Here is a 132,866-nt window from a genome sequence, read left to right as displayed (position 1 = left end):
GATAAGGGTGGTGGTGAGGCCTGGCAGAACACCCTCTGTCCAACACGGCTGAGCTCCCTTCTCCAGGCCCCTGCCTGCTTCCACCAGCCCCAGCTGTAATAGTCTCACCAGACCCTTCAAACCAACACATCTGGGGGAGGGGGGTGAACAGTGCATCTTGCTTTGGAAAGTTTAAGGCACATAAGCTCTGGGGATCTAGGAGGCCCCATGTGTGCATTGGGAGGTGTGGGGGGTGGGGGTGGGGTGGGTAGTGCAGAGGCCAGGCCCAAGGAGAGGCAGGGGCAGGGGGCAAGAGCCTGGTTTCTGACCCTCAGTCCCATTGTCTGGTTAACTGTCAGCTTGTTTCCAAGTTAAAAATGCTTCTTCCTGGTCTGGTGCGGTGGCTCACGCCTGTAATCCCAGCACTTTGGGGGGCCGAGGCGGGCAGATCTCCTGAAGTCAGGAGTTCAAGACCAGCCTGGCCAACATGGTGAAACCCCATCCCTAAAAATACAAAAATAAGCCAGGCGTGATGGCACGCACCTGTAGCCCCAGCTACTCAAGAGGCTGAGGCAGGAGAATTGCTTGAACTTGGGAGGTGGAGGTTGCAGTGAGCTGAGATCAGGCCATTGCACTTCAGCCTGGGCAACAGAAGGAGATTCCATCTTAAAAAAAAAAAAAAGAAAAAAATGCTTATTCCTTAAGGGGCCAGGTCCCAGACCAGGCCCGCTACACAGACTGAACACCAAGCCTACTACACAGATACGAAAACCAAGGCCTATGGATGCTAGGGGGTGCTGAGGGCAGGTCTATCTTCCCTTCCTCCCAGGGTAGTCTGCCCTTCCCAGGAAAGCGGAGACCAGTCTATCCGTCCTTCCACTCACCCATCTTCGGGCCACTCTCAACCCCCAACCCCTCTAAATGCCCCCTGGAGCCTGTCCCCAGCGACCACCTTCTAGGGAATGTGATGAAAGGTCTATTTATTATACTTCAGCTCGGACAGTTGTTTCAGATGTTTCCAATTCGTCGGACTGCTCAGACATCTGTTCCTGGTTGAAGGCAGAGAAGAGAAAGAAAAAAGGAAAAAACTCGATGCGTTTCCCACACCCTCACTCAGATGCACACAGACTCACACATCCCCTCGCTCTCTCTCCGTCCCCCAGACCCTCGCAGCACGCTCTCTTGTCCTCACCCACACTCACAGCCTCACTCACTTTCACTGCAACCACATGCTGTGCTCCACACAGCTCCCAGGTGTGTGCCGAGACTCTGATATGCCCACTCTCCACCCTCGCTTCCCCCACACAGCCTGGTGTGCACACTCACGCCTACACCTGTCCCCTCTCAGGGCCTCACACCCCCATTACTAGGTCATGGTGAGGGTTCCTACAGTGGGGGACCTGGACCATGTCTTGCATTCCAGTTGAGACACTATAAAGTGGGCTGTCACCTTCCCTACCTCCGGGGGCTATTGTGCTGGTTAAAATCTTGTGTGTTAGGCGCCTGGCCTGGCAGCGAGCTGGCACTCTGAGAATGTCTGTCATAGCTCCTGGTGGCATTTCCCCCTTCCCCTATGTACAGACACACACCCACATATGTATTTGCACCTACAGCGGGGATTGAAAGATTCCAGGGTCCCAGGGAACCTTGAGGTTCTGTGATTCTTGACCCTCACACACAGATGTACAAGCTGCACATGCATGGGTGCTCAGCAACCTGGTCTAACACATGCATGCGGGCAATCAAATGCACATGTACACTCCTTAATGCACACACTCACCTGCACACTTGCAGACATGTACACTCACTTGCATGCTCATCTCAGCTCATTCACAGATGCACACTCAGCTCCACACATGGAATGCCCAGCCGAGGGACTGGGGATTGGAGGGGTGGAGGGAGGCCTGAGTTCATGGGGACCAGGCTGGACTTGCTGAGGTGGGGCTGGGGGAGGAAGTCAACCATTCCCTGGCTCCTAGGCAGACCAAGTGCATTATTGCAGTGCGGACCAGCCCCACCCGACTCTGTGGGCCTGGGCTGGAGAGCTGCCGATGGTAAACCCCTTTCCTAATGCACTGCCATGTGCACTCTAGTCACCCCACTTCTGGAGGAATTGTGGAGCAGCAGGTGGAAGGGGAGGCTCTGCGGGGGTGGCAATCAGTGGGGTGAATGGTCAGGGTGATGACTCCTCCATCTAGAGTTCATTGATTGACACCTCCTGTCTATGACCCCAATCCCCAGATCTGGGCCATGAGCCTCGAAACAAGAGCACCTCTCTCACTGCTCTCCCACCTCCTCCAGTTCCACCAGCCACGGGTGGCTTTGGTCAGACCAGCCCAGGACCTCTCCAGCCTGGGGCCTTCCAGGCAGGCTCAGCTGACCTCTCCACCAGGCCCCCTGGCCCTCCAGTATGGGCATCGTAGCGGACTGCTGTGAGGGACTGCTGTGAGGCTGAGGCACTGCTGTGAGGCTGAGGCACACTCAGAAACAGAAGGCAGGAGAAGGGGTCTATGGGATCCACCATGCGTCCTCCCACTTCCCCCAAGCTGCCCCTCTAGCTGTCTGGGAGTCACAGTCCCTGCTCCCTCAACCCAGACCCCCAAAGCAGGTGGAGGAAGTATTGTCCTTGTGTTAGATTCCAATAGGCCCAGAGCAACTGGGAAACCCCCTTCCCCACCAGAGCCAGCTCAGCTTTTGTGTGTTGGGGGCCTGAATCCGAGACCCACTTGTGGAGGCTCCCCTCTTCCCCAGCCCCCTCCCTCCCACTGCTGGTGCCTTGGGGCCTTGGGCCAACTGGGGCCTCCTCCTCCTTCTCTCCTCTGTCTTAGAGTCATTGCTGGCCTTAGAGTTGGCCAGAACAGACTTGGGCTCAGCTCCTCTCAGCTGCTGACCTGTTCTGTGATTTGCTGCAAAGCATGTAGCCCCTCCCAGCTTGGATGTGCTCCCTGCAAAGCGGGCAGGGTATAGGCTTTATGGAGAAGACCCGTTTACATCATGGTCTCCAAAGGGCCTGGCGGTAGGTGCTCAGTGCAGGCTGGTTGACTCGATCCTGGAGCCAGGTAACCTGTCTCCAATCCAGGACAGACTGCACCTCAGGAATTCCCTTCTCTGGCAAACACTCCTCTTTAGGCCTTCACCTCAGTGGGAGGAAGCCTTGCCTGCACAAGGAGGGGCAGAATCCCAGACACCACCCTCTTGCTTTACCAGCCTCCTTCAGTTTTCCTATCAAATCCCCAAGGCCAAGGGCAGCACTGCTACTACTGCGTTTTACCTGTTGCTCATCTACAGTGTTTGCAGCTTTTTGCCCACCCTCTTCCTACTCTTGAAGGAGGAGCCAGAGGCTTCTGTGAGGTACTGGGGCTGGAGTCGAGAACTGCAGATGGAAGCGGGAGAGAAGAAAGAGGCTCCCACCTGGCTTCTCACCCACGACCTACTGCTGGGTGGGAGGAGAAGGTGAGAAATAACCATTTATTGAGCATCTACTGTGTGCCAGACACTGCATCAGGGCCACAAGTTAGCATGCATGTACCAGAAGGTAAACTCCATGAGGGCGGAGATTATTCTGTTTTGTTCACTGCTGTAACCTTAGTGCCTAGCACATGGTAAGAGCTCAATAAATATATGCGGAATAAATGAATTTCTACCTGTTATTCTCATCATAACTCTATGAGGCAGGTATAATTATTATCACCATGTTACATGATTTTCAGCTGAGACTCAGAGAGGTTAAGTGACTTGCTCAATGTCACACAGCCAGGTAAGTGGCAGAGCTGGGCCTGTCTGGCTGTAAAGCCCTTGCTCTGACCACTGCACTCTTGAGCAGGCCCAGATGACCACAGCTACTCCGTGTGTGTGTGTGTGTGTGTGTGTGTGTGTGTGTGTGTGCAGCTGTCCTGGCATGGGAGTATCACATCTTAGAGGCTCAGTGACTACACAAGTCCCATGGTTACAAGTAGAAACTGTCATGTGTTCTTGTGCCTCAGTGTGCTCAATAAATATTAACTGAATAGCCACAGCTTCTCAGAGATGATAAAAAAGGAAGAAATATTAATTGAATAAATGAAATAAGCGGATGAGCGAATAAGTGCTTCCATGCTAGCTCACAGATACCCTGGTTGTGTTTAGAGGGGCTGGGTGATTAGAAGATAGGGTCTTCAGCTGGGCATTGGACACCTGGGTTCTAATCCCTAAGTTGTAGTGTGACTTTGGCTGAGTCACCACCCCTCACTGGGCCTGGGTCCCTCCTCATTGAGGTAGATGAGAGCTGATGGTCAGGTGTTTCTCAAGGCCCTTCCAGCTCGGCCACCTCAAGTGCTCAGGGTGTGAGGCTTCCCAGTTATGGGCTCCACAGTCAGGGTGAAGTTGGTTCTTGTTTTCTGGGAAGGGGAGGGGATGTGGTGGGGAATCTGAGTATGCTTATTCTACATATTCTATAGAATGAAGTCTGACTCTGGCTCAGCATCCAAGGCCTTCCACAATGCAGTCTCAGTCCAACTGCTTCCCCTCATCCTATGCAACACATAGACACACTTATTCTCTCTCTCTCTCTCTCTTAGACACTGGGCAGAACAACAGCTTAGCAAGGAAAAGGGGCTTGAGACTTGTACCAGCTGCCTGTCACTGACCTGGGCTTTACCCCCAGCAACTCCACATGATGGAGGAAGCACAGGATATAAATCCAGGCTTGACCACTACAATCAGTGTGCTCACGGGCAAGTCGCTTAGCCTCTATGTGCCTCTGTTTTCTCATCAGCAAAATGGAAATGGTGATACTTTCTATCTTGGTGAGACTTTGCTCAAAAGAAGTGACAGTGTCCATCAAGTGCACTTTTGTTATGTGAGCCTGGAGAAAACTTTATTAGAAATCTACTTTGTGGCTGGGTGAGGTGGCTCATGTCCATAGTCCCAGAACTTTGAGAGGCCGAGGCAGGAGGATTGCTTGAGTCCAGGAGTTCGAGACCAGCCTGGGCAACATGGCAAAACCCTGTCTCTACAAAAAATATAAAATTAGCCGGATATGGTGGACTATGAGCCTGTAGTCCCAGCTACTTGAGAGGCTGAGGTGGGAGGATGGCTTGAGCCTGGAAGGTTGAGGCTGCAGTGAGCTGTGATCACACCACTGCATTCCAGCCTGGCGACAGAGCGAGACCCTGTCTCAAAAATCAAAACAAAACAGCTGGGCATGGTGGCTCACACCTGTAATCCCAGCACTTTGGGAGGCCAAGGCGGGTGGATCACCTGAGGTCGGGAGTTCGAGATCAGCCTAACCAACATGGTGAAACCCCGTCTCTACTAAAAATACAAAATTAGCTGGGCATGGTGGCACATGCCTGTAATCCCAGCTACTCGGGAGGCTGAGGCAGGAGAATTGCTTGAACCCGTGAGGCAGAGGTTGCAATGAGCCAAGATTGTGCCATTGCACTCCAGCCTGGGCAACAAGAGCAAAACTCCATCTCAAAAAAATAAAAGACATGACTTTGTGGTCAGACCTCTGACAAAGATCTGAAAGAGAAGAAGCCCAAGATACAGTTGCTACCTACTTTTTTTTTCTTTCTTGAGACAGGGTCTTGCTTTGTCACCCAGGCTATGGATCTTCCACCTCCTAGGTTCAAGTGATCCTTCCACCTCAGCCTCCCAAGTAACTGGAACAACAGGTACACACCACCACACCTGGATAATTTATTTTATTTCTTATACAGACAGAGTCTCGCCATGTTGGTTTTGCACTCCTGGCCTCAAGCAACTTCCTGCCTTGGCCTCCCAAAGCGCTGGGATTCCATGCGTGTGCCACCGGGTCCAGCCTGCTGCCTACTTTTTGAGACTCGTGGTTTACCCGGGAGAATGGATGCATACTTAGGAATCCTGTGGGATGGAATAATGTAATCTCAGATAAAAAGCAAACAACAGGTTGGAGGAAATAGTTACAATTAACACGACAAGCAAATAGTTAATATTCTTGCCATATAACAATCTTACACAACTTAAGGGGTAAAAACCCCACAGAGACCCCAGTACATTAATGGGGTCTCGTGATATAGACAATGAGGGCAAATAATATGGATAGCAAAATCTACAAGCCAGAAATTATACATATGTAGTGGTGGGTATTTGTAAAACATATTTCATCTCATCGATAATCAAAGAAGTGCAAATTATTATTTTATTATTATTATTATTATTATTATTATTATTATTATTATTATTGAGACAGAGTCTCACTCTGTTGCCCAGGCTGGAGTGCAGTGGCACAATCTCGGCTCACTGCAACCTCCGCCTCTCAGGTTCAAGTGATTCTCCTGCCTCAGCCTCCTGAGTAGCTGGGATTTCAGGCACCCACCACCATGCCCGGCTAACTTTTGTATTTTTAGTAGAGACAGAGTTTTGCCATGTTGGCCAGGGTGGTCTTGAACTTCGAGCCTCAAGAGATCCCCCTACCTTGGCCTCCCAAAGTGCTGGGATTACAGGCGTGAGCCACCACACCCGGCAGAAGTGCAAATTAAAGTAACAATAACATTTCTGTCTTTTTTCTTTATCGAGAATCCCCAGTGTAGGTACTATCATAGTGAAAAAGGCAAGCTCGTATACTGCCACTGTTTTCAGTCATTAGTTTGATATTTATCAGGCACATACTACAGGCTGGACACTGTTTCGGAGGCTGCAGAGCATGTTTGCAGTGTGGACAAAAAGCCTTGAAAAGTACTCAGAGCAGCACTGCAAAAAGAAGTCGAGTTTACGGCACTAACCATGGACAAGGCTGAGCCGGGTGGTATTAACAGTTCACACAGGCCGGGTGCAGTGGCTCACGCCTGTAATGCCAGCACTTTGGGAGGCCGAGGTGGGCAGATCACGATGACAGGAGATCGAGACCATCCTGGCTAACACGGTGAAACGCTGTCTCTACTAAAAATACAAAAAATTAGCCGGGCGTGGTGGCAGGTGCCTGTAATCCCAGCTACTCGGGAGGCTGAGGCAGGACAATGGCGTGAACTCGGGAGGCGGAGCTTGCAGTGAGCCGAGATCGCGCCACTGCACTCCAGCCTGGGAGATGGAGCGAGACTCTATTTCAAAAAAAAACAAAAAACAAAAAACAGTTCACACAGATGTGGATCCAAACCCAGAGGCTGCCACTGGAGTCTGGGCCACCTTAGGGGAGCTGCTTAATTGGCCAAGCCCTCTATCTCCTTGTCTGTACAATGGGGATAATAATGTACCCCAATGCTCACAGCGTTGTCGTGAGCACAAAGTAAAACAACAAGTATAAAAGGCTAGGACTAAAGTGAATTCTTGGCCAGGTGTGGTGACTCATGCCTGTAATGCCAGCACTCTGGGAGGCTGAGGCGGGTGGATCACCTGAAGTCAGGAGTTTGAGACCAGCTGGGCCAACATGGTAAAACCCCGTCTCTATTAAAAATACAAAAATTAGCCAGGTATGGTGGTGGGTGCCTGAAATTCCAGCTATTTGGGAGGCTGAGGCAGGAGAATGGCTTGAACCCGGGAGGTGGAGGTTGCAGTGAGCGACATCGTGCCACTGCACTCCAGCCTGGGTGACAGAGCAAGACTCTGTCTAAAATAACAATAATAATAAATAAATAAAAAGTGAACCCCTGAATAATAATGTTTATTTTGCATTATTTATCACTGAGAGAAAAACCCACCCACATCTCTAATAATGGGGGAGAGGATAAATGTGTGTCGCTACTCACCATTTGCTGTGTCACCTAGAGAAGCCATTCAAAAGGGTTCTTGAAAGGATCTTTAATGCCATAGCTGAATACTTGCAAAGTAACACTTGATCCAGACGTATGTGATGTGTGATATAATCGTTGCCAAGCAGCATATCTGGAAGGAATGAATTCTACCACAATGGAGGAATTAGGGTGATTCTAACCCTCCCCTGTGTTTTCTAAAAAATCACAAATTGCTCTTATAACTAGAGACTAGTTATATATAATTATATATTATATATAATATACACTTACATATTACATATAATATATACTTACATATAATTAATGTTATATAATACAATTAACCATTAATTTTAATAATGTATTGCCAGAAGGGCCTCGTCAGGCAGGGAGTAAGAAAGGTATTACCATGTTTGACACAGACTTGTCAAGAAACTTCAGGTTTATTAAAACCAGGGAGCATATCTTACTTATCTTTGTTTTCTTGGCACATTGCTGGAAACTAATCAATCACTGAGAAAATGTGGATCTGCAGGCTTTACATGCATTTTATCAGTTCTTATGACAACCCTGTAAGGCAGAAACTATAATTATCACCACTGGACATACAGGGACACTTAACCTATCAAGTTCGAGAGATTTGGCCAGGTGTAGTGGCTCACGCCTATAATCTCAGCACTTTGGGAGCCCGAGGCAGGTGGATCACCTGAGATCAGGAGTTTGAGAACAGCCTGGCCAATGTGGGGAAACCCTATGTCTACTAAAAATACACACAAAAAAATTAGCCAGGCGTGGTGGTGCATGCCTGTCCCAGCTACTTGGGAAGCTGAGGCAGGAGAATCGCTTGAACCTGGGAGGTGGAGGTTGCAGTGAGCCAAGATCACGACACTATACTCCAGCCTGGGTGACAGAGCAAGACTCCGTCTCAAAAAAAAAAAAAAAAAAAGAGAGAGAGAGAGAAACAGATTTGCCAAGATCACAAAATTAAAAGGAGCAGGGCACGGTGCCTCAGACCTGTAATCACAGCACTTTGGGAGGCTGAGGAGGGAGGACTGCTTGAGCCCAGGAGTTCAAGACCAGCCTAGGCAATATGAGATCCTGTCTTCACACACACACACACAAAATACAAAAATTAGCCAGATGTGGTGGCATGTGTCGGTAGACCCAGCTCCTTGGGAGGCCAAGGCGGGAGGATCATTTGAGCCCGGAAAATCAAGGCTGCAGTGAGCCATGGTGGTGACACTAACCTCCAGCCTGTGTGACGGAGTGAGACCCAGTCTCAAAACAAACAAAAACAAACCAAAAACCAAAACAAGATTAAGAGGCAGAGCGGGGATCAAACCCAGGTTTGTCTGACTCCAAAGTACCTCAGCTGTCTTGCTCTGCTGTGCCATGTGTTAACATGGAGACCAACAGTGGAGGCAGATGACAGGGAGGCAAAGACCTCTTCCCAAGGCCCTGAGATGGCCGATCACAGATCCAAGGGCTCAGCATGAGGCTGCCTGGAAGAGTCAGGTTGTGTCAGAGGCAGGAACTTGACAGAAAGGAGCCAGTTTCTGAAGGAAGAGTAATCCAGCTTTTCCTAGGTTGAATTTGAAGAAATAGTAGGATAAACGTGTTGGAAATATGCCGCAGGCAACTTAAAGTATTGACTGGTGTGAAGATAAGAACCAAGCTGGAGATGTATTTATTATGGAGCCAGAGGACTCTGAGCTAGTAGATGAAAAGGTGGTTGGAAAAGATGGAACTCACGTCAGTTGAGAGCTGGAGTGTGTGTTCAGTGCTTTGCACTACCACGGACATGTTTTGGGGTGCCTGCCCAGTCATAGTTCTTTCTTTGGGATTGTGTCCCATCCACAGTCCCTTCTGAGGGCATGTGGCTGGGCAGCCACACACGGCTCATGACCTCGTCATCTTGTCCACAGGTGATGGCACCAGGGGTTGACAAGGTGTTCAATCCAGGGCAACTGGACTCTCTCTCCCTGGAATGGGGTTTAGGACTCTGAGAAACAGTAGCTACGAAGCAGCTACGCCATAAGCTCACAGAGAGTTGAGGCCATTTGGAGCCATGAGTGACCATGTGGAAGCAGAAGCAGCTAGTCTTCAGAGAGAAAGCCCAGCTGCACAGAGAGAAGTGGTGATAAGGAACTGTGCTGCCCCTGGAAGGAGTGATGCAGGTGAGAGGCAGCCTGTCTCTCCCACATTTTACCCTCTCCTTGGATGTTTACCAGATTGTCTGTTATAACCTTCCAATAAACCTCCTTTTCCTTGAGCTGGCTTGAGAGGGTTTCTGTTCCTTGCAACCACATGGCCTTGAACTAAGACATGAACAACACATCTTAAGCATAAAGTTCCTGGTGCAGTGCTTAACTCATCATTGGCAACTAAAAACTGTAGCTATTATTATTTCATTTGCTCCTCAAAGAAACCTGATGAGAAAAAAAGGTATTATTATACCCATTGGGAAAATGAGAAAACTGGGGCTTGTTGACATAGCAGCAAATACTGGCTAAATTCCAGTGCTGGGGATTCAGGAGAGACAAGGTCCCAGCTTTGAAGATGCCTGCATTCCTATGCAGCAGGCAGACAACAAACAAATTTAGGTTGAGCATCACAAATTCAAAAATCTGCAATCCAAAATGCTGCAAAATCCAAAACTTTTTGAGCACAGACATGGTGTTCAAAGGAAATGCTCAATGGAGCATTTTGGATTTTCAATTTCTGGATTTGGAATTCTGAACCAGCAAAATGCAAATATTCCAAAATCCATACAAATCTGAAATCAGGAACACTTCTAGTCCCAAGCATTCTGGATAAGAGATGCTCAATCTACAGTGAACAAGAAAACGTCAAGCAGAGATAAGGCACTATGAAGGAAACAATATGAAATGATCTACTAGAGCTACTTTAGACAACAGAAAGCCTCTCTGAGGAGTGACCCTTGAGCTGAGACCTAAAGGACAAAAAGGAGCAGGCAGGCCACATGCAGATCTGGGAGGGGGGCACTCAGAGCAGAAGGAAAAGCAAAAGAAAGAGTTTTGGGCAGGATTAGGTTTGATGCACTCAAGGAACAGCAAGGAGGCCAAGGTGAGCAGAATGGGGTAGCAGGAATAGGTTCCTGAGGGTTTTATAAGTCAGGTGAGATGTCTGGCTTTAATTCTAAGAGCAATGCGGAACCACTGGAAGGATTTAAGAGTGCTGTGGTAGACAGCCCTCCAAAGATGTCTCCTTTCTAATCCCCCAAACCTGTGAATATGTTACCTCACATGGCAAAGAGATTTGCAGATGTTATTAAGGCTTGAGATGGGGAGAATATCTTGGCTTATCTGGGTGGGCACTGTGGAAGCACAAGGGTCCTTATAAAAGGGGCACAAGAGGGTCAGAGTCAGAGGAGATGTGATGACAGAAGTGGAGGTCAAAGGAATGCAAGTAAGGGGCTGTGAACCAGGGAATGCAAGTGGCTTCTAGAAGGTGGAAAAGGCAAGGAAACATCTTACCAAGGTATCTGGAAGGAATGCAGCCCTAACAACCTATTTTAGACTTCTGGCCTCTAGAACTGTAAAATAATAAGCCTGTGTTATTTGGAGCAACTATGTTATAATTTGTTATAGCAGCAATAGGAAACCAGTACAAGTGCTATGATCTGATCTATATTTCTAAAAATTCACCCTGGCTGCTGTGGATTGTGGGGGCAAAACGGAAGCTGGAAGATAAGCAACGAGTCTGAGGCATCACCCAGGCAGGCGACAGTGGTGCTTGGACCAGGTGATGGAGTCTGACACATGGATCCATTCTGGAGGTGGAAGCGAAACAATTTGCTGATGATCAGGCATGGCGAATAAAGGAAAGATAGCAATCTAGAAGAATTACTTCTTGGGGTTTTAATCTGATTATCTGGATGGCTGGAGATGCTGTTTATGGAGATGGGAAAGACTGAGGGAGGAGCAGGTTTACAGATGTCGGGGGAGTTGGATAAGATCATCAAGCCAGCAAGTGGCAGACCTGGAACTAGAACTTGGGTGTCCTGACTCTCAGACCCAACATATATGGATCTGTGAGAAAGATTTCACTAAGGAAAGAGTTTGGGATTTTTTAAGTTAAGATTTATTTAGCACCTCCTCTATTAGTCAGGGTTCTCCAGAGAAACAGAGCCAATGAGAAAGAGAGATTAAATTTTAAGGAATTGGCTCGCATGAGTGTAAAGGCTGGCAAGTCCAAAATCTGCAGGGATAGGTTGGCAGGTTGGAGACCCAGGGAAGAGCTGGTGTTGCAGTTCAAGTCCAAAGGCAGAATTTCTTCTTGCTCAGGGGAGTTCAGTCTTTTCCTCTTATGGCCTTCATCTGATTGGTTAAGGCCCACCCACATTATGCAAGGTAATCTGCTTTACTCAAAGTCTACTGATTTCAGTATTAATCCCATTGAAAAAATACTTGCAGAGAAACAAAAAGCATAATGTTTTTTTCCCATGGCCTAGCCAACTTGACACTTACTTTTCTTACTATTGGGCATTGTGCTTTTTAGCTATATTAGTTCATGGTTGACAAGAAAGGCAGATGGCGGGGAATCACCCTGGGTTTGTCCACAGTTAAGGGCTAGGAGGGGAGGTGGACAGATATACAAGGAAACAGGAACCAGGACAGTGGAGAGAAGCATTCCAAGAAGGTGGAGGTGTCAAGAATTGCAGAGGGATAGAGAAGGAGGAAGACAAAGGAACCACAGAATGCGGTGATAAGGAGGTTTTTGGTGACCTTAGCCATGGATCATGCAGGGAGAGTGAGAACTGTGGCAAGGAAGGGGGCTCTTTCACATGGAAGGATTGGGAACTGGAGTCTAGTACAGAAGCATGCAAATAAATGGCTACAAAACGCAAAATAGGGCCAGGCATGGTGGCTCATGCCTGTAATCCCAGTGCCAAGGTGGGATTGGTCTTGAGGCCAGGAGTTCAAGACCAGCCTGAGCAACACAGTAAGACACCATCTTTACAAAAAAAAAAAAATGTAAAATTTTTTTTTTTACATTTTGGGCATTGTGACACGTACCTGTAGTCTCAGCTACTTGGGAGGCTGAGGTGGAAGAATGAGCTATGATTGTGCCGCTGCACTCCAGCCTCAGTAACAGAGTGAGACCCTGTCTCTAAAACCAAAATAAAACCAACAAACAAATACAACATACACTACAACAGAAAGGAAGCTGTGATATGAAATAATGGGGGAGCTACTCAGATGGAGAGGTCAGGGAAGGCCCTTCTAACAGAATAATTTTTAAGTGGAGATTCGAAGGAAGAAAAGAGGCTAGGCACAGTGGCTCACACCTATAATCCCAGCACTTTGGGAGGCCAAGATGAGAGGATTGCTTGAGCCCAGGAGTTCGAGATCAGCCTGGGCAATATAGTGAGACCCCCGCCTCTATTAAAAAAAATTTTTAATCCAAAAAAAAAAAAGGAAGAAAAGAAATGCCCCATATGAAGAGCTATGGGAAGGGCAAGATGGCAGAGAACCTGTGCAAAGGCCCTGAGATGAGAAAGAGTCTGGAATTACCAAAGAACTGAAAGAAGCCTGGTAGGGCTGAAGCCAAGAGAGAGGCGATGTATGAAGCTGGAGGGATGTAGCCTTATAAGGGATGGTGTTTGAATTTGGTTCTAAGTGTGATGGAAAATCACTGGAAGGTTTAAGCAGGGGAGTAAATGATGGGACCTGCTTTATAATTGTTAATTTACTCTGGCTACTGTGTGAAGCCTGTGTTGGTGGGGGACAGAGTGGGAGTGGGGCAACCTGGAAGGGACACTAACAATTGTCCAGGTAAGCGGCAAAATTGGCTTAAAGCAGGAAAGTTTCTGGGGGCAGATCCAACAGAATTTGCCAGTAGAGTGGATGTGGGAGGTGAGAGAGAAGAATGCAAAACAACTCCCAGTTTCTTGCTTTATCAGTTTCATCGCTGTTTCCAAGGAGAAAAACTGGGGAGAAAGAGGTTCTGTGCAGGGCCCAAGAGTTTAGTTTTAGGAGCAGGGAGTTGAAGGGGCCACTCTTGGCCATCTTAGCTGCTTGATGATGGGGGCTGGGACGGAGTGAGAGGCTGGGAGAGGCTGGAAGGGGAAGTCTGCACGGTCATCCGTGGGCTTGCTGAAGCCCCAGTGGAGGCTGGCTGTGGATTTGCAGTGGCACTGTCTCAGGTAGCTGGGGGACTGTCCAGAGGAGCTCAGCAGGAACTGGCAGGGGGTTTGTGGGGCAGTTGAGATGTTGAGGCAAGGCCAGTGCAGAAATCGTTATCGGGCAGGTGAAACGCCAAGAATCTGAATTAGAAGGAAGGGCATGAGAGATTGGGAGCAGAAGGTTAGAGTGGGGGGGTCTGAGGATCTTGAAGCCTATGATTTCAGGGATGGAGTAATTTGGGTGAGGTCAAGAGGGGGTGGCCATGTGAATGGGAGGCCAAAGTGGAGTGGACAAGAGTATCGACCTGGTCCAGGAGGTCCCAGAGGTGTTGGGCGTAGCACTGACATAGAGAACGAGGTCCCCAACGTGATGCTTGAGTCTGCCACAGAGAAGAGGACCTCGAGACAGATGCCAGGGTCCTGTGTGAGCAAAGAAAGCACAGCAGGGCATGGGGGAAATAACTCAGGTGAAGAGAGCAGGGAGGTAGAACAGGAGGAACAGTTACAAAAGGGAGGGCAGGGGGGCGGTGTGGAATGAGGCAGATGCCACACCCTCGTGCAGGAGAATGAGTGGTATTGCCAGACTTTGTTGGGCAAAGGGGATGGCGTCCCTGGTGTGTGTTAAAGGAGCCTGAACTCACTCACAACAAGGTAGAGAATCTGAGAAGTGTGTTTCTGCTGGTATGGGGCTTCCAGAGGACACAGCAGACCCCCTGGGAGGAAAGTGGAGAGAAAGGAACAAGGAAGAGCTGGGCAGTGTTCTTGGGAATGATCTACTTTATTATTGCTCACTGGGGCTCCTCACTCCCTTCAGTCTCGCCTCTTCAAATTCAGCCTTCACCAGAGCTGCAAGACACTCCTAAAGCACAACTCTGGTCCTGCCTTTCTGCCTCATCAACACTCAGGGGCTGCCCTTGCCCTCAAGGTAAAGTTCCTGCTCTTTGGCCTGGTACCATAAGGTCCTTTTGGAAGCACCCCATCTGCTGCCCTCTTCCCCGCCTCACCTCTCTCATCCGAAATCCCCACGAAGCAGAACTACTTATAGCACTAAGGGCACCACGATGCAGCAGGCCTCCGGGCCTTTGCACCTGCCATTCCCTCTGCCTGGAATGCCTTTTGATCACATGTGCCTAGAAAATGCCAATAAATCTTTCAAGCATTTCTTCCCTGGAGAAGCCTTCTCAGATTCCCTCAAGGAGTCACAGTCACCCCTTATTTTGTCCCACCACTCTACCTCATTTACCCTTTCACCAGGCTCTTGAGTCGGCCTTCCTCACTAAACCAGGAGTTCCTTAGGAAGACAGTGTGATACTCATTTCTCTATCCTCCATTTCCAGCCCTGTGCCTGGGATACAATAGTGCTTGGTTGATATCTAATAAAGGCACTGACCAAATTATAGCTAATAAGAAGAGCCAGCATGTACTAAGTACTTACTATAATTCCTAACATTGTGCCAAGCTCTTTAAATGCATTATCTTATGTCATCCCTGTAAGAACTGTGGTGGGTTAATACTGTTACTATATGTATTTAACAGATGAGGAAACTGAGGCTTAGGGAGGTGAAGTGACTTGCCCAAGGACATTAAGCTAGTCAGTGGTAGAGATGGGCTTCAAACTCGGCCGATACTAGTGTCCATGCACTTAGCTGTTATGCTATATTGCCTCAATGAAAGAAAGGATGACAAGATCTAGCCAGGGCAGTGGCTTACGCCTGTAATCCTAACATTCTGGGAGGCTGAGGCAGGCAGATCATTTGAGGTCAGGAGTTCGAGACTAGCCTGACCAACATGGTGAAACCCAGTCTCTACTAAAAATACAAAAAAAATTAGCTGGGCGTGGTGGCGTGCCTGTAATCTCAGCTACTTGGGAGGCTGAGGCAGGAGAATCGCTTGAACCTGGGAGGCTGAGGTTGCAGTGAGCCGAGATCGCATCACTGTACTCCAGCCTGGGCAACCGAGCAAGACTTCTTCTAAAAAATAAAAAAATAAAAAAATAGAAAGAATGAATGAATGAATGAAAGATTTCAGAGAACAGCAGGGTTATGAAGACTAGAGTTTTCAGGGGAGCCTATAAATTGACAGTAACAAAGTCAGCTTTTTCTAGAGTAACAGTAATGATCACAGATGCCAGTAGTTTCCAATCCAAAAGCCCTTCTTCCGTGCGGACAGAGTTCTGCTTTTGTCTGTGAACATCCTCCCAGTTCCTTAGGAACTCACTGCAGTGGAAGAGACCATCATTGGCCAATGATGGGTGGTGTACAGGTCTACACAAGGTTTGGAGGCTGACTTTCGAGGTGGTCAGGCTAAACTTCATACAGGCCTTTTGAAGGATGACACAAAAAGGATTAGAGAAAAAGACATTTCTTTTTTTGAGACGGAGTCTTGCTCTGTTGCCCAGGCTAGAGTGCAGTGGCGTGATCTCGGCTCGCTGCAAGCTCTGCCTCCCGGGTTCATGCCATTCTCCTGCCTCAGCCTCCCCGATAGCTGGGACTACAGGCACCCGCCACCACACCCAGCTAATTTTTTGCAATTTTAGTAGAGACGGGGTTTCACCGTGTTAGCCAGGATGGTCTCGATCTCCTGACCTCGTGATCCGACTGCCTCAGCCTCCCAAAGTGCTGGGATTACAGGCGTGAGCCACTGCGCCTGGCCGAGAAAAAGACATTTCTAAGCAGAATGAACAGCATATGCAAATTTAGAGCAACACAGCTTTCCCAGGGAAACAACTCATTTGGCATAACCTGAACTGGGCTGGCCACTTGCAGGCTGTGTGTCTCTGAGCAATTGACTTGGCGTCTCTGAGGATCAGAATTTACATTTATGGGAAAAAAGGAAAAAAGAAAGGAACTACAATAGTTGCGAAATTAGGTAACAGAATATATGTGCAAAACACAGTGCTTGGCATACATTAGGTGCACAAGAAACATTCTTTCTTATTCACCCATTATTGTCACATGGTTCTAATTCGTTATCTTCTGTCACCCAGGTGGCTTTCTTCCCTTTCTCACTCATTCCTGAGCCTAGTAACGAGGCCCCCCAACTTCCACAGACTTTTCCTCAGGCAGGAAACCCGAGCCCACTGCCTGGCCTAGGACAGCTTCTAGGGCTGTGTGGTTTGTGTTATTTCTTCTCTTTTCTCTCTCTCTCCCTCTTTTTTTTCCTAAATGCAACAAAATAAAACCAAACAAAAAGCCCAATGCCTGGCGTGGCTTGTCAGAGAGTTATGCAAGTGTGTAAAAAAATAAAATAAAATAAACATTGAGTTTTCGGCATTTGGGGCTGTTTGATTAGACACAGAGCATAGCCAAGGGCCGGTTAGACGCAGGGAAGGCTCAGGGCAGAGGTGAGAGAGGAGGGACTTGAGTGGGGGTTGGAGGTTGGAGGGGGCCCCTGGACCAACTCGGAAATGACTGTTTGCCTCCTGCAAACTTGGCAATGCTCTGGCTGAATGAACCCAGACACTGGGCATTTCGGACCCAACTGCTCCACTTTCTCTGGCTATCCACCATCCCTGTTCCCTGGCCATTGGGACACTCTAGGGGTCATTACATCCATCCTCCTGTCATTGTAAACGACCCTGTGCCCTTAACTCAATAGTCAGGGCTCCCCCCTTCTCTCCTAAGAGGGAGATTCCACAGCCTGTCTTGATTACTCACCCCCCCTATACACACACACAATCAGTACATCTTTTCTGCTCTAGCTTAACTCCCACTAACTACAGTTTTAGCCCATTTTCCTTTCCCAATCTGAAGTGAAGCTGGAGAACAGCTGTTTGTCACTCTAAGAAGTGAGTCTCCTTCCCTCCCTTCTTCGGGCTTGACTTCAACATCATCTGGGTCACTGCAGGTGTCTGTAGCCGTTCAAGACTCATTCCACAAACATGTATGGGGTTCCCACCATTAACCAGAAGTTTGTAGCCTTCATTTCATTGAACCCTCAGAACAGATGAAGCCTTGCGATTCAGAGAGGTTCAGTAACCTAGGCATGACCACACAGCTGGTAAGTGATAGAGCCAGACATGAATCTAAGTGTTATTGTATGATCTCCCTCACTCTCACCTACCAGCTGCCTCTGGAGGTGTCCTCACCTCGGTGCCCAGGATCTGATAGCCTTGGTATTTCTTCTGAACTGGGAAGATGCACAGAAGATTTGACCCTGAAGGGGGAGAGGGTGTGGTCAAGACCACCAGGCTCTGTGGAGCCTGTTCCTTGTCACTTTCCAGGTTCCTGATGGGGAAACTGGGGTTTTCATGAGGGTCTCCGGCCGCGTTCTGACGCCAAGATGAGCGGAGTTGTTGCGGGTTCTCTGGCTGCGTGGAATCCCCGGGGCGCGGGGAGGGGCAGGGGACAAAAGCAGAAGGTCTGCCCCAGGGTCCTGGGGACTTGTCCCTCCGCCAGCCCCGCGCTCGGAGCGCAGAGCGCCAGCTTCGGGCAAGGACGTGTGGACTCCCGGGCCGGCGCTCCAGTCCATTTTTTCTTGCGGATCCCTGGAAGGGGGGCCGGCTCGCGGGGGGGACTGCGAAGGGGGGGATTCCCTCCCTGGTGCTCGCAGAGGACTGGCCCCTCTCCGGGCTGGGAGCTCCGGCCGAGCGGAGGCGCGACGGAGAGCACCAGCGCAGGGCAGAGAGCCCGGAGCGACCGGCCAGAGTAGGGCATCCGCTCGGGTGCTGCGGAGAACGAGGGCAGCTCCGAGCCGCCCCGGAGGACCGATGCGCCGGGTGGGGCGCTGGCCCCGAGGGCGTGAGCCGTCCGCAGATTGAGCAACTTGGGAACGGGCGGGCGGAGCGCAGGCGAGCCGGGCGCCCAGGACAGTCCCGCAGCGGGCGGGTGAGCGGGCCGCGCCCTCGCCCCTCCCGGGCCTGCCCCCGTCGCGACTGGCAGCACGAAGGTGAGTCCCCTCGTAGCTGCCCCATCCTTCTCCCCAGCGCCCCCTTCCCCGGGAGCTGGGGCGCGGCGGGCCCTCCCGTCGGGGCTGGTTCTAGCTGGGTGCGTGGGGGGAGACAGAAAGGAAGGGGAGTCTGATCGCTCTCCGGTCGGCGATCAGGACAGGGCACCTCCTGCACCCTTCCTGCAAGTCTGCCGCCCCCGTCGGCCCTCAATCCAGCAGGCAGCCTCTTCCCCTCGAACTCCCCTCCATCCCGCAGCCCCGGGTGATCATCCTCACTCGCAGTCCTGAATTCCCCAAGTCCACCAGCCCTGTTTATACCCCGCCTCCAATCCAGAAGTTCTTGATCCTGGGGCTCATTGGCTCGGATTCCCCCAAGTCCCACGGTCTCTGGTGACCCCCACCCCAGTCCGCAGCCTGGGCCTGGGTTCGACGTGGCAGGCGGCATGCGCTGCGGCCCCCGGTGCGCAGCGAAGTGGCGCGGCTCCCTGGCCCTCGGGGTCTGGCGCTCAGGAACCGATGGTATCGCTTAGTTGGGGAGAGGTGGGGGCTATGTTCGCCCGGGACTCCCTGGAGGGCCGGGACAGACTTGGAGTGAGTGTGCTTGGGGGCAGGAGTTTTCTTGTGAAACTGGCCTCTCAGACGTGGACAGCTCTCTTGGCTCTTGAGGGCCAGCCAGGGGAACCTCAGGTCCGCGTCTCCCTCGGCACCTGTTGGGGCCTCTGCGGGATGGTGGGGGAGGGAAGAAGAATGTGCGCGCTTGCGGGGGTGATGGAGGGGTGAAGAAGCCATCCTCCGCTGCCCTTGCTTTTGGAGGGGGGGCACGGCCCCAGCACCTGGCTTGGCTCCGACAGACAGGCTAATCCCGACAGGTCGGACAGGCACATACTTTGTCCCGCCCCCCGCCCGCAATTCTTCTGCCCCCGCCTGCCAGCCTGCTGGGCGGCCAAAACTCTCCAGCCTGTAGCCCGGCCCGGGGAGGGCTAATGCGAAATTATCTAGATAGTTTACATTTTTGGGTCTGTATCGGGCCCCTGATGGAGTACCACTTTATTCTGACGGTATTGCAGGCAAGAAGGTGAAAGTGATTCCAGCCCCCTCCCGGGGCTGAGTTTCTGCCCTCAGCTCCACCTCCAGCTGTGTCCCCCTCCCCGACCTGTATACTCCCCTCCGAGGCCCTTGTGGCCTCTCGCTTTGGTCTCCCTTCTCAGCTCTGCCTCTGCCACCAGCCCCGTCCCCACTTTGCAGGTCCACTCCCCAAGCTGGGTTGTGCCCCACACTCAGCAGCTCCCAGCGGGTTGCCCCGCCCTCCCCACACCCAGTCCTGGGTAGCAAACCTGAGGGCAGGTCCCTAACTGGGTCTGTAACCCCTGGGACACTTAACCATTCAGGGCCAGGTCTCTTCCCCTGTAAAATGGAAATAATTCTACCTTCCTCCTTCCATTGTGAGGAGTAAACGAAGACCTGGCACATGGCAGGTGGAGGGAGGCATCTAACAAGTGTGAATCCCTCACCCCCACAGTGGCAGAGAGAAATGCCCTTTCTTACCCCCACCAATAACCTGAGGCACTGCCAGCAGTCCCCATTCTATCTGTGTAGAGTGAGCCTCAAAAACATAAACTGCCAGTGCCATATAGCCCATGGCTCAAAGGAAATCAGACAGAGGACTCTAAAAGAAATGAAGCAGCCTGCTTAAAAGGGAGTCATCAGCTCATATCTCCTCTCTCAGCCCTAGCCCATGCTGTCCATGTCTGCAAGAGTGCATGCCTGTGTGTGCGCATATGGGGTCAGGGACTAGATGCAGGAATGTGGAGCCACTGAGGCAGGGACCTGTGGCCCTCTGAGGCTTGGTGCTGCAGGGTTCCTAGTCCGAGACCTGTCCAGCATTTCAAATCAGATTTCATGTAAGATCCTGGATTTTCCACTCCTCTTTTAGAAAATCAGAAGATCTTTCAACAATCAGTCAGAGCTGAACGGCATATGCTCCCTTTAGATGGGGCATTTACCCTCCAGTTTACCCCCTCCACATCCAGCTTCAATCATATATGTCATTTGTACCCCCTGGTATAGAGGAACTCTTAGCCCCTTTACAGGGTTGATTCTATATGTACATTTTCAAAAAGTGCTTGCAACTCTTCCCATCCCAGAGGTGGGGGAGGCCAGTGTCACTTGCTTCAGTGAAATTTACATCTGGATCCTCCTTACGATTTTCCAGCTGAGATTGTGGTTTCCTGGTGATTCAGGTGGGAGTGGGCCAGAAGATCACCGCTGGCAAGGACTGGGTGAGTGTGGCAGGGGTCAGCTGAAAACTAGGACCTGGGAGGATTGAGAAGGAATTTAGAGGGAGAGGAGAGGGAGGAAAAAGAAGGGAGCTAACATTTGCCGAGCACTCACCCTCAATTGCCAGGCACCATGACAGGTTGGCACAAGGAATGCAGAGATGCATAGGGGACATTTTGTGCCCCAAAAAACCCCAGGGATATTGATCACGCAGTGAGTCCAAAGTCTTTCAGATCCAGGGTTAACACCAAGTTTGTCTAATGCAGTGTTTGTCAACTGTAAGGACTCATGGAACAGATCTACCAGGGATTCTCAGACCTTAGTTTGAGAAATGCTGCAATTAAAGGCAAATCCTATCACTCTGAGTGATCGCTTTGGTGTCGAGGCAATCAACCATAAAGATAAATGCAAATATGGAAATTGCATAACAGTACTCAGTATTAAGGTTAGTATCCAGATGATACAGAACATGTTCATATTGCCTTTTGAATGATTATTAGAATGTAGACACAAAGTGAAGCTTTGGTCATAACAAATACAGCAAATATTATTGAGTCATCACTGTGTGCCAGCACCATTCTAAGCAGTTTTGTGTATTAACTCATTTAAGTTATAAACAACAATAACCTTCATGCAGATAAGAAAACAGGCTCAGACCAGCTAAGCAAGGTAACATAGCTAATAAGTAGCAGAACCAATATTCAAATCCAGGCAGTCTGACTCTGAAGTTTATGCCCGTGACTATCATGCTGTACAGCCAGCCTCTGAGACTACAGACTTGGGCCAGAAGACCCCAGTTTGATAAACTCAACTGGACATCTATAATCTGTGGGTGAGAGAATTGTGTAGTGGGGGCTGGGGAGGATAGAAAGGCTTTGGTAAATCAGGCAGGGAGTACTGGAGGGGCGTGCAGGGGTTGGCAGCTGACGGGCATTTGGGGGTAGCTGGGGGCATCTCCTCTGGCTCAGGCCACAGCACCAGGTGGGATCCATCAGCCTCATGTAAACACTTCTCACAGGCAGCTTAACCACTTGAGTGTGTCTGGCCTTCAAAGCCAGCGGGAGAGGCCAAGGAGGGAGGTACTGAACTCCCTTAGGGGATAATGATTTATCTCCCGTGCAGGTGGGCTCTGCTGGGGCCTCCCTGACAGGCGAGGGGGTGGACTGGCACTGAAGAGCCTAGAGGGGAAAGGATTAGGACAGGGGGTGGGAGGGGCACCTCCACTCCAGCACCTCAGATTTCTCATTCCTGAGCCTGAACTCTCTGACTCTCAGCTAGCCTGTGACATAGTCATGCTTGTCCCCATTTTATAGATGTGAAACAGGTTCAGTGAGGCTACATGACTTGTTCGAAGGCATCTAGCCACTGGAGGGGAAGGTGATGGCTCCCTGGCATCTACAGAGACTCTGTGCTATTGGCCTGCATGCTCTGTTGTGGTGTGGGTGTGTGTGGGGGAGTGTGGGGTGTGCGTGGGCAGGCCGCTGCTGTGGAAGAACCTTGAGAGCATCAGAGCATGTGTGTGATCCCGTGACGGGGAAGCAGGGTTTTCATTCTCACTCCCAGGTTGGGCTCAGATGTCCAACTTCCCAGACACATCTGATCAGGGGAGGGACCGGCTCCCCTGCCCCCATCACCCCAGCCGGCCAGCGGGTCCAGAGACCTGGCTCTCGCTGGGCTGGGGGATTATCCCCATTCTCTGTGTCTCTGGCCAGGGCGGGCATTGCTGCCTCTTTTATCCTCTCACAAAGGCCAGGCCCGCCGGGCCTGCTGTGTCAGAGTTTCTGTGGCCGGGGGAAGCCTTACTTCCTTTTCTCCCGCCAAGCCCAGAGGGCCAGGCAGGGTCTGCCAGCTTGCCGGGGGCCACTGCTCTAACTCCAGGACAGGTGAAAGGCACATGGGTGACTCAGCCCCGGGAAGAAAAGGCTGAGGGGTCACTCATGCAAGGACAGAGAGAGAGAGAGAGCTCCTCTTCAAGAGACAGGATACTACTGCAGCATGAGGTCTGTAGGGTAGACTTAAGGAAGGACTTCCAGTTAGAGCTGGACAACATGAAGCAGGGGTGGGACCAGCTGGCTCCCGTTATTGAGAAATCATCAGTGATCCACAAGTTTGGTTTGAATGTCTGCCATATTCTGGCTACACAGGTTGCCGGCTCCGGTCCCAGGTTAGGGAATTCTGTAAGACAGGAAAAGGAGCAGATTTCTTCTAGAAAGGTGCTAGGTAGGTAACTTGTAATGTCCAAACATTTTGAGCTCCCAGTCTTCTGGGTAGGGCAGGAGGCATAAGTGGGAGTGTTCATGGTACTACAGAATTAACCCTTCTTTCTCCTTCCCTGACAGGTTGGTTTTTGGAGTAGTCCCTGCTGACGTGACAAAAAGATCTCTCATATGATATTCCGAGGTATCTTTGAGGAAGTCTCTCTTTGAGGACCTCCCTTTGAGCTGATGGAGAACTGGGCTCCCCACACCCTCTCTGTCCCCAGCTGAGATTATGGTGGATTTGGGCTACGGCCCAGGCCTGGGCCTCCTGCTGCTGACCCAGCCCCAGAGGTGTTAGCAAGAGCCGTGTGCTATCCACCCTCCCCGAGACCACCCCTCCGACCAGGGGCCTGGAGCTGGCGCGTGACTATGCGGCTTGGGCTGTGTGTGGTGGCCCTGGTTCTGAGCTGGACGCACCTCACCATCAGCAGCCGGGGGATCAAGGGGAAAAGGCAGAGGCGGAGTGAGTAATGGAGCATGGTGGGCCACAGCTGGCCTTGGGAATGGGAGGGGGCCACCCAGGAACTAGGGGTCTTCAGGAGTTTTATTCCATGATGACCCTTGCAGAGTTCCACTCTATCTATTATAGCTTTGTAGATCACTCAGTAGATGATCCTGTTTGTGGATTATTCAATTGGTGGATTAATTTGCTGAGATTACCCACTCTGTAGATGACTCACTTTGTCTGTTTTCCCCTTTGTAGACTCTGCTTTCTAGATTAACCCCTCTCTTGTGAGGATCCAGTTTGTGGATTATGCCTTTGTGGATTATGTGCTTTGACATAACACCAGCTTTGTGTGGTATCCATGGAGATGCTTCCCCAATCCCCCTGCCCTGGGGCTCCTTTTTTGGCTAAAGTGCAGCCATCAACCCTTTTGGGTTAGGAGCTCTGCACAACTTAGCACTGGGTAACAGGGCTTCCCCTGCCCAGATCATAGGGCAGGAACAGTGGAGTAGGGAGGGTCAGGAGACTGTCCACTGCTGTGGCTTTTAAACCATGCCTAGTGGGATTCAGGGAGCTACAGTGGCATCGAAGGGGAGACAAGCAGGCAGGGGTCTGGCCCGACCACGCTTCAAACCAGAGCAGTCTCACTTTTCCCTGCTTTTGGTAATGAGCATCCACATAAGAAGTCGTTGGAAGAGAGGGTTCTCATAGCTTAAAAAGAAAACCAAAATCCTATCATTGTACAGATGCTAAGAAAGGGGAAGAAACAGGTCTAAGGAGATACAGTTGATGTTGGAACCCAGGTCTCCCAATGCCTGTGGGCCCAGTCTTCTTGAAAGCCGAATTTGATGGAGGTCAAGGGTAATCTGTCCCTAGCCCCTTGATAGGCACTCCTCAGCCTCTGCTTAAGGTCTCCAGTGATGGGGCCCCAGTGCTGTAGGGGTGGCCACTGTGTGTGAGGGGCCCACACGAGGGAGATGGTGGGGGACTCCAGAGTCCCAAGTCCTCATCTGTCTTTTGACATCCCGCATGAGAAGATGCCACACCCACAGGCAGGAGATCTTCCTGAAGTCTAGCCCAGCTCCCTCTTGCTTCATGTTTCCCTGCAGACGGAGGCCCCCCAGTGAAGGCTGAAAAGCAGTGGGGTTTTGCTGGGGCTCCACGGGAGCAGCCAAGGCCAGGACTCAGCCCAGGGAGAGAAGCTCAGAGAATTGGTGAAGCTGAAAATCCCTGGCTTAACAAACAATTAGAGACGGTTAGGTTTAATCAGCAGCAAGGCCTTGATTTTCCTCCCTTCTCATCTGTTGTGGCCAGTATTTTGGACTCCATGGGCCAGATGCGGTTTAGCGGTTTATAATCGGTCTCCTCTATTTCCGAAATGAGAGAGAGAGAGAGACAGAGAGAGAGAGAGAATGGGAGGAACCATTCACATTCATGCAATGTGTACATGTGCTTAACGCTGACCCTCACCCATGCAGAGCCTCATGCCTGGCTAAACCAGAGGTCACAGGACCTGAGTTCAAGTCTGTTGTATTAAAAAGGAAAGAAGTACTAGACTTGGCATCAGAAAGGGCCTGGTCCTAGCGATGGCGAATCTCCTGCACCAATTTTGACGTGCTTGCTCGCTTTTCATATGGCCACATCTAACAGCCGTGGCAGCACATGAGCCAGTTTTCATTACCAAGTGATGTGAGTAACAGACATCCTTGATGGTAAGAGGCAAGGGTGGGGAGAGGTGTGGAGACAGGCTCAGGGGTGCAGGGAGGGATGAAGGTTGTGCTGTTTGTCAATACTTGTTATGTAATAGCCATAGTCATCGCAATCAGGAAGCTGAAATGCAATGTATAGGAGGATAGTAAGGCTTACATGAGATAATAGGTATATATATATAGTTTTGTTTTGTTTTGTTTTGTTTTGTTTTGTTTTGTTTTGTTTTGTGATGGAGTCTTGCTCTGTCACCCAGGCTGGAGTGCTGTGTCACGATCTTGGCTTACTGCAACCTCCGCCTCCCGGGTTCAAGTGATTCTCCTGCCTCAGCCTCCCAAGTAGCTGGGATTACAGGCATGTGTCACCATGCCTGGCTAATTTTTGTATTTTTAGTAGAGACAAAGTTTTGTCATGTTGGCCAGGCTGGTCTTGAACTCTTGACCTCAGGTGATCCACCCACCTCAATAGATATATATTTTTAACACCTTTGTAAAACATCAAGTTCTGTGTAGACTCTGGGTGCAAATCATTGTTATATAAACAATGTGTAGACCATTTTGCCTTACTGATTCTGGGGGAGTAGGGAAGGGAAGAAGGAAGACCAAGACAGCTGTGTGTGCCTGGCCTCTCGATAAGACAAGCGTGGAAGGGCACTGGGTGGACCTCGGGGCAGGGGTAGGTGTGCTGTGTATGAGCCTCAGGGTTGTTGACTCTGGCTGACAGTCCTCGGCTGCAGGGTAGGAGGGCCACCAGAAGCCACTCAATCTAAATCTCATTCTGAGCTATTATACACTAGTTTTGAAGCCATGTCTGATTTCGGAGTCTGAGTGATGGTCTGCCTGCATGGAGCGAGAAAAGTTGAGCAAAGAACTTCTCTTTAGCTGTGAGTGGTGAAGTCCCCTTGAAGTTCCCCTCCTCCACTCATTGAGGACCCTGCCCCTCCCTGAACTCCTGTTCACTAAGCCCCTTGTCTTCTTGCTAGCCCTCACCCCTGATCTGGGGTCCCTGCACCTTCCTGAGCCCTCATTCCCACTCATCCCTCGCACTGAGTAATTCTCCTTCCTGAGCCCCTTCTCCTCTCTGATTCTTGGGCCCCCTCTCTCAGTCCTGCCTCCCAGGAAGCCATCATTCCTTCATTGAGCCCTGACTTCTCCAGAAGCCAGGAGCCCCCTTTGTGCCTCTTCTCACTGCCCCATCCTCCATCTGGAGCCTCTACCCCTGCTGCACTGACAGCCTTACAGTCCCTCATCCCTCACTGAATCCCCAGTCCTTCCTTGGGTCATTCTGCAAATGTTCATTGAGATCCTGCAAGCTGGCCCTGATCACAGAGATGAATCTCGAGGAGCCCGCAAGCGAGTGGGGGAAGACAAAATGTCAATCCAGTTCGGGAATGCCGCACAGGAGAAAACCCGAGGGCATGGACAGCCCCGGGGAGTTGGGAGGAGGCATAGAGTGTTCCTTTAGGAAGTGGGGTGCAGCTAGGAGTAGCTGGGGAAATGAATTATCAAGGGGGTTCTGGAGAGCCCTAGGATTTCCACTGGAGAAGCTGTGCTCATATTTTTTCTGTTGGAAAGAAGTGTTTTGCCACTAAACAAGCCATCCAGAACCTACTGGGATCGAGCAAGGAAGCTGTCTGGGGCTGAGGGGAGGGTCCGGGGAGAAGATGCTGCAGGGTAGAGGTCGGGTTATTAAGCTCTTCTCACCTGCCAGGCTGAGGAGTTTGGACTTGGCCTGACTCCAGCTACAGTGGGTGAGGAGCTACTGAGGCTTTCATCAAGGAGCCCAGAGCCCAGCTGCATAGAGGGTGGGGGAGGTGGCTTGAGGCGGGAAGCAAACAGCCCAGGTAAGAAAAAGTGAGGATCTAAAGTAAGCTCACAGTTGAGCTAAAGAATCCTGGGTCTGGCTTGGCATGGTGGCTCACGCCTGTAATCCCAGCACTTTGGGAGGCTGAGGCGGGCGATCACCTGAGGTCAGGAGTTCAAGACCAGCCTGCCCAACATGGCGAAAGCTTGTCTCCACTAAAAATACAAAAATTAGCCAGGAGTGGTGATGTGCACCTGTAGTCCTGGCTACTTGGGAGGCTGAGGCAGGAGAATCGCTTGTACCTGGGAGGCGGAGGTTGCAGTGAACTGAGATTGTGCCATTACACTCCAGCTTGGGTGACAGAGCAAGACTTTGTTTCCAAAAAAAAAAAAAAAGAATCCTGGGCCTACCAGCGGGACGTGCCCAGGGCTTGCTGAATGTGCAGGTCCCAGGAAGCCACAGGGATAGATCCACCTCCTGGGACAGCATGTGGCCTGAGAGGGGCCCTGGCCTACTCACTTCCTCAGTCTCCTGGCTGAGGCCCCACTACCTATCCTCCTACCCTCGCCAACTGAACTCAGGTCTCTCTTACCAAACCCATTTCCTCCAAGACTAGATTCCACCCCAAAACCAAGATTATCACTCTCTGGGTCACGGTGAGTTCTCTCCACCCACCACTGTCCCTAACCCATCCCACCTGAGTCCCTCATCCATGTTCCATCCTGGTCCCTCCACTGTAGTGAATTTTCATTAAGATCCATCCATACACCACCCCTCATCTCAAGCCTCTGTCTCATTCACCATATCCTCAACCTTATACCCTTGTGGAGCCTTATCCTTTACTGAGCTCCCATTCAGAAGTGATGGGCTCTGCCTGCCAAAGCTCTTTCTAGTGAGAGAAAAAGACATGTTAGCAGATAATAACAATATAAGGTGACGTTCACCATGACAGATTCAAGTACTAGGGGTGTGGTAACACAGAGAAATACTCCATTGAGACTTTGCAGGGAGGTGAGATCAGGAAGACTTCCTGGAGGAGGTGACTTTAGTTCTGAGGCTTGAGGGAGTTGGTCAGGCTCAAGAGGAGGTGGAGAGTGTTCTGGGCAGAAGGACCAACTTGAACAAAAGCACACAGGTGTGAGATAGTGCGACATGTCCAGAGAAACAAAAATGGTTTGATATTGCTTAGGAGTGGTGCTGAGGGGTAAGGTGGATGGGATGGGCCCACAAAAGCTTTTAAGGTCAGGCAAGGAGCTGGGTCTTAATTCTGTAGGTGATAGGGAGCTATTGATAGATAATAGGATGGGGTGTAAAACCATCAGATTTTTAGTTTAAGAAAGATTCCTGGGGATGAAGAAATTGGGAACTGGAAGAAGTGAAGCCCCTAGCGGGGAGGGGCAGCGATCCAGAACCATTCTTCAAGGGGTGTGGGGCTGAGCTGCCCTGGAGCAGTGCCTCATCATAGCCACAGCAACTTAAAAGGGCTTTGCGTAGGATGAAGGAGACTAGAAGAGGGGGAATTGAGGGCACAGCCTTGCTCTGCTAGCTCAGCGAAGTGGGCTGGAGAGCAGGGTGCTTGGGAGCTGAGGGAGGTGGGGTTGGGGGGGATGGTGGTTTGTGGGGAGGGCAGAGCTGGGGGTGCTGAAGAAGTCAGGAAGGAGGCTCCCTCCCCCACAAGCACCCCTTGCCCTCGCTGAGTCCACCCGGCCTCCTCAGCCAGGCTTACAGCCCTGCAAGGCCGCTTGCCCTGCACACCCCCCATAACAGGCAGCAGCAGGAGGGAAATTTCTTGCTTTTGTTCCTTCTTTTCTTTTAGAGAGAGGGTCTTGATCTCACTATGTTGCCAAGGCTGGTCTCAAACTCCTGGGCTCAAGATATCCTCCTGCCTCAGCCTCCTGAGTAGCTGGGACTACAGCATGTGCCACTGTGCCCAGCTAGAGGAGAGCTTTCTAAACTACCAACCCAACGATGCCCTTCCATTGGTCGCTTTCTTCACCAAGAGAATATATAAAGCTCGGCCGGACTTGGTGGCTCACGCCTGTAATCCCAGAACTTTGGGAGGCCGATGTGGGCAGATCACGAGGTCAGGAGTTTAAGACCAGCCTGGCCAACATGGTGAAACCCCAACTCTACTAAAGATACAAAAAAATCAGCTGGGTGTGGTGGTGCATGCCTGTAATCCCAGCTACTCAGGAGGCTGAGGCAGGAGAATCGCTTGAACCCAGGAGGCGGAGGTTGCAGTGAGCCAAGATTGCGCCATTGCACTCCAGCCTGGCCAACAGGGTGAGACACCATTTCAAAAAAAAAAAAAAAGAGAGGGAGAGAGAATATATAAAGCTCTATGTTCTTTTTTTTTTTCCTTTTGAGGTGGGGTCTTGCTATGTTGCCCAAGCTGGTCTGCAACTCCTAGGCTCAAGGGATCCTGCCTCAGCCTCCCAAGTAGCTGGAATTACAGGCACGTGCTATATAAAGCCCTATTTTCCATGCCATGGTCGATCCAGGATATTCAGTGCCTCGGAGGCTTTGCACTGGCTGTTCCTCCTGTGTGGAACACCCTCCTCCCCTAGGCTTCTGGGTCAGGGAGTGCCCTCTGCCTCTCTACATCCAGATATGTAACCAGCCCTGCCTCCCTCGTCCCGGGTGGGCTTTTGTGGCTATACCTCCACGTTCCAGCTCCTAGTAGCCCTAAGCACCTGTGAGGTGTGCAGTAAATATCTGTGAAATAAATGAGACTTAGTTTTCCTGCTCTGAATCATTATGCATTTCCCCCAAATATGAACCGTCTTCCTTGGACCCTTCCTTCAAGGGCACATTCTTACTGTCGAGCCCCCTCTCCTCTCCCCCCATCCCCTCACTGCCTCTCTGAGCTGAGAACATCCTGTGCTTCCTGTCCCCCTTGATAAACACCCCTTTCCTTATTGAACTGACCCTGCCTGTCACTGAGCCCCCATTCCTCTTCTGAGCCCCCAAACCCTCATGGAGCTCAGCTACCTGACCCCCTGGTCCCTCCTCCTAACCAAGGCCAGCTTTAGCATCTGAGCCCTGTGTCTTGATGCTCCCATTTCCTCGTGTCCTCGGGTCTCTACTCCATCAATGTCCCCTGCCTCTGAGTCTTGTAATCACATTCCCCATCCCCAGCCATGCTTTCCCCTTCTCTGTCTGTGATCTCTGATTTTCTCTCTCACCCTCCTGGCTTTATCTCCACTCCTTCCCTTCCACTCACTCCGAAGCCCACTGTGGTTTGGCTCTCATCTCCACCTCTCCACCAAAACTGCCCTTCTCAAGGTCACCTAATCAATGATCACTGAGAGTCAAGTCTTGCAGATTTGTTTCAGAGCTCACTGGCCTTGTCTCCTCCCAGCCCTGGTCCCTGAAGATCTCTCCCTTTTCAACCTTATTCCTGGCACCTCTGTCTCTCAGTCTCCTCCCAGCTATCCAAGGATCCTTCTCCACTTCTTTCCCAAGCTCCCCTTCCTCTTGCCTAGCTGTTGAATGCAGGTGTTGCCTGAGGCACCATCCAGGCTCTTCTGTTCCCACAGATCTAACTATCAGGTTCTTTTTTTTTGAGTCAGGGTCTTGCCCTGTCATCCAGGCTGGAGTGCAGTGGCTCAATCTTAGCTCACTGCAGCCTCGAAATCCTGGACTCAGTCAATCCTCCAGCCTCAGCTGGATTACAGGCACAAGCCGCCATGCCAGCCAACAGTCAACTTCTTGAAAGAGGGGGCGCTATTTCCTCTCTCTACTTCCTGACCTTCCTTTCACTGCCGAACAACTGCCTCCTGCTGTCCACCCCACCACCCCACCAAAACTACACTTACCAGGTCGCCACCACCAGGTTGGGCTCACATGACATCTCAGAAGCAATTGTCGTGTTGATGCCTCTCTCTTCTGAGTGTACTCTTCTCTGGGCTCCCATGATGCTATATACTTCTCAGTGTCTCCTGCCTGTCTGTTGGCTCCTCCTCTGCCTCTGAGTGGACTAAAGACTTTTCCGTCCTTCTCTTCAATGTCCAGTTCCTCTTCTCACTCTCCAGACCCACTCTTCTTGCCACCTCATGGACTGGCATGCCTTTGATGACTGTTCGATGTTAAGAACTCCACCTCTTCTTAGCCAAGCACGGTGGCATGTGACCGTAGTTGTAGCTACTCAGGAGGCTGAAGCAGGAGGATCACCTGAGCCCAGGAGTTTGAGGCTTCAGTGAGCTACGTTTGTGACACTGCAGTCTAGCCTGGGCAACACAGTGAGATCTCATCTCTTAAAAAAAAAAAAAAACTCTTAAAAGAAAAAAAAGAAAAAAGAAAAAAGAAAAAAGAACTCAGCGTCTCAATCTCCAGCCAAAATAGTTCTCTTGAGTTCCAGACCCATGTGTTCAATTGCCTAATAGACATCATTCCCTGGATGTTCCACAGGAACCGCAAACTCAACATGTCTAATACTTAGCTACTCGTCATTTTCCCACCCGAACCCCCTCCTCCTCCTGTGGTCCCTCTCCCAGGGAAGGGCTGTTACACAAGCCCAGCATCTCGAGGTCACCTTGCCCCTGCCCCTCACCCCCTCTTGTTGAATGCATCACCCTGTCTTGTTGACCCTGCCGCCTGACCATCTCACGTGTGTCTACTCCCTCCCCTCTCTTTGGCTCAGCCCAGCTCTCCTGGACTGGAGTTCTAGCCTGGGAGTCTTCCTGTCTCCACTCTTGCCCTCGGAAAATCCATTCACCACTCTACGGAGTGATCTTTCTAAAATAGAATCCTGACTGTGTCTCCTGTTGTAAACCTCCCACTGATTCCTTCTGACCTTCAGGATAGGGTGTGAACTCCTTCATCCAGGCTTAAGACCCTTCCTCATCCAGCCCCTGCTTCCCTCTCCAACTTCCCGCCTCATCACTCGCTCCAGGCTCCCACCATGCTGACCTGATTCCAGATTCCCTTCCCTGGGTGTGCCATACTTTCTCTGCGGTGCCATTGATGGTGCTGAAGAAAAATGCACACAGGGACTTGCTGCTAGTGGAATGGAAGGTGGGCAGCAGATCTGAAAGGGCGCCTTTTGCAAACCTGTTCTTAACACAGGTGATAATGAAGGAATAAATGAGTATGGCAGCATCGCTTGAGAGGGCTGCAAATGGGATGCCGGGATCACTGCCATTACTGAAACTAAGGCAGAAACCTAGAGGGCGCATTCATGTCAACAATGAATTAAATCAAAACAGTGAGTCATAGACAATTTAATATCTTTGAAGTGGAAGTGGTGCCTAAAATCTATAATGACTCGTGAATTTGTAACACAGCTGAATAAAGACCCAGAATAGAAAAATAATCCAAAGGACTCCCTCATAACTTCAATGCCGCATTTGGAGTATTTTTGCTCATACAATGATTATACCAATAAGAATGATCGTGATTTTTATTTTTATCATATATTATTATTATTATTATTATTATTATTATTTTGAGACAGAGTCTCGCTCATCACCTAGACTGGAGTGCAGAGGTGATCTTGGCTCACTGCAGCCTCTGCCTCCTGGGTTCAAGTGATTCTTATGCCTCAGCCTCCTGAGGAGCTGGTATTACAGGTGCATGCCACCACGGCCAGCTAATTTTTGTATTTTTAGTAGAGGTGGGGTTTCACCATATTGGCCAGGCTGGCCTCGAACTCCTCACCTCAGCTTCCCAAAGTTCTGGGATTACAAGTGTGAGCCACCTTGGCCAGTCTATTATTATTTTTTGTAATAGAGACAGGGTCTCCCTATGTTGCCCAGGCTGGTCTTGAACTCCTGGGCTGCAGCGATCTGCCCGCCTCAGCCTCCCGAAGTGCTGGGATTACAGGCATGAGCCACCACACCCAGCCCATAAATTTCATTTTCCAAAAATATATAGTCTAACCACACTTTTAGTTTCCATGCCACCTCATATTGTCCTACCCTGGGCTCCCTATACTTTGTCTGCTCTGCCTGAAACACATACTGGCTGAGAAATTTTATTCAAGTAATTTACCTTTCCATTCCCTCATCTATAAAAATGTGCATAATAGGCCAAGAGGGGTGGCTCACGCCTGTAATCTCAGCACTTTGGGAGGCCCAGGCGGGTGGATCACCTGAGGTCGAGAGTTCGAGACCAGCCTGACCAACATGGTGAAACCCCGTCTCTACTAAAAATACAAAAACTTAGACAGGCATGGTGGCAGGTGCCTGTAATCCCAGCTACTCGGGAGGCTGAGGCAGGAGAATCGCTTGTACATGGGAGGCGGAGATTGCAGTGAGCCGAGATTGTGCCACTGCACTCCAGCCTGGGTGACTGAGTGAGACTGTCTCAAAAGAAAAAAAAAAAAAGGATAATATATTTTAAAAAAATAACAATAGTACCTACCTCATGGGTTGTTGTAAGGATTAAATGAGTTAATACTTGTCAAGCACTGAGAACATTGCCTGCCACAGAGTAAGTGCTCAACATTTAGTAACACACTGCCGCCATTGTGGTTATTACTGTGTTATTGTGATGGTTTGGTGTTTGTTATCATCTTCCTTCCTTCGGTTGCTCTCCTTCCTAACTCCTCCATGTTCTCCTGTTCTGAAACCAGGAATGATTCCTGCAGCATAGACTCACTCCAGCAGTTGTCCGGAGTGGACATCCTTATCTCCCCTTTTCAGGGAAGCACACGACATCCAGGATTTTGCCCAGCTTCCCAGACTGGGAATCTGGCTCTGGGTCCTGATGACTCTGAAGCCTGAGCTCTGGGTCCACTACCCTGCACCACCTCCCACCATCTCTATTCTGATTTTCCCAGCTCTCTGCCTTCTGCCTGTATCTGCAGCTCCTCTCTCCCTGGCTCTTTTGTTTGTTTGTTTTGTTTTGTCTTTTGAGACAGTCTTGCTCTGTCACTCAGGCTGGAGTGCAGTGGCACGATCTCAGCTCACTGCAGCCCCTGCCTCCCAGGTTCAAGTGATTCTCCTGCCTCAGCCACCTGAGTAGCTGGGATTACAGGTGCCCACCACCACATCCAGCTAATTTTGTGTATCTTTAGTACAGATGGGGTTTTGCCATGTCAGCCAGGCTGGTCTTGAACTCCTGACCTCAGGTGATCCACCCATCTCAGCCTCCCAAAGTGCTGGGATTCTAGGCGTGAGCTACTGCACCCGGCCGCTGCCTGGCTCTTGTTGCCCTTCTTGATCAAGTTCAAGTTCCTTAGCATGATACAAAGACAGGATACCTTAACTTTCACCACTCCACTCCCATTCCCATCTCCACTCAATGTAACTACTTTCCTTCCTCTCCTTCCCTCTCAACTCGCTTCTCTTGCCATGGGCTTCTTTTCACGTCTGGCCCCACAGCTCACCCACACCCCAGGCCAAACATCTGGGAATCACCCCAGGCTCCTCCCCATGCCTCTTTCCTCTCTGCCTGTCAGCCACGATGGCCTACTGGTTGCATTTCCTAAGCATCTCTCAAATCTGTCTTTTTTCCCTCTATCCCTGTGGAACATAATTTTGAGACTTTCTCACTTTTCTCACCTGGATGATCTAGTCAGCTTCCTCCCAAACAGTTCTTCCATCTCTGGTCTCCACCCTGGCTACCAGAGAAAATTTCCCAACATGTAAATTGGGCCAGGTCTCATCCCTGCTTAATATGTTCTAATGGTTCCCTGATGTCTAAACAGTCTGAGAAGGTCCTGAAACAAGTGTTCTGTGGCCAAAATGCTTGGGAAATGCAGTTCACTCTGTCCCCCCTCAGAGAGTCACTGTGCACAGGAGAGTAATAAAGCTTCCATTAGGCCTGCAGTAAAGAAATCTGTTTAGATTTGTTTGACCCACTGGTTCCTGGACTTACATGACACAGTAGCCTTTCTCCACATTCTCCTATTCATAGTTGGGGGAATCAAGTTGTAAGGAATACTTTTTGGGAAATGCCATCTGGCAGGCTCAAGTTCAAGTTCCTTAGCATGATATAAAGATAGAAAACCTTATCTTTCACCAGTCCCCTCCCATTCCCATCTCCACCCCAAGTTATCTGCAATTCTGCCTTTCCCTAGTTTTACACCTCTGTGGTCCTGCTCCCTGAGTGCCCTTAATTCTACTTCCTAAAGGACAAATCTGTACAAATTATCTAAGACTTGTCCCCAGTGACACCTCCTTTGTGGCTTGTTTCCCTCCTTCTTTTGGGTCCACTATTGCTTGGCCTTGTGGCTGTCAGCATTCACCTATTTGTGGTCTGTCTGCTCCACTGAAAGATCAGTTCCTCTACAGAGTGGCTTATACACCTCTGTCCCCAGGGCTCACACTGCGCAAGGTCCATGGAAGGGCCTCTATGAGGATTAAACAAGTAAGTGAGATCAAAGATCTTGAGACTCAATGCTGGGATGGAAAACCATGAAGCCTCAAAAGATGGTTCTCTCTTTTTTTTTTTTTTTTTTTTTTTTTTTTGAGATGGAGTCTTGCTCTGTCATCCGGGCTGGAGTGCAATGGCACAATCTCAGCTCACTGCAAACTCCGCCTCCCAGGTTCAAACGATTATTCTCCTGTCTCAGCCTCTCAAGTAGCTGGGATTACAGGCATGCACCACCATGCCTGGCTAATTTTTGTAATTTTATTAGAGACGGGGTTTCACCATGTTGGCCAGGCTGGTCTCAAACTCCTGACCTCAGGTGTTCTGCCCGCCTTGGCCTCCCAAAGTGCTGGGATTACAGGCGTGAGTCACCGCGCCCGACTTCAAAGGATGGTTCTGAGCCAGGGTTTCTCAACCTCAGTGTCATTAACATTTTGGACCAAATGATTCTTTGCTGTGCCCGATGCATTGTAGGATGATTAGCAGCATCCCTGGGCTCTACCCACTTGATGCCACTAACAACCCCTTTCCCCAGGTGTGATCACCAAAAAGCTTTCTAGGCATTGTCAAATGTCCCCTGGGGAGCAAAATCATCCCTGGTTGAGACCCCTGTTCTAGGCATAGATTATTCCAATTGTCTTTGTGTTTCTGGGTAGGTGGTCCTTTTCTATTTCACTATTTATCCCTCTTGCCCTTAAAACTTTCTCAGAAATTTAAGAAACCCTCCTTCTACAACTAAGGCTGACTGTTTTGTGCTCTGGGGAGAGTGGATAAATTCCAGGAAGGCTGCAGCTTGGGTTGCTTCTCTGGGGATGGTGGAGCCAGCCTAGAGAGTGAACTCGTGTCGTGTCTGGAGCTAGGGAAGCACATGGGTCAGCATCTGTGCTAGCTCTCTGGAGAAAAGCTACTGGGAAGGTGTATAAAGCAGCCTTGCAGAGAGCTGCCAGCCTGGCCGGTGCTTTCTGAGAAGCATATTCCTTCTGTGGAAGGAAACATCGATCTATTCACTTCCCATCCTTGTCAGAATCTGGATAGGTGAGGTTCTCTCCACAGCCGCCTTCTCATGCCTGCTCCACCTTTGCAGTCAGTGCCGAGGGGAGCCAGGCCTGTGCCAAAGGCTGTGAGCTCTGCTCTGAAGTCAACGGCTGCCTCAAGTGCTCACCCAAGCTGTTCATCCTGCTGGAGAGGAACGACATCCGCCAGGTGGGCGTCTGCTTGCCGTCCTGCCCACCTGGATACTTCGACGCCCGCAACCCCGACATGAACAAGTGCATCAGTGAGTGTGGGCAGGGCTGTCGGGGGCAGGGGGCATTAGAAGCTCTGGACTGGGGGAGAGTGCTTTGAACCATTGGTGGCTGGCAAGAGGAGCAGAGGGGGCTCTGAGGAGAGGAGATGAGGCTCCGATTCAAGTATCCAGCCGCACACTTCCACCTTGGTGTGTAAATATCAGAACCCTGTCTCCTCCCTTCGCACCTGCCCCTACCTGTATTCCCAGAGGTCACCCTCCATGTCCCAACCTGTCACCCAAGCCACAGCCCTGAGTGCCAACCTCTCCCACCCCATCCATCCAATCACCAAAGCCTGCCTGTCATCTCCTGTATGTCCACACTGCCACTGTCCTCCCCAGGCTCCCAGCACCTTGCTCCGGGATCATTGCAATAGCCTGTTCATCTGTCCTCCAGCCTTCATCTGGTTCCCTGAAACCCATCTTCTGCACTTCAGCCAGAAAGACGCTTCTGAGACACACACCCTACCCCATCACACTTCTGAGACACACAACCTATCTCATCACACTTCTGAGACACAGAACCTATCCCTATCCCATCACATTTCTGAGACATACAACCTATCCCATCACACTTCTGCTTAAAAACCACTGCTAGCTCCACATGGGCTGCAGGGGAATCCAAGCCCAGGCAGCCTGCTCTTCCACTCTCTTCTCTCCCTGGTCTTCTGACTCCTCATTTCCACAACAGCTACAGCTCCACATGCTCCAAGGCACACGCTACCATATCTCCATCCCTTCTCTGTAGATGCAGCTGTGATGTGCTGGGGGACACGTGTGAACACACTCGGGGGACAATGCCAGTGCCCCCACCACTTGTTCAGTGCCTTGCCATTTAGAATGCATTTGCAGGTCTCATATCAGTTGAGCCTCACAACAACACTGGGAGGGAGACAGGACACAATTGATGGTGCCCTTTTCAGGGCTGACAACATTCAGGCCCGGAGGGTAAATGACTGGTCCAAGACTAGACTGGACCAGTCCAGCTCAGAGTTGGTTCTGAGCTCAACTCTGCTACTTCTTCATTGTGTGACCTTGAGCACATCTCAACCCCTCAATGCCTCATCTTTGTTTTTACCCCCTAGGGTTGTTGTGAGACATGCATGTAAAGCCCTTAGTGTCTGGCACTCAATGAATGGTAGCTGCTATTGTTCTTATTTTTGTTCTTATTTGACTGGCAACCAAACCCAGGAATCAGAGCACCAGGGAGGGAAGGAAGGAGGGAAGGAGAGAGGTGAGGCTGAGATAAGCCTGGAGGATGGTGGGAGTTTGTGAGGACAGAGGTGGGACCCTGGGAGCTACCCTCTTGGTCCTCATGGTCCTTAAAGTCGGGAGCTCCTGGCTACACCAGCTCCTAGGAAACTGGCAGCATGGGCTTCAGGTGGCAGAGCCTGGGAGGAAGTCAGCCCCGCCTGCACTCTGGGAAGGAGAGATTGTGAAAGACCCTGCCTGCTTCCAGCCAAGCCCTGGAAGACCCACCCTGCCCCCATTCCCCCAGAGGAGAGAACTGGCAGCAGGGAATCAGGGAGGGACCCAGGAGTCCTACCAAGGTTGTTGCTGGAACTCAGCCTTGCAGAGGCAGAGGCATTTGCCCTGGGATGGCTTACCCCTCCTCCATGCTGATTCTTTCTGCCAGGCAGGAGGAGAACCACAGTTTGGGACATTGCAGATGCCCAGCAATGAGGGAAGAAGAGATCATGCAGCCACTCTCTGGGGGGCCATTCTGTCCCTCAGTTCAACTCTGTTTAGGGTGGCCCTCTGGATGCTGTGAGATGCTGAAACTCTCCTGTCCCACCCCCACCAGGCCCAGACGGCCCCACCCTCCGCCTCTGAAACTGCTCTCTTGAGCCTCACCTTGGGCTGCAGGGACTGAGACTGGGTTCATGATCGAGTTGGCTGATGGTGGCAAGAGTCCCAGCCAGCCTTCAGGAGCAACCGCTTCAGCTTCTTCTTCCCTGGCCTGCCACTGCCCTTCCTTTCCCTTTCCTCCCAAGATTCCTCTGCAGTACCTGCAGCTCTAGGCCAGGGTCCTGCCCTCCATGTAGGTGGGTGTGGACAGAAGGGAGGGTATTGGGGCTGGGGATGAGGGGAAACATTCTCACCAGGCTGGGCCAGAAGCCCCCAATCTGTCCTCTCCTCAGAATGCAAGATCGAGCACTGTGAGGCCTGCTTCAGCCATAACTTCTGCACCAAGTGTAAGGAGGGCTTGTACCTGCACAAGGGCCGCTGCTATCCAGCTTGTCCCGAGGGCTCCTCAGCTGCCAATGGCACCATGGAGTGCAGTAGTCCTGGTAAGCCATGGCAGGCACTGTGGGCAGAGGGTCCAGGACCCCAGAAGGAGGGGCCGGGTAAGGGTCTGGCAAGAGAGCGGGTGGGCTGGGGCACTGTGCAGGGAGAGCTTACCCTACCACTCCTTTCTGAGTCTCCAAGGACTTTTCTGCCCTCTGGACTAAAGATACCTGCAGCCTCAGGTCCAGGCAGAAGGAAAGTGGGAGATGCTCCCCTGGGCTATTCTGGGCCAGAGGAGGAGACATGATCCCCTCCTCCTTGTCCTTCTCTCCCTTCCCTTCTCTTCCTGCCAGCGCAATGTGAAATGAGCGAGTGGTCTCCGTGGGGGCCCTGCTCCAAGAAGCAGCAGCTCTGTGGTTTCCGGAGGGGCTCCGAGGAGCGGACACGCAGGGTGCTACATGCCCCTGTGGGGGACCATGCTGCCTGCTCTGACACCAAGGAGACCCGGAGGTGCACAGTGAGGAGAGTGCCGTGTCCTGAGGGTGAGCTGCAGCCTCTGCCTCCCTGGGGTCAGGGCTCAGGCACCAGCCATGACAGGTCCTGCCACCTCTGCTTCCTGCCCACGGCTCAGGAAGAAGCTTCAGGGCAAGGCCAGATGGGGCACCCGCAACTCAAGACCTCATGCTGTCCAATCCAGATGCCATGTCCTGGCAGAGAACAGGGCCTCAGAACTCTGCATAGTGGAAGCTGGAAGCTTCTGTGGTCAACATCCTTCCGGTTCCCCCATTTCTTCTGAGCTAGTGGATGTTCATACTAGAAGGCCCCTCGGAGGCAGGATGGGTGGGTGAAAAGGGGCACTAAGACCCAGAGGGGTGTAGTGATTCCACCAAAGTCACACAGCCTGCAGTTGGCAAGGGGTTGGCTGCTGCTCTTGCCTGGCCCCAGAGGTGGCTGGTGGCGGATAGGGGATGGGGGCAGTCCTGCCTGTTCTGAGAGTTGCACTGAATACCTGGGAAGTGCTCTTGGTCCATTGGGATCCAAGGTCTGAGGAATCCATGAGGAAGAGGATGATGTCTTGTGTGCCTTGAGGGTTGGGGAGTGAAAGGGCTCTTGGGCTGCCTCCCAGTACTCAAGCCTCGGGGTCCTCTGAAGTGGCTGCTGTCAGAGGAGGTCACGATGACCCAACTACCTAGAGGCAGCATCTCCAGCCTCCTCCCTGCCTCCCCTTCCGGCTTCCTCACACTCCCCTCCTAGGGCCTGTGGCCATGCCCAGGGCCTCCCTGCACATCCTTTGTTGATTCTTCCTGCTGTTTGGTTGTTTCAGGGCAGAAGAGGAGGAAGGGAGGCCAGGGCCGGCGGGAGAATGCCAACAGGAACCTGGCCAGGAAGGAGAGCAAGGAGGCGGGTGCTGGCTCTCGAAGACGCAAGGGGCAGCAACAGCAGCAGCAGCAAGGGACAGTGGGGCCACTCACATCTGCAGGGCCTGCCTAGGGACACTGTCCAGCCTCCAGGCCCATGCAGAAAGAGTTCAGTGCTACTCTGCGTGATTCAAGCTTTCCTGAACTGGAACGTCGGGGGCAAAGCATACACACACACTCCAATCCATCCATGCATACATAGACACAAGACACACACGCTCAAACCCCTGTCCACATATACAACCATACATACTTGCACATGTGTGTTCATGTACACACGCAGACACAGACACCACACACACACATACACACACACACACACACACACCTGAGGCCACCAGAAGACACTTCCATCCCTCGGGCCCAGCAGTACACACTTGGTTTCCAGAGCTCCCAGTGGACATGTCAGAGACAACACTTCCCAGCATCTGAGACCAAACTGCAGAGGGGAGCCTTCTGGAGAAGCTGCTGGGATCGGACCAGCCACTGTGGCAGATGGGAGCCAAGCTTGAGGACTGCTGGTGACCTGGGAAGAAACCTTCTTCCCATCCTGTTCAGCACTCCCAGCTGTGTGACTTTATCGTTGGAGAGTATTGTTACCCTTCCAGGATACATATCAGGGTTAACCTGACTTTGAAAACTGCTTAAAGGTTTATTTCAAATTAAAACAAAAAAATCAACGACAGCAGTAGACACAGGCACCACATTCCTTTGCAGGGTGTGAGGGTTTGGCGAGGTATGCGTAGGAGCAAGAAGGGACAGGGAATTTCAAGAGACCCCAAATAGCCTGCTCAGTAGAGGGTCATGCAGACAAGGAAGAAAACTTAGGGGCTGCTCTGACGGTGGTAAACAGGCTGTCTATATCCTTGTTACTCAGAGCATGGCCCGGCAGCAGTGTTGTCACAGGGCAGCTTGTTAGGAATGAGAATCTCAGGTCTCATTCCAGACCTGGTGAGCCAGAGTCTAAATTTTAAGATTCCTGATGATTGGCATGTTACCCAAATTTGAGAAGTGCTGCTGTAATTCCCCTTAAAGGACGGGAGAAAGGGCCCCGGCCATCTTGCAGCAGGAGGGATTCTGGTCAGCTATAAAGGAGGACTTTCCATCTGGGAGAGGCAGAATCTATATACTGAAGGGCTAGTGGCACTGCCAGGGGAAGGGAGTGCGTAGGCTTCCAGTGATGGTTGGGGACAATCCTGCCCAAAGGCAGGGCAGTGGATGGAATAACTCCTTGTGGCATTCTGAAGTGTGTGCCAGGCTCTGGACTAGGTGCTAGGTTTCCAGGGAGGAGCCAAACACGGGCCTTGCTCTTGTGGAGCTTAGAGGTTGGTGGGGAAGAAAATAGGCATGCACCAAGGAATTGTACAAACACATATATAACTACAAAAGGATGGTGCCAAGGGCAGGTGACCACTGGCATCTATGCTTAGCTATGAAAGTGAATAAAGCAGAATAAAAATAAAATACTTTCTCTCAGGGAGGTGTCTCAGAGGATGTGATATTTGAGCCTAACTCTGAAGGATGGGTAGAAGGATTTAAGACAGACTGCTGCTGTCCAGTAGAAATATGTGAGCCACATATTTAATTTAACATTTTTGGGCCGGGCGCGGTGGCTCATGCCTGTAACCCTAGCACTTTGGGAGGCTGAGGTGGGCAGATCACGAGGTCAGGAGTTCAAGACCAGCCTGACCAACGTGGTGAAACCCCGTCTCTACTAAAAATACAAAAATTAGCCGGGTGTGGTGGTGTGCACCTGTAATCCCAGCTACTCGGAGGCTGAGGCAGGAGAATCACTTGAACCCGGGAGGTGGAGGCTGCAGTGAGCCGAGATCACACCACTGCACTCCAGCCTGGGCAAAAGAGTGAGACTGTCTCAAAAAAAAAAAAAAAAAAAAAAATGCCAGGCAGGGTGGCTCACGCCTGTAATCCCAACACTTTGGGAGGCAAAGACAGGAGGATCACTTGAGCCCAGGAGTTTGAGACCAGCCTGGTGTGCAAAACAAAATTAAGTAATAAAAAAAGAAAATGTTTTTCTAGTAGCCACAGTATAAAAAGGAATGAGGTGAAATTAATTTTAATTACATCTGTTATTTAACCATATATATGCAAAGTATTATCTTTTTTTTTTCCTCATAGAGATGAGGTCTCACTATGCTGCCCAGTCTGGTCTTGAACCCCTAGGCTGAAGCGATCCTCTTGCCTCGGCTTCCCAAAGTGCTGGGATTATAGGCATGAGCCACTGCATCTGGCCCCAAAGTATTATCTTTTTAACATGCAATCAAGGTAAAAAATTATTAGTGAGATCTTTTACTTTTTTAAAACTAAGTGTTCAATGTTCCATGTGTATTTTTACACTCACAGCATATCTTAATTTGGATGCTAAATTTTCAGCAGAAATACCTGATCTGTAATTACATGGCATAAAAACTAAAGTTGAAAAAGAAGATACACATACCCAAGTTGTTTTGAGAATACTTACCAGTTTTTCTGTAACTGAATGATGTATGTTTTTAAATTTTAAATTTAGCCAATTAAAATTAAATAACATTAGCAATTCAGTTCTTCAGTTGCACTAGCCATATTTCAAGTGCTCAATAACCACATGTGGTGAGCGGCTACCATGTTGGACAGCACAGTTCTACAGACATGCATATGCAATTGTCCTGTGACAGAAAATAGTTTGGCCAAGGAACTGAAAGAAAGCCAGTATAGCTGGAAGGTCTCGAGGGCAAATGAGTTCAGATGATTCTAGAAAGATTGCCTGGAGTTGGCCCTTTATTCTCAGAGCCAAAGGAGGCTACTGAAGGGTTTTAAGCAGTAGGCCAAAACAAGCAGATTTGCATTTTGCAAAGATCATTTTGTCTGTAGCTTGAAAGACAGATTAGGGAGGGGTTGCTTAGGAGGCTGTTGCTGTCATCTAGGTGAGAGATGTTGGAGATTTGAACTAGGGTGGTGGCAGTGGAAATGGAGAGAAGTGAGCAAAATCAAAAGGTATTTGGGGCATAAAGTTGACAGAATTTGGTGATGCATTGGATGTGGAAGAGGGGAGAGACGGGGAGGAGTTATCAAGGATGAAATCTCTTTTTCTGACTCAAACACCCAGACAGATGACAGTGCTGTGTTCTGAGGTGGGAAACCTGCGAGGAAGACCAGTTTGGGAGAAGAAGGAAGAACATAAATCTGCTTTCGACCACGTTGAGTTTGTAGTACCTCTGAGACATCCTGGTAAAGATGGTGAGCAGACATTGCTTAGACATAAACACAAGTTTAGTTGTACAGGCGGAGTTTGGGATGGAATGTAAACTGGTGTACAGAAGGCAATTGAGGCTGTGGGTTTGGAAGAGCTCAACTGAAAAGACAGCACTGGTTGAAGAGAGGAGTCTGGGCCCAGCTCTAATATAAAGTCCCTCTAAATATAAAGATCAGATCACAAACGGTGAGTTAAAGAAGGAGCAGGCAAGAGGAAACCCAGGGGAATATCAGGTCCCAGAAGCTAGCAAGAAGGAGGGAGAGATCAAGCAAAAGAGGACTGGAAAGTGACCATTGGACTCAGCAACGTGTGCCAACAGAAGCTTAGCAGCAGTGTTTGGGGAGGGTGATGGAAACAGACAATTCCTTAGCTGTGAAAAAGAGGAAGAGAAATAGGACAGGAGCTAGAAAGAAATATGAGTCAAGAGAGACCTTTTTTCTTTAGATGGGAAAGACTTGATGGTATTTAAAACCTTCTGGGAGGGGTGCACTTAAGAGAAAGCAGTTGAGTACACAGGCAAGAGAAGGGGAAATCAGTAGTGGAAGGTTCCATGGGGAGGGATGGCTCTGCAAGAGCAAGGAGAGAGTGATGCAGGTGCGGGAAGCCTGGGAGGTGAGGAAGGTGGGGGATTTCATGTCTGTGCACCTGCAGGTCTTGTCCCGTCTACACCTGTGATCTTCACTGCCAGTCACAGACCGCCCACAGCCAGCTCCAGCCCCTCTTCACTCACTCTTTACCTTGTCTCCTCTCCTTGACCCTGGCTGTGTTTTTGCAAGTCTCTCTGTGCCATCCATCTTCCATCTCTGTGTTCCCTCTGCCTTTGCCCCTCTCTGCGTCTCTAACTCTGTCTTCTCGGTCCCTCTTTTTGTCACCCTGACCTTCTCTGTTCCCACTTCAGCCTCTGACTCTATTTTTGTGCACCATTGATTCTCTTTGTCCTTCTGTTTCTCACTTTGGGGCATCAATCCTCAGTCCCAGTATGTCTTGGCTGTCTTTGTCTCTGATTTGTCCCTGACCCTTAGGCTCTTGCTCCTCAAAGTGTGGCCATGGACCAGCGATCTTGGCCTCATCTGGAAGCTGCTAAAAATACAGAATCTCTGGCCTTACCCAGACCTAAAGAATCTGATTCTGCCTTGTAAGAAGATCCCTTAGTAAATTTGTGCAGATATTTAACAATTTGAGAAGCACTGTCATAAGCTTTCCTCTACACCAACATCAAAGCAGAAATCCAGAATCTTAGCAACATCAAAGAATGAGCTGGATCCTCCTGTATCTCCTGCCATCAACTCTGTGATGCTCTGAGCCATCCCGCTTCTCTGCATCGCATCTTTGAGCCACCTAAAGCTGCTCTTGAGGCCCTAGGCAGCTAAGATAAGGAACACAGTATGGGTTTCAGGAAGTCCTGAATCCACTGATGTACACCCCACACTTGAGCTTCTACATCTGCAGAATTACTGGCAAGATCATCTGATACTGATACACTGGGTGCTTTCAGATGCGATCCCAGTACATTCCTAAAAAACAATTAGCCCCACCTGGACCTACTCCTGTCTCACTCTGTCCTGTCTTTAGCTGGAGAGGGGTGTGTGTTTCAAAACCTGCTCACAACCCTAGAAGCAGCCCACCTGAGGCAGAGACCATAAGGGCTGAGAGCAGCCCAGAGTTGGTCCAGACATCACACCTTGTGCTTTTTAGGATGACTGAGTGCTGGAGAGAGGGAATCTATGTCAAGATATGGAGCTGCCTAACCCTATTCCCAGGTTTAGGCAACAACAGCACATGATTGTATGTAGTTGTTACGTGCCCACATTGTTATTTGGAAAATGTTAGCTTTTTCCTCTACGGGGCCACAGATTTGCCCAGACTAACACATTTCTGGCCACCGTACACAGTTCCAGCTCTGGTATGTTTCAGATCAAATCTCCAGAGTGTAGATTTGTTTTCCATTTCAATATTTTGGGTGATGGGGTTGTGTTTTCCGGATTTGTTTACTTAAGTGGGGATTTTTTTCTTTCTGGTTTGTTTGGTTTGGTGTAGGAGGACTGAGAGGGAATTTAGGAAAAGGGTCAGCTTCTTGGGCTCTATTACAAGTCCCTGATGCAGGGCCAGCAACCCAGGTGCTGGCTTTTCGCGTCTCACTTCTCCAGCTGTGGTCCAGACCAGATTTAAATGGGCAACAGGTGGAAACCCAAGTGAACAGTGATAAGGTGGGAGGAAAACAATCAGAGGGAACAGGTTTCATTTTTAAGGACTAAATGGATTCATTGCAAAAGGTCTGGAATACTGTCTAGTACTGCCAGTAAAAGTGAGCCAGAACAAAAGCCTAGTTATAGGGGAGTAGAGAAGATCTGAAGATTAGGTCCTCAGGGGTTGCTGAGACGTGAGCATACCAGGGTTGGGTGCACCTGCTTTGGTGTGGCGCACCTTCTGGCTCTCCCAAGAGAAAGCCAACACACGGGGAACAATAAACAGGTTTTGGCTGGAGGCTTGGTTGAAGCTCCTTTAGCATCAAGAATGTGAGGCCGGGCGTGGCGGCTCATGCCTCTAATCCCAGCACTTTGGGAGGCTGAGGCAGGAGGACAGCTTGAGGCCAGGAGTTCAAGACCAGTCTGGGCAACATACTGAGACCCTGTCTCTACAAAAAGACAGAGAGAGAGTGACCTGCACTAAATAGACCCTTGGGTGAGCTGGCATGGATGGGGACAGTGGGAGAGTTCGTAAATCTGGGCCCCTTCCTTTCTCCGTCACCGCTAGCCTACCAGGTTCTTGGTGACGAGAGACCCAGGCCAGTGGCTAGAGAAGGTGTCTTGGGTTCTGCCCTAGAGCCTTCCAGAACTTAAGTAGGAAATTGCGAAACAGGGCTACATTTTGAAAGAGAAAGTATGTGAAAAATGGTTCCTCCCTCGCTTGTTCGCTCTCCCGGAGCTTGGTGCAGGGAGGTGGGTGAGATGGATTCCTGGCTGGACTCAGTCTGGTGTGGGAAAGAGGCAGAACTGAGTCCTTAGGGGCCTCTCAGGCCAGGTCTCTGCAGCTGTCAGCCTTCGGTTATTGATCCTTGTTATTGGGATGCACTTTTTCCATCTGTTGAGCATCAGCCTGGTCCATGTAGAAGGCCAGCTCCTTCCTCTGGCTGAGTTTTGTCTCCTAAAAGTCCAGCTTCTGAGGGCTCCCTCTGCAACCCAATATGTACCATGGACTGCTGATTAAATACTTGGAATGTCTTCAGGGTGAGCCAGGCCTGTCCATAAAATGGGAGGCATTTTGGCAGTTCCAAGGCCCCTGGCACCCAGTCTTGGCCCTCGCCTGGCTGTCTTCTTCAAGGAGCTGCGGTGGGCCTCCCGCCAGAATGCTTCCCTGGGAAACATCGAAGTGAGTTAAAGTCAACAATGAGTTCATCTCCAAAAGGAATAAACTGGCAGCCTTCAGGGCAGGGGAACAGAAGCGGGGAGTAGGGGAGGGACAGGGACTTGGGGGCAGAAGAGGGGGATAGGTGATGCTGCAACAGCCAGGTCAGATCCAAGCCTGTCAAATGAGCTGGCAGCGCAAGGAACAAAGGAACTGGCTTTCCTGGGCCAGTCCTGGAAGGCTCGCTTGGCAAATGTGTGACGATGAGGGTGTCACAATCCCAGGGACCATGGAAAGTATTCTCCTAAGGATTTGGAACTGGAGCAGGACACTGAGATGGGAAGAGGCTGTGGCGGTTGGGTGGGTGAGGCAGTGAGCTGTGGCCCTGCTGACCCAAGCCTGCCCCATGGGGATGTCAGGATGGCCATTCAGGCAGTTGAACTCCACTGTCTCATCTTGGAGGACTTGAAGAGGGAGGACTCGGTGCTGAGGCCAAGTGACTAGCAGGCTCATGATGACAGAACTCAACATTTTAATCTGATCATCGTTCCCATCAGATTTATCTCTGAGGGCTTTACATATGGATAATGGTTCCCGATTTGAGCCAGTGTCTCGTTGCTACACTCCTTGCTGCCTGGGGCATGAGGAAACCACACCCTAAAGGGTATTGGACTGCCCTTGGCGCACCTTGGGCCTCAGGAGCCAATGGCGCGGCAAGCCCAATGTGAGCACTGCCCTGGGTTGGGCCTGAAGCTGGAGCCACCTCTTTGTGGGCCCCAGAGTAGAAACTCAGCCTGCCCAGCTACCTCCAGGGCTGGGCTCAGCGTGGAGGAGTGCAGCAGCGCCTCCCTACTTTGGACAGAAAAGTCTGATAAAAAGCTGCCTGTTCCAGGTTGAGATACACATAACCCGTCTGGCTCAGACTTCGGATATGCCCCAGGGGCTTGCAGACTCTGGCAACAATTGCCTTGAATATATACTTGGCCTTTCTCCCAAGGGCAGGACCATTGCTGATAGACTGTGCTTGATTTCTCTCATGCCCGCACATTCATTCTCACAAGGTATTTTACTGTACGAGGTATTTGCCTACCACACATAGTTACAATTCTTTTCCCACCACCAAACCAACAAAACGTCCACAGACATTGCACCTCAATTTTTCACAAACACATTTTCATCGCATTCCCATGGTTTACCCTTCTGTTTCCCTCTTTTTTTCTCCCACTTTTTTCAAACCTGTTTCACCCTTCTGATCCTCCTGATCTCTCTCCATGCTGGCTGACTGGCTTCTCTGCTCTCCCAGACGGCCTGTAGCACCCCATCGGTCACTCTCCTTTCTCTTCCTTTTTTTTGCTTTCCTTTGGCTGTGTAGCCACAGGTTCTTCACAGCCATGGCTTGCCCAGTCCATATTTTTCCTGTATATTTGACCAATTGCATTTGTCTTTTGGTATCACAAGCTAGATGTTTGTTGATTGAATGAATGAAGTGGTCCCTCTTGGATGGGTATGTTCTTATATTAGCCCTGGAGATGATAATTATTGATGGTGCTTACTCATTTTTCCTTCTAGGAGGCAAAATGAGGCCAGCATCAAAGTTCAGTGGAGCACCAGGCCAAAAGCAATGCAATCTCGATCTTTCTGTCATTTGGCCACAACTGTTGATGACGACCCAGATTTCCAGGCCCATCTCCTGCCACCCCCATCCCCTGCCCCATCTACTCTTCTACTCAGAATTACTCACTGTGCCCAATACAAATACACATTCAAGTTCCCATGCCTTCGTCTATGCTGTTCCCTCCACCTAAAATGTGTTTCTCCCTGCTTTCATCTGTAGACCTTCTACTCATATTTCATACCTAGATGGAATTACCCTTCCTCTGTGAAGGAGGCCCCTCCCCAGTAGCTGCTCCTCCTGTATGTTTCTATGGACTATTTCACCTTTATGACATCCATGTCTGTGTCCCATAGCCTAAGGTTAGCTCCTGAGAGCAGAGACTGTGGGATGTATTATTGCATTCCTGTTCTTTCCCAAGTCTCTTGAGGCTGTGGGTACAGTTGGAAATACTCTCATAGTGCTTACACTATGCGCATACACATAATGCTTACAGTACTACACATCGACACAGTGCTTACACTATTCTAAGCCTTTTACTTGCATTGCTTCATTTAACCCTCAACACAGCCCTGTGAGGTGGATACCATTATTAGGCCGATTTTACAGATGAGGAAACTGAGACACAAAGAGGTAAAAGGATGTGACCAAGGACACACAGCTAATAAATAAATGAGGTCAGAATTGGACCGCAGGTAGTCTGGCTCAGCTACCACTTAGCTATTTGAAAACCTGCATTTTCCATGTGCTTTTCCATACCTTAGTACCATGATATGCAGCCTGGTGAGTGTCTCATTTATTGGCAGGAGGGGATTCTGAGGGTTGGATCATATGTGCTTACAAATAACGCTATAGGGCCTGCAAGGACATCCATCCACCCCTGCCTTGCCTCTTGAGCCCCTCATCAGCATGCATTGCTCACAAAGCTACTCAAGACCACCTGCCAGTGTGTGCCCCCATGCCCCACTGCAGGGGCTGCCTCCAACACAGTTGAAGCTGCCCACCCTGGGTGTAGCCCCTAGAGACCACGGTGCACCAGAACCATGCCGGGCAAGTGGACCATCTCCTCTACTTTCTGTTGTGCTTTGCTTCAAGGTCACCAAAGTTGCTTTCACAAAGACTGCGGACAAAGGAGCCCTTTGGATTTCTGCCTGAAGCTCCCTTCTCCTTTGGCCTCAGGAAAAAAAAAAAAAAAGTCCTGGAGCTCAGTTAGGGGACTGACAGGTCAGTGCTGCTCCCCTGAGACTTGCTTTTGCCCTCTAGCACCGGCTCTCTCTCCGTGAATTTTAAACCTCTGCAGAGAGCCCCCTGCTGGTCTATGAAAGCATCAGCTACATCAGGTGAGGAGTGGACCCTCGTTTGAATCCCCAGGGCAGAAAAAATGAAATATACCTCTATAGTGGGATGGGCAATGTTCACTCTCAGAGAGCAATGGCAAATAAATAGTCATTGAATGGTCAATTCCCTGTCTCTTCAATGATCAGAACACATACCAGTGCCCTAGCACAGGGGGTTGTAGGCAAGTGTTTTCTGTAAAGGGCCAGGTAGTAAATATTTTAGGCTTCACAGGCCATATGTGGTCTGTCGTGGCTACTCATCTCTGCCTTTGTAGTGCAAAATCAGCCATAGACCATATGTAAACAAATAGTGTGGCTGTGAACCAATAAAACTTTATTTATGAACCCAGAAGTTTGAATTTCATATAATTTTCACATGTTACAAAATACTATTCTTATTTTGAATTTGGTCGGTCATTTAATAACATAAAGACCATTCTTAGCTTTTGGGCCACATAAAAACAGCAACTGGTGGGATTTGGCCTGTGGGCTGTAATTTGCCTACCCCTGCACTCAGAGATAAGCTACTTGGTTTGGTTCATGCCTTTTCTTGACGTAGGAGAGTGGGGAGGACACAGCAAAACCTGAGTCCCCAGGTCCTGGGCACAGTGACTGGGCATCTTGGGGATTTCCCTAGCTCTAGCTAGAAGCAAAACTGACAACTTTAAAGTCTCTCAGATAGACTTTTAAAGCATCTAGAAGGGGCTAGGTGCAGTGGTTCATGCCTGTAATCCCAGCACTTTGGGAAGCTGAGGTAGGTGGATCATTTGAGGTCAGGAGTTTGAGACCAGCTTGGCCAACATGGTGAAACCCTGTCACTACGGAAAATACAAAAATCAGCTGGGCATGGTGACAGGCACCTGTAATCCCAGCTACTCAGGAGGCTGAGGCAGGAGAATTGCTTGAACCTGGGAGGCAGAGGTTGCAGTGAGCCAAGATCGCATTACTGTGCTCCAGCCTGGATGACAGAGTGAGACTCCGTCTCAAAACAAACAAACAAACAAATGACAACAACAAAAAACCATCTGGCAGGGCGTGGTGGCTCATGCCTGTAATCCCAGCACTTTGGGAGGCCGAGGTGGGCAGATCACGAGGTCAGGAGATCGAGACCATCCTGGCTAACATGGTGAAACCCCGTCTCTACTAAAAATACAAAAAATTAGCCAGGCGTAGTGGCGGGCGCCTGTAGTCCCAGCTACTCGGGAGGCTGAGGCAGGAGAATGGCGTGAACCCGGGAGGCCGAGGTTGCAGTGAGCCGAGATTGTGCCACTGCACTGCAGCCTGGGTGACAGAGCCAGACTCTGTCTCAAAACAAAACAAAACAAAACAAAACAAAAACATCTAGAAGATTCCTCCAAACTGGGTTAAAAAGTGAGTAGGAAGGATTGCTTTTCCCAAAGATGAGGGAGTGATAGACTTATCTTTTTCTAACTGGGGCTCTAAAAAAGGAAACATAGCTAAAGGTTTTGACTAGTTCTTCCTCTGCTGCTTGAGAAGATATTCACCCTGACTTTCTTCCATACCTTTGCCTGAATCTCTATTTTAGAAATAAGATTTTGTTCCTAGTCTAGACAGAAGAGCAAGAGGGATGGAGGAGGTCAAGGAAAATCTCAGTGTCTTGCTGGGCAGAGGATGCCCTTAGGGCAAGACTGAACTTCTGACAGACAGAGCTCCACTGATCTGTTGGTTTTAGATGGGAAGTTAACTTTTCAGATTCTTTAACATGACATTATTCTACTGGAAACAAACCAAGGGACCTGGATAAAGTTTTTAAAAAGTGTTTTCTTAAAGAAAAAGGAGGGAGGTAGGCAGGAGAGAAGGGAGTAAAGAATTACACAAAGATTTGGTCTAACGGCTTCAAAATCAAAAGGATCCCTGGACAGATAGATATTGAGTGTAATAGGAAACACACTGATCCTGGGGAGATGACTTAATATAGGCCCTCCAGCCTCCTCAGAGCTTAAACAATTACCTACAATTTGGAATTATACTTTAAATTCCCACATCAATGTGTGTTCTGGATCCACTTCTCAGGACACGGCCAGCAGTCTTGAGTTATCTAAACCATGCTGAAAATTAGAGGCCATTAATAGCATCTCATAAAAGTGCTTCTCAGATTTTCTTGAGCAGAATATGCCGAAGACCACAAGGGATTTGGTGATAGGAAGGAGCGAAATGCTTCTAGTTATTTTTCCAAAGCTTAATCTGGGGATCTTTTTGAAGAGCTCCTACCCAGCAGTGAGATGCATGCCAAGACTAATACGACTGTTTTTCCCACTTAGAAGTGGTGACCATGAAGAAAAGTTTCTTGGGGTTCCCAGAGGTGAGTCTCCTAGCCATTTTTACAGGTAGCAAGCCCACTAGTTTGCTATATCCTTGTCCAAGAATTTCCCAGACACCCTAGACTGAAAACTGAGGGTAACTTGGCCTATGAAGCTCTAAGTTAATACACTTTTCTTTTCTTTTCCTTTTTTTTTTTTTTTTTTTTTTTTTGTGGCAGGGTCTCACTGTGTCGCCCAGGCTGGAGTGCACTGGTGTAAATCTTGACTCACTGCAACCTCTGCCTCTCAAGCTCAAGCAATTCTTGTGCCTCAGCCTCCCTAGTAGCTGGGTTTACAGGCGTGTGCCACCACGCCCGGTTAATTTTTGTATTTTTAGTAGAGATGGGGTTTCACCATGTTGGCCAGGCCGATCTTGAACTCCTGACCTCAGATGATCTGCCTGCCTTGGCCTCCCAAAGTGCTGAGATTACAGGCATGAGCCACCACGCCCGGCCGAACTTTACTTTTCTGATACTTGAATTTGCTTGTAAAACTGTTGAGGTTGTATAACCAAGGACTCACTTTTTTGTTTTCTATCAGTGAAACAAAACAACAAAATCCTGAAGATGTATATTCTGAGCCTTTCTCTGTTCTTCCAGAGTCCCAGAACCTAGCATTTGGGGACTAGGACTGTTTCACATTGGGCAGCGGCCATTCCAGGGGCCCAACTCTTGGCCTCAGCAGGCACGGGTCAATGCTTCATGGGCTTGCCAGAGGAGAGACACAAGAGGCCCCAAAAGAGCAGCTTCTGCTAGCAGTTCAACTGGGAAGTACAACTCAACAAGCCGGCACTAATTAAGAGCTAATGGCCTTACAAATGAGCATTGCCAAAGGATAACGACCCTCCGGCTGCAGCATAAATATCAAGGCATTTGGGGCAGAGCCAAGATATATATTTTCAGAGTGCATTAGACACTGCAGCAGCCTTCCTCACCCTGGCTCTGCTAAGAAGAACAAGATGATTTAAGATAGGTAGGAAAGAAGCTTGATCTTCCAGGGCTGCCTTCTGGTCAGCAGGTCAGAAAGCCTCCGAGTGACTCTTGGAAAAGACTTCACTTTTGTATATACAAGAATCACTTGAGGAGCTTGCTAAAATGTAGATTCTCTTGGCCCCACCCCCAAGATGGTCTGATTTTGGAAGCTCTGGGATAAAACCCAGAAATCTGCATTTTTGTTTTATTTTATTTTATTTTTGAGACAGGATCTCACTCTGTCACCCAGGCTGGAGTGCAGTGGCACGATCTCACTGCAGGCTCCACTTCCCAGGCTCAAGAGATTCTCCAGCTTCAGCCTCCCAAGTACCTGGGACTACAGGTTTGAGCCACCACGCCTGGCTAATTTTTGTATGTTTTGTAGAAACAAAGTTTTACCATGTCACCCAGGCTGATCTCGAACTCCTGCGCTCAAGCGATCCACCTGCCTCTGCTTCCCAAAGTGCTGGGATTCCAGGCATGAGCCACCATGCCCAGCATTTTAAAACAGATCCCCCAAGTGATTCTGATGCTTGTGGTTCTCAGACCACACTTTAAAAAATGTTGCTTTAGAAGCTGCTGCTATTTGCCCATTAGACCCCAGTGATAAACTTTTTACAGAATGAAGATAAAAGTGAGGTCAGGGCCCGGCACACTGGCTCATGCCTATAATCCCAGCACTTTGGGAGACTGAGGCAAGTGGATCACCTGAGGTCATGAGTTCAAGACCAGCCTGGCCAACATGGCGAAACCCCATCTCTACTGAAAATACAACAATTAGCTGGGTGTCCTGGTGGGTGCCTGCAATCCCAGCTACTCGGGAGGCTGAGGCAGGAGAATTGCTTGAACTGATGAGGCAGAGGTTGCAGTGAGCTGAGATCGTGCCATTGCACTCCAGCCTGGGTGACAGAGCAAGACTCTATCTGAAAAAAAAAAAAAAAAAAAAAAAAGTAAGGTCAGGATTGTCTGCTTCCTGTGAAGACACCAGTCCAGAACATGGCATTTCCAGCCAGTCTCCATCCATTAAGGTCTTCTCATTCACACAAACCTGTGGTTACCAGGAGCAACATTTGAGGGGATGAGTAGCTCACCTTGGATTTTGAGAAAAATAGAAAGCATCCCTGGCCGGTGCAGTGGCTCATGCCTGTAATCCCAGCACTTTGGGAGACCGAGGCGGGAAGATCTCGAGGTCAGGAAATTGAGACCAGCCTGGCCAACATGGCGAAACCCCGTCTCTACTAAAAACACAAAAATTAGCTGGGCATGGTGGTGCGTGCCTGTAATCCCAGCTACTTGGGAGGCTGAGGCATGAGAATAGCTTGAATCTAGGAGGCAGAGTTTGCAGTGAGCTGAGATCATGCCACTGCACTCCAGCCTGGTGAAAGGGCAAGACTCCATCTCAAAAAAAAAAAAAAAAAAAAGAAGAAAAATAGAAAGCATCCCATCTGCATGATGTGTACCATGTCTGCGATGCTTTCATATACTGTAACTCATATGATCTTATTGCAGTCTTTCAGAGTAGTTAAGCTATTGCATCTGTTTTAAAGCTGAGGAACTGTAGACCTGGAGGTGTATCTTGCCTCTGCTAGTTGGCATGACATCAGAAAAGAGAGTGAAAAATAGTCACTGCATTACAATGCGGCAAGCAGGGCAGGCAAATCAAACCAGTAACTTAAGCTTGACTTACCTTGATCAGGCTTTTTATCTGCTGGTAGAATTGAAGTTGGTTGTCGAGATCGGCAAATATTGTTGTAAAAGGATTGATGGGTCAGATTATAAAAATAGATGGAAAGTTTGTAAGATAAATGCAAGCAGAGTATGAGAACAGGAGAGAAACAACCCACCATATCATCTGGGAAAATGAAACTCCTTGGCAAGACTTCACAACAGCCTGATTCAAAATTTCATAATGAAATTATGTCTCTGATCAAAGCCTGAATGAGCTCATAGGCTGATTTTTGCCATCCGTGTTTATTCTGGTTTGCACCAACTTGAGGCATCAGAAACACATTAACTGAATCTTCTCTCTGGGAGGAGGCTATGGTATCCTTGTTTTGGGGATCAGAGGGACAGTGTGGGGTGGAAGGGGGCATCTTCACTGATCATGAAGTTTTTTCCAAATAGCTCTCAGAGCTTCCCTAACACAGGTCACAGTCAGGGCCTTCCCAGCAGAGCTGCATTTAATCTCATGATACTTGCCCTTGGGGCAATAAAAGCGAAGCTTGAGGGACAGAAGGTATTTCCAGCTCTAGCCTATGACATGGCCTGCTTTTGCTCTAAAGAGAATGTTTTGGGGTTTGTTTCAAACTCAGAGAAATAAAGACTCAATCATCCCCTGCTCAATTAGAATACCTCACTTTATAACAAATTGTTTGTTTTTATGAAATGAGCTACACTGCATGAATCCACCCTTCCTCTTGCCTAACCATCTCTTCTTTGGCCTATCCAGAGGGTACAAAGATGGCCATTTTCTGACAATTTGAGGTACCAAAAAAGAGAGAGGGACCAGGCGAGGTGGCTCACACTTGTAATCCCAGCACTTTGGGAGGCTGAGGCAGGTGGATCACCTGAGGTCAGGAGTTTGAGACCAGCCTGGCCAATGTGGTGAAAGCCCGTCTCTACTAAAAATACAAAAATTAGCTGGGCATGATACCATGCGCCTGTAATCTCAGCTACTTGGGAGGCTGAGGCAGGAGAATTGCTTGAACCCGGGAGGTGGAGGTTGCAGTGAACCGAGACCGGGCCACTGCACTCCAGCCTGGGCAACAAGAGCGAGACTCCGTCTCAAAAAACAAAAACAAAAACAAACAAACAAAAAATAAATTGTAAAAAGAGAGAGGGCTTCTTGGTTCAAACACTGGCATCTAGACACTTTATTCTGGCTAGTAGAAACAGAAATCACTGGGTCTTAATGCCTTCCTTCATCCTCAAGGCAAGAGACATTCCCATCTACTCATTCTTTCACTTAATGAATATTTTTTGAGTCCTTTGTTTCAGATGCTATTCAAGTCTTAAAGACACAGCAGTGAACAAATTAACAAGGTCCCTGCTTTTAAGAATCTTACATTCTAGTTTGGGGGAAGCAGCCAATAAACTTGTAAAAAAAATTCAACTAGTGATAAATGCCATGAAATAAATAAAACAGAATACTGTAACAGAATAACTGTGAAAGGGTGAAAGGTGGCTGATTTAGACAAATTAGACAGGAATGAGTTCTCACAGCAGGAAGGGTCACCAGATAAAATACAGAACGTACAGTTACATTTGAATTTCAGGCAAACGATGAATACTTTTTTAGTCTAAGTATTTTCCAGGCACTGTTGGAGGTGTACTAAAGAAAAGTATTCATTTTTTTTCTCTGAAATTCTAATTTAATTTGGTGTCCTGTATTTCTATTTGCTAATTCTTGCAGGCCTACCAATAGGTGATATTTGAGCTTAGGATTGAATGACAGCTATGCAAAGATTCTGGGAAAGAGTGATTCAGGCAGAGAGAATATCCAGTGTAAATGTCAGAATAACCAGAGGGAGGGACGTACACATGAGATTAGATAAATAGGCAGGCAGGGGCCAGATCACAGAATCCTGTAGGGATGGCAAAAAGTTTGAATCAATCTCTGTCTCTGTCTGTTTCTCCCTTCTCCCTTCCCCTACCTCTCATTCTAAGAGTGATGATAAGCCACTGGAGTTGTAAGGAAGAGAATGACACCTCCTAACGGATATTTGGCTGCTGTGTGGTCGGCAACTTTTGGAAGGACTTAGAAGACAAATTCAGAAGACAAACTTAAGCTTGTGCCACTGGCCTGGGAAGAAGCTTCTTTATTCGGAGGTGGACCCAACTGGGAGCTCTGGCCGCGCGTTCAGGTTAACTAGGCGGTTGCTATGAACGGGCAGCTTGGCGGTTGCTAGGGCTGGAGCGGGCTGGGGCTCCACGCAGGGCGACGCCTAGGCGGCTGGAGCGGGGGCGGAGCCAGGAGGGTGACGGCGCGCGCCGCGCGTTCACAGGAAGTCGCTCTGAGGCCGAGAGGGACGCGAGCGGAAGTGACGTACGTCGTGCACACGTGGTCCGGCGTGGTTCAGGCGGGTGTCTTCGGCCGGGCTTGGGAACATAAAAGTTTGTTTCACCACGTAAGCCGGACCTCGCACTCCGGTCCCGGTCTCGTCGCCAAGATGGTGAAGCCCAAGTACAAAGGACGGAGCACCATCAACCCGTCCAAGGCCAGCACAAACCCAGGTACAGGCGGCAGGGCTGATCGAGGGTGGAGCTTGGAGGAAGTATAGGGAAGGGCTCCGAGGAGCACTGGAGGGGAAGGAGGGTTACTCGAGTGGCATTGCTTAGAATGACTACGAGCGGGGTGGCTGTTGGGGATGAAAAGGGAAAAAGGAAAGCAATATTTGTGGTGGTTTCTTCTCAGGGGGGAACTGAGGAGGGCTCAGTGCACGCCTGGCAGGCCAAAGTGTAGTCAACTGGTCTGAAGTCAAGGAAAGTGAACACTCAGGCTGACAGCCTTGGGTCCTCTCCAGTTGAGAGATGCAGAGAAAGTCAGATTAAAAATGGTGTAGGTTGACCCTTCGGGCCTTTTACACGTGATCATACTTGCCTGCCACCTTAGCTTTGACCTTTAAAATGAGAAAGGGCTTATAGTTTTGGCCCTTGGAATTATTCTATCTGGTAAAGTGCTTAGAGAACCCTACAAAGAAGTCAGTATGATCATTGCAGTAAGGCTGTTTAGGAGATGTGTGTAAGTTTTGGCGAGGTTCCACCTGTACGATTAACAAGACATCCTATGGGAGAGTTCCTTCCATTCAGGTTTAATTAATAAAACTTTGTTTTAAAATATGGTTTAGAATTTTTGACAATTTTAATGCAAGTTGAATGTTTATTCCGGATTGATAATAAATTATTCACTTTGCACAAACTGGAATCTCAGAATGTTAGACCCCAAAAGGCCCTTAGAGATTATGATTTTACAGGTGAAGAGACTGAATCAAAATACAGGAAGTGGCCTGTCATAATTGCAACAGTTAGTGAGTAGTAGTAGAGCCGCCAGTTTCTACTGTTAGAGACTGTTAGGAGAGCCAATGGGCTGTGGTTTCAGCCTGTCTTCTACTGTATCACTTCAGGACCAGACAGGTGATTTAAGGGGCTCCTGGCCAGGTGTGGTGGCTCACGCCTGTAATCCCAGCACTTTGGGAGGCCGAGGCGGTCGGATCACCCGAGGTCAGGAGTTCAAGACCAGCCTGACCAACATGATGAAACCCCCTCTCTACAAAAATACAAAGATTAGCCGGGCATGATGGCGGATGCCCGTAATCCCAGCTACTCGGGAGGCTGAGGTGGAAGAATTGCATGAACCGGGGAGGTGGAGGTTGTAGTGAGCTGAGATCGCGACACTGCACTCCAGCCTGGGTGACAGAGCACGACTCTGTCTCAAAAAAAAGATAATAATAATGAATAAATGAATAAATAGGTAAATAAAGGGCTCCCAAAATGAGAAGCTAGGCTAGTATTACCCTATTCGTTTGTCCTTCTCTTTCTCTTTGAGATGTAAGGCAAGAATTGCTGTGTTGATTAAACAAAAATCAAACATTAAGAAAGTAAGAACACATATATCAAAATTATAGTCTCCATGGTGCCTTGCATGGAGCAGGCACTCAATATTTGTTAAACTGAGACACAGAGGTAGGTATCTTCGTGGTTAAGACCATAGATGGTGATCAAATGCTCATGTACAAATTCTGGCTCTGCCATTTAGTAACGGTTTGACCTTGGGCAAGGTGTCTGACCACTGTGCCTCAGTTTCTCACTCCGCAGCATGGGGATAATATATCTATAGGATTATTGTATAGATTAAATCAGATGATGCCTATAATTTGGATAACACAGTGCCATCATAAGTGCTCAAAAATATTAGCTATTCTTCTCAAATACAATCCTATCGAAGATCAAAGATTGGGTCAGCTTTGTCATACCATGTAGCTTCAAGTACTAATTATTGGAGCAACATATGGAGAAAGTAGAGATTTTTGTGGTTGGTGGCTTCTTACCTAATTTGGGTGAACTACTTGTTGCATTTTAAGCAATGACTTGTTGGTTATACTGGTTGGTTATCAAATAGTGCACTGTGTACTTCTGCCTTTTGTAGATCGAGTGCAGGGAGCAGGAGGCCAAAACATGAGGGACCGGGCCACCATCCGGCGCCTGAATATGTATAGGCAAAAGGAGCGCAGGTGAGCACTGGGTGCTGTCATCCTTTCTCTTTTCCTTCATGCCCTTGACTGCTAGCTGAGACTGATGAAGCCTTTGCTGTTCTCACCCCCACTTCCTCCAAATAGGAGTTATATATTCTCAAATATAATTGTACGTGAGTGTCGTTAGGATAAAGTGTTAACTTTTGGTTAAGGACATGGGTAGCTGGCGGTGAAATAGTGATGGTTTCACAATACTCAAAAGTAGAGGTCTTGTTTCTCACAGCCCTGACCTCCACAAATGGCGCATTAAATCTCAGAGTTAAATATGGCCAGATATAACAAAACCTACAGGACTGTAGTTAGGAAAGCCACCAGAAAATGTGTTTTTTAATGCCAAAATGTAGATCATGACATTGTGGCACTTGGACAGTCATCAAAACTCCGAGTTCTGCTGAGGTAGCCTCTACCACAGGGATTTGCTGAGTGTGGCATTCCGCTAACTGGTCTTAATTTGTTTGGTAATTAGATTCTCCATCTCCGTCTGTCCTAAAAGATGTGACTAAAATACAAATGTCAAAGAACTTAATATGTGTAGTCATCTACTTTGCAGTTTGTTTTAGAATTTGGAATTCCGGCGTAAATCACCCTCTACGTGAAAAATTCATTTAAACCAGCCTTTGAATAATTACCCAAAAAACTCAAGTATGTATGTGTTTTTTTTTTAAAGTAAACAGTAACCAGATTTTTTAGAACGTCACCATTAGTTGTTATTCATCTAGCAGAAATCATTACGTGCTCTGTTGCAAGAGGTTAAATGGCTTTTGGGCAATCTGTTTCAAATGTAGAAGTACTTTGTGTTTACTGGAATTGGTATTTCATGATCATTTAAAACCAAAGTAAGAAGTCCTTTTGATGGAAAATATATTCTGTAAATCAAACTTCGCTGTTGCCATTTTTCTGTTGTCAACCAATATCTGTTCTTTCCTCAATTTAGGAACAGTCGTGGTAAAATAATTAAACCCCTGCAATATCAATCAACGGTGGCTTCTGGCACAGTGGCAAGAGTAGAGCCAAATATTAAATGGTTTGGTGAGTATTATCCCCTGTTACTTTGCTCTACAAAATATATGCTGAGTGGAAACGGCTAGGATGTTTAAATGTCTAAACAGCAGGAGTTTTTGGTGAGTGAAACCGGCAAGGATTATCTGAGAAAGGGATAAGAAGAATTACTGGGAAAAGTAGTGGTGGTCAATTTAATAAATAACTTCTTTTTGAAGAGCGCTCACCATTAGTAATTGTAATTGAACCCTCTTAAGCAGATAAGACCATCCTTAATGACTAGCATTCACAGACCTTAGAATGCTCATCTTAATCTTTTCTGCTTTCCTAAAGAGATACTGTTGGAGAGGTGGCCTTGTAGGTTTTGTGCATATATCCTTCAGGGTAAGTGCATTAGCCCGAAGTTCCTCTGAAATACTTCTTAATGGGGTTTTTATTTGAACTTGGGTGACAATTAAAGGGTCTCACTGTTGAACTGTCCAACAGTGAATAGAGTATCTTCAGTCTCAGGGTGATCACAGCTTCTTCCTTGGAAAACTCCCTGTCTCATTTCAGTCTGGGCTCTTAACTTTGCCCTTAGCCACTGGTAAATGTATGGGCACTTTAGATGATCAGACCCCAGTGTTTGCTTGGTGTTTGACCTCTGTCCTTGGGGGCAGGTGGCAGCTATCTTTGAGTCTCTTATACTTTCAGTGGGATACTTCCTAAGAACTGCAACACAGAAAGGTGTCAAAACTCTGCAGAGAAGCATTTAGCATGGCTGCTGGGTACTGTGACTCGATTAGACTGCCTGGGTTTGAATTCTAGTTCTGTCATTTATGTGCCAGTGGGCAAGTTATTAAGTCTGTCTGTTCATCAGTTTTCTCATCCCTAACATGAGAATAAGATGAAACCTATCTCATAAGACTGTCATGGTAATCAAATGAGTAAATACAGGCAGGGCGCAGTGGCTCACGCCTGTAATCCCAGCACTTTGGGAGGCCAAGGCTGGTGAATCACTTGAGGTCAGGCATTCGAGACCAGCCTGGCCAACACAGTGAAACCCCCATCTCTACTAAATATACAAAAATTAGCCAGGTGTTGTGGTGGGCACCTGTAATCCCAGCTACTTGGGAGGCTGGGGCAGGAGAATCCCTTGAGCCCAGGAGGCAGAGGTTGCAGTGAGCTGAGATTGTGCCACTGCACTCCAGCCTGGGTGACAGAGTGAGACTCCATCTCAAAAAAAAAAAAAAAAAAAGAGTAAATATATATAAAGTGCTTAGAATAGCGCCTAGCAAATAGTGAGTATAATATAAGCATTACTTGCTACCGTCATTACCACCTTGCTGTTTTGCATTTATGCCGCAGCATGCTGTTTAATTGAATGCTTTTCAGGGTCTCCCTCACAAGATGTTTTCCAGGTGGTGGTGCAGGGCTCTATCTTGTTCCCTTGCATGGACTCATTGGTTAATAGTCCCTTTGAATCCTCATAACCCTAAAAGTGGCTAACTATGACTCAAATTTCAGTGTTTCAAGATTCTCTGTCTATACTGACTGATCAGCTGTGATTGGCTCCAGGTTTCTCTGCTAGATCTAGCAGGTAGTAGGACATTTGACAGATCTCAGTTCCATTCCACGCTATTTATTTCTCAGTTTCATTTAGTTAGGAAACTGGACTTGGAAAACTATTGAAACCCTTTGTGGGTCTGGATTTGTGGAATAGTTCATAGTGTGCAAGTGCGGGAGAGGCAGTTTTTTGGTTTTTTCCTCTTTTAAGTTTGAAAACAGCTCCAAGGGATGGATGGATCAGGTGCTTGGGTAAGTGAGGGTAATTTAAAATCTTGCCTTTCACCGTGTCAGTGGAAGATGGATGCGCAAATATTAACTAAGTGGCAACATTCTTTATTTGTAAAACAGGAAACACACGTGTGATTAAGCAGTCATCATTACAAAAATTTCAAGAGGAAATGGATACAGTTATGAAGGATCCATACAAAGTTGTCATGAAGCAAAGCAAGTTACCAATGTCTCTTCTCCATGATCGAATCCGGCCTCATGTAAGATGTAGGATATCCCTGGTGATGGAATTTCCTGGGCAAACTCCATGCAGATCCCTCTCTAACATATTTGTCTTTTGTTTTTCCTTAGAAAATAGTGACTTTAATGTAGCAATGATGAACTTTCTAAGACCTCTCTTTTCACCTTTTCATGTTTAGTATGAGGTGCAGTAGTGTAGTGGATCAAAGCACAGGTTTTGGAGTTGAGACCTGAATTTTAATCCTTGCTCTATCCCTTCCTGTGCCCTTAGTTGGGTTTCTCCATGAACTTTAACTTCTTTGCCTTGAAAGTATAGATAGGTCGGACACAGTGGCTCACGCCTGTAATCCCAGCACTTGGGAGGCTCAGGCAGGCGGATCACCTGAGGTCAGGAGTTTGAGACCAACCTGACCAACAAGAAGAAACCCTGTCTCTACTAAAAATACAAAATTAGCCAGGCGTGGTGGTGCATACCTGTAATCTCAGCTACTCAGGAGAGGCTGAGGCAGGAGAATCGCTTGAACCTGGGAGGCAGAGATTGCAGTGAGCCAAGATCGTGCCATTGCACTCCAGCCTGGGCAACAGGAGCGAAACTCCGTCTAAAAAAAACAGAAAGTATAGATAACCGACCTCCTTGGGTTATTGGCTACAGATGAAGCATCTGTAAAGCACTTGGCCCATAGTGAGCACATAGCACACCACCTAATAAGAGCTAAATTGATAACAGCTATTAGTAATATTATTTATTTTGGTAGGCAAACTTGTTTTAAGTGGTAATTCCATCAAACTTTGGGACAGCGTAGAATTAGGATTGAGTTGGTAGAACTTTGGTGTTGCGTACGTTCAGCTTTTGTGAGATCCTTGAGATTTTTTCTCAGCTGAAGGAAGGGGTGCTGGTCACATTGGTTGTCAATTGCTAAAATTTGAAGTGCAGTAAGGATTCAATCTGGGTTGAGTGGAATGAGTTTCACACAGAACAAAGAAAGAATCTGTTGTTTGTCTGCTTATTTTTACTTGCATTGAATAATAAATTCCCAGAAATGTAGCCAGTACGTAAGCTTCAGTTCCAGTATGAGGAGGGGAGAAAAACATTGACATGCATACGTGGGTTAAATAGTTCAGGCTGGGCGCGGTGGCTCACGCCTGAATCCCAGCACTTTGGGAAGCCAAGGCGGGTGGATCACAAGGTCAGGAGATTGAGACCATCCTGGCTAACACGTGAAATCCCGTCTCTACTAAAAATACAAAAAAAAATTAGCCGGGCGTGGTGGCGGGCACCTGTAGTCCCAGCTACTCAGGAGGCTGAGGCAGGAGAATGATATGAACCCGGGAGGCAGAGCTTGCAGTGAGCCGAGATTGCGCCACTGCGTGCCAGCCCAGGCGACAGAGCAAGACTCCGTCTCAAATAAATAAATAAAAATAAAATAGTTCAAAGAAAACTGTTTACTTGCAGAACAAAATAAAAACCAAGGCCTGGTTATTGCCTCAGGTTTTGTCAGTTATGTTTTGTTTTATGATGCACTAGAAGAATGGCACCTATTAGTAGAATGACTGTTTTCTTTCAGGGGAACACATGAGTGTAATTCATGAACCACAGACAAGTTGCTCATTTCCCTTGTTCTCTTTGTCTGTTCTCCCTAAAGCCATCTTTTAAGCAACTATTGAATCCTGTTTATGAGAAGAACAGAGAGGTTCTGTGATGGATTTATTGCTTCGTTGCCTGTACTTGTTGTCAGTGCTTCTAAAATTCAGTGTTTAAATATCTGGTATGTAGAATGAAGGGTCTGCAGTTGCACCAGTCAGCTTCTTTGTTGATGCAGAAAGCTGCTCAGAGTAATTGATGAGTTTTCTGCTTTGGCCTTGAAAAACCTTAACTATTTTATTTTAGTGTAATATCTATTACTTATAAAATCTAATTCTGAGATTATTTTGCACAGTGGAGTTAGATCAGATACGCATATTCATCTATATGTGTTTTAGAACTACTGTATTTCTGTAGCAATACAGTAAGAGTACTGTAACTTTGCATATGTGCTTTATATACTGTATATTACTGTGTTATACTTACTAATGTGTGTTATACTTACTAATGTGTAGGTTTATAGACATAAAGCCTTGGGTACTGTAACTTACAGGTTAAGAGATTTTGAAGGATAATTTTGGTCACACTTGATTTTACCCAGTGACATTAGACCCTATTTCCCATGTAAAATGAGCTGCTTCTGTTTGGAGATGCTCCCGAGTGGAACGTAGTGACTAAAACTAAACTGAGTTGTGGGTTAGGGCATCTGAGAAAATGATAATAGTTTAAGGATCTTTAGAAGTTGGAAGAGGGGATCTGTTAAAGTTCAGAAACCACAGGGGCTGCTGCATCATCCTCACAGCTTTTGGTAGTGGTGCTTACGGAGGAGCTTGTACTAGGGGGAAAAGGGTGATTTTTTTTTTTTTAATTGTCTGCAGGCTGTTAACATTCCGTTATGTGATAGATCCCAACTCTTTTATCTTGCTTCAGAAATTCCTATGCCTGTAACTCCTTTACAGGCACATCAAGTTCTAGTTAGTATCAGGTTCCTTTTATCACATCTAAACTATTATTTTGGACTTTTGCTAGATGTTTTTCATCCGAAGACTTGCCATGTGCATTTAATAAAAACGTTACCTAAATTAGGGAAAATGTTATCTGAAACTAAAATGCATCTTACAAAACAAGCAATTCCTTTTAGCCATGAAAGAAATTAACTTCCAAGAAAAAGTTGGCATTTACAGTTGGTTTAAAAAAAACTCACAAATTTGAGTATGATTGTCCTTGACAAAATCTATGAATTTGGCGAATTTTATGCTCTTGTTTGAAAGCTATAAAAAATGGTGGAAAAGATTAATTTTCACCACTGTAGCCTTAATTACATTTGACTGAAATTTATGATAAATGAAATAAAGCAGAGTTTTTGGCAAGTTTTTGTACAACTATTCATATTTACTTTGATTATTTGTATTACTTTTGTATTTCTCCAAGGAAGCTTACAGAACTTCAGAATAAGGGAACCAGTGTTTGTGCCATTTCAACAAGTAATTCTGATTTGAAACCAGACTGAAACCATGTCTTACAGATTTGGGTATGGGTTGAACCTTGGAAAAATAAAATCAGAAAGTCTTTCCTAGGTGGGTGTTGAGCTTTTTGCTTTTTCTCAGTGCTTTTCTTAGTTTTACCTGTTATTCTCCTTTCTCTTCAGAACTTGAAGGTGCACATTCTTGATACTGAAAGTTTTGAAACTACATTTGGCCCTAAGTCACAGAGGAAACGACCAAACTTATTTGCAAGTGATATGCAGTCTCTTATCGAAAATGCTGAAATGTCCACTGAGAGCTATGACCAGGGCAAGGATCGTGATTTGGTAACTGAAGACACTGGTGTGAGGTACATTTTTTTTTTTGCTTCTTTGTTTTTGTTTTTTTTTTTTTGAGATGGAGTCTTGCTTTGTCGCCCAGGCTGGAATGCAGTGGTGCGATCTTGGCCCACTGCAACCTCCGCTTCCCAGGTTCAAGCAATTCTCCTGCCTCAGCCTTTTGAGTAGCTGGGACTACAGGTGGATGCCTCCATGCCTGGCTAATTTTTTGTATTTTAGTAGAGACAAGGTTTCACCGTGTTGCCCAGGCTAGTCTTGAACTCGTGAGCTCAGGCAATCCACACTCCTTGGCCTCCCAAAATGCTAGGATTACAGGTGTGAGCCACTGCACCCGGTCGAGGTACAGTTTTGAAGTTCATGCAAATCTCATCATTTGCTCTTCTGCAACAAAACATTTTCTTTCAACTTATTTTGCCTGTGTGAAGCTCAGTGCTTTAACTCATATATGGAGTTATCTTCTTCCCTCAGACTGGAGACGTTGGTGAAATTGGGGCTAGACTGAAGATGTCTAAGGTGGCTTGATTGACAAAGGTCTCTCCTCATCCCCAAAATAAATAACATTTTTTCATTTATAATAGTAATACACCAGTCATAGACAAATTAGGAAATATAGTTAAGTTGGAAAATACAACAAAAAGAACATAACTCATGATCCCATTGCTGATATTAAGCATTGTTAATGCCTCTGTGAATATCGGGGCTTCCTTAACTGGAGGTCTCTGAGTTAATGGATGGCCTGTAAGGTTTCTTTGACTCTTTGAAGAAAATGTGGAAAATTTGTGAGCTTACATAAAGGCAGTAGGGTTTTGTGTTTTTTGTTTTTGTTTTGGGGAGGAGGAGGAGGAGAGGAAGTATCTATAATTTTAATCATATTCTCGTAGGGATCCATACTCAAAAGGAGAATCAGTCACCGGCTGGCTGCAGTGGCTTACCTGTAATACTAGTTTTTTGGGAGGCTGAGGCAGGAAGATCGCTTGAGCACAGGAGTTTGAGACCAGCCTGGGCAACATAGTGAGACCTTGTCTCTACAAAAAATAAAAAATTGGCTGGGCATAGAGTCCCAGCTACTCAGAAGGCTGAGGTGGGAGGATCACTGGAGCCCAGGAATTTGAGGCTGCAGTAAGCTGTGATTATTAGGAATATATTTCTATGTCAGTACATAATCAACAATAATATAATATTTATTGTCAGAGTAGTATTTTGTTTGTTATGGCCAGTCTCATTGTTGGACATTTATACTGTGTATAGTTTTTCCTTATGGTGAACAACACAAGGATGAAGCATCAATGTGACCGCATCTTTTTCATCCTTAATTATTCCCCAAAGATAAGTTCTTACGGAGCAAAGCATGATATCAAAAGGTATGCATGCTTTTTGATAGGCAGCTGCCACATTGCTCTTGAGAAAGGGTTTAATTTCATTTCCCTTGGGCAGTGCTAGAAAGCTCTCATTCTCGTCCATCTCATGTCTCTTAAATGAAGTGGAGGTTTTGCTGTCTTAGTGAAGAGGCATTGTCCTTTGACTGCATCAGTGTTATTACCTCATTGCTATTGTCAGCCCATCTTCAAGCATTGGGCCACCTAGAGATAAAATGTCAAGCCATTTGAGGCCAAGCAAAAAGAGGCAGTGAGTTCATTTATTTGTTCTTAGAATTATTTGAACTTTCGTTGGCTTTGTATTCTGCCGATTTGAATTTTTCCTTCCGCAACAGGTATAGTAGGTAATGCAGTAAAGACAAAACTATTTTTGTTTACCTTGGGTAAATGTCCTAGAGACTAGTAAATAAACAGATTCTAAACCTTATCAGAAAAATACTGCTGTATATGGGAGCTATGGAGTATAGGTTGTGATTCAGGTCCTGCCAATTCCATTTTGTAATTCTCTGTGACATACTGCCTAATTCAGTCATGCTTTTTTTTAGTTTAATGTTTTATTGTGGTAAAATATATGTAACAAAAAATGTGGCCAGACGCAGTGGCTCACACCTGTAATGCTAGCACTTTGGGAGGCTGAGGCGGGCGGATCACCTGAGGTCAGTAGTTTGAGACCAGCCTGACCAACATGGTGAAACCCAGTCCCTACTAAAAATACACAAATTAGCTGGACGCAGGGGCGCACACCTGTAGTACCAGCTACTTGGGAGGCTGAGGCTGGGGAATCGCTTAAACCCGGGAGGCGGAGGTTGCAGTGAGCCAAGATCGCACCACTCATTCCAGCCTGGGCGACAGAGCGAGACTCCGTCTCAAAAAAAAAAAAAAAAAAGTACTCTTCTAACCATTTGATGTGATCTCGGCTCACTGCAATCTCTGCCTCCCGGGTTCAAGCGATTCTCCAGCCTCAGCCTCCCGAGTGGCTGGGATTACAGGTGCCCGCCACCACGTCTGGCTAATTTTTTTGTATTTTTAGTAGAGACAGGGTTTCACCATGTTGGTCAGGCTGGTCTCGAACTCCTGGCCTTATGATCCACTGCCTCAGCCTCCCAAAGTGCTGGGATTACAAGTGTGAGCCACTGTGCCCAGCTCTTCTAACCATTTTCAAGTGTACAGTTTAGTGATACTAAGTTCATTTACATTGTTGTGCAATCATTGCAGCTATCCATCTCCAGAACTTTTTCATCATCCCAAACTGAAACCCTGTACCCATTTAACACTAACGGTCCGTTTCCCCTCTCCCCCAGCCCCTGGTAACAACATTCTACTTTCTCTCTCATGAATTTGACTGGTTTAGGTGCCTAATATAAGTGGAATCATACAGTATTTGTCCTTTTGTGTCTGGCTTATTTCACTTAGCATAATGTCTTCAAGGTTCATTCGTGTTGTAGCAGGTGTCAGAATTTTCTTCTTCTTTTTTTTTTTTTTTTAATTAATTATTTTTTGAGACAGGGTCTTGCTCTGTCACCCAGGCTGGAGCAGTAGCCTGCTCATGGCTCACTGCAGCCTCAACCTCCTGGGCTCAAGGAGTTCTCCCACCCCAGTCTCCCCAGTAGCTGGGATTACAGGCATGCACCACTATGCCCAGCTAATTTTTGTATTTTTTGTGGAGATGGGGTTTTGCCATGTTGCCCAGGCTGGTCTCGAACTCCTGGGCTCAAGCAGTCTGCCCTCCTTGGCCTCCCAAAGTGCTGGAATTACAGGTGTGAGCCACTGAGCCAGCTGGAATTTCCTTCTTTTTTAAAGTTGAATGCTATCTTGTGTATATATGTGCCACATTGTGTTTATCCATTTATTTGTTGACAGACATTTGGGCACACTTTTTAAATTCAGTTTGTTTCTGGTCCATCTCCAACTGGGTTTGATACTGTTTTTTTTGGTACATTGACTTTACCCTAAAGCATCCTTTTAGTCTTGATGGTGCTTCAGTTGCTCATTTGGGGTGCTTTCTTATTTAGAAATGAAGCTCAAGAAGAGATCTATAAAAAGGGACAGTCCAAAAGAATATGGGGTGAGCTCTACAAGGTAAGACTCCTAAATTCTCTCCCATTGAGTGGTTCCTTGGGCTTTCATGATTTTGTAGAAGAAAACTAATTTTGATATATTGAAGCTCTGTTGCGCAGAGTACAGGCACCACTGCCTGTTCCATCCTCTTCCTCCTACAAAGAAACTCGGAAGGCGTACTACCATTGATCTAGGTAACTGCATTTTTTAAAGTACTTGTATAAGAGTAACAGCTATCTTTTATTATACAATCACATATTTATTACCTGTCAGTATTTTTTAAGATTTCCTGCCAAATTTATCATGCCTAGTTAAAGTCACATGCAACATTTTAAGTTATTTAGTCCACCCCTCTCCTTTTATCGATGAGGACTCCTGTCTAGAAAGGTTTAATGCTGTACCTAGCTCGACTAGCTTGTTAGTGAAGGAGGCTTTGTATATCTTGATTTCTGATCCAGTGATCTTTAACCGGCAGAGGTTTATGTCCATGCACTAATAATAACCTTCAGAAGAAAAATTTTCAAGTATAATCACGTAATTAAATAGTAACATGATAGGAAACTAGTACCGTGAAGGCAAGCTAAACTTTGTAGTTTTTTGTGAAATACACAAAACCTATAATATTACAAACTTAAAGATAATATTACAAACTTAAAGAAGTCTAAGAAGTAAATGATTTAGTTCAATAATCCATAGTAGTTAGGAAATAAGTTGAGTTTCATCTAAGCTAGTTTTTCTGTTTTAAATTCAGCAGGTTTCAAAAGCCACAGGATGAAAAACCTTTTGAATTCTGATCACTGGGCCTTGAGATTAGCCACAACGAACTCTGCCCAGAGACTGTTTTGAAGTTGTCTCTAAATATTATTATTTTATTTTTCCCAGACTCCCTTAAATGTCATCCCTCTTTTATTTGTACTGTAGCAAACCATTTTTGCCTTTCTGAATTTTCAGGTGATAGATTCATCAGATGTTGTAGTTCAAGTTCTTGATGCTAGAGATCCAATGGGTACTCGTTCCCCTCACATTGAAACTTACCTGAAGAAGGAAAAACCTTGGAAACACCTCATTTTTGTACTTAACAAATGTGACCTTGTTCCAACCTGGGCAACAGTAAGTACAACTACTAAACCAGAATAGACTATTAAGACATCTGTTAGTAAGTCAGTTGTAGGGCTTTTAGGCTAAAGTGTTGTCCGGCTGAGATTGTAGTAATGGGAGTGCTCTCATTGGAAACACGAAAGTGTGCTCATTGATAGTGGGCAGAGGCACCAGGAGACGGCTTCTGAGGCCACTGCCTGCTTCACATTATGCTCCATTAATTGCATTTAGTAACAATGAAGACATTTTTTGGAATATTGTTTTGTATTTATAAGACAGAAGAACAAAGCATTAACTGTTATACTTGGAAAAAACATTTCAAAGAATTATAGCTAACATTTTCCTTAGACAACAGTATATTTGAAACAGTTCTGTAATTCAAGCTCTGATTCTTCCACATAATGTAAATAAATGTACTGCAGTTTACCAAAATGTTTTCATCTCTCCTTCTAGAAACGGTGGGTTGCTGTCCTCTCCCAGGATTATCCAACACTTGCTTTCCATGCAAGCCTTACTAACCCGTTTGGCAAGGGAGCATTCATTCAGCTTCTGCGGCAGTTTGGAAAGGTATTGAGCCCTGATCTGTTTCTCCTGGAGTTGTGTAGCTGTGAGTTGGTATAAGAATCTGTCTTGCCATGGCATAGCAGAAAGTTGCCAACTTCTTAGCCGGACGTGGTTGCGCAGGTCTGTAGTCCTAGCTACTCAGGACGCTGAGGCAGGAGGATTGCTGGAGCCCAGGAGATCAAGGCTACAGTGAGCTATGATGGCACCACTGCACTCCAGCCTGGGTAACAGAGCAAAACCCTGCCTCTAAAAAAAAAAGATGTGGCCGGGCGCGGTGGCTCACACCTGTAATCCCAGCACTTTGGGAGGCCGAGGCAGGCAGATCACAAGGTCAGGAGTTTGAGACCAGCCTGGCCAATATGGTGAAACCCCGTCTCTACTAAAAATACAAAAATTGGCCAGGCATGGTGGCACACGCCTGTAGTCCCAGCTACTGGGGAGACTGAGGCAGGAGAATCGCTTGAACCTGGGAGGCGGAGTTTGCCGTGAGCCGAGATTGCGCCACTGCACCCCAGCCTGGGCGACAGAGCGAGACTTCTCAAAAAAAGAAGAAGAAGATGTAAAAACTTCCAGAGATGTAAAAACTCACAGAGCATCAGGATTATAAGAGATTCTGAAGTGTTTTCTTGCTCAGCCTTTGCCCCCATCCGTGACCAGTGTTGCTTCCATTTCTGCCACAGCCCTGGCACCTGACGTTCCACGCTCTGCTGGGCTTTCCAGGCCTGCTGTGCATCCTCTGCCCATGGAGCCCATGCAGCTTCTATGTCCTCTGGTTGGAGAGGGCCCTGCCAAAATTCAAGCTTCAGATCCCTGGTCAGACGTCAGCTCCTGAGGGAAGCCGTGGAACCAGACTACCCTATCAAATTCTTAAAGCTTCATGTTCTGTACCTGTCATTTTGAATTTGTCTATTTAGTTAATTCTACCTGGCTTCTAACAAAAGACACATGTCTGCTGTCCCACCCTTCCCCACTTTACAGAAGCAAATGCTTCCAATAGCCATTAGTTCTGTTATTTTCCTCCATATTTTTAGTACATGCTTATGATTTTCTTGATCTGTGCCCACCCCTCACCCCCAGTTTAAGATGCTTATTAATTTCTTACTATGGAAAATGAGGATTTGCTATCTTATAGCCATCCTCTCTCTGTATGTACTTCCCCCTGTATTGTTAGATGCCAATGTTGGGTTACAGTATTATTCATTCAGTGTTGGTTGGTTGTTGTTGTTGTTTTAACTTGGAAAGGAGAGCTTTATTTCTCATAAAGGGTTGCAGCCTGCAGGGTGGCCACTCTAACAGGCTGGGAAGAGTAGTCTTGGCCATTCAGTCTTTACATTGTCATGACTGTAAAATATTAGTCACAGCTGATCCACATGGTGTGCTATGAGTATAATTCCTTTCTGATCGAAGCTTTTATTTTCGCTAGTGTTACTTTGCTGTGTTCTATTTGTATCTGTCACTATCATACTACCAAATTCTCTGATACAGTGGGAACTGTCAGAGCTTCCAGGCAGCACAGGTAGTTCCCTTCGGTGGCCAGCACTCCGTCCTCCGCAGGGCTGGCCGCTCTCCAGGCTGCTGCAGCGTCGTCTTTCTGGGATTTCCTTTCACTGTCATCCAGAGAATTCCCATGGCTGTTTTCCTGTATGGGACCTCTTATTTATAGGACCTCTTTTCTTCTTTTCTGGTTTACTCCTTTCTTTCCATGGGACATATTTTCCAAAAGTTTCCTGAGAAGGAATACTTGGAAAGAACATTTTTTTGAGATACGCCTTGCGTTCTGAAAATATCTTTATTAAGATCTTTATTCTACCCTTTATGCTGTTTTTCCTCAGAATACTGAGGTTACCACTGCACTGTCTTCTGAATTCTGAGGAATCTGAGGCCATTCTGACCCCTCATACTTTGTGTGGCTGTGATTTCTTGTTTTGAGACAGGGTCTTGCTTTGTCACCCAGGCTGGAGTGTGGTGGCACAACCACAGCTCACTGTAACCTCAAACTCCTAGGCCCAAGCGATCCTCCTGCCTCGTTTTGGCCTCCTGAAGTGCTGGGATTACAGGTGTGTGCCACCACGCCCAGCCAATCTTTTCTTATTCTAAAATTTAAAATTTCTCTTGTTCTAAAATTTCACAGTGGTGTGTCTTGAAGTGGGCCTTTTATTGCTCAGTGAGCTTGGCGTTTGATGAGACTTTAGTCTGATATTGTCTTACATTATTTCTTTGAAATTTTCTTTCCTCCCTCAGTTGTCTGTATTCTTGTTCAGAAATTTGCTTTTACCTCCTGGTTTAATTCTTGATTTATATTTGCTTTCTTTTTTTTTTTTTTTTTTTTTGAGGCAGAGTCTCACTCTTGTCACCAGGCTGGAGTGCAGTGGTGTGATCTCGGCTCACTGCAGCCTCCGCCTCCCGGGTTTAAGCGATTCTCCTGCCTCAGCCTCCCGAGTAGCTGGGACTGCAGGCACACGCCACAACGCGCAGCTAATTTTTGTATTTTTAGTAGAGACGGGTTTTCACCATGTTAGCCAGGATGGTCTTGATCTCTTGACCTCGTGATCCGCCCGCCTCAGCCTCCCAAAGTGTTGGGATTACAGGCATGAGCCACTGCACCTGGCCTATATATTTTTTCTTTTGGTACATATATGACATTTTCCTCTATTTTCTGGGTACTTTTTTTTTTTTGTGAGACAGAGTTTTGCTCTTGTTGCCCAGGCTAGAGTGCAATGGCGCGATCTCGGCTCACTGCAACCTCCTCCTCCCAGGTTCAAGCAATTCTCCTGCCTCAGCCTCCCGAGTAGCTGGGATTACAGGCATGTGCCACCACACTTGGCTAATTTTGTATCTTTAGTAGAGACGGGGCTTCTCCGTGTTGGTCAGGCTGGTCTCAAACTTCCGACCTCAGGTGATCCGCCCCCCTCGGCCTCCCAGAGTGCTGGGATTACAGACGTGAGCCACTGCTCCCGGCCACTTTCCTTGTTTTGATCATCCAGCTGCCCAGTCACAAAATTTATTTTGCCAATTGCTTTTAATTTTTAATTTCTGAGAGCTCTTGTTGAATTCTGATTTGCTCTGCCTCCTTTTACATCTTATTTCACAGTCACAGTATCATTAATGACGTTTTGAAATTTTCCTGTCTGCATTGATTCTGTTACCTCCAAATTTTTGTGGGTTTTTTTGTGTTTTCTGCTACAGTCACGCTTAAAAATTTTTTCTTTTACTTTAAAAATTTTTTTGAGACAGGGTCTTGTTCTGTCTTAACCCAGGCTGAAGTGCAGTGGTGCGATCATGGCTCACTGCAGCCTCGACCCGCAAGTAGAGTCAACTTAAATGTTTATTCTTGGTTCTCTATTTATATTTAAGAGTAAGGCATTAGGCCAGGTAGAGTGGCTCATGCCTATAATCCCACCACTTTGGGAGGATGAGGCAGGCAGATCGCTTGAGCTCAGGAGTTCTAGACGAGCCTGGGCAATATGGCAAAACTCCATCTCTACAAAAGATAGAAAAAAATTAGCAAGGCATAGTGGTGCACACTTATGGTTCCAGCTACCCAGGAGGCTGAGGCAGGAGGATTGCTTGAGCCCAGGAGACAGAGGCCGCAGAGAGCTGTGATTGTGTCGCTGTACTTCAGCCTGGTTGACAAGGGAAGACCCTGTTTCAAAAAAAAAAAGAGTAAGGCATTAAAAAGCTGATAGGTTCTTTTTTTTCTCCATGGAGTGGCCTTGTTGACTGATAGACTTCATTGTAAGGTGATTAAATAGGGACTCTAATTTAATTTAATTTTTTTTTTTTTTTTGAGACAGAGTCTTGCTCTATTGCCCAGGTTGGAGTGGAGTGGCCTGATTTAGGCTCACTGCAATCTCCGCCTCCTGGGTTCAAGCAATTCTCCTGCTTCAGCCTCCCAAGTAGCTGGGAGTACAGGCAAGCACCACCAGACCTGGTTAATTTTTGTATTTTGAGTAGAGTTGGGGTTTCACCATGTTGGCCAAGCTGGTCTCAAACTCCTGACCTCAAGTGATCTGCCCACCTCAGCCTCCCAGAGTTCTGGGATTACAGGCATGAGCCACTGTGCCTGACTGGGACCCAAATTTTTTGTTGGGAGGACATCCTGTAGATACCAGTGTCTGTAGGTCTTTTTTCTTGGGCTTGTGAGTTTCCCCAGAAGAGAATCTTTCAATCTCTAGCTCTAGGGGTATAGAATCCTGGCTGCTAGAGTTCTGGGAACTCAGTGGGAATAGTAGACTGGGCATCTCACTATTGAATACTTAGATTTTCAATTAATCATTCTGGGAATACTGTTATTATCTCTAAATCCAGGATCCCTTTCAAGTCTGAAGATTACAGATACTTTCAAACATGTGACATTTCAAAAAATCCAAAAGCCACTTTCATAGGCCCTGGATTTCTTTGAGAGTAGAGAAGTTGTGTGCCCACCCTGAATGAGGGAGGGGATGGAGAAGTGTGGCTGCTTTGGCAGACTATCTGCTGGTCCTTGTTTTCAGCCCTATCTTAAGAGGGATCTACCACCAATTCCCAGTGATTCCCAATGAATCTCTGTGATTCATTGTCATTATTATTGCTGGATCTTTAGTTTTTCTATCTTTACAACCACTTAGCTTTTATATTTTGTAATGGGCCAAGTTTGATACTACTTTTAAGCATCTAGTATTTTGTTTAACATCACTTTAGTTTTTGTTGTCTCATCTCCATCTCATTCTCTGGTTCAGTATGTTTGGTTCTATTGGTTTAAAAGTGTTAATGTCCACTGCTGTCATTCTAGTGGAGTTGGTGAGGGAACGGGGTTAGCATGTATGTTCAGTCCACCATCTTTAATCGGAAGCCTCCATTCGTTTGTAGGCCCTCTTCTTGATAGCAAGCTCTGCCTTTTTGAGACTTTCACCCTGTAGTCGTAACTTTCAAGGTTGCTTTTTTTCTTTTGTTATTTATTTTTGGCAGTGGAAATGCAGATGTATTATGCAAAGAAAAGGGGGGGTGAGTTGTGGGATTGTCCAGTTGATGAACCTGTTCATATTCTTTTTCCCGAAGATGTTTTATCAATAGATGGCATTGTTCTAAATCAGTGACTAACAAGCTGTTTTTCTTCTTTTGTTTCTTTTTTTTTTTTTTGAGACTGGAGTCTCTGTCACCCAGGCTATAGTGCAGTGCATGATCTTGGTTCCCTGCAACTTCGGCCTCCCAGGTTCAAGCGATTCTCCTGCCTCAGCCTCCCAAGTAGCTGGGATTACAGGCTTGCGCCACCATGCCTGGCTAATTTTTGTATTTTTAGTAGAGACAGGGTTTCATCATGTTGGCCAGGCTGGTCTCGAACCCCTGACCTCAGGTGATCCGCTCTCCTTGGCCTCCCAAAGTGCTGGGATTACAGGCGTGAGCCACTGTGCCGAGCCTTCTTTTATTTCTTGACCTACATACTTTTAACCTTAACACATACAAGGATAATTTCACTTGCATGACTGAGGAAATGACTCACCTCTGATTTATTAATAAGCATATGTATCCAGCTTACTCAGATTATGTAGGTGGTGTGTATCTAGGCTTCAGATCAAGTTGTATCAACAGTTTTGCACTGTATTCTTGATATTAACAAAGTAATACAACCTACTTGTCCAAAGGGATATATATGACTGCATGTATGTGCTGTGTATTCTCTCTTTGAACAGTTGCACACTGACAAGAAACAGATCAGTGTTGGGTTCATTGGCTATCCAAATGTTGGCAAGAGCTCTGTGATAAATACATTGCGTTCTAAGAAAGTTTGCAACGTGGCTCCCATTGCAGGTGAAACAAAGGTACGTTGGGCGCAGGGTGACCTTACTTTTGCATATTTTCTTTTCATAGAGAGTGATTGTTTAGGACTTGTTGATTTCTCTCTGCTTCTCTTGAATGCAGACCACCACTAGGAGTTTAGCTCACCATATAATAGTTTGGAACGTATCAGAGTTGTTTCTGCCCACTTTGATAAGACTGAGAGTATTTTATATGCCCCCGTGTGGCTTTGGCCTGTGTTAGTTAATGTGATTCATATTTAGATCTGTTTTAAATTATCACTCCAGCCTTTTATTTTGATAAACAAAACTAACCCAAGAATATTTGATGCCTGGGTTAAGAAGCCTCAAACTTAAGGTAGGTTCTGAAAGTTGGGGGTCATATCCTAGAACACATAGTGGGGAACAGCATGGTTTTGCTTAAAGGCAATGAGGTCAAGCAGTACTAAGCTCTCAAGAGTACTTCTAAAACTCAGGAAAGGTTCACCGGGTATAATTGCACAATACGAGATGGAAATCCTGTCTCTGTGTTGTTTTTAGACTCTTAGCTGATGGAAACTATAGTTTACACTTAGTGGAAGTATCTTGTGCACGGCACAGATGAGAGAGTTAGTAGCTTAATTACTTAGCGCGTTGCTTTTCTTTGACTCACCCCTTCCTCCTTTCCAGCTTCATACATGAGCATCAGGGGTTTGTGAAATTAGACTCTTAGTGTTTGATACAGGACATCTCTGACTTTTTTCTGACTTCAGGTCTGGCAGTATATTACTTTGATGCGTCGGATATTCCTGATTGACTGTCCAGGTGTGGTTTACCCCTCTGAGGACTCCGAGACAGACATTGTGCTAAAAGGAGTTGTGAGTATTTGGCCCTGATAGGCTGTTTGTGTTTGCGGGGGAGTGTTCTATAGGGAACCCTGGATACCTTTCCTTTTTACTTATTAAGAAGGCAGTTTGGGGTCAGCCTGTCTGACCAAACTTTAGGAACATGATGCTGAACAGCAGCCTCTCAGCATAAGCTGTTTGAGGAATTAGTGGAACCATGGGCATATCTGGTCAATATCATCCCACAAAAGAGTTTGTAGTTTACACACAGGATCCAAAGGGAAGCAGGGCCTGTTTATGCTTAGCGATAATTCGTCTTCGTGGGTTTATGGGTTGAGTCATTTTGGAACCCAGTCATTTCCTCACTTGTTTCTGAATACGACTGAAAAACTGTAAATGGTTCCACTTAACCTTGACCATGCTTCTGGCTATACATCCTGTACACATTCCTCCTCTCCTTTCTTAAACTATTCCATTATTTTTGTGTCCTGGGATGGGCAGGCTTTTAACCATTTCTGCAAGTGAGTAACATGAAGCATTCCAAGTTTAAACTGTGGCAGCCACACAGTTAGTTTGTGGTGAGTGGGGATTAAAGCTGAGTTCTGGGCTCCGTGGCTATGGTCAGCTTTCAGCAGTGCTCCTTGCAGCTGACCATGTCTAGCCCCGTCAGAGACAGGCTCCTGCCAATCTCCACGAGCTTTGTGATGTTGAAGTCTATTTTCAAATAGTGCTGCAAAGGACACTGGGAACTTCACTGCTTCCACAACAAAGTTTGTAAGTGAGAGATTTCCTATTAACATTTAGGTTCAAGTAGAAAAAATTAAGAGTCCTGAAGACCACATTGGTGCTGTACTTGAACGAGCAAAGCCAGAATATATCAGCAAAACATACAAGATTGATTCTTGGGAGAATGCTGAGGACTTTCTTGAGAAGCTCGCTTTCCGGACTGGGAAGTTACTAAAGGTGACCCGGCGTTTGTGAGAATTTAGACTGATACTTGTCACAAGCATGTATGTATATGATATGGGCCTTTTTTTGGTATGCATGTATGAGCAGTGTGAAACTTGTCACTTAAGTGATGATGAACCCCTGGGACAACTGAAATACCCCCAAAGTGGTAGGTGGTTTTGGTCCTTTGAATTTAATTGGGAATCTCTTTGTGACCTTTCAGGGTGGAGAGCCCGACTTGCAGACTGTGGGTAAGATGGTCCTCAATGACTGGCAGAGGGGCCGGATTCCTTTCTTTGTCAAGCCACCCAATGCAGAGCCACTTGTGGCCCCCCAGGTAAGAGCAGGGTGGGCCCACCTCTGGGGAGCATGGGTCCTGACCTAGATTTGGTGTAGCTTGTGATTGTCTCTCTTCATAGAGCGTGTATTCATTCAGCTGCGGTGTCTCTCATTTTATTATTTTTTTAAATATATAAAAATATTTTTGGGGCCGGGCATGGGTGGCTCACGCCTGTAATCCCAGCACTTTGGGAGGCCGAGGTAGGTGGATCACAAGGTCAGGAGTTCAAGACCAGCCTGACCAATATGGTGAAACCCTGTCTCTACTAAAAATACAAAAATTAACCTAGCATGATGGCACGCTCCTGTAGTCCCAGCTACTCGGGAGGCTGAGGCAAGAGAATTGCTTGAACCCAGGAGACAAGTTGCAGTGAGCCGAGATCGTGCCACTGCACTCTAGCCTGGGCAATAGAGGGAGACTCCATCTCAAAAAAATAAAAAAAAATTTTTTTGAGGGTGAAGCACTGTTGGGAGCCACTGCTGGCCCATGGCGATCACTCCACCCTCTCTCATTCTAGAGTGCCAGTGCCATGGCCTTGCTAGGGGGTGCATTTGGAGACTAATAAGTAGACATATGAGAGAAGACCAAACTTAGATACTAGCCTTTAGGGCCTTGGAAAAAGAGGGCTCATTAAATGTAAGTGATCTTCTGGTACCTGTATCTTTTCTTATGCTTACGAAACAGAATCATTGCTAAGATAACATTTGTTTAACAAACATTTATTAGCATCGACTATGTGCCAGGCACAGGGAATATAGGAACGAAAAACAGCCCTGGCCCTCAAAAAACCTGTGATCCAGTGGGAAAGGAGAGTGGTACTACTGATAGTCGGAGAAAGAAGACTGAAGGCTGGGGCCAGAAGCTCTCCTACTATCCCCATTTCCCTCACCCTGGCAGTGGGCCGCCACAAGGCTCAACGTTAACGTTTTGCCTTTCTGGTTCTAGGACCTTTTTCAGAACCCAGCCAAGTCTCTTGAAATGGTGGCTTCAAATTGTGCATCTATGCTTGCTAGTGTCGTTGGGTCCATACAGTGCTGGTTTCCTCTCACCTGACCCCATTCCAAGTTGCAGTTGCAGCTAGGTATTTTCAGTTGAATGTATTCTGCAGCATTTGAAAGTTAGCCTGAAACTGATGTTAATTGACATTCTCCCTTCTCCCTGCCCAAACCATCAAACAACCAAACAAAAATTTCTCTCCCTCTTCATGTGTATTGCATCTTTCATTCATTAATTCACTGATACATTCACCCAGCAATCCCATATTGAGTGTCTCCTGTTGGCCACAGACTCTTCTGGGTACTGGTGGTGCTGTGGTGAGAAACTGACAAGCTGCTGCTCTCCTGCACATATATTCCAGCAGGGGAGTGTGTGGTTTCTTCTGACACCAAATACATAATTTTTTTCCATATCAGTTCTGCAGTTCTCAGATACCAGCTGAGTGTCCCAACAATTTAATTCAGTTGTGACACTAACTCCCGGAGTTAGCACAGACCCCACAAGTTAAGGACTAGGTCCCCTGCTTCAGATGGCAGCTTCAGGCTATCCACACTTACGCCCGGCTAACTACAAATTCAGGGGTTCTGGGGTTTGATAATTTGCCAGAAGGACTCCCAGAACCCAGGAAAGTGCTGTGTTTACAATTAACGGTTTATGATAAAGGATGAAACTCAGTCACAGCCAGTGGAAGAGGTGCACAGGGTAAGGTATGGGGGAGAGGCACAGAGCTTCCATGCCCTCTCCACACATTGATGTGTTCAGCAACCCAGAGCTTTCCAAACCCCATCATGTAGGGGTTTTTATGGAGGTTTCATTACATAGACATGACTGATGAAATCTGTGGCAGTTGGTGATAGACTCAATTTCTGGTCTCCCTTCTCTCCTCTGAGTGGCTGAAAGCACCAACCATGTGGTCAAGTGCTTTGTCTTTCTGGTGACCAGCGCATCCCCCATCCTGAAGCTATCTAGGGGTCTACCATGAGTCACCACATTAGCATAAACTCAGGTGTGGTGGAAAGGGGCTTGTAATCAATAAAAAAGATACCCATCGCTTGGGAAATTCCAAGGGTCTTAGGAGCTCTGTGCCAGGAAGTGTGACATTTATATCACAGGGAGACAGTAGGCAGATAAACATATAATGTCAGGAAGTCTTGCGTGCTGTGAGGAAAACTAAACCAGGCTAAGGGGTTTGGGGGAGATGAGGAGTACTTTGGGGTGGTCGGGGAAGGCCTCTGAGGCAGTGGCACTTCAGCAGAGCCCTTAATATGAGACAGGAGCCATGCTAGTATCTAGGGAGAATGTTCCAGGCAAGGGGAACAGCACATCCAGAGCAGCTGGGGCAGGAGTATGCTCTGTGTGTCCTGATGCTGAAAGGAGGTCACTGTGGCTGGAATGTCGTGGGCCAGGAGAGGGTGTCATGGTGGGAAGCCATTGGAGGTTTTGAGTTAGCAGCTGGATTCTAGGGTCATTCTGGATGTCCGTATCACTGCTGTCTTGGGACCCTGTGTGGAAACACTGGCATTGTCTTCAGCCCTTCCTCCGTATGTAGTCAGTAAGTGTAGATAAGTAGTTCAGATAATTCTTAAGAACTATTGTAACCATAATAGATTTGTTGCCCAATGCACACAGCAAGTCAATATGCTGAGACACCACCAGGTTGCAGCAGAGAAAGAAGTTTAACCGTAGGGTCACCAAAGGAGGAGATGGGAGGAATCCTGAAATCATTTCCACGAGGAGTTTGGGGTTAGGGTTTTAAGGGTTTTGGAGTGGGCTGGAGTGAGGGTCATTGGTTGGGTGAAGAGTGCAGGGTGAAGTCACGGACAGGGAGATGAAGAAGCTGTGTTCTCATGCAGATCCCGTTTCTCTGGGGATCTTCAAACTGGTTGCTGGAATTAGGGATCTGAAAAGACATTTTAAGCAATCCTTAAACAAAAACCTTATGATTCTAATGTCAGAGATCTTGCCTATAGGAACAATGGGGGTGCATATCAATTCTTACATAGTCTTATGACCCAAATGTCAGAAATCCTATCTATAGGGACAGTGGGGATGCAAATGGTCAGTACCTAGTGTTCAGGAACTTTTAGCAACAAGGATATGGGCCAAAGTGCCCCCTAATTAGTGCTTAATTATAATTGTATTTCTGTCCAGAACTTGGCAGATACTTCTTGTCAACCCTTTGGAGGCAGTTTCACTCTCATATGCCTTACTCTGTGATTCTGTTTTTCTTTTTTGGTTAAGAGCAGAAACCCCTTCAGAAACTGAAAGCCAAAAATTGCCCTTCCTAGAAAAATGTATGTATAAATTTTGTGTGTGGTTTCCTGAATTTTATAGTTCTGTACTTATTTAGTGATTTGCCCGGCCACTCTTGACTTTAGAACATCACTTTTAAGTTCTCTGAGTTTTTGTTGCAAGGATAAAATGATATTATACATGTGAAACACCAGTAGAAAGCTTGGCACATACTTATCTTTGCGGTTACCTAAAACAGGCCAGTCATTTCAGGGTCCCCAGACTTAGTTCTCTAATGAACTCTCTTCAATCACAGAATTCCCCCTCCTTACCTTATACTCTTGCTTCAGGATGCCTCCTATCTTAGTCTGTTTTGTGATGATGCAACAGAATACTACAGATTGGGTAATTATAATGAACAGAAATTGTTTTGGCTCATGTTTCTGGAGGCTGGGAAGTCCAGTATCAAGGCACCAGCATCTGACAAGGGTCATCCCATCGTGGAAAGTGGGAGGACAAGAGCAAGCAAGAGAGGGTCAAACTTGCTTTTATAACAAACTCACTCTTTTTTTTTTTTTTTTTGAGACGGAGTCTTGCTCTGTTGCCCAGGCTGGAGTGCAGTGGCACGATCTCGGCTCATTGCAACCTCTGCTTCCTGGGTTCAAGTGATTCTCCTGCCTCAGCCTCCTGAGTAGCTGGGACTACAGGCATATGCCACCAGGCCCAGCTAATTTTTGTATTTTTAGTAGAGATGGGGTTTCACCATGTTGGCCAAGCTGGTCTTGAACTCCTGACCTTGTGATCTGCCCACCTTGGCCTCCCAAAGTGCTGGGATTACAGACGTGAGCCACCACATCCGGCCAACAGACTCACTCTTAAAAACGAACCCATCCCCGAGATCCATTAGTCCATTCATGGGGATGGAGCCCTCATGATCTAATTACCTCTTATTAGGCCTTACCTACCAACACTTGCTGCATTGGGGATTAAGTTTCTGTATCAGTCCATTTTCATACTGCTATGAAGAAATACATGAGACTGGTTAGTTTATAAAGAAAAAGAGGTTTAATGGACTCACAGTTCCACATGGCTGGGGAGGTTTCACAATCATGGCGGAAGGTGAAGGAGGAACAAAGGCATGTCTTACATGGCATCAGGCAAGAGTGTGTGTCCAGGGAAACTGCCCTTTATAAAACCATCAGCTCTCGTGAGACTTAATTCATCATAGGAGCGGCATGGGAAAGACCTGCCCCCATAATTCAATTACCTCCCACCCGGTCCTTCCCACAACACATGGGGATTATGGGAGCTACAAATCAAGATGAGATTTGGACACAGCCAAACCATACCAGTTTCCAACATATGAATTTTGGGGGACACATTTAAATCAGAGGACCTCCTCAAATGCCTCTCTTAGTACTGTTCTCATCTGTAACATCCAGCCTGGCCTTCATTTTTATGTAGTTGTGTGTGCTGATTTTGCATGTGCTTATATCAGCAGCCCCCTAGGGAAGGTCTAGGGAGCCTTGCTTTTCTATGATAAATCATTGGTTGGTTTTAATGGTTTAAATAGTCTTAGTTGGTTCATCCTGTGGAACTACACATGTATTCCTTTGATCCTAGTACTGATCTCTGGGCTTAATGTACATTGGTTTAAAAATACATTAATGAAATGACTCAAATTTGGGTGTTTTCAATACCTTCCCTTAGTCCTGAGAAGAGGACTGTTTAAGAGCAAGATATGAGTTCAGAAATTCCATTTTTCATTTTCTGATTCTATTTATTTCCCCCATTTCCACCCCTTAATAGCTTCTACCCTCCTCATCTTTGGAAGTTGTCCCAGAAGCAGCCCAGAACAATCCAGGGGAGGAAGTCACAGAAACTGCAGGTGAAGGGTCAGAATCCATCATTAAGGAAGAAACAGAAGAGAACAGTCACTGTGATGCTAACACAGAGATGCAGCAGATTCTCACACGAGTTCGGCAGAACTTTGGTAAAATCAACGTGGTGCCTCAGTTTTCTGGGGATGACCTGGTTCCTGTGGAGGTGTCAGATCTTGAGGAAGAGCTTGAGAGCTTTTCTGATGAAGAGGAGGAGGAACAGGAGCAACAAAGAGATGATGCGGAAGAGTCTTCCTCGGAGCCTGAGGAGGAAAATGTGGGAAACGACACCAAAGCCGTTATTAAAGCACTGGATGAGAAGATTGCCAAATATCAGAAGTTTCTAGACAAAGCCAAAGCCAAAAAGTTTTCAGCAGTCAGGTAATATTTTCATCTTCTCACAAATTGCAGATTTTCATTCCTTTCCCAAAAATTTGCCATGAGTACCAGAGCCATATTTTTACATGGGGTTATTGCCATTTGTTTGTTCGGTTGGGTTTTTTGTTTGTTTGTTTTTTGAGACGGCGTCTCGCTATGTTGCCTAGACTGGCCTCACTCTCCTGGGTTCAAGCAATGCTGTCATCTCAGCCTCCTAAGTAGCTGTGACTACAGGTGTGCACCACCACACTTGGCTGTTATTGCCATTTTTAAAAAGTGAACTGTAAATTTTGTAAAATTCAGCTGCCTGCAGTATGAGAAGCTTTAGAAACACCCAGGGAGGTACAAACATGTTGGATGTTGACTTCTTCCACTGGTGATAACTACTTGGATAGGAGTGGGGTTTCTTTAGTCTGTGAGTTTGTCGCAGGTCTCCAGGTCAGTATGTGATTCGGGCGAGTGAGAGGAGGAATGTTACTTTGCTTTTCTGTTTCAGAATATCCAAGGGACTGAGTGAAAAGATATTTGCAAAACCTGAAGAACAAAGAAAAACACTGGAAGAAGATGTAGATGACAGAGGTGAAGTTAAATTATTTCAATCATTTAGATGTAATTTGCATATTTAGAGTTTTGAGAAACCTAAGTTCAGTCTCCAAATTATCTCAGTCATCCACATAAATGTTTGTCATATCTGGCAGATTACTTTAAATTTACATAGTGTTATGCAAATTGAATTATCTGCTTTTCATTCTGCACATTTTTTAGGATTAAATTGGCAATTCAGGAAACTTCCTAGAAAGGGTTCATTATTAACCTAGAATCCAAGGGTGGGTCCACAGACAAAGAGGGGGGTGTGTTTCCTGCATTTATCCATTCCTCCATTTGACCATCAGCTTTCACACTGAGAGCATGGCTTAGGGCATCCTTTTACCTGGCAGCCTCCCCTTGGCCTGCTTTACTCACCACTGTGCTCACCTGCTCTGTCCACATTGGGTGTCCTCCTCCTGATACATCAAGCTTGTTCCCACCGTTGGGTTTATAGACAAATTTTCAATAGAAAATTCCTGTTTGTGTATTGTTTGTATCCAGCACCTTCCAAAAAGGGAAAGAAGCGGAAGGCACAAAGGGAAGAGGAACAGGAACATTCAAATAAAGCTCCCAGGGCGCTTACATCAAAAGAAGTAAGTGTCATAGGTTTTAAGTATGGCCCAAGTAGAGTAACTAGAACTCCAGTTGTCAAGACCCACTGAAACAAATGGTCCAGAGCTGAATCCCAAGAACCCCAGTCCTCGTTGACCTAGTTGAGGTCAGATAAATAGGGTCGGGTCTGGCCCACTAGATGCAGGTCCTTGAGTCCATGTCATACGTTTTAGGAGTTTCTAATCAACGTCTCCACACGAGTGGACTATCCTCTAGAGGAGTCAGTTTCTAGTCCCAAGGGAAACGACCCAATGAGCAGATCTGCTTTGGGCAGATCACTGACTTCTGTGAAGGACAGCTTTGGAGCTGAGCTGTTCAGAGCTAGAGTGGGCCCTCTGGGGAGGGGAGTGGTTAGCAGCACTCAGCCTTGCTGCAGGGGACTTGTCAGGAGTGATGCAGAACAGATTCTTGCACTGGCTAAGGGTTGGATCACATGTGGATTTGTAACTTGGAGTTGCATAAGTCACAATGGAAGAGTAACCTTAGGTCTACGGGGGAGCCCTCCCTCATTAGCACTGCTTCCAGTAGCTGTGGAAGCAGCACGGGAAATAGAACACAGAGATGAGAAGCAGAGACTCCTGTTTTGTGAATGACTTTCAGGGTTTTGTTGTTTTTTTTCTTCATCTTTTCTTGCCATTTTTTACAGCGGAGGCGAGCAGTACGACAGCAACGGCCGAAAAAAGTTGGTGTGCGCTACTATGAAACACACAACGTGAAAAATAGGAACAGGAACAAAAAGAAGACCAATGACTCAGAGGGACAGAAACACAAACGCAAAAAATTCAGACAAAAGCAGTAATGTTTAAAAGGTTTTTATTAAATTATACAAAAACAGGCAGTTAGAAATTGTGTTTTCTTCCTGCCCCATTGACATTTCTAAGGCCCTAATGCATTTGTTCTGAGGTTTGACAGTTGAAGCCCTTCACCAGTGCTAGGGAAATAAAGCCTCCTCAACCTTAAGGATTTCAGTGATAAGAGTCTGAAAGTCTAGCACTTCAGGTAGACTTTGGATGAACTAAGAGGTTCCACAGTCACCCTGTCATATAACTGTCTGACAGAAATAGGGGATGAGGTCTATAAAATGGAAAGGGTGGTATTTCGTTTTTATTGGTAATGAATGATTTGGAATAGAAGCATACAGAACTGCAAATTTCAAGGACGTTAGTGTACATGGCCTGGCCTTTGAAATACAAGGAGAAAGTTGGGTGCAGAAGAAATAGGAGAAAACTACAATAATTTCTGCCTCATTGAGTCTGTGAAGTAGACCCACTTATGGCACATACGTTCCTGTCTTAGAGGCCTGGAACTAGCAGATCTCGTGGAAAGAGTTCTTTCCCATGGAAATGACAACACAGGCAGGTCATTTGAGTGGAGGCTTAAAATTCCTCAGGATACTGGATCAGGGTAAAAGCTGCTCCTTAGATTCCAGATGAGAATGTGTATGGTGTGTTCAGCATAGGGAACACAGCTTTTCTGGGGAAATGACAGTGCTTCCATTGTGAGCCTTGAAGCTCACTGAACCCAAGACGGATGGCAGGTGGAAGCTCTGCTAAGGAGAGGCCCTTCTTACGCCTCTTTCTGGGGAACCTGAGCATGTTAGTGCCTTTTAGGTAATGTTACTTGTGCAGCCTAACTGAAGGATGAAGTCCTCCAGCTTACCACCCTAGCCCACCCTGGCTTGCCCCGAACTAAAGATTTATGTCACTCATTCAATCTTCTGGGTCTACAAAACCAGGAGAATGGAAGAGAAATACTAAAATGCAGTTGTCTAGCAGCCGTACTCCAATTATTAGTCATTAGACCTGCATGTGAGATTTAGTTACCTCTTCAGTTGTTAATTAACATCACTACTTCGGGGAGTGCAGAGTCAGGGCTTGATTTTCTGCAGGATAAGGGGAACAGATCTGTGCTGGGGGAAGAGCTGAGTTGCAGACAACTCACAAAGGCCACTGTGACTAGTATTCCTTTCTGGCAAACATTTACTTTCTCCAAAGCCATGGGTTTGACTGCCATTGTTTCCTAATGTAGGCAGTCTGAAACCGAGGAGGAAGGGGTCCAGTTGACTGGCAAGTGGGGATAATACATTAGAAAACCAAAGCTCCAAAGTGAGTTAGAAATGCATTAGAGTAGGGAAAAGAAGACATTAAGTAAGGAAGGCCAGAGGCCCAAGAAGCCCAAGTTAAGGTAGAAGATGAATTGTGAACTAAAAGTTTGAGGGGCAGAGAAGCAGATTCATTTGGCCAGAAATAAGTATTGGTATAGAGTGATGATGAGAAAGCAGTGGCTTTCTTAGAATTTGAGTTGGCAGTTCCCAAGGCTGGCTAGTAAGCCACACACGGAGACTAACAGGGCCACACCATCTTCCATTGCCCAGCCAGGAGCCTGGCTGGCAGACCTTAGGTGTCTGATGACATTGGAGTAATAGTGTGACTTCTAACAAATACCTAGGTGGTGTTTAGGGGAGGTTATGGCTTGTTCACTCAGGAAACTAGCTTTTTATTACAAAGGGCTTATGATGATTTTATTGGCTGCCAGAGGAACACAGTAAATAACTCCCAAGTGTCTTGTTGGAAATTAATCATGTGGAAATTATCACTTCTTTGGTGCAATAATGCCTTCCAGTTGGGCCTGAAAAACAAAAACAAGCTCCATTAATACTTGAAACTTGCAGCCTGATACAAATAGCTGAGAGGTGATCAAATCTCTGGGAAGAAGAATCCACATGCTGTCACTCCAAGGGTTCTTTTTCCCCTTGATCCCCAAATCCATATTTTCTAGATTAGCTAGTTTCTAGCTTGGCATACAGTCTTTAGTATATGAGGAGAAGCCAGAGCTGTCCTGGTTTCAACACAATAATGGCTCCGGGTATGATATAAAGCATTGAAAAGGATATTGAATGCATTGTTGTAAGGGCTTTTCATGGCTCAGGTTTCAGGCCAGAATATGTCTGCTAAGTTAAACATTTGGCTCTCTGGCCGGGCGCAGTGGCTCATTCCTGTAATCCCAGCACTTTGGGAGGCTGAGGCGGGCGGATCGTGAGGTCAGGAGATCCAGACCATCCTGGATAACACGGTGAAACCCCGTCTCTACTAAAAATACAAAAATTAGTTGGGCGTGGTGGCAGGCGTCTGTAGTCCCAGCTACTCCAGAGGCTGAGGCAGGAGAATAGCATGAACCTGGGAGGCGGGGCTTGCAGTGAGCCAAGATCGTGCCACTGCACTCCAGCCTGGGTGACAGAGGGAGACTCCGTCTCAAAAAAAAAAAAATATTGGCTCTCTGGTTTAGGATCCTGGGAGTTCTGCTGGGACCAGAGGTTTGGGAAACAGTGAATTTTCAGCCACTGAGACAACTTGGCACACAATTAGAGAAATGCTGCCAGTGAATACAGAGCTGTCCCTCTTTGTTGGGGGGTGGGGGTGGGGAATGGAGTTTTGCTCTTGTCACCCAGGCTGGAGTGTGATGGTGTGATATCGGTTCACTGCAACCTCTACCTCCCGGGTTCAAGTGATTCTCCTGCCTCAGCCTCCTGAGTAGCTTGGATTACAGATGCACATCACCACGCCCAGCTACTTTTTGTATTTTTAGTAGAAATGGGTTTCACCACGTTGGCCAGGCTGGTCTCAAACTCCTGACCTCATGTGATCCACCTGCCTCGGCCTCCCAAAGTGCTGGGATTACAGGTGTGAGCTACCACACCCAGCCGAGAGCTGTCCCTCTTTATGTAAAGCTTAAGACACTTGGGAGTTATTTACTATGTTCCTCTGGTAGCCAATAAAATAATACTGGACAGATCTTTAGGTAGGTCTATCCTGGGGACAGCAAAGCTGCTTTATTTGCAATGCAGTTTTGAGCCAATAAAAATAGCTCACTTCCTGTATTACAAGCCTGTAATTCCAGCACTTTGGGAGGCCAAGGTGGGCAGATCATGTGAGGTCAGGAGTTCATGACCAGCCTGGCCAACATGGTGAAACCCCATCTCTATTCAAAATACAGAAATTTGCCGGGCGTGCTGGCACATGCCTGTAATCCCAGCTACTCAGGAGGCTGAGGCAAGAGAATCACTTCAACCCGGGAGGTAGAGGTTGCAATGAGTTGAGATGGTGCCATTGCACTCCAGCCTGGGCAACAAGAGCAAAACTCCGTCTCAAAAGAAAAAAAATTTAAAAATGCCAACTTCTAAAGAATCTTTCACCCTGGAGATTACAAGATTGCTTTTAAATGTTAGAAACATGCTAAGGTATTTGGTTTGCTCTTGTTGCTAATCCAGGAAGAACTGAGGAACTCAGGCTTATGAAAAAGGAATATGGCAGTTAAGGAAAGCAGCCTCAGAGGCTGCTAAGGAAACAGATTCATCTCTGGCTGTGAAAGTTTCTTGCTTTTCTTTGTGCAACAAGAAAAGTTCCAGTAGTGGTTAACAGAAAGCCTTCTTTATCGCAAATGGCCAGTCCTGCTGGTGTGTAGACCAAACAAGCCTGCAATGTCAAGATTGTAAGGTTTCTATCTGAGCCTAGGGAGGAGAGGGAGATCCATCCAGGGTCCTTTGGCCAGGGCCATGGGAGAAGGCCACTAAATGTCAGTAGGCCATCTTTCCAGAACAGTGATGCTCAAACTTCTGCAAACATTAGAATCACCTGAGACCTTGTTAAAGCACATTGCTGGACCCCAACCCCGAATTTTCTGATTTGGTAGATCTGGGGTGGGCCCAATAATTTGTCTTGCTTTGCCAGGTGAGGACGATGTTGATCTAGGGCCTACCTTTTGAGACCTTTGGACCAAACAGCTGGGAGTTGCAGTGCCTGTAGCATGGCCTCCTGCCCAGCTTTGTCCACCAGCCCCCTCCCTCCTATCACCTCAGCTGGATAAAAGACCACTGCTGGCATCGGACTTCGAGGAAGAGCACCTGTGCCTGGGTTCCCCGACCACATTTCTGGGGAAGGTTTCTGATTTGAAATGGTTCTTCCTCTCAAAGGGCCCTGCTGCCCTTTGACTTCTTCCCTGGTTATGCCCTGAAACAGGGCCTCAGAGGAGACAGCCATGGGATGGCACTACCACGCAAGCCACCTGGAGCCCAGCCCCCTCCAGAAAGGCTCCAACATACCAGCTTCCAGGGGAATGGAGTTCCACTTTTTGCCATATCCACCTCTTCCTTGAGGATGGGCAACTTTTTTCCAGGGAGAAGAATCCTCCACTGGAGAGCCAGGCTGAGGCGCCTCAGAGATTTGGAGTTGAGAGTAGAGACCCCCTCTGGAGCCCTCCCCTTCTCCCACCACCAAAGTCAGCTTCCTTTATCCTTTGGCAGTGCATGTGGACAAACATTTAAAAGCCATGGAAAAGGAACCGAATGCCTGGCCTGTGGGGCTGGGTCGCAGGGCAGGGGGCACCTCCACCCCACCCTGCGCGTTGATTACCTTCAGCTGCTGATTTGTTCGCTTCAGGAACTGAATCTCCTCATTGTGCTTCTTCTCCTCCACCTGCCGCCTCTCGCTCTCCCGCTTCTCAGTGGCTTCACATTTTGCCTTCTGCTCGTTCACTTGCCTCTCCAGGTCTCTCTTTTCCGTCTCCAATTCTGCGATCTGAGGAGAGAATGCCCAGTCATCCTGGGATGTCGCCAGGTGAATGGAATGGTGTGAGCCTGGGTGGAAGGGACATGGGACATGACATTGCCAGGGTATATACTGCCACCCAGTGGGAGGTCAGTGCCTGGCATGGAGCGTCTACAGCGGAAACAACTCTGCCAAGACCACCAGGCTGGCCATCATACTCAACCAGGGGTCCCTCACTGAGGTGATGCAAGTCCAGGTGTCGTGACTGTCAGCAGAGCACCTTAGGAGGTCAGAATGTAGTGCTGGAATGATAAGCATGTGGCCCTGAGGTTTACAGAAGAGATGGGACCAAGGGTCACGGTAAACCCCACTCACTTTCCTCTCCATGTCTGACTTCCCCTGCTCAGCCTGCAGTGCCTTCCTCATGCCAAACGCCACGCTGCTCTCGTACAGGGTCTGGTAGGCAGCGATGGTCATGCGGATCTCGTCCCGGACTCGCAGCAGCAGCAGCCCCCTCTCCGCACAGTTGATGGTGACCTCCCGGATCAACTCATCTTCCAATGCACACACACCATGAGATCAGACAGGGCGTGGGGAGGGGGCTTGCAGTATGTCTACTGCAAACACCCTTCCTCTTGGGAAGGACATTAGGGTGTTCTCGCTTGGAGACAAAGTGCAAGGCCTCAGAGAAGGGCCTCAGGGAGGGTGCCTTCAGTGGCCCAAAGAGCCTTGCCATGCAGTCACTCCTCTGAACTTGGCACTTGTGAGTAGCACAGTCAGCAAGACTGGGTTGGCCAGAGCAAAGGAGACAAGAGGCTCTGGTTTGTTTACAGCACTGGGTCCCCTCCCTTCCTGCCTTAGGTAAAAACTGGTTACTACTCGAAAAAACCTGACTTTTTCTGTTTAAAGATGGCAGCTGTTTTAAAGCAGCTGGGACATCCTGTGTGCCCCCTTGGCTGCACTGGTTTGAGGGAAATGGCAGGGTCTAGAGCTTGCCCATCTATCTCCCCATAAATGCTGACCTGGAGGGCAAACCATAATAACACACGGATAGGGAAGCCTGCTAGACCCTGCAGCTGCCTGAGGGTTTGGAGGTGGTTTGCAGATCGGCGTCCATAAGAGCCAATGAGACTGGGCTGGGAGACAGCCATTTGACACCAGCACTCAAGGAGGTGCATCTTAAATCTCTCGTGTCTGTGGGTTAACAACAAATCACAATATTTTTCTGGACCAAGGGCCAAATATTGATGGATGGATGGATGGATGTAAATACTGAACATTAATCTTTCTGACTAAAAAATTAGCACATGCTTATTATAGAAAATCTTTGAAAAAACAGATGGAAGTTATCGTTTTACTCCAAACATCTGCTAAGGGGTGAGGAACTCAAGTTGCCAAGAATATAGTGGTTGGCAGCTGGAGGACTTGTAGAAGAGGCGGGGCTGGTGTAGGGAAAAGAAGGAGAGATCAGACTGTTACTGTGTCTACGTTGAAAAGAAAGACACAAGAAACTCCATTTTGACCTGTACCCTGAACAATTGCTTTGCCCTAAGATGCCGTTAATCTGTAACTTTGCCCCAACCTTGAGCTCACAGAAACATGTGATGTATGGAATCAAGGTTTAAGGGATCTACGGCTGTGCAGGATGTGCCTTGTTAACAAAATGTTTACAGGCAGCATGCTTGGTAAAAGTCATCGCCATTCTCCATTCTCGATAAACCAGGGGCACAATGCACTGCAGAAAGCCGCAGGGATCTCTGCCCTGGAAAGCCAGGTATTGTCCAAGGTTTCTCCCCACGTGATAGCCTGAAATATGGCCTGGTGGGATGGGAAAGACCTGACCGTCCCTCAGCCTGACACCCGTGAAGGGTCTGTGCTGAGGAGGATTAGTAAAAGAGGAAGGCCCCTTGCCGTTGAGATAAGAGAAAGGCCTCTGTCTTCTGCCTGCCCCTGGGAACTGAATGTCTCAGTATAAAACCTGATTGTACGTTTGTTCTGAGATAGGAGAAAAAACGCCCTGTGGCGGGAGGCGAGACATGTTGGCAGCAATGCTGCTCTGTTACTCTTTACTCCACTGAGATGTCTGGGTAGAGAGAAGCATAAATCCGGCCTACGTGCACATCCAGGCATAGTACCTTCCCTTGAACTTATTCGTGACACAGATTCCTTTGCTCACGTGTTTTCTTGCTGATCTTCTCCCCACTATCACCCTGCTCTCCTGCCACATTCCTCTTGCTGAGATAGTGAAAATAGTAATCAATAAATACTGAGGAAACTCAGAGACCAGTGCCGGTGCGGGTCCTCCGTATGCTGAGTGCCGGTCCCCTGGGCCCACCTTTCTTTCTCTATACTTTGTCTGTGTCTTATTTCTTTTCTTAGTCTCTCCTCCTGCCTGAGGAGAAATACCCACAGGTGTGGAGGGGCTGGCCCCCTTCAGCTGGGAAGGGGAAGGGGGCAGTTAGCTGTTGCTGGGTGGGTCAGGCAGGGGGAGAAGAGGGGATTCCAGCATGAGATGGGCTCCAGCTCCAAGGTGCTCAGGCTTGGATCTGTGCTGAAGGTGAAGGGAAGGGAGCAGTAGGGTGTGTAGTGCCCACCCCTCACCTGGCTCACTCACCAAAACACTGTGAGTAGAGTTCCCTGCGGACAGGGCAGATGCCTGTTTCCCTGGCCTGCCGCTGCTGCAGCTTTAAGTCTAACTGCTCCTGGAGGTGCACCACGTCCATCCTGGTGCTAGGGGTGCTGGACACCTGCTGGATCCATAGCTGCGTGTCTTCCACCCACTCCCTGTGGCAGACACAGCGAGGCTGAGCAAAACCCGTTGACTTGAAGGTCCCTAGCACATGAGCAGAGGGCCCTTTGAGCCCTCTGCCTGAGTAGTGGTGAGGGGCAGCTTTGCCACCAACCCACCAGAATCCTCCATCCCTTGGGGTGTGAGGCTCCAAAGCCACACCCACTATGCTGCCTCCACAGGGATCTTGGGAATGGGTAGGTGGTAGACAATTTCCACCTTGGCAACGGGCCTCTGTGAAATCATTCCCCACTGTTCCAGATCTTACCCTCCTAACATGCTGAAGACCGATTTATGGTTGTTGCTTGATGTGAACAGTAGGAACTACCCACCAACTTACGGGGTGGGAAACACAGGACATCATGAACCTTGTGCGAGCCAGAAAGAGGCAGATGTGTGTATCGGGGTGGAGAGGTTCATGAAGGTGTGTGCCTGCGTAGGCCCCCATTTCCCTTTTCCTCATAGCCTTACCAACTGTGCTGTCAACTTATTACATAAAAATAGATGAAAAGGCATGTCCTTTTATCAATGTGGCTGCAGAAGAAAAAAGCAAGAAAAGGAGATCATGTTGGGCAGGGGTGCTCTGCTATAGCAAATTCTCAAGGAAGGCCTGGAAGAAATGAAAGGAACCAGGAGAATATCAAGGGGAGAACATCTTTGGCAGTGAAAACACCAGCTGTCAGGGCCCTGTGGTAGGAGAGTGAATGAGGCATTTCAGAAATAGCAAGTGAGGTCCCTGTGGATTCAGCACAGTGAACAAGAAACAGAATAACAGGAGATAAGGTCAGGGATACATCGTAGGCCAGATCATGCCACATCTTCCAGGCCATTGTAAGGATTTTTGATTTTAGTCTGAGATGGGAAGCCACAAAAGAGTTTCTGGCAGAGACTGGCATGATCTGACTTATGACTTAGGGGCTGTATGGAGGATAGATTCTAGGAGCAGAGTGGAAGCAGTGTTTTCAGATAGGAGGCCACTGCAGCAGTGCGAGTGGCCACCAGTGACTAGGAGCAAGATGGTGGAAGCAGAGGTGGTGAAAAGTGGTTGGATTTGGGAAAGAATTTGAAGGTGGAGCCAAAAGAATGTGACGAAGGATAGGACACATGCTGTGAGAGTGATCAAAAGGAATGAAAGGTGGTTTGAGTCCCTAGTAAAAAGGAGAATACGGGGGATGAGCAGATTGGGGAAGGAAGAAATTGTGATTTAGTTTGAATATATTGAGTTTGAGATGTCTATTAGATATCTTCATGAAGATAATGAGGAAGCAGAAGACTATATGGTCCTGGAGTTTAGTGGAGAAGACAGGGCTGGAAATACACATTTGGGAGCCATCAGCACATAGGTGGTATCTAAAGCCATGAGATTGGGTGACAGCATGCAGGAAATGAGGGTAGATTGAGAAGAGGTCTCCCACCACCCTGCCAGGATCCAGCCATATGTAAGTTCTAGGAGCTCTGTGATACTGGGAGGAAACCCCAGCCAGGAACAGAGGCAGAGTGCCTCCCCCCACACTCCCAAAATCCACGATGTAAAAGCTTAGGCCTTCTCCCAGCCACTGCTCCTACTTTCTTACCTTGGGGGTAGTATGGCATTCAAGATTTCTTCTGCCTGCTTTGTAGGATCTGGGACACAGGGAGTTGAGGGGAGCTTGGTCTTGGGTGGCTGTGGGGCTGAACCTGAAGGTCCAGGCTGCTGGGGGCTGACTTTCAGTAGCCGAGCCTGAGATGAAGGCACAGGTGAGGGCAGGAAATTGTTCAGGAGCTCAGCTCCACACATCCCCAACCTGTATATTGCTCCAGGTCTTCTGCACAGCCCTCCCCTCTTCCTAGCCTACTTTGGGTCGGTCTTCTCAGCAGAAATTATGTCACAGAGCTGAAGGAGGCCATGAAGTCTGGCCCCAACTCAATGCTTGAACAGGTGTTTCTGGCGCATGTGCTTTCACACCTCTGGTGATGGGGAAATCACTACCTAGTCATCTGTTCTTGGACCCGCGTACCATTAAGAAGAGTGAGCCCCATCCATCTCCCTGTGACCTCCTTCCCCATCCTAAATCTGCCCTCTGGGGTCACACCCAACATCTGGGCTTCCTATACAATCCTCTCACCCTCCTTCTCTGACTTCCCAATTCCCTTTACTCCCAGTCGCTGCAATCCCCGTCCCTTGAGATTCCTGACCCTCCATGCGGGAATGTGTCTTTCCCTATCGGAGTTTCGAGGCTCCTTTGTCTCCCGAGCCCCCGTCTTTACCTTGGGGCTCCGTTTCTCCGTGTTCCGGCTCACCAGCACTGGGGTGTCGTACTTGAGCAAAGAGTCTGCGGGCGGAATCATGGCGGAGGCGAGAGTAGCAACCCAGCAGCTGCCCTGTCCAGTGTGGGCCTTGTTTGCCGTCACCATGGAAACCGCCCCCTCACTCCCGCCCCCGCGCTTCTTGGCCTGGGCGGAGCTTCGAAGTGGGGCGGGGCCAACAGCCGGCAAGTTTCATTCTGTGCCTCCTGGGCAGAAACCTCTTGTGCCTGACTTCTTAGGCCTTCTGCTCACCGGTTCGTCCCTGTACTCTTGGAGGCGAGGAAAACGGCAGTTCGAGTCCCTATGCTCCGTCTAGCTAGCGATTTGAAGTGGGCAGATCACCTTTGCCATGCTCCAATTTTGTCACCTGAAAAACAGGAGTCATCTCCTGACTTCTCATGAAGGGTTAAGGGACAATTCCCAAAGGAAGTCATCTGGAGTTCCTAGGTTTTTTGAAGGTTTTTTTTGTTGTTGTAGTTGTTCCCAAAATGTGTTCATTGAGATTGTTTCCCACTCATCTTGATTCAGAGTGCTTTTAGTGCTGCTTCCTCCTGAAGGAACATCCTTCTGTAAGCCTTACTTTTCCTCCTGTAGGCTGGCAGAGGACAGTGGAGCAGCCAACACACAAAACTGCCGTTTGTGCATGGCTAAAGACTGTGGTGATTTTATAGCATCCTGGGCATTTCACATCCATGAAGTAGGAATTGGGGCTCTGCACCAGGCGTTTCTTCTTGTGTTTCCTCTTCTCCTCTTCTGGGGAGGGATGAAGGAGATCCTTTGCGAGAGGCATGTTCTCGTGGGTAGGTCGTCACCGCAAGAAAGGGCTTGTTTTGATTTTTAAATTGAGACGGAGTCTCTCTCTGTTGCCCAGGCTGAAGTGCAGTGGCGTGATCTCGGCTCACTGCAACCTCCGCCTCCCGGGTTCAAACGATTCTCCTGCTTCAGCCTTCTGAGTAGCTGGGACTACAGGCGCGTGCCCCCATGCCCGGCTAAATTTTGTATTTTTAGTAGAGACGGGGTTTCACCACGTTGGCCAGGCTGGTCTCGAACTCCTGACCTCGTGGTCCGCCTGCCTCGGCCTCCCAAAGTGCTGGGATTACAGGCGTGAGCCACCGCGCCCAGCCTGAAGTATTTTTCTAATTAAATGGAGAAATGACAAAGTAGGAGCCAATGGGAAACCTCCCCTTTGCCCCCTGAAGATTCGCTCAAAAATCAATTCACAAAAGGCAGATTAATTGGAGAAAAGGCATACAAATGTATTTAAAATGTATACACGGGGAGAATCACAGTATGATTACCCACCCCGAAAAGGGTTCAGAAGCTTATATACCCTCCTGGTAAAACAGGTTTGTGAGGGTGGGAGAAGGAGGAATTCTGTTCAGGGATTACTAGGCAGAATGAATGAATAAGGGAACAGAGATAAATTTGTAAATAGTTTTTTGTGTTTTTTTTTTTGTTTTGGTTTGGTTTTTTTGAAGACAGGGTCTCACTCTGTAGCCCTGGCTGGAGTGCAGTGGTGCCATCACGGCTCACTGCAGCCTCCAACTCCTGGGCTCAAGCGATCCTCCTGTCTCTGCTGGGACCACAGGCACGAGCCACTAGCCCCTGCCAAATTTAATTTTTTTGTAGAGACAGTCTTGCTATGTTAGGCAGTTTGGTCTCAAACTCCTGGCTTCAAGCGATTTTCCTGCCTTGGCCTCCCAAAGCGCCGGAATTACAGGCTGCAGCCACCGTGCTCGGCTGTAAATAGCTACTTTTGACAGTATAAGGGTCTCTGGTCAGGTGTGATTACATTCTTGGGTGGAGAAGAAAGAAACAATTATTCCTTTTGGTAGTCTGGATCTTAGGCAGATAAAGACCTGTGCTTTGGGAGAGATGATGGGCACTGGAAAGGAACATTGAGGCTTCTTCAGTTCAGCTTGTCAGTGAGCCGTATTTTGGGGTTTTGGTTTCTGAGCCCCAACAGCATTGCAGAAAGTTCAGGAAATAGAAGAGGAAAAGCTAATGATTTGAAAAGCTAATGATTTGCCCATGGGTTATCATCTCTGATTGCATTTCCATTTCTTCCTCCCTTCTATTTCCAAATGTAAATGTAATTATAGTTTGCACACAATTTTGTATCCTGCTTTATCGTTAACAAGTCAGGGTTTTTAAAGTTTGTAAATGGTTTACTAATGGCCACATAACACCCATTAATTTGGCTAACTTCCCTACTGCTGGTATTTACATTGTTTCCACGTTTTGTAATTACTAATAATGTGGCAACAAACAGCCTTGAGAGGTTTGCTTTTTCCCAGTTTTTGTTGTTGTTTGTTTTTGAGACATCTCGCTCTGTTGCCCAGGCTGGAGTGCAGTGGTGAGATCCCTGCTCACTGCAACCTGCGCCTCCAGTTCAAGTGATTCATTTGCCTCAGCCTCCCGAGTAACTGGGATTGCAGGTGCGCGCCACCACACCCGGCTAATTTTTGTATTTTTAGTAGAGACGGGGTTTTGCCATGTTGGCCAGGCTGTTCTCTAACTCCTGACCTCAGTGATCCGTCAGCCTCGGCCTCCCAAAGTTCTGGGATTACAGGCGTGAGCCACCACTCCCAGCCAGAAGTTTGTTTTTGAAACTTGAAACTCCCGCCACCCAAGCCTGTCGCTGCGGCCACACCCACTAGGGAGTAGTCACGTGTTTAACCTTTGCCGCGAGGATTTCTGGGAGCCTGGGCACCCCGGAAGCGGAAGTCCAGGAGTTAAACTCGTCATTTCCTCCAGCTAGAGGAGCTCAACTGATCTGTTTTCTTTCGCCCAGCCAAAATCACAGAATGAAGGCGGTGAAGAGCGAACGGGAGCGAGGGAGCCGGCGAAGACACCGGGACGGGGACGTGGTGCTGCCGGCGGGGGTGGTGGTGAAGCAGGAGCGTCTCAGCCCAGAAGTCGCACCTCCCGCCCACCGCCGTCCGGACCACTCCGGTGGTAGCCCGTCTCCGCCGACCAGCGAGCCGGCCCGCTCGGGCCACCGCGGGAACCGAGCCCGAGGAGTTAGCCGGTAAGTGGGGGAGCAGTCCAGGATGGACATTGGGTTGGGCTCATTCAGAAAGGCGGGCAGGGCTAGCGTCCGAAACAGGTTTTGAATGGTGGGCGCAGCAGCCCGGACTTAATCCTGAGGGGCTGTTGAGAGTGATCCAGTCGTGCTTGTGTTATGCTTGCTCTGTCACTTGCATTATAGCTCGGTGTTCAACGCCTAATGACTAACCGGCAGGATCCCACTCCTTCATTCTTGTGTTCCTAGCACTTCGAAGAGTGTGGCCCAACAGATAGCACTGATAATCTGTTAAATTGGATTGAGATTTTCCCCATCCCTCCCACAAATGGAGTGTGGGCGTTGTCTTTCCGGTTACCTGCCAGAAAGGTTTTCACATCGAGGTCTAAGCGAGCTACCTAACAGAAACTGGGGAAAAAAAAAAAGTTACTTCTTGCTAGACTCATTTATTTATGCATTCATTCACCATAGTTTTACTGAGTGCCTATTAAGTGTTAAAGACTGCCCTAGGTATTGGGGCTGCAAGGGTGATTCAGTTAGATGATCTTCACCGATGCCAAATTGGCTATGCTCTAACCCTGAGACATGATAAAAAAATAAACAAAATAGTTTCAGTTAGTAACAAGTATTATTGATAGATTAAAACAGTAATGTGATAGTGAGAGATTGGAGAGAAGAGGGAGGAGGACTCTCTAAAGAGGTGCCATTTGAGCCCAGACCTGACTGATAAGAATGATCCAACCTCTTAAAGATCCAGGCAGAGGAAACAACATCTGCAAAGAACCTGAAGTAGAATGAATTATGATTGAAATGGGAAAAAGCCAGTGTCGGTGGATTATAGTGGTCAAGAAGGTGGGTGGTAGGAATGAGATGGCACAGGGAGGAAGTAGAACCACAGGATGGAGGGATTGTTATTGATGGTAGGGGTGTTGGTAGTGAAGGATAAAGAGTCAAGGGTGACTTACGGATGGTGATGCCAATCAGCGAGATGGCAAGGAGTAGGAGAGGAAAGGTTTTTGAAGGGTTGGGAATTAAGAGTTATGTTACCTAAGTGAGAAGGTTCAGTAGACAGTTGTCTATGTGAGTATGGAATGCAAGGGAGATGTTAGGGCTAGGAAAGTGAACCTCGTGACTCCTTTAATGTGACCGGCAGAGACCTTCACAAATGCGGTGTTTGTGTTAGTAGGTAAGCCTGATACTGGAAGCTAATTTTTATGGGGGAAGGGAAATTGCGATAAAATCCTGTGTACCATGCTCTGAATAGGTCCCCACCCAAAAAGAAAAACAAGGCCTCAGGGAGAAGAAGCAAGTCTCCTCGCAGTAAGAGAAACCGAAGTCCTCACCACTCAACAGTCAAAGTGAAGCAGGTAAGTGGATTGGGGTGTTTTGATGGGTCCAAATTGAGAGCCTTTTCCTATCACAGCTAAAGAGGAATGTGTGTGTGTGTTGTGTGTGTGCACACATGTGCACGTACGCTCGCCTACATCTCTACTTGTACCTCCGATGGGCTTTTCTGAAAACTGGCTGTATTTATTTTTTCTGCTTGTTTGCTTAAATTAAACTTTTTATTTTGAGATTATTATTGGTTCACATGCAGTTGTCAGAAATAATTCAGGGAGATATACTCTTCCTGGTTTCTCCCAGTGGTAACATCTATTCATAACAGAACTGTGGTACAATATCATCATCAGAATATTGACATCGATATAGTCAAGATAACATTTCCTTCACCGCAAGGAATACCTCGTGTTGTCCTTTTGTAGCCAAACCCACTTATCTCCCACTTTTATCCTTCCTTAACTTCTGTCAACTTCTAATCTGTTCTTCATTTCTATAATTTTGTCATTTCAAGAATGTTATGTAAATGGAATCATACAGTATGTAACCTTTAGGATTGTCTTTTCTCACTCAGCAGAATCCTTTGGAGATTGATTCAGGTTGCATCTCTCAGTAGTTTGTTCCATTTCATTGCTGAGTGGTATCCAAATGGCATGGATTTAGCCACTTACTCATTAAAGAACATCTGGGTTGTTTCCATTTTTTGGCTATTACACATAAAGCTGCTATATAGACATTTGTGTACAGGTTTTTATGTGAACGTTAAGAGTTCATTTCTCTGGGATAAATGCTCAGGAGTACAATTGCTGGATTGTACGGTAGTTGCAGGTTTAATTCTTTTAAGAAATTGCCAGACTGTTTTCCAGAGTGGCTGTATTAGTTTACCTAGGGCCACCATAATGAAATACCATAGAGTAGGTGGCTTAAACAACAGAAATTCATTTTCTTGTAGTTATGGGGCTAAAAGTCAAAAATTAGGGTGTTAGCAGGTTTGGAATCTCCTGAAAAAAAATCCTCTGTCCTTGGATTGCAGATGGCTACCTCTTTGCTATATCCTCAAATGATCTTTCTTCTGTCCTGTTGTCTTTTCTCAGCCATATTGGATTAGGGCCCTACCCTCATTTTAACTTAACCAGCTCTTTAAAGACCTCATCTCCAAAAAGTTATTAATACATTCTGAGGTACTTGGGTTTGGTACTTTAACATGCTAATTTTGGAGGGTACAATTTAGTCCGTAATAGTGGCTGTATCATTTTATATTCCCACCAGCAATGTATGAATGATCCGGTTTCCCTGTATCTTTATCAGCATTTCAAGTTATCACTTTATTTTAGCCATTCTGATAGGCGTGTAGTGGTATTTCATTGTGATTTTAATTTGCGTTTTCCTTTTTTTTTTTTTTTTGAGACAGAGTCTGGCTCTGTCACCCAGGCTGGAGTGCAGTGGCACGATCTCGGCTCACTGCGACCTCCGCCTTCTGAGTTCAAACGATTCTCCTGCCTCAGCTTCCCGTAATTTGCATTTTCCTAATGGCTTATGATATTGGACATCTTTTCTTTGTGTGTCAGTGTGTGTGTGTGTGTGTGTGTGTGTGTGTGTCACCCAGGCTGGAGTGCAATGGCGTGATCTTGGCTCACTGCAATCTCCCCTTCCCAGGTTCAAGTGATTCTCCTGCCTCAGCCTCCTGAGTAGCTGGGATTACAGATGCCCACCACCACGCCCAGCTAATTTTTTGTATTTTTAGTACAGAAAGGGTTTCACTATGTTGGCCAGGCTGGTCTCAAACTTCTGACCTCGTGATCTGCCTGCCTCGGCCTCCCGAAGTGCTGGGATTACAAGCGTGAGCCACTGCACCTGGCCTTGGACGTCTTTTCATGTGCTTATTTGCCATCTATATGTATCTTCTCAGGTGCAATGTCTCATGTCTTTTGCCTGTTTATTTTTTATTTTTTATTTTTTATTTTTTGAGACGGAGTTTCACTCTTGTTGCCCAGGCTGGAGTGTAATGGCGCGATCTCAGCTCATTGCAACCTCAGCCTCCCAGGTTCAAGGGATTCTCCTGCCTCAGCCTCCCAAGTAGCTGAGATTACAGGCTCGTGCCACCATGCCCAGCTAATTTTTGTATTTTTAGTAGAGATGGGGTTTCGTCATTTTGACCAGGCTGGTCCTGAACTCCTGACCTCTGGTGATTCACCTGCCTCAGCCTCCCAAAGTGCTGGGATTACAGCAAAGTGAGCCACCATGCCCAGCTATCTTTTGCCTGTTTTCTAATACTATTATTTGCTTTTTTACTGTTTAGTGTTTAAGAATTCTTTTTATATTGTGGATACTAGCCCTTTGGGGATAAATGGTTTACAAATATTTTTTCCCAGTCTGTAGCTGTCTTCATTTTCTTAACAGGGTTTATCTCAGAGCAAAAGTTTTTAATTTCAATGAAGTCCAGCTTATCTGTTTTTCCTTTTATGGATTGTGCTTTTGATGTCATGGCTAAGAACTTTTTGCCTAGCCCTAGATCTCTGAAATTTTCTCCTAAATTTTTTTTCTTAAAAGTCCATGATCTGCTTTCAGTTTCTTTTCAGGGTTTCAGGGTTTTTGTTTTGTTTTGTTTTGTTTTGTTTTGTTTTTGTTTTTTTTGCCTATGAATGTCCACTTGCATCAACACCATTTGTTGAAAAGACCATCTTTCCTCCAATGAATTACTTTTGCTCTTTTGTCAAAAATCAGTTGGGCATATTTGTGTGGGTCTATTTCTGGAATCTCTGTTCTGTTTCATTTGTCAGTGTCTGTCACTCTGCCAATACCACACAGTCTTGATTACTATAGCTATATAATAAGTCTTGAAATTGTATGGACTGATTTTTCCCATTGTAGTCTTCTTTATAAAAATTGCTTTAGCTATTCAGCTTCTTTTTTCATCCATGTAAGTTTTAGAACAATCTTGCCTCTATTTTTAAAAAGTCTGGGCCGGTCACAGCGACTCATGCCTGTAATCCCAACACTTTGGGAGGCTGAGGTGGGCAGATCACTTGAGCTCAGGAGCTCCAGACCAGCCTGGGCAACATGGTGAAACCCATCTGTACAAAAAATACAAAAATTAGTTGGGCGTGGTGGCATGCCTGTGGTCCCAGCTACTCAGGAGGCTGAGTAGCTCCTGAGTGGGAGGATTACTTGAGCCTAGGAGGTTGAGGCTGCGGTGAACAGTGATCATACCACTGCACTCCAGCCTGGGCGACAGAGTGAGATCTGAAAGAAAAGTCTTGCTAGGATTTTGATAGGATTTGTGTTAAACTGGCGTTTGGGGGCAATAATTGACTTTTTACTATGTTAAATCTTCTAATCCATGAACATTGTGTATCTCCCCTTTTATTTAGATCATCTTTGATATCTTTTATCAGTGGTTGTAGTTTTCAGCTTATAAATCCTATACATATTTCTTTGTGGAATGATTATAAAGGGTATTTTAAATGAGTGTCCAAATGTTCATTGTTACTATATAGAAATATAATTCATTTTTGTGTGTTTATCTTCATCCTATATCCTTGCTGAACTAATGTATTCTAGTTTTTTTTTTTTTTTAAGATTACTTGGGATTTTCTACGTAGACAATCATATCTACAAATAGGGACAGTTTTATTTCTTCCTTTACAATCTGAATGCATTTTATTTCCTTTTGTTGTTTGCATTAGTCCGTTTTCATGCTGTTGATAAAGACATACCCGAGACCCGGCGATTTACAAAAGAAAGAGGTTTAATGGACTTACAGTTCCACATGGCTGGAGAGGCCTCACAATCATGGTGGGAAGCAAGGAGGAGCAAATCACACGGATGGCGTCAGGCAAGGAGAGATAAAAGAGTAATGAGAGCAGACACTCTTGCCTTATTCTCAATTTTGAGGGATGAGAATTCAGTCGTCTTTTTTTTTTTTTTTTCTTTTTTTTTTGAGACGGAGTCTCGTTCTGTTGCCCAGGCTGGAGTGGCGCAATCTCTGCTCACTGCAGCCTCCGCCTCCTGGGTTCAAGGGATTCTCCTGCCTCAGCCTCCCAAGTAACTGGGATTAGAGTCTGGGCCGATCACAGTGGCTCATGCCTGTAATCCCAGCACTTTGGGAGGCCGAGGCGGGTGGATCACCTGAGGTCAGGAGACCAGCCTGGCCAACATGGTGAAACTTCGTCTCTACTAAAAATACAAAAATTAGCTGGGTGTGGTGGTGGGCGCGTGTAATCCCAGCTACTTGGGAGGCTGAGGCAGGAGAATCACTTGAACCTGGGAGGCGGGGATTACAGTGAGCCAAGATCGCACCACTGCACTCCAGCCTGGGTGACAGAGCAAGACTGTTTTAAAAAAAAAAGCAAATTTTAAAAGACAAATAACAGTATAACAACTATTTATATAGCATTTACGTTGTATTAGGTATTATAAATAACCTAGTGATGATTTAAAGTATACAGAAGGATATTCACAGATTTTTATATAAGGAACTTGAGCATCCTAAGATATCTTTTTTTTTTTTTTTTTTTTTTTGATATGGAGTCTCGCTGCGTTGCCCAGGCTGGAGTGCAGTGGTGCGATCTCGGCTTACTGCAAGCTCCGCCTCCCGGGGTTCACGCCATTCTCCTGCCTCAGCCTCCTGAGTAGCTGGGACTACAGGCGCCCGCCACCATGCCTGGCTAATTTTTTTGTATTTTTTTTTTAGTAGAGACAGGGTTTCACTATGTTAGCCAGGATGGTCTCCATCTCCTGACCTCGTAATCCACCTGCCTTGGCCTCCCAAAGTGCTGGGATTACAGGCATGAGTCACTGCACCTGGCCCTGAGATAATCTTTTTTATCCACTGGGGATCCTGGAACCAATCTCCTGAGGATACCAAATGATTACTTTATTCTTTTCTCAACCTCTGAACCACCATTTTGTGTTTTTTTTTGGTTGTTGTTGTTGTTTGTTTGGTGAAGTGTTGCTCTGTTGCCCAGGCTAGAGTGCAGTAGTGTGATCTTGGCTCACTGCAATCTTTGCCTCCTGGGTTCAAGCGATTCTCGTGCCTCAACCTCCCCAGTAGCTAGGATTACAGGCACGTGCCACCATGCCCGGCTAATTTTTGTATTTTTAGTAGAGACGGGGTTTCACCATGTTGGCCAGGCTGGTCTCAAACTCCTGACCTCAAGTGATCCACCTGCCTCAGCCTCCCAAAGTGCTGGGATTACAGATATGAACCACCGTACCCAACTGAACCACCATTTTCGAAACAAATGTATTGATTACATGCTCATTGTAATAATACAGAGGTATGTAAAATATAAAATGAGAGTATGGTTTACTTCTCTCGTCCCCAAAATTGCACCACCTCCTCAACCAAAAAACCTCCACCTCACTTGCCAGAGGTAATCACTATGATATAGACTCTCTGTCCATCATCACATGGCCTTCTCCCATGAATCTCTCTATCTCTTCTCTTCCAAGGTCACCAGTCACGTGGGATTAATGACCTATATTACTTCAGTATGACCTTAATTTATTACATCTGCAGTGACCCTCTTTCTAAATAACGGAGAGATAAACATTTGAGACTCACCTGCATATAGGTGTATGTAAAGTATTAGGATTAGATGAAAATTACTAAGGAAATGACTGTAGATAGAAGAACAACCAACAAAGGACTGAATCCAGGGGCGATCCAGTGTGAAGAAATTGCAGTGACATCAGCAAAGAAGACTGGAAAGAAAGAGAAGCAAGAGAATCTGGTAACTTGAAGCCATTAGAAGGAAGTGTGTTGAGGATAGAGTGATTAACTCTGTTAGATGCTGCTGATAGTTAAGTGAAATGAAGACTGAGAATTGGCCACTGGATTTAGCAACATGGAGGTCACTGGTGATCTTGACCAGCAATTTTAGTGGAGTAATAAGGGTGAGACCTGATTGGAGGGGTTCAAGGGAAGACAGAGGAGAGGAATTGGGAACTGAATTTTTAAAAACAATACTTTTTCTTTCTTTCTTTCTCTTTTTTTTTGAAACAGAGTCTCACTCCGTCACCCAGGCTGGAGTGCAGTGGTGCAATCTTGGCTCACTGCAACCTCCACTTCTGGCGTTCAAGTGATTCTTCTGCCCCAGCCTCCCAAGTAGCTGGGACTGTAGGCACGTGCCACCACATCCAGCTAATTTTTGTATTTTTAGTAGAGATGGGATTTCACCATGTTGGCCAGGCTGGTCTTGAATCCCTGACCTCAAGTGATCCACCCACCTCAGCCTCCCAAAGTGCTAGAATTACAGACATAAGCCACCACACCCGGCCGTTATGGCTTATTATAATGACTCTTAATAAGGGATAAAGGACATGATGAGATTAGTCCTGGTGAACTCAAGGCAGATAGCAGTGGCAAGCTTGTAAATGTTTTGGAGTAGGAAGGGTGGTTGTCTGAGGCTCTCTCTTGATGCATGTCTGTGCTAGGCTAGGAAGTCTAGAAAAACTGAGTCCCACTCTAAGCAAGCAGCCCCTCACTTGAGCCCTGTGTATGGCAGGGAGCGGGGGGGGGGGGGGTCTTAGTCCCAGTGCTTCCACTTTTAGGGTATTGCGAATAATGCTGCAATGAACATGGATGCTCAAGTATCTATTTGAGACCCTGCTTTCATTTGTTTGGGATATCCAGAAATGGGATTGCTGGATCATATGGCGATTCTATTTTTAAATTTTTTATGGAACCACTGTACTGTTTTCCGCACTAACTATACCATTTTACATTCCCACCAGCAGTGTACAAGGGTTCTGATTTTTCCACATCTTTGCCAATACTTGTTATTTTCAGTTTTTTGATAGTAGCCATCCTAATGGGTGTGGAGTCACCTAAATTTTTAGTTTTTAATTTTATTTTTATTATTATTTTTAGAGAGGGCGGCGGGTGGGTCTCACTATGTTACCCAGGCTGGTCTCGAACTCCTGGACGCAAGTGATCCACCCGCCTCGGCCTTCCAAAGTGCTGGGATTACAGGTGGGAGCCACTGCGTCCTGCCTGCCTAATCATTTTTATTATTATTATGTATTTTTTAAATTAGGGGCCATGCTAATTTTTGTGTCATTCTAATTTTCTCCCTAATCATTTTGAAAGTCTCTTACTGCTCTCTGCTTTAAAATTTTTAACCTTAATTATCTGTAAACATTTTTGTACCTTACCTAGTCCATAACAAGAAGTTTTTTCTTTGTTTTTTTTTTTTTTTTGGTGGGGGCGGGGGGTACCAAATTTCTTTATTTGAAGGAATGGTACAAATCAGCTTAAGTGGATGTTTTGGTACAACTTATAGAAAAGGTAAAGGAGACCCCAACATGCATGCACTGCCTTGGTGACCAGGGAAGTCACCCCATGGCTATGGGGAAATTAGCCTAAGGCTTAGCTTTCATTATCACTGTCTCCCCGGGGTGTGCTTGTCAGAGAAATATTCTGCCAAGCCAGATTCGGGTGCCCTCATCTTGCGCAAGTTGGTCACATGGTCACCCAATTCTTGATGGATTTCCCCTGCTCATTCAGGTAATGTGTTTCAGTGAAGTCACACAAATGGGGGTAATTTTGTCGGTGGCCAGTTTGTGCAGTTCCAGTAGTGACTGATTCCCAAGTTTTTCCAAATGTAATGCATGCTCCATCGCATTCAGCCTGCTCTCCCAGTCATCATGGTCTGGTTTCTTGAAGTCCCGAAGGAAGAAGATTCAGCCACCTCATTGGTTCTGCAGCTTCATCAGTTTCTTGGCATGTTCCCTCTCCTCATGAGATTGGTGAAGAAAGTATTTGGCAAAGTTCTTCAAAGCCACATCATTGTGGTCAAAGTAGTAAGACATGGACAGGTAGATGTAGGAGGCATAGAGCTCCACGTTGATCTGGCGGTTGATGGCGGTAGTTCTGGCGCACCTGCGAGGGGGACGCGCAGTCGTCATGGTGGTGGCCACGGTGGCTGTGCGGCGGTGGCTGCACGGCGCTGGAGTGGCGGCGGGGGCCTTGGGACAGTCAGAGGGCCCAGTGAAGAGGTAACAGAGGGCTAGCTATGGGCGGCCAGCCGGAGTGGGGTACGAGTGCCTGGTTCCGTCCAAGCACTGTTGAACCAGGAAACTCCAGGGACTTTCCGCAAAGAACGTCTCATTTTTTTCTTTTTGAAACAAGAATACACAACAACATTTTTGTACATGAATGAAGTCCTTGGGGATCTACATCTATAAGACTTGTTTCTTTCTTTCTTTTTTTTTTTTTTTTTTTGAGACAGAGTCTCATTCTGTCCACCCAGGCTGGAGTGCAGTGGCGTGATCTCGGCTCACTGCAACCTCCGCCCTCCGAGTTCAAGTGATTCTCCTGCCTCAGCCTCCCAAGTAGCTGGGATTACAGGCGCCTGCCACCGCGCCCTTCTAATTTTTTGTATTTTTAGTACAGACAGGGTTTCACCATCTTGGCCAGGCTGGTCTTGAACTCCTGACCTTGTGATCCACCCACCTCAGCCTCCCAAAGTGCTAGGATTGCAGGCGTGAGCCACTTCGCCCGGCCTCTTGTTTCTTTTTTTTTTTTGAGACGGAGTCTCTCTTTGTCGTTCAGGCTACAATGCAGTGGCTCCATCTCTGTTCACTGCAACCTCCACTTCTGGGTTCAAGTGATTCTCCTGCCTCAGCCTCCCGAGTAGCTGGATTACAGGCATGCGCTACCACACCTGGCTAATTTTTGCATTTTTAGTAGAGACGGTTTCACCATGTTGACCAGGCTGGTCTTGAACTCCTGACCGACCTCAAGTGACCTGCCCCCCCCCTTGCCCTCCCAAAGTGCTGGGATTACAGGCGTGAGCCACCATGCCCAGCCTATAAGACTTGTTTCTGCTGCCTCTCATGCTCAGTGGCTTGTTTCCATTTCCTTGTGTGTGTCTAGTATTCTTTAGTATTTGAGCTTATGCTTAGGGCTCAAATCTTTTTTTTTTTTTTACCCCCCTTTGGAGATTTTTTTTCTCATTGGAGATTTTGCCTTGCTTATTGAAAGCCCAACAGTGCATTAAAAATTTAATAAGTATCTAGTTAAATTATAGTGGGAACATCTCTCCAAGTAGCTCATCTGCCAAGTCTATATATAGAAATATGTGGTCTTATTGTGAAACTTGCCCCTTCTCTTTTTTCCCCTCCCATTTAACAATATATTAGATATCTTTCTATGTCATTATCTCATTCTTTTTCATGGCTGTGAAGTATTCCTTTGTATGAATAGATAATAATTTAACCATTCTACCATTGCAGGACATTAGGTTGTTTCCAGTTTTTTTTTTAAATTACGAAATTACAGTAAACACATTCATATGTATGTCTTTGTGCGTTTCTGCTAGTATTTCTGTAGGATTGATTTCTATAAGTGGCATTAGTGGTTGATGAGATTTTGATTAAATAATGTCAAATTGACCTAAATAGGCTATGCTAGTTTATACCTGTACCAGCAGTGGCTGAAAATACCCATTTTTCCTGTACCTTCTTTTTTGACTCTAGATATTATTGATCTTTTTAATTTTACTAATTAAGGAGAGAAAATTCATATTTCTTTTAGAATTTGATGCTTTGGTTATTAGGGTAAGCATATCTTCATGTATTTATTGGACATGTAATTCTTTTTTTTTTTTTTTCAAGACAGGGTCTCTGTTGCCAAGGCTGGACTGCAGTGGTATGATCATAGCTCACTTCAGCCTCGACCTCCTGGGCTCAAGTGATCATCCCACCTCAAATTCCGAAATAGCTGAGATTACAGGTGCATGCTGTCGTGCCTGGCTAATTTTTGTATTTTTTGTAGAAATGGGGTTTTGCCATGTTGCCCTGAGCTTAAGCAGTTCTCCTGCCTTGGCTTCCCAAAGTGCTGGGATTACAGGCGTGACCCACTGTGCCCGGCCCTTGGACATTTATTTCTTCTGAAAATTGTTCATTTTTCTGTTCTTTTTTTATTTTTGAGACAGAGTCTTGCTCTGTCATCCAGGCTGTAGTGCAGTGGTGGAATCTTGGCTTACTGCAATCTCTGCCTCCCAGGCTCAAGCGATCCTCCCACCTCAGCTTTCCGAGTAGCTGGGACTACAGGCATGCACCACTGTGCCCAGCTAATTTTTGTATTTTTAGTAGAGACAGAGTTTCGCCATGTTGCCCAGGCTGGTCTCAAATTCCTGGGCTCAAGCGATCCATCGCCTTGGCCTCCCAAAGTGCTGGGATTACAAGTGTGAGCCACTGGCACCTGACCATTTATCAGTTTCTCTGTTGAATTATTTCTTATTGATATATTAATATGCAGTAGTCTCCCCTTATCTGTGGTTTCACTTTCTGCATCTGAAAATATTAAATGGAAAACTCCAGAAAAAAACAACTCATAAAATTTAAATTGGTCACTATCCTGAGTCACTTGGTATAAACTTCTGCTGTCCCACCAGGAACGTGAATCCTTCCTTTGTCTGGTGTATCTGTGCTGTATGCGCTACCTGCCTGTCCATCACTTAGTAGCCATCCTGATTTTCAGAAAACTGTTGCAGTTTGCAGTGCTTGGATTCAAGTAACCTTTATTTTATTTAGTAGTGGCCCCAAAATGCAATAGTAGTGATTTTGGCAATTAGGAATGCTAAAGAGAAGCTGTAAAGTGCTTCCTTTAAACGAAAAGTTGAAAGTTCTCAACTTAAAGAAATTAAAACAAAAAAAAACTTTTCAAATCATATATTGAAGTTGCTAAGATCGATAGTAAGAATGAATCTTCTATTGTGAAATTGTGGAGAAGGAAAAAGAAATTCATGCTAGTTTTGCTGTTGTACCTCATACTGTAAAAGTTATAGCCACAGTTCACAAGTGCTTAGTTAAGATGGAAAAGGCATTACATTTATGGGTGGAAGACATGAACAGAAATGTGTTGCATTTGATGGCAGTCAGGTTCGGTACTATCCGTGGTTTCAGCCATCCACCATACTTAAAATGTATCCCCCTGGGACTACTGTATGGTTTGTGTTGCAAACATTTTCTACCAGGCTGAATTTTTTTTTTTTTTTTTTTTGAGAAGGAGTTTCACTCTTGTTGCCCAGGCTGGAGTGTAATGGCGTGATCTCGGCTCACTGCAACCTCTGCCTCCCAGGTTCAAGCGATTCTCCTGCCTTAGCCTCCTGAGTAGCTAGGATTACAGGCATGTGCCACCACACCTGGCTAATTTTGTATTTTTAGTAGAGACAGGGTTTCATCATGTTGGTCAGGCTGGTCTGGAACTCCTGACCTCAGGTGATCCACCCGCCTCGGTCTCCCAAAGTGCTGGGATTACAGGCTTGAGCCACCATGCCTGGCCTAGGCTGATTTTCATTGCTATCTTTTTCAAGAAATCATGGTATGTTTCTCCATTTCTTCACATCTTTAAAAAACATTTATTTTAATGAATTTTTACAGATTTCTTCTTATATGTCTTTCATGTTTCTTAAGTTTATTTCTAGGTATTGAATTTTTTTTTTAACTATGGAAGTAGGATTTAAAAACTTACTATTATATTTTCACTTTTGGCATGAGAGAAAGCTAGTTTCTTTCTTTACATATCTTGTACCTGACTACTTAACTCTTAGTTCTATTTTCTGTATATTCTTCCCTGTAAGTTTGCCCATAGTTACCTTTGTTCTGAAAAGGAGGGAATTATTTTTCCTTCTCCTTTCTGGACTAAATAGTCTCTTGTTTTTAGGGCTGTGGACCTGGACTTGTGCTATTAGGGCTATAGTTGAATAGCAGCATGGGATATCATCTTTGTGGCCTTGCGAGGGAACATAACCACCAGACATAATCTTATTTCTGTGGGAAATGTTGTTCTAAATGCCAAAGTCCAAATTACAAGACTTTTTGCATGCACTTCGTTCAAAAAGAACAAGATTTGGGCTGCCTTTAGATTGTGCACTGCGTTTAAATTACAGAATCTGTTTGAATTTTAGGAGCGTGAGGATCATCCCCGGAGAGGACGGGAGGATCGGCAGCACAGGGAACCATCAGAACAGGAACACAGGAGAGCTAGGAACAGTGACCGGGACAGACACCGGGGCCATTCCCACCAAAGGAGAACGTCTAACGAGAGGCCTGGGAGTGGGCAGGGTCAGGGACGGGATCGAGACACTCAGAACCTGCAGGCTCAGGAAGAAGAGCGGGAGTTTTATAATGCCAGGCGACGGGAGCATCGCCAGAGGAATGACGTTGGTGGTGGCGGCAGTGAGTCTCAGGAGTTGGTTCCTCGGCCTGGTGGCAACAACAAAGAAAAAGAGGTGCCCGCTAAAGAAAAACCAAGCTTTGAACTTTCTGGGGCACTTCTTGAGGACACCAACACTTTCCGGGGTGTAGTCATTAAATATAGTGAGCCCCCAGAAGCACGTATCCCCAAAAAACGGTGGCGTCTCTACCCATTTAAAAATGATGAGGTGCTTCCAGTCATGTACATACATCGACAGAGTGCGTACCTACTGGGTCGACACCGCCGCATTGCAGACATTCCAATTGATCACCCGTCTTGTTCAAAGCAGCATGCGGTCTTTCAATATCGGTAAGTAACATGGAGGAAGAAACTGTAATGTGAGCAGAAACAATCACTCAGTTAGGATTACTAAGATTTTTGTTCATGTTTATGCAGAAGAATCCCATACCCCTCATATGTTATCTAAAGAGTATTGTTAATCTAACTGCCCTTTAAATAATTGCTTACATATTTATAAGAACATTAAACTTTTAATCTATTTTTTATTTTTTTGTGACAAGGTCTCACTCTGTCACCCAGTCTAGAGTGCAGTGGAGCAAACACAGCTCACTCCAGCGGCAACCTCCTGGGCTCAAATGATTGTCTCCTGCCTCGGCCTCCTGAGTAACTGGGACCACAGGCGTGTGCCTCTGTGCCCAGCTAATTTTGAAACTGGATCTTGATAGCTTGCATGGGACATCTGTGATGATTCTCACAACAATCCTGTGAGAAGGATAGGATAGATTTTTTGTTTTTTGAGACGGAGTCTCGTTCTGTGCCCAGGCTGGAGTGCAGTGGCGCGATCTCAACTCACTGCAACCTCTGCATCCCGGGTTCAAGTGATTCCCCTGCCTCAGCCTCCCGAGCAGCTGAGAGTACAGGCACACACCAGCACACCCAGCTAATTTTTGTATTTTTAGTAGAGACGGGGTTTCATTGTATTGGCCAGGCTGGTCTCGAACTCCTGACCTCGTGATCCGCCTGCCTTGGCCTTCCAAAGTGCTGAGATTACAGGTGTGAGCCACTGCGGCTGGCCCGTTTTGTTTGTTTGTTTTTTAACATGGTCTCCTGACTTCGAATGGACACGTATTTGTATCCCCATTTGACAGATGAGAAGACTGAAGCCCAGCAAAACCAAGTGACTTGCCTAACAAATGATCACTATAGTACAGTGGTCCCCAACCTTTTTGGCACCAAGGACCAGTTTCATGGAAGACAGTTTTTCCATGGAACCGGGGGAATTCGGGATAATTCAAGTGCATTACATTTATTGTGCACTTTATTTTCTAATACTATCACATTGTAATATATAATGTAATAATTATACAACTCACCATAATCTAGAATCAGTGGAAGCCCTGAGCTTGTTTTCCTCCAGCTTGATGGTCCCATCTGGGGGTGATGGGTGACAGTGACAGATCAGGCATTAGATTCTCGTAAGGAGCGCGCAACCTAGATCCCACCTGTGCACAGTTCACAATAGGGTTCATGCTCCTACGAGACTCTAATGCCACTGCTGATCTGACAGGAGGCGGAGCTCAGGCAATGATAATTCAAGTGATGGGGAGCAGCTGAAAATATAGATGAAGTTTGGCTCGCTTGCCTGCTTGCCCGCTGCTCACCTCTTGCTGTGTGGTCCGGTTCCTAACAGGCCACGGACTGGTACCAGTCCATGGCCCAGGAGCTGGGGACCCCTGCCATAGTAGAACTCTGGCTCAAATATAGCTCCCTTGACTCTGAAGTCCAAGTGCACTGTTTTTTCCCATTTGGACAGGAACTAAAATATATTGAAATATAGGTTAAAGAAACATTATGTTGATTATAAACAACAGAAAAAAATGTATTTTCTTAACCACAGCAAGAGACATTGGATTCTGCATTTCCACCTTTTGATCTACCATGGATTCTCCCCACCTTCCAGCAACTCATTCTCACCTTTTTTTTTTTTTTTTTTTTTGAGACAGAGTCTCGCTCTGTTGCCCAGGCTGGAGTGCAGTGGCGTGATCTCGGCTCACTGCAACCTCTGCCTCCTGGGTTCACGCCATTCTCGTGCCTCAACCTCCCAAGTAGCTGGCTCCACAGGCGCCCGCCACCATACCTGCCTAATTTTTTTGTATTTTTAGTAGAGACGGGGTTTCACCATGTTAGCCAGGATGGTCTCCATCTCCTGACCTCGTGATCCGCCCGTCTCGGCCTCCCAAAGTGCTGGGATTACAGGCGTGAGCCACCGCGCCCGGTCCATTCTCACCTTTTCTAAGTATATTTAAACTTCCAATTTTCCTTCCCAGGGCCATGCTTTCCCCTTGATTTCTTTGATTCCCTAGAATTTTAACTTGAATTGTGCTCAAGCCAGGTTATTTACGTCATCTAGGCTATCTTAGCAAAGAGCTTTAGAGAAGCTGGATGATCTGAGGCAGAAGTTTGCTCACAGGTTTCTCCTTTTTTTCTGCTAGGCTTGTGGAATATACCCGTGCTGATGGCACAGTTGGCCGAAGAGTGAAGCCCTACATCATTGACCTTGGCTCAGGCAATGGAACCTTCTTAAACAACAAACGTATTGAGCCACAGAGATACTATGAACTAAAAGAAAAGGATGTACTCAAATTTGGATTCAGTAGCAGAGAATACGTCTTGCTCCATGAGTCGTCGGACACTTCTGAAATAGACAGGAAAGATGACGAGGATGAGGAGGAGGAGGAAGAAGTGTCTGACAGCTAGCAAACTAAGAACCCAAACTATTGATACACGGTTTCCTTCTTGGAAGTCTTTGATTGACTCAGAGAGCACTATGGTGGTGGGTCCAGCACTATGGTGCTCTCTGTAATGCCTCTTACTGCCTTAAGTCTTTCCTCTGTTGCTGACCAGATTGTGTTACCATTTGAATACACTGACTAATGTTTGTTAAACTTTTTCTGTGGCACCTTGGCCACATGCCTGCAGGCATTTGTTTTCAGAACAGTCTCACCAATTACAACACACCGTGTTTTAGTAGAAGTGTTGTGGTTTTAGTTGGTGCTTTCAGAACTGCTGCCTAGGAAACTATAAACCCTTGGTTAAGGGGAAATCATGGCTTGTTCTCTTTGTACAGTTACTTTATTTATATAGGTGTTAAGCTTTGTGGACCAGGTGTTTTTCTTTTGGGGCGAACCCCTGAGCAGAGAATCTTACTAGGCTTTGGTTATCACCAAAACAACCTCCAGTATATACCAAAGCTTTGACTTGTTTGAGCTCTTGAGCTTAGAAGTTGATTTTGCACTTATTTTTTTGGGGGGTGGGAATGTACTGCAGTCAGTAAACATTATTGACTGTTTAACTTAAACAGATGCTTTATGGCACCTGCTCAAGCCCGTGACTGTACAGAAGGATCCTGGTTGCTACCAGTGGGTGCTGATTCAGCATCACAAGTGACTGAAATTGGCTGTGGATCTGTTCTTTGTGAAAGAATTCCTGATTTCTCCATGGAGCATGTACACAACAATTTTGATCATATTAACTGTACTTCAGTTTTGCATTTTTATTCAAATGTTATCTCTTTTTTTCTTTGAGAAATAAACTGTCACTGATGTGACAGCGTTCTTTCTTTATTCTAATAACATGTATAGATCTAAAGCAGGTTGTGTTGTTTACATGTTTCTACACATTTCATCCTTTAAAAAGTTGTTGAGAGAGGTTGTATTTACCTTCCCAAGGTTGGAAAGCAGGGGAATTTCCCAGTGTCCTAGTTTTCCACCAGAGGAATATGTGTAAGTAGCAAAGTATTTGCTGCTTACATATAGTGTGTATGTATGTATATATGTAAATTGTGTGTTAAAGAGCTGATACTGATTTTCATATGACAATGTTAGGCAAAGGCCTCCCTGCATTTGAAGAGCAGGTTTTCATTTATATGTATTTTTGGGATAAAAAAATAAAATTTGTAAATATAGCCCCATTTCAAAGAGTAATGCTTTCCTAGCGTAGAGGACCTTGTGTTCATAGGTCTGTTTGCTGCTAATGGAGCCTTCTGTCAGTACTTTTGAGATAAAAGTAGGTAGCTGTTTTAGAGTGTTGTGGGGCAGGTTATATCGTTGGCCTCCAAGTCAGTGGAATAGCAGATGGTGACATGGAGGTGGGTTGTGGGGAAAGGTGGTGAAGCAGCTCAATCAGTGTTACTACTAATTGTTCCTCTTGGGTTGAGACTTAGGATACTATTAAATTTGATTGTTTTCCATTGTTTTTATACCCATGTGTGCTCAGGGCTAAAGATTGGCTAGTGGGAGGGGCAGCTGACTAATGTTCATTCAGAAGAAGTTAAAAGATCCTTTGAAAAGTGAACACTTAATAAGGTCATTAGATGAAACGTAAGTTGGGCCGGGCATGGGCACAGTGGCTCATGCCTGTAATCCCAACACTTTCGGAGGCTGAGGTGGGCAGATCATCTGAGGTCAGGAGTTCAAGACCAACCTGGCCAACATGGTGAAACCCCATCTCTACTAAAAATACAAAAATTAGCTGGGCGTGGTGGCACATGCCTGTTTTAATCCCAGCTACTCGGGAGGCTGAGGCAGGAGAATCGCTTGAACCCGGGAGGTGGAGGTTGCAGCGAGCTGAGATTGTGCCACTGCACTCCAGCCTGGGTGACAGCGAGACTCTGTCTCAGAAAAAAAAAAAAAAGGTAAGTTGAAGAATGTGTTCTACATTGGCCACTGTAACTGCTATTTTCTTCATTTTGGTATGTGCCATAGATCATATATATGTGCTTGTCTGAAAAGTAGGTTTGTTTGGATGAACTTTTCTCTTGATCCAGACTGACGGTTTTCTCTTGAGGGTTTAAGCACTAATCTGGTATCTTACTCTAGGATCTCCTTGTTCAGTCTGTGCTGCAGTAGCACTACTTTGTGGTAGCCTTGAGTTTTGCTACAAACTTCATCCTGGTGGGCACTGTGATAGATGACCACTTTGCCTACATTTTTCAGTAAGAAGTCCTAATTGTTTAGTCAGTTTTTATTTTAGTAGAGGAATAACGTCCTGGATTAAGAAATTCTTTATGCCACATATCTGAGAAGGTGGGTTTTTTTGTTGGTTTGTTTGTTTTGAGATGGCGTCTCACTCTGTCGCCCAGGCTGGAGTGCAGTGGCACCATCTTGGCTCACTGCAACCTCCGCCTCCCAGTTTCAAGCGATTCTCCTGCCTCAGCCTCCCAAGTAGCTGGGACTACAGGCACCTGTCACCAAGCCTGGCTAATTTATATATATAATTTTTATTTTTTATTTTTTTTTAGTAGAGATGGGGTTTCACCATATTGGCCAGGCTGGTCTCGAACTCCTGACCTTGTGATCCGCCCCTCTCAGCCTCCCAAAGTGCTGGGATTACAGGTGTTAGCCACCAGGCCTGGCCTGAGAAGGTGTTTTTTTTTTTTTTTGGTCTTGTTTTCCCTTACCCCTTTCTTTGAAGAAAGGGTGTCAAAAGACATTACCTGCCTCTAAAGCCAGATATCACCAGCAGACTTCTTAAAGTGGACATAATCCTAGAGCTTTCATTCTGTTTAGAAGTTCATGTTCATCTTAGCCATTTGGAACTTCTTCATTCTCTATCTTTTCTCCACGGTGGCTGGGCTTGTCTGCAAATCATTGTGTCAAAATCAAACTATTTTCAAAACAGCCCTTTGCTTCTGAGCCCCTCCCCTAAGTCCTCTGTGGGGGTCCATGATTCTGCAGAGGTATGGGACAGAATCTTCAGATTTTACCCCTTGAGTCTCTTCCTAGTCATATCCTGGTTCCCTCATTCTAATATTGACAAAGGATGACTCATTAAGTGCAACTGGTTATGTAACTTTCAAATACTTTCATTGTGTATGTCAGGATCTGAGGAACAAAATGATGTCATTTAATCGGAATCTAAACGTGACACAAACAACGTGCCAGCAATACCTGCTTGTGAAATAATGTTCTGAGCCCACAGTGTTCCTGGGTATGTGAGTTTATATCAAGTGAAAAGGCTGCTTAATTGACATTAAAGTTTTGGAATGTAAAGCTTCATTTGGTCTCTTGGGTAAAATTTCCAGTGTATTTATCAAATGGGAAACAATTCTAAAAACAGTTGTTCACATTTACTCTAAAGTGAATTAATCCAGTCAGCAATAGTTGCATAAGTTTATGCAGTTGGTTTACAGCTAAGTTAGAAAGGGAGCAATAGCCAGGTGTGGTGGTATGTGCCTGTAGTCCCAGCTACTTGGGAGGCTGAGGCAGGAGGATCACTTGAGCCCAGGAGTTCAAGACCAGCCTGGGTGATATAGTGACACCTCATCTTTTAAAAAAAAAGAAAAACAAATAATTTGGAGATGGGCCGCACCTTGTGGAAGAGATGACAGTTGAGGTATACCTTAGAAAATAGTTTGATTTGGAGTCAGTAGTAAAGGAGGACATCATGCCAGACTGAGCAGTCCAGGGACTAGCAGGACTGCAGTGGACTGTGGATAAGACCCTATAAATTAAGTTGTTTACCTCAAGACCCATGACACGTCAGTGGTAAACCTGGGATGAGAAATCACCTCAGTCCTGGCTCAGTGATCTTCCTGCTGGATTGTTCCTGCCTGCAGAGCTTAGCAGAGAGTTAAGGAAGGAAAAGACAACTGATTCATTAGGCTGCCCAATTCATAACTAGGGGGTTCAAGGAAATCACAGGAGGTGGGACTTTCTGCAGTAGAGGGTGGCTTAGGGAAATCCTCACCTCACCAAGTCACAGCTAGAGCTACTTGGAAATCATCATCTTGGTTCATAAAAATAGAAAAATATTCAGTAACGGGATGCCAAAGAACATGTAAACTGAGACTTCAATAATAAAACTGGCCAATATTGAGCACTTTCTATGTACCAGGCACAGTCCTAAGCATTTTACTTGTCCTACTTCATTCATGAACTCATTGAATCCTCACAACCCAACAAGACAGGCTTCAACGGTTGTTCCATTTTGCAGATGAGAAAACTGAGGCACAGGGACATTATGGTCACAGTGGTAGGTAGGACTGGAATTTAGACCCAGTCACTCTGATTCTAGATGCCACATTCTTTTTTTTTTTTTTTTTGCTTTGTCACCCAGGCTGGAGTGCAGTGGTGCAATCCCCACTCACTGCAACCTCTGCCTCCTGGGTTCAAGTGATTCTCGTGCCTCAGCCTCCTGAGTGGCTGGGATTACAGGTGCACACCACCACGCCCAGCTAATTTTTTGTATTTTTAGTACAGACAGGGTTTCACCATGTTGGCTAGGCTGGTCTCGAACTCCTGACCTCGTGATCCGCCTGCCTCGGCCTCCCAAAGTGCTGGGATTACAAGTGTGAGCCACCACACCCAGCCAATTTATTATGTTTTTGAGACAGGGTCTCTCTTTGTCACCCAGGCTGGAGTGCAGTGGCACAGCACCACTCACTGCAGCCTCGATCTCCTGAGCTTGTCATCTGTGCACCTCAGCCTCCCAAGTAGCTGGGACAACAGGCACACACCACTACGCCTGGCTAATTTTGTAAGTTTTTGTAGAGACGGGGTCTCCCTGTGTTGACAGGGCTGGTCTTGAACTCCTAGGCTTAAGTGATCTCCTGCCTCAGCCTCCCAAAGTGCTGGGATTACAAGTGGGTCACACACCCCTCCTTTTTTTTTTTTTGTTTTTAGACATGGTCTTGCTCTGTCACCCAGGCTGGAGTGCAGTGGTGTGATCTCAGCTCATTGCAGCCTTGACCTCTTGGGCTCAAACAATCCTCCCACCTCAGCTGCAACTGTCAGCCTGGCTTTTTTTTTTTTTTTTTTTCTGTAGAGACAAGGTCTCTCACTATGTTGCCCAGGCTGGTCTTGAACTTCTAAGCTCAAGTGATCCTCCTGCCTCAGCCTCCCAAAGTGCTGGGATTATAGGCATGAACCACTGTGCCAAACCTTAAACAATTTTTTTTAGAGATTGGGTCTCACTGTGTTGCCCATGCTAGAGTACAGTGGCACTATTATAGTTCACTGCAGCCTCACACTCTTGGGCTCAAGTGATCCTCCTGCCTCAGCCTCCTGTGTAGCTGCGACTATAAGCACACTACCATCCCTGGAATTTTTTTTTTTTTTTTGAGATGGAGTCTCGCTCTGTCGCCCAGGCTGGAGTGCAGTGGCGTGATCTCGGCTCACTGCAAGCTCCGCCTCCTGGGTTCACGCCATTCTCCTGCCTCAGCCTCCTGAGTAGCTGGGACTACAGGCGCCCGCCACCATGCCTGGCTGATTTTTTGAATTTTTAGTAGAGACGGGGTTCCACCGTGTTAGCCAGGATGGTCTCGATCTCCTGACCTTGTTATCCGCCCACCGCAGCCTCCCAAAGTGCTAAGATGACAGGTGTGAGCCACTGCACCTGGCCTAATTTTTAAAATTATTTGTAAAGACAAGGTTCTGCTATGTTGCCCAGGCTGGTCTCAAACTCCTAGTCTTCTTCCTACCTCAGCCTCCCAAAAGGCTGGGATTACAGGCGTGAGTCACCACACGTCATAGATTTTCTTTTGAAGACAACTTTTGGCTAGGTGCAGTGGCTCATGCCTGTAATCCCAGCCCTTAGGGAGGCCAAGGCAGGCAAATCACTTGAGCCCGGGAGCTTAAGACCAGCCTGGGCAACATGGCAAAACCCCGTCTCTGCTAAAAATACAAAAAATTAGCTGGGCATGGTGGCGTGCACCTGTAGTCCCAGCTACTTAGGAAGCTAAGGTAGGAGGAGCGCCCTGAGACTAGGAAGTCCTGGCTGCAGTGAGCAGTGATAGCACAACCGTAGTCCAGCCTAGGCGACAGAGTGAGACTCTGTCTCAAAAAAAAAAAATCCCAAAACAAAAACATTTTCTCTCTACATTGATTACATACAAATCTCAGATTTAAGATGCTCTTGAGCCTAGGAAGCCAAACCAAGGCAAACTTTAGACTATACTTACAGTTTAAAGGTTCTTGGATCTGCCAGATCTTGATCAAAAGGGACAAATGTGAAAGATGTCCTTTTTGTTGTTGTTGTTGTTGTTTGTTTTTTTGTTTTTTTTGAGACAGAGTCTCACTCTGTCCCCCAGACTGGAGTGCAGTGGCTCAGTCTCGGCTCACTGCAGCCTCCGCCTCCCAGGTTCCAGTGATTCTTCTGCTTCAGCCTCCCGAGTAGCTAGGATTACAGGCACGCACCACCTCACCTGGCTACTTTTTGTATTTTTAGTAGAGATGGGGTTTCACCATGTTGGCCAGGCTGGTCTCGAACTCCCGACCTCAGGTGATCCGCCCGCCTCGGCCTCCCAAAGTGCTGGGATTACAGGCATGAGCCACCACACCTGGCTGAAAGATGTCAAGTTTGACTCACTTAGTGTAGGGCCAGGAACTCTTGAAGCTAGGCATTGTATGCATATTCTTAAATATAACATTTCAGTCAAAGCCTTAGTAATATAACCAATGTTTCCAACTGTATCCTGCCTGTAAAAAGAGAGTAGATTTTATTATTTTTTTTTCTTCTGTCATCCAGGGAGTACAGATTTTTATTGAACTGGTGTAAATAAAAATAAGAACACTCATGACTAGTTTCCAAAATTTGGGGAAATCAAGTAGGAAGGAAAAGCAAATGCAAACTATAGATAGCTTACAGAAAAATTCCTTAAATTTGGAAAACACTTAAAGAACCTATAATGTTTTAAATAAAAGCCATAAAAACACTATCTTCATTCATAACTTTATTTCCTGTAATTAATTTTTTGTTTTGCTTGAATCTTGATAATCAATTACATGAACCCATCAATTTCCTTATTAGTGTTCTGGAAATTTTTGTTTAGTCCATTGTTTTTCTTTTTCTTTTTTTTTTTGAGACGGAATCTTGCTCTGTCGCTCAGGCTAGAGTGCAGTGATGTGATCTTGGCTCAATGCAACCTCCGCCTCCCGGGTTCAAGTGATTCTCCTGCCTCAGCCTCCTAAGTAACTGGGATTACAGGTGTGCTCCAACACGCCCGGCTAATTTTTTTGTATTTTTAGTAGAGATGGAGTTTCACCATGTTGGTCAGGCTGGTCTTGAACTCCTGACCTTGTGATCTGCTCACCTCGGCCTCCCAAAGTGCTGGGATTACAGGCGTGAGCCACCGCGCCCGGCCTAGTCCATTGATCTTAAAGTTATCAGAACTCTGTGTTCAAGAGTACTTGTAGGCTGAGTGTGGTGGCTCATGCCTATAATCTCACCTTTGGGATGCTGAGGTGAGAGGATCACTTGAGGCCAGGAGTTCAAAACAAGCCTGGGCAACAAAGTGAGACTCCATCTCTACAAAAAAATTTAAAAATTAGCCGGGCATGGTGGCCCTTATCTGTGGTTCCAGCTATTTGGGATGCTGAGGCAGGAGGATTGCCTGAACCCAGGAGGTCAAGGCTGCAGTGAATCATGATAATGTCATTGCACTGTGGCCTGGGTGACAAAGCAAGAGCCTGTCTCAAAAGAAAAGAAAAAAAAAAAGAGGCCAGGTGCTGTGGCTCCTATGGCTCACACCTGTAATCTCAGCACTTTGGGAGGCTGAAGTGGGTGGATCACCTGAGGTTAGGAGTTTGAGACCAGCCTGGCCAATTTGGTGAAACCCTATGTCTACTAAAAATACAAAAATTAGCTGGTCATGGTGGCGGGTGCCTGTAATCTCAGCTACTTGGGAGGCTGAGGCAGGAGAATCGCTTGAACCTGGGAGGCGTAGGTTGCAGTGAGCTGAGATCATGCCACTGCACTCCAGCCTGGGCAAGAAGAGTGAAACTCCGTCTCAAAAAAACAAACAAACAAAAAACAAAGGCTAGGCGCGGTGGCCCACGCATGTAATCCCAGCAGTTTGAGAGGCCTAGGTGGGCGGATCACCTGAGGTTGGGAGTTCGAGACCAGCCTAACCAACATGGAGAAACCCTGTCTCTACTAAAAATACAAAATTAGCGGGGTGTGGTGGCACATGCCTGTAATCCCAGCCACTCGGGAGGCTGAGGCAGGAGAATCACTTGAACCCAGGAGGCAGAGGTTGCGGTGAGCCAAGATCACGCCATTGCACTCCAGCCTGGGCAACAAGAGCGAAACTCCATCTCAAAAAATAAAGACTTGTTAGAGTCTCTTCCATGAAAAGCAATCTTGGTCTTGGTCTATAGTTGATTACAAATGCTTTTGGAGAAGAATTCAAAACAATAGCTGTGAATAACAACAACTTAGAGTAGTCTTGGTTAAAATCTGATGAAAGTTCCCAGTTGGCAGGAAAATGTAGTTATGTTTATTACAAGCAGTATTTAAGAGAACAGCCAGAGCCATGAATGACAGCATCACATGAGGATCATCAGACTTTTATAAATGTTATATAATCTTTAGAATACTCACATTAATAACATACCCATACAGATATAACTTTAGATAAGGTTTAACATGACAAAATAATACCTGATGGCATTAGATTTATATGCATTTACATAATTTTGAAACACTAATATCAATAACATACTTATAAATTTAACTTAAAGATGATCCAGGTTGCTCTGCCTATGTAGTAGCCATTCTTTTATTCCATAAAAAAAAAAAAAAGATCCAGCATCACTTATTTGACAATTCCTCCCATGCAATTAACCAAATAAATCTAATCACTTATTATCTATACAAGTTGAGTGTTACATTCTTTGAGGTTCTCCAGGGGTCCAACTAGAAAAATCCCAAAGTTAATTCGACATCAAAAAAACTTAATCTGACCCTGAAAAAGCCTGCCAAAGATGTCAAAAGGTTAAAAATACTTAATCAAAACAGAATCACAGGTCACTGTAAAATAATACTCATTTAACCAGAATGGAAATCAAAATACTTCAAAAGCAATACAGAAGTTACATGGTAAAAAACCTTAACCCTTTTAAAGCTCAGTTTTCTAAAGTAATCAAAAACTTAATAAAGACAATGCAGAGGCTGGGTGCGGTGGCTCAACGCCTGTAATCCCAGCACTTTTGGAGGCCAAGATGGGTGGATCACTTGAGGTCAGGAGTTTGAGACCAGCCTGGCCAACATGGCAAAAACCCATCTCTACTAAAAAAAAATACAAAAATTACCCCGGCTACTCGGGAGGCTGCGGCAGGAGAATTGCTTGAACCCTGGAGGCGGAGGTCGCGGTGAGCCAAGATTGCACCACTGAACTCCAGTCTGGGTGACAGAGCGAGACTCCATCTCAAAAGAAGAAAAAAGGCAATGCAGGAATTATCTTGATAAAATGTAATGTCATTTTTTTTTTAGGCCAGTTACCAGAAAGGTAAAGAAAAACTTCCTGTAGTGGAAATGCTTTTCCATATGTCCATATGGGAAGCCCATTTAGATGCCCTGAAAGTCAAACCTGATGGAAGAGGCACTTTAATTTAATTAGACACAGGAAGACTGAGTCCAGTGTTATAAGTGTACATTATATTATTAGAGGAATGTATATGAGAGGAAGGTAAGCTAGAAAAGTAATACCACAAGCAGGAGAGTACAGGGCTCTTAGTATCAGCATGGGACATTTCCTAGTTACATGGAACAATTCAGACACATCAAGAAAACCCAAGAGTACAGAATCCAGTTAAACCGTAAGAAAACCCTGCTTTTCTAGACCTTCAAGAGAAACATTTCAACATCAGACCATAACAGCAGACTTAGGAGAAAAAAAAAATTACAGGAATTGACAGGTTGATGTTAGCACCTCAGCCAAACATAAAGCTATACCTTTGCAAGTTGAGAAAAAACAGAAGGCAGTGATATATGACCTGAAAAGCATATGCAGTACGGTACAGCAAACGTTGAGCTTCTGAAATATAAATCTGAGAAGTCTCAAAAGGAACAATTTTACCTAAGACAGCTGGGTGTGGTAGCTCATGCCTGTACTCCTAGCTACTTAGGAGACTGACGTGGGAGGATTGCTTGAGCCTAGGAGTTCAAGGCTGCAGTGAGCTATGATTGTGCCACTGCATTTCGGCCTGGGCAACAGAACAAGACCAATCTCTAAATAAATAAATAAATAAATAAATAAATAATAAATAAAATACATATATATGTATAAAGAAATAAAATTACCAATCAGAATGAAAAAGACAGCATTTTCTTTTTCTTTTTTTTTGGTTCTTTTTATCAGTAGAGACAGGATCTTGCTATGTCACCCAGGCTGGTCATAAGCAAAGACAGCATTTTCAATCTGAAACTAGGGAAATTAATTTTTAAATTAGTTTAATTAATTATTTAAAAAAAATTTTTGAGATGGAGTTTTAGTCTTGTCGCCCAGGCTGGACTGCAGCTGTGTGATCTCAGCTCACTGCAACCTCCACCTCCCATGTTCAAGCGATTCTCCTGCCTCAGCCTCCCAAGTAGCTGGGAATCCAAGCGCCCACCACCATGCCTGGCTAATTTTTTTTGTATTTTTAGTAGAGACGGGGTTTCATCATGTTGGCCAGGCTGGTCTCCAACTCCTGACCTCAAGGGATCCACCTGCCTTGGCCTCTCAAAATGCTAGGATCACAGGCATGAGCCACTGCCCCCAGCCTATTTATTTATTTTTTTGAGATGGAGTCTCGCCCTGTCACCCAGGCTGGAGTGCAGTGGCGTGATCTCGGCTCACTGCAATCTCTGCCTCCCAGGTTCAAGCATCTCCTGTCTCAGCCTCCCAAGTAGCTGGGAATCCAGGTGCCCACCACCACACCCAGCCACTTTTTGTATTGTTAATAGAGAGGGGGTTTCACCCATATTGGTGAGGCTTGTCTCTAATTTCTGACCTCAGGTGATCCACCCGCCTCGGCCTCCCAAAGTGCTGGGATTACAGGCATGAGCCACTGTGCCCGGCCTATTTATTTTTTTGAGATAGGGTCTTGCTCTGTCACACAGGCTGGAGTGCAGTGGTGCAGCCATGATTCATGGCAACCCCCACCTCCCAGGCTCAAGTTATCCTCCTACCTGAGCCTCCCAAGTTGCTGGTACGACAGGCGTGCACCACCACACTCAGCTAATTTATTTATGTTTTGTAAAGACAGATTCTCCCTATGTTCCCAGGGCTGGCCTTGAACTACTGGGCTCAAGTGATCCTCTCAAAGTGCTGGGATTACAGGTGTGAGCCACCACAGCTGGCCTGGGAAATTAATTAGATGTAAGGAAGAAATAGAAACTCTGTAGTTTAGAAGATGGCTGTTGTAGAACCAGATTTCAGAGTTAAAAATCAAAAGCTCTTGCTATTTTACCAAGAGTAAATTAAATCAGTACTTTAAGAAAACCTTGTTGTTTCAACATAGGGAACCAAAAATTTTTTTTTAGTTTTGCATTAATATATTTTCAATATGAAAGCTCGATCTGGGCTGGGTGCAGTGGCTCACACCTGTAATCCCAACACTTCGGGAGGCTGAGGCGGGTGGATTACTTGAGGTCAGGAGTTTGAGACCAGCCAGGCCAACATGGTGAAACCTCGTCTCTACTAAAAATACAAAAATTAGCCGGGTGTGGTGGCACATGCCTATAATCCTAGCTACTGAGGAGGCTGAGGTGAGAGAATCACTTGAACCTGTGAGGCGGAAGTTGCAGTGAGCCAAGATGGCGCCACTGCACTCCAGCCTGGGCGACAGAGCAAGACTCTGTCTCAAAAAAAAATTGCTGGAATGCCGTAAGCAGTGAATTTTCTCTCAACACTAGTAGAAGTCAGCAGATTAAAACTAGGCAGAAAAGCCTGGGCATGGTGGCTCACGCCTGTAATCCCAGCACTTTGGGAGGCTGAGGCAGTGGATCACCTGAGGTCGGGAGTTTGAGACCAGCCTGACCAACATGGAGAAACCCCGCCTCTACTAAAAATTCAAACTGAGCCAGGTGTGGTGGTACATTCTTGTAATCCCAGCACTTTGGGAGGCCGAGGCAGGCGGATCACCTGAGGTTGGGAGTTCGAGACCAGCCTGACCAACATGGAGAAACCCTGCCTCTACTAAAAATTCAAACTTAGCCAGGCGTGGTGGTAAATTCCTGTAATCCCAGCTACTCGGGAGGCTGAGGCATGAGAATCGCTTGAACCTGTTAGGCAGAGGTTGTGAAGAGCCGAGATCGTGCCATTGCACCTCAGCCTGGGCAACAAGAGCGAAACTCTGTCTCAAAAAAAAAAAAAAAAATTAGCTGGGCATGGTGGTGGGCACCTGTAGTTCCAGCTACTAGGGAGGCTGAGGCAGGAGAATCACTTGAACCCAGGAGGCAGAGGTTGCAGTGAGCCGAGATCGCACCACTGCACTCCGGCCTGGCGACAGAGCGAGACTCCATCTCAAAAAGAAAAAAAAAAAAAGTAGGCAGAAAAAAATAGAGAAAACTTAGAAGATTCTCTATGTTATCTCTATAGTTCTAGGTTTTTCAAATAATGACCATTTGAGCTTTGAATTTTCCTTCCTGTAATTGCCCATTCATTTAAAAATATGCGTAAGAACAGGCCATAATATATAGCCAGCTGGAGTCCCTGAAAACCTAGCTTGCTTTAATATTTTAGAATCTCATTTCATCTCTTATTAATCTCTGGAGAGCAAAGAAAATCCTGTAAATCCTGTCAGGGATTATCAGAAGTTTAGACCAGTGTTTTACATGGTGGCAACTGCCCTAGTGGCTTTTTCTTTCTTTTCTTTTTTCTTTTCCTTTCCTTTTTTTTTTTTTTTTTTTACAGAAGGTCTCAGTTGCCTAGGATGGATTGCAGGGGTGTAATTATAGCTCATTGCAGCTTCTAACTTCTAGGCTCAAGCAATCCTCCTGCCTCAGCCTCCTAAGTAGCTAGGACTACAAGTGTGTGGCACCATTCCCAGCTAATTTTTAAAAAATTTTGGCCGGGTACAGTGGCTCATGACTGTAATCCCAGCACTTTGGAAGGCCGAGGTGGGCGGATTACTTGAGGTCAGGAGTTCGAGACTAGCCTGGTCAACATGGTGAAACCCTGTCTCTACAAAATACAAAAATTAGCCGGGCAAGGCCGGGCGTGGTAGCTCTCGCCTGTAATCCTAGCACTTTGGGAGGCCGAGGCGGGCAGATCACGAGGTCAGGAGATCGAGACCATCCTGGCTAACATGGTGAAACCCCATCGCTAGTAAAAATACAAAAAATTAGCCGGGCGTGGTGGTGGGTGCCTGTAGTCCCAACCACGTGGGAGGCTGAGGCAGGAGAATGGCGTGAACCCAGGAGGCGGAGCCTGCAGTGAGCTGAGATCGCACCACTGCACTCCAGCCTGGGTGACAGCGAGACTCCGTCTCAAAAAAAAAACCAACCAACAAACAAAAAAATTAGCTGGGCGTGGTGGTGTGTGCCTGTAATAGCTGCTTGGGAGACTGAGGCAGAATTGCTTGAACCTGGGAGGCAGAGGTTGCAGTGAGCTGAGGTCACACCACTGCACTCCAGCATTTGAAAAAAATGGGAGATGGGATCTTGCTATGTTGCCCAGGTTTGTCTTGAGCTTCTGGCCTCAAGCTATCCTCCTGTCTTAGCCTCTGAAAGTGCTGGGATTACAGGCATCAGCTGTCATGCCTGGCCCAAAGTGGGTTTTTGTTTTATTTCATTTATTTATTTATTTATTTATTTCAGACTGAGTTTCACTCTTATTGCCCAGGCTGGAGTACAATGGCACGATCTTGGCTCACTGCAACCTCTATCTCCCAGGTTCAAGTGATTCTCCTGCCTCAGCCTCCCGAGTAGCTGGGATTACAGGTGTGCGCCACCAGGCCCAGCTAATTTCTGTATTTTGTAGAGACAGGGTTTTACCATAGTGGTCAGGCTGGTCTCAAACTCCTGACCTCAAGTCATCCACCTGCCTTGGCCTCCCAAAGTGCTGGGATTACAGGAGTGAGCCACTGCGCCTAGCCTATTTTTTTTTTTAAAGTAAAAAAATAAAAGAATGGCTACTCCATAGGCAGGGCATCCCCTTTTTAATTAGCCATCCTGTAACCACCATCCAGAATGTTTATTTTTGCCACCAGAAGATTTTCAGAAGCAAGCAAGGGAAAAGAGTCAAGCCAAATCAAAAGAAACCAAGATAAGTGTATTCACAAAAATTTTAACCTAGGCTGGAAGATCAAACAAAATATCAGATTAGGTGCACAAACCAGAAAAGATATGCCTCACAGACAGAAGGTAAATTTCTGTAGAAACCAAGATTAATCAATTCAGAAAGACACTTGTCTTTATATCAGAAAGGACTTACCAAAAAAGACAAAAAGGTCTTTTATCATCCCAGGAGGAACCTATGGTCCTTTATTAAGGTGGCCCTATCCAAAACAGATCCTAAACCATGTCAAAAGTCTGTGCCACAGTAAAAAGACTCAGCCTGAGAGAAGACTCACCAGGGTAGAAAAGGTGAGCTATTGAAGCAGAGATCTCAAAGAGTTCAAATATATACTGCACACCAGTTCCAAAGATTGCTGATTCCTTCCTGTAGTGATACTGTTCAGATCTCACTTCCGACACCATATATGTCAACTTAAATAAAAAACAGAAACATGCTTTCTAAAGGAAAAGACGTTTATTTGTGAATAGAGCATTGAAATGGGAATATGCATGCTACAAGTAACTGATGTGTGTATTTAGGGACATAATGAAAGACAAATCTTTTTTGAGGTTAACAGTGAGGTTTTCTTTTCTTTTTCTTTATTTTTTTTCTGTGACGGAGTCTTGCTCTGTCTCCCAGGCTGGAGTCCAGAGGCGTGATCGGCTCACTGCAACCTCCACCTCCCGGGTTCAAGCGATTCCCCTGCCTCAGCTTCCCAAGTAGCTGGGACTACAGGCGCACGCCACTACGCTCAGCTAATTTTTGTATTTTTAGTAGAGGTGGTGTTGCATCATGTTGGCCAGGCTGGTCTTGAACTCCTGACCTCAGGTGATCCACCCAACTCAGCCTCCCAAAGTGCTGGGATTACAGGCGTGAGCCACTGCGCTTGGCCTTTTTTTTCTTTTTGACAGAGTCTTGCTCTGTCACCCGGGCTGGAGTGCAGTGGCACGATCTTGGCTCACTGCAACCTCTGCCTCCCAGGTTCCAGTGATTCTCCTGCCTCAGGCTCCCGAGTAGCTGGGATTACAGGCGCACACCCCCACGCCAGGGTAAGTTTTGTTTTTTTAGTAGAGACAGGGTCTCACCATATTGGCCAACCTGGTCTCGAACTCCTAACCTCATGATCTGCCCTCCTTGGCCTCCCAAAGTGCTGGGATTACAGGCATGAGCCACTGTGCCTGGCCAAGAGCGGAGGTTTAATAGGCGAAAGAAAGAGAAAAGCTCTCTGCTGCAGAGAGGGGTCCCAAGCAGGTCTTCCTGACAAACCTTTTTAAAGGAAAAAATAAGAATTACATAATGGTTTTGAAACAGTTATCCTGGTTACAAATATCAGTAACAAAGGTGACACCAGTCTGAGGTTAGACAGGAAATTAGTTGCTGGGCAGATTTTTTTGCAGAAATATGTTTATGTGTGGAAGACTACAATGCCCATTGTGGCTACACTGTAGTTTTTGTAGAGTCTTTTTTATTATCAGGCATACAAGTGTGAAACTCTCTTCATAGTCATCCCTGGCTCTACTCATCAGGGTTTTCTTAACATTTGTGACTCCATTTTGATTCTGACAACTTTCACAAAATTAATACAATTACTTTCTTGAGGATGACATATATATATGTATATCCTTCTGGCCAGGCGTGGTGGCTCACGTCTGTAATCCCAGCACTTTGGGAGGCCAAGGTGGGCAGATCGCCTGAGGTCGGGAGTTCAAGACCAGCCTGACCAACATGGAGAAACCCCGTCTCTACTAAAAATACAAAATTAGCTGGGTGTGGTGGCGGGTATACCTGTAATCCCAGCTACTTGGGAGGCTGAGGCAGGAGAATCACTTGAACCCAGGAGGCGGAGGTTGCGGTGAGCCGAGATCAAGCCATTTCACTCCAGCCTGGGCAACGAGAACAAAACTCTGTCTCCAAAAAAAAAAAAAAAAAAAAAAAAAAAAAAAAAAAAAAATCCTTTCTAATTATTTCTACATTTTTCCTCTGAAGATAGTTATATTTTTTAAGCACATAAGAAAACAAGTCACCATAGGTAAGAAGCAGCAGAAATCACACAGGCTTCAGATACACACAGACTTCAGATTCTTGAATTATATAAGACAGTATAAAATGTTCATGATTACTATTTTTCTAATTTAAAAAAAGTTTAGAGGTGAGGTTTTGCTATGTTGCCCAGGCTAGATTTGAACCCCTGGGCTCAATGATCCTCCTGCTGCAGCCTCCTGGGTAGCTAGGATTACAGGTGTGCACCACCAGCAGTTGGCCATATTACTATTGTCAAAGAAATAAATGAACTTGAAAATATCCACAGGTAACAGTTACGGGAATAAGTGAAATGGGAGTTATTTAGAAGACCAAGTAGAAGTTTCAGAAATGAAAAGTATAATAACTAAACCCATCAATCGGTGGCTTTAACAGCAGATTAGTGCAGCTTCAGGGAGAATTAGTGAACTAATAGAACTAATGGATGAGAATAAATTATCTATCCACATTATTATTTTTTTTTTTGAGGCAGAATTTCTCTCTTGTTGCCCAGGCTGGAGTGCAATGGCATGATCTCGACTCACCGCAACCTCTGCCTCCCAGGATCTCTCTCTGTTGCCCAGGCTGGAGTGCAATGGCGTGATCTTGGCTCACTGCATCCTCCGCCCCCGGGGTTCAAGCAATTCTCCTGCCTCAGCCTCCTGAGTAGCTGGGACTACAGGCGCCCACCACCACGCCCGGCTAATTTTTGTATTTTTAGTAGAGACGGGGTTTCTCCATGTTGGCCAGGCTGGTCTTGAACTTCCGACCTCAGGTGATCCGCCCGCCTCAGCCTCCCAAAGTGCTGGGATTACAGGCGTGAGCTACTGCACTTGGCCTCATTTTTTTTTTTGAAACGGAGTTTCGCTCTTTTTGCCCAGGCTGAAGTGCAATGATGCAATCTTGGCTCACTACATAACCTCCGCCTCCCAGGTTCAAGTGATTCTCCCACCTTAGCGTCCCGTGTAGCTGGGATTACAGGCACACGCCACCACGACCGGCTAATTTTTGTATTTTTAGTAGAGATGGAGTTTCATCATGTT

General features: G+C 46.6%; 4 protein-coding genes, 1 long non-coding RNA gene and 2 pseudogenes across 12 annotated transcripts, besides 17 other annotated features; 3 read left to right on the top strand and 4 right to left on the bottom strand.

Annotated features, from left to right (window-relative positions):
• Nucleotides 17,975-18,501: an enhancer, noted in NCBI's record as "H3K4me1 hESC enhancer chr1:38100439-38100965 (GRCh37/hg19 assembly coordinates)". NCBI's record gives its function as "activates a minimal SCP1, AML or CMV promoter by ChIP-STARR-seq in primed H9 embryonic stem cells {active_cell/tissue: H9 hESC(primed)}" and the evidence as "EXISTENCE:reporter gene assay evidence [ECO:0000049][PMID:30033119]".
• Nucleotides 18,376-41,918, top strand: RSPO1 (R-spondin 1). Of its 5 annotated transcripts, NM_001038633.4 has the most exons (8): nucleotides 18,376-18,702; nucleotides 20,915-20,981; nucleotides 21,246-21,424; nucleotides 23,319-23,700; nucleotides 36,593-36,784; nucleotides 38,935-39,084; nucleotides 39,376-39,564; nucleotides 40,347-41,918. In NM_001038633.4, the coding sequence occupies exons 4-8, from the start codon at nucleotides 23,607-23,609 to the stop codon at nucleotides 40,511-40,513; spliced, it is 792 nt and encodes a 263-aa protein (NP_001033722.1). In that variant the 5' UTR covers nucleotides 18,376-18,702; nucleotides 20,915-20,981; nucleotides 21,246-21,424; nucleotides 23,319-23,606; the 3' UTR covers nucleotides 40,514-41,918. The 5 variants fall into 5 exon arrangements, with proteins under 5 accessions (NP_001033722.1, NP_001229838.1, NP_001229837.1 ...); NM_001242909.2 differs by lacking the exon at nucleotides 21,246-21,424 and having other exon boundaries at nucleotides 23,319-23,379; NM_001242908.2 differs by lacking the exon at nucleotides 21,246-21,424.
• Nucleotides 18,502-19,029: an enhancer, noted in NCBI's record as "H3K27ac-H3K4me1 hESC enhancer chr1:38099911-38100438 (GRCh37/hg19 assembly coordinates)". NCBI's record gives its function as "activates a minimal SCP1, AML or CMV promoter by ChIP-STARR-seq in naive H9 embryonic stem cells {active_cell/tissue: H9 hESC(naive)}" and the evidence as "EXISTENCE:reporter gene assay evidence [ECO:0000049][PMID:30033119]".
• Nucleotides 19,558-20,085: an enhancer, noted in NCBI's record as "H3K27ac-H3K4me1 hESC enhancer chr1:38098855-38099382 (GRCh37/hg19 assembly coordinates)". NCBI's record gives its function as "activates a minimal SCP1, AML or CMV promoter by ChIP-STARR-seq in primed H9 embryonic stem cells {active_cell/tissue: H9 hESC(primed)}" and the evidence as "EXISTENCE:reporter gene assay evidence [ECO:0000049][PMID:30033119]".
• Nucleotides 22,094-22,607: an enhancer, noted in NCBI's record as "H3K4me1 hESC enhancer chr1:38096333-38096846 (GRCh37/hg19 assembly coordinates)". NCBI's record gives its function as "activates a minimal SCP1, AML or CMV promoter by ChIP-STARR-seq in primed H9 embryonic stem cells {active_cell/tissue: H9 hESC(primed)}" and the evidence as "EXISTENCE:reporter gene assay evidence [ECO:0000049][PMID:30033119]".
• Nucleotides 22,094-22,678: a biological region, named in NCBI's record as "H3K4me1 hESC enhancer GRCh37_chr1:38096333-38096846".
• Nucleotides 22,509-22,678: an enhancer, noted in NCBI's record as "experimental_7814 CRE fragment used in MPRA reporter constructs". NCBI's record gives its function as "activates a minimal promoter by MPRAs in K562 erythroleukemia cells, with activity observed for the non-introgressed 1:38096347 variant allele {active_cell/tissue: K562}" and the evidence as "EXISTENCE:reporter gene assay evidence [ECO:0000049][PMID:34662402]".
• Nucleotides 30,817-31,111: an enhancer, noted in NCBI's record as "tiled region #1490; K562 Activating non-DNase unmatched - State 20:ReprD". NCBI's record gives its function as "activates a minimal TATA promoter and a strong SV40 promoter by Sharpr-MPRA in K562 cells {active_cell/tissue: K562}" and the evidence as "EXISTENCE:reporter gene assay evidence [ECO:0000049][PMID:27701403]".
• Nucleotides 49,746-50,040: an enhancer, noted in NCBI's record as "tiled region #1638; K562 Activating non-DNase unmatched - State 12:CtcfO". NCBI's record gives its function as "activates a minimal TATA promoter and a strong SV40 promoter by Sharpr-MPRA in K562 cells {active_cell/tissue: K562}" and the evidence as "EXISTENCE:reporter gene assay evidence [ECO:0000049][PMID:27701403]".
• Nucleotides 57,331-86,452, top strand: GNL2 (G protein nucleolar 2). 4 transcript variants are annotated; one of them, NM_001323623.2, is made up of 17 exons: nucleotides 57,331-57,509; nucleotides 59,422-59,506; nucleotides 60,462-60,556; nucleotides 62,423-62,562; nucleotides 65,773-65,957; nucleotides 69,335-69,401; nucleotides 70,332-70,490; nucleotides 70,932-71,045; nucleotides 71,723-71,926; nucleotides 76,712-76,840; nucleotides 77,569-77,673; nucleotides 78,445-78,603; nucleotides 78,812-78,925; nucleotides 83,966-84,417; nucleotides 84,911-84,993; nucleotides 85,504-85,595; nucleotides 86,261-86,452. In NM_001323623.2, exons 1-17 carry the CDS (start codon nucleotides 57,446-57,448, stop codon nucleotides 86,411-86,413), a joined length of 2,400 nt encoding a protein of 799 aa, NP_001310552.1. In that variant the 5' UTR covers nucleotides 57,331-57,445; the 3' UTR covers nucleotides 86,414-86,452. The 4 variants fall into 4 exon arrangements, with proteins under 4 accessions (NP_001310552.1, NP_037417.1, NP_001310553.1 ...); NM_013285.3 differs by lacking the exon at nucleotides 71,723-71,926; NM_001323624.2 differs by lacking the exons at nucleotides 65,773-65,957; nucleotides 71,723-71,926.
• Nucleotides 57,413-57,602: an enhancer, noted in NCBI's record as "active region_771". NCBI's record gives its function as "activates an Ori minimal core promoter by ATAC-STARR-seq in GM12878 lymphoblastoid cells {active_cell/tissue: GM12878}" and the evidence as "EXISTENCE:reporter gene assay evidence [ECO:0000049][PMID:35858748]".
• Nucleotides 57,773-57,832: an enhancer, noted in NCBI's record as "active region_770". NCBI's record gives its function as "activates an Ori minimal core promoter by ATAC-STARR-seq in GM12878 lymphoblastoid cells {active_cell/tissue: GM12878}" and the evidence as "EXISTENCE:reporter gene assay evidence [ECO:0000049][PMID:35858748]".
• Nucleotides 75,939-77,138: an enhancer, noted in NCBI's record as "P300/CBP strongly-dependent group 1 enhancer chr1:38041731-38042930 (GRCh37/hg19 assembly coordinates)". NCBI's record gives its function as "activates an origin of replication core promoter dependent on BRD2, BRD4, P300/CBP, MED14 and CDK7 cofactors, with strong dependence on P300/CBP, by STARR-seq in HCT116 cells {active_cell/tissue: HCT116}" and the evidence as "EXISTENCE:reporter gene assay evidence [ECO:0000049][PMID:35650434]".
• Nucleotides 83,854-85,053: an enhancer, noted in NCBI's record as "CDK7 strongly-dependent group 2 enhancer chr1:38033816-38035015 (GRCh37/hg19 assembly coordinates)". NCBI's record gives its function as "activates an origin of replication core promoter dependent on BRD2, BRD4, P300/CBP, MED14 and CDK7 cofactors, with strong dependence on CDK7, by STARR-seq in HCT116 cells {active_cell/tissue: HCT116}" and the evidence as "EXISTENCE:reporter gene assay evidence [ECO:0000049][PMID:35650434]".
• Nucleotides 86,411-96,328, bottom strand: DNALI1 (dynein axonemal light intermediate chain 1). The gene is made up of 6 exons (NM_003462.5): nucleotides 96,193-96,328; nucleotides 95,520-95,665; nucleotides 93,772-93,941; nucleotides 91,533-91,711; nucleotides 91,023-91,187; nucleotides 86,411-88,242 (listed from the first exon to the last, which is right to left on the bottom strand). Exons 1-6 carry the CDS (start codon nucleotides 96,271-96,273, stop codon nucleotides 88,207-88,209), a joined length of 777 nt encoding a protein of 258 aa, NP_003453.3. The 5' UTR covers nucleotides 96,274-96,328; the 3' UTR covers nucleotides 86,411-88,206.
• Nucleotides 96,246-96,540: an enhancer, noted in NCBI's record as "tiled region #12224; K562 Activating DNase matched - State 5:Enh". NCBI's record gives its function as "activates a minimal TATA promoter and a strong SV40 promoter by Sharpr-MPRA in K562 cells {active_cell/tissue: K562}" and the evidence as "EXISTENCE:reporter gene assay evidence [ECO:0000049][PMID:27701403]".
• RPS27P9 (ribosomal protein S27 pseudogene 9) lies at nucleotides 96,715-97,054 on the bottom strand (annotated as a pseudogene).
• Nucleotides 96,751-97,721: an enhancer, noted in NCBI's record as "H3K4me1 hESC enhancer chr1:38021148-38022118 (GRCh37/hg19 assembly coordinates)". NCBI's record gives its function as "activates a minimal SCP1, AML or CMV promoter by ChIP-STARR-seq in naive H9 embryonic stem cells {active_cell/tissue: H9 hESC(naive)}" and the evidence as "EXISTENCE:reporter gene assay evidence [ECO:0000049][PMID:30033119]".
• Nucleotides 98,975-118,819, top strand: SNIP1 (Smad nuclear interacting protein 1). The gene is made up of 4 exons (NM_024700.4): nucleotides 98,975-99,262; nucleotides 100,521-100,623; nucleotides 112,513-113,111; nucleotides 115,256-118,819. The coding sequence occupies exons 1-4, from the start codon at nucleotides 99,039-99,041 to the stop codon at nucleotides 115,518-115,520; spliced, it is 1,191 nt and encodes a 396-aa protein (NP_078976.2). The 5' UTR covers nucleotides 98,975-99,038; the 3' UTR covers nucleotides 115,521-118,819.
• Nucleotides 99,193-99,252: a silencer, noted in NCBI's record as "silent region_673". NCBI's record gives its function as "represses an Ori minimal core promoter by ATAC-STARR-seq in GM12878 lymphoblastoid cells {active_cell/tissue: GM12878}" and the evidence as "EXISTENCE:reporter gene assay evidence [ECO:0000049][PMID:35858748]".
• Nucleotides 107,810-108,705, bottom strand: FTH1P1 (ferritin heavy chain 1 pseudogene 1; annotated as a pseudogene).
• Nucleotides 112,378-113,577: an enhancer, noted in NCBI's record as "BRD4-independent group 4 enhancer chr1:38005292-38006491 (GRCh37/hg19 assembly coordinates)". NCBI's record gives its function as "activates an origin of replication core promoter dependent on BRD2, P300/CBP, MED14 and CDK7 cofactors, and independent of BRD4, by STARR-seq in HCT116 cells {active_cell/tissue: HCT116}" and the evidence as "EXISTENCE:reporter gene assay evidence [ECO:0000049][PMID:35650434]".
• LOC105378649 (uncharacterized) lies at nucleotides 114,532-122,245 on the bottom strand. The gene is made up of 3 exons (XR_947190.3): nucleotides 121,723-122,245; nucleotides 119,285-119,381; nucleotides 114,532-114,579 (listed from the first exon to the last, which is right to left on the bottom strand). It is a non-coding gene; the product is annotated as an uncharacterized LOC105378649 (long non-coding RNA).
• Nucleotides 118,403-119,602: an enhancer, noted in NCBI's record as "P300/CBP strongly-dependent group 1 enhancer chr1:37999267-38000466 (GRCh37/hg19 assembly coordinates)". NCBI's record gives its function as "activates an origin of replication core promoter dependent on BRD2, BRD4, P300/CBP, MED14 and CDK7 cofactors, with strong dependence on P300/CBP, by STARR-seq in HCT116 cells {active_cell/tissue: HCT116}" and the evidence as "EXISTENCE:reporter gene assay evidence [ECO:0000049][PMID:35650434]".
• Nucleotides 122,246-132,866: the final 10,621 nt, after the last annotated feature.

The sequence above is a fragment of the Homo sapiens genome, chromosome 1, assembly GCF_000001405.40.
Source record: "Homo sapiens chromosome 1, GRCh38.p14 Primary Assembly".
NCBI classification, from domain to species: domain Eukaryota; kingdom Metazoa; phylum Chordata; class Mammalia; order Primates; family Hominidae; genus Homo; species Homo sapiens.
Note: the sequence above shows the minus strand (reverse complement) of the source record. Positions and strands in the feature narration are given on the sequence as shown.

Coding starts and splice junctions, on each gene's coding strand:
- RSPO1 (XM_006710583.5), top strand. CDS start 23,607: ATGCGGCTTGGGCTGTGTGTGGTGGCCCTGGTTCTGAGCTGGACGCAC. Junction 23,701..36,592: donor GGGGAAAAGGCAGAGGCGGA/GTGAGTAATGGA, acceptor CCACCTTTGCAG/TCAGTGCCGAGGGGAGCCAG. Junction 39,085..39,375: donor CATGGAGTGCAGTAGTCCTG/GTAAGCCATGGC, acceptor TCTTCCTGCCAG/CGCAATGTGAAATGAGCGAG.
- GNL2 (NM_001323623.2), top strand. CDS start 57,446: ATGGTGAAGCCCAAGTACAAAGGACGGAGCACCATCAACCCGTCCAAG. Junction 65,958..69,334: donor ACTGAAGACACTGGTGTGAG/GTACATTTTTTT, acceptor TTTCTTATTTAG/AAATGAAGCTCAAGAAGAGA. Junction 76,841..77,568: donor CCATTGCAGGTGAAACAAAG/GTACGTTGGGCG, acceptor TTCTGACTTCAG/GTCTGGCAGTATATTACTTT.
- DNALI1 (NM_003462.5), bottom strand. CDS start 96,273: ATGATTCCGCCCGCAGACTCTTTGCTCAAGTACGACACCCCAGTGCTG. Junction 95,666..96,192: donor CGGAGAAACGGAGCCCCAAG/GTAAAGACGGGG, acceptor CCTTCATCTCAG/GCTCGGCTACTGAAAGTCAG. Junction 91,188..91,532: donor AGTCAGACATGGAGAGGAAA/GTGAGTGGGGTT, acceptor TTCTCTCCTCAG/ATCGCAGAATTGGAGACGGA.
- SNIP1 (NM_024700.4), top strand. CDS start 99,039: ATGAAGGCGGTGAAGAGCGAACGGGAGCGAGGGAGCCGGCGAAGACAC. Junction 99,263..100,520: donor CGAGCCCGAGGAGTTAGCCG/GTAAGTGGGGGA, acceptor TGCTCTGAATAG/GTCCCCACCCAAAAAGAAAA. Junction 113,112..115,255: donor CATGCGGTCTTTCAATATCG/GTAAGTAACATG, acceptor TTTTTCTGCTAG/GCTTGTGGAATATACCCGTG.